This window comes from Somniosus microcephalus, chromosome 1, assembly GCF_052327205.1.
Source record: "Somniosus microcephalus isolate GS21.2 chromosome 1, FLI_Smic_1.0, whole genome shotgun sequence".
Taxonomy (NCBI): domain Eukaryota; kingdom Metazoa; phylum Chordata; class Chondrichthyes; order Squaliformes; family Somniosidae; genus Somniosus; species Somniosus microcephalus.
This window is the reverse complement of record NC_140987.1, coordinates 437,185,201-437,294,613: the sequence shown is the minus strand read 5'-3', so window position 1 is coordinate 437,294,613 and position 109,413 is coordinate 437,185,201. Positions and strand designations below refer to the sequence as shown.

General features: G+C 47.6%; 1 protein-coding gene across 1 annotated transcript; it reads right to left on the bottom strand.

Moving 5' to 3' along the window:
• Nucleotides 1–11,826: 11,826 nt before the first annotated feature.
• Nucleotides 11,827–109,101, bottom strand: tmem255a (transmembrane protein 255A). Its single transcript, XM_086000999.1, has 9 exons — nucleotides 108,640–109,101; nucleotides 108,217–108,359; nucleotides 103,944–104,006; nucleotides 79,682–79,771; nucleotides 61,256–61,336; nucleotides 45,893–45,981; nucleotides 32,294–32,453; nucleotides 24,685–24,831; nucleotides 11,827–21,230 (listed from the first exon to the last, which is right to left on the bottom strand). Exons 1-9 carry the CDS (start codon nucleotides 108,692–108,694, stop codon nucleotides 21,078–21,080), a joined length of 981 nt encoding a protein of 326 aa, XP_085857125.1. The 5' UTR covers nucleotides 108,695–109,101; the 3' UTR covers nucleotides 11,827–21,077.
• Between the last annotated feature and the right edge of the window lie 312 nt (nucleotides 109,102–109,413).

The following is a 109,413-nucleotide window of genomic DNA, read 5'->3' as shown; positions in this document are numbered from 1 at the left end:
ATTTCGGATTTCCAGCATCTGCAGTATTTTGCTATCGTAAAAGATTCCATATTGCTTTTCAAAGAGGAGAGGAGTTTGTCCGGTGTCCTAGCTAACATTTAGCCTTCAACCAATACCAATAAAACAGAACTGCTCCTGGGCCTGGCCAAAGCGGCCATTAATAGGTCCAGGCAGCAGGCGGTCCTGCCTCTCTTCCACGGCTATGTTTGCGCCCGGGTGGCCCTGGAGATGGAGCACGCGGTGTCCACCGGCACACTTGAGGCCTTCCGAGACCGGTGGGCGCCGCGGGGACTGGAGTGCATCGTCAATCCGGCAAACCAAATTTTAGTTTAATTTGTTAAGTTTTAGTTAAAGTTTTATTAAGTTACAGTTAATTCACAGTTAATTTGGTTCAACAAAAGAGGACCAGTAAAACAGACTATCTGGTCATTCATCTCATTTATTGATTGTGGGACCATGCTGTGCACAAAATGGCTGCCATGTTGACCTACAATACCACAGTGACTACACTTCAAAAGTATTTTATTGCTTATGAAGCACTTTGGGATGTCCTGAAAGTTATTTCTTCAACCTATTAGCCTTGGAATTATTTCTTCTGATGATATGTCACTCGCTCAGCCATACAGGAGAATTTGATGCAGGACCTGCTTACAAAGGACTGAAGTCATGACAAAAGATTTCAAAGCTGATGCCTTGGTGCCAAAAAATGTTTCGTTGAACCAAATGATTCTTCTCATCACATATTTGCATTTCTTTTGAAAATGGCGGTGCTTTGTTCATTTTGTTGAAATCTTTCCTCAGTCTTTGAAGGGGTTAGTTAAGCCCCAATTGGTTAATCATTGTAGGTGTGTTCCACAAGGAGGACTGAAATCTTCTCGCCTCCCTTTTTGGATTTTTGGTTGGTTGTTAGGGCCAGGGGGAAAGAACTTGTCTTTTATTTAACTTTTAAAAAAAAAATTTTTTTTTAATTCAACCATTTCTCCTGCTTCCTTTCATTTCATGTTGCTTCCCACCTCTCTTTTGGGTTTTTTTTTTGCCCTTTTTGCAACTAGGCAGTAGACAACTGACCAGATGGGAGGGTAGAGAACTGGGGTGGGATTGTGAAAAGATGGCTAGCAGGAAAGCGAATTGGGCTTGGAACAAGAAGAGAGACTGTCAGGGATGGCAAGAGAGCATATGGAGAGACCAGAAGGACAGAGCAGCAGAAAATTGATTTCCCACACTGCCACTCTTGGCAGGGAGCAACACTCAGTTTTGCTGTGCAGACTGTGCAAACAAATGTTTTTCTCAAGGGTAAAAACTAAGTTTGCTGCAGCAAGTTGTGCATTCTGGAACACTTTTTATATTGCGGTTTGATTGTGATCACCAAATAAAAAGGAACACTTTCCTGCATTGTAGAAAGAGATATTGTTGTACAACGATTTTCAAGTAATTGGGAGAGCCCCGTCTCTAAATAAACTGGGCTTCTATCCCCTTCTTAAGACCCCATGTTGTGTGCTGTATTTTACATGATTGAAGCGAGCAGTCAAGTGACTTGCCAGTGTGACTGCTGGAGGGTGTATGTCTGCACACGTGGATTGCCAACTCTTGCAGACTGCCAGACATTTGTTTCCTTCCCCTCCCCCCTTCAAAAAAAACTGAAGGTTTCCAAACAATTTTCCATCATAAGGCATTTTTTATTTTTAATGGAAGAATATTTTGTGTAATATAGATTGTGGTGTTAATTTTAAATATCATAACAAAGCTCAGTGCCGTTATACCGGCAGATTAATTGTCAGTCTGTTCCACACACCAAAACTTAGCCTGGTACAAAAGTTAGACTGAACAATCTTCTGATCGCTATAAGGTATACTGAGTATACATTGCAATTAGCAATATTGTGATGTGTTAATTAGAAAACAATTAAATCCACGTGTAGTTCCCCCCCCCCCCCCCCCCCAGGTTTTCTCCCTTCCTTCCCTAAAGGTAGTGACGCACACTACCTTCCCTGCCCAAGAGCACTTGCTTTATGTGTGACCCAGGCAGTGTCAACAAGCTATTCGACTGTGGGCCACGCCATGACTGAACTCTGCTTCTGCCCTCATCTGACGTACAGGCTCACATTTTCTGCAGCGGTGAACTGGAATAGGAACCCTGGGTGATTTCCCCTCCCCCCTACAAACAGCCTGGAGATACTGAGGGCAATTATTCTGCCAGTCCCCACCCCCCCAGGCCAGCTGCCCTGGCGCCGATCGGTATCACAGAGCATATGTTTGCGATTTTAGCCTTTCCAGTAATCCCGGTATTTTTTGCAGAAATTTCATTTCGACGATCTTAAAAAATGTTTGATCACTTTCCTTGCCTACTGCAATTGCTTTAAGTATGATTTTTAATTCGCCTTACAGACCAGTCCTGATGTTTGCGGTTTTGCAGATTGTGATAATGACATATCTTTGGAGCTGTTCGTTCAGTGCAGGGACTGGAAGTGGCGCTGCAGAAATGACGGGCAGAGACGCCAGTTTCCTAAATACAAGTTAAGAGGAACCCGAAGTATGTGTGTGTCTCAGTCGCTGTATTGTACACTTGGGAGGAAATACACCCCATTATGGATGCTTCAGTGCAGCTGCTCTCAGCCCCAGCTTGGCTCTGTCCACAGGGAACTGCAGGATCAGTTTAGGGGTATGCTACCTCAAAAGTCTATACATATTATAGTCGGCCTTTGGTTGCTTTTACTTGGAGATATATATTTTTTGGCTTCTGTATCTCACACTACCCTCAGAAGTGAGCCCTCTGAAAGAGATCCTACTTGCCCTGATTTTGAGGGGTTCGGGGCCCCAAGAATCCTTAACCCGGCTGTGTTTGCACCGAGTGGCAGAGAGAGGCTCTGAGCAGTTTCCCTGTCGCAGTATTGCTTGGACAGGATTCCTACGTGCAGCTGGGGTTTTATTTTTAACCCCTTATGTCCTGCGACTGGGTTAAAGGAGCCACAGCCAGACAGAAACACTTTTTTTGGCCAGCAAAGGGCATTTCAGCTTGCTGTAAGATAATAACCAGTACACATGATTAATGCAGGATGAAAATTTGGAGACAAGCCCTCATGGTTGCAATCAGTCTTCTCTTCCCCCTTCACCGGGGTCATCAATCCCACCAGTCACACTGCCGGACTCTCTAATTAGTTCTGCTACCAGCAAGCAACATTCCTATTAGTATTTTAATTTTTTTTTCTTTATTAATTCATTAATAAAAATGTTAAGTACAACTCCCCTGATGATTGAGTGTGTAAAAATACTGCCTGTCGCGGTACTGAGCCACACAGAAGTAAGAGCGAGATTTGCTCCCCGGTCTTTGTTGTGCTCGCTGATCGCAGGCGGGGCAGTCCGTAACTAGAATCATAGAATGGTTACAGCACAGTAGGAGGTCATTGGGCCCATCGAGCCCGTGCCGGCTCTCTGCAAGAGCACTTCAGCTAGTCTCACTCACCCGCCCTTTTCCCCCTTGGCCCTGCAAAAAAAAATTCTTCATGTACTTATCCAATTCCCTTTTGAAAGCCACGATTGAATTTGCCTCCACCACCCTTTCAGGCAGTGCATTCCAGATCCTAACCACTCGCTGTGTAAAAAAGTTTTTCCTTATGTTGCCTTTGCTTCTTCTGCCAATCACCTTAATTCTGTGTCCTCTGGTTCTTGACCCTTCCGCCAATGGGAACAGTTTCTCTCTATCTACTCTGTCCAGACCCCTCATGATTTTGAACACCTCTTATCAAATCTCCTCTCAACCTTCCCTGCTCTAAGGAGAACAACCCCAGCTTCTCCAGTCCATCCACCTAACTGAAGTCCCTCATCCCTGGAACCATTCTTGTAAATCTTTTCTGCACTCTCTCTAAGGCCTTCAGATCCTTCCTAAGGTGCGGTGCCCAGAATTGGACACAATACTCCAGTTGAGGCCGAACCAGTGTTTTATAAAGGTTCATCATAACTTTCTCGCTGTTGTACTCTATGCCTCGATTTATGAAGCCCAGGATCCCGCCGTGCCTTTGAGCTATAGAAGGGAAACGTCAGACAGTGTGCCATCCTATGGAGGTCAGTCACTGTCTCACTACCTGCTCAATCCTCCTAGGTTTGTTGTCGTCAATGCCATTACCAGTCAATAGGGATCAATCACAGTCACTCGGCTAATTTGCATTGCTGCCTTACTATTCTGTGACAGTTATTTAAGAACATAAGAAATAAGAGCAGGAGTAGTCCATACGGCCCCTCGAGCCTGCTCTGCCACTCAATAAGATCATGGCTGATCATCGCCCTCAGCTCCATTTTCCCGCCCGATCTCCATATCCCTTGATTCCCCTAGAGTCCAAAAGTCAATCTATCTCAGCCTTGAATATACTCAAAGACTCAGCATCCACAGCCCTCTGGGGCAGAGAATTCCAAAGATTCACAACCCTCTGAGTGAAGAAATTCCTCCTCATCTCAGTCTTAAATGGCCTAGCCCTTATCCTGAGACTATGCCCCCTAGTTCTAGACTCTCCAGCCAGGGGAAACAACCTCTCAGCATCTACCCTGTCAATCCCCTTCAGAATCTTATGTTTCAATGAGATCACCTCTCATTCTTCTAAACTCCAGAGAGTATAGGCCCATTCTACACAATCTCTCATCAAAGGACAGCCCTCTCATCCCAGGAATCAATCTAGTGAACCTTCATTGCACCGCCTCCAAGGCAAGTATATCCTTCCTTAGATAAGGAGACCGAAACTGTGCACAGTACTCCAGGTGTGGTCTCACCAAGGCCCTGTACAATTGTAGCAAGACTTCCTTACTCTTATACTCGAACCCCCTTGCAATAAAGACCAACATGCCATTTGTCTTCCTTATTGCTTGCTGTACCTGCCTGCTAGCTTTCTGTGTTTCTTGCACAGGGACACCCAAATCTCTCTGAACACCAACATGTGAAAGTTTCTCACCATTTAAAAAATATTCTGTAGCCAGTTCCATTAGGTTCACAACCCTTCACCATGTTGTGCTCGCCTTGTTAACCTACCCATATCGGTCACAAGTGCCAGGCAATGACCATCTCCAACAAGCGAGACTGTAACCATCTCCCCTTGACATTCAATGGCATTATCATCGCTGAATTCCCCCACTATCAACATCCTAGGGGTTACCATTGATCAGAAACTGAACTGGACCAGCCATATAAATACTGTGGCTACAAGAGCAGGCCAGAGGCTGGGTATTCTGCGGCAAGTGTCTCACCTCCTGACTCCCCAAAGCCTTTCCACCATCTACAAGGCACAAGTCAGGAGTGTGATGGAATACTCTCCACTTGCCTGGATGAGTGCAGCTCCAACAACACTCAAGAAGCTCGACACCATTCAGGATAAAGCAGCCCGCTTGATTGGCACTCCATCCACCACCTTCAACATTCACTCCCTCCACCACCGGTGCACTGTGGCTGCAGTGTGTACCATCTACAAGATGCACTGCAGCAACTCGCCAAAGCTCCTTCAACAGCACCTTCCAATCCCGCGACCTCTACCACTTAGAAGGACAAGGGCAGCAGACGCATGGGAACATCACCACCTACAAGTTCCCCTCCAAGCCACACACCATCCTGACTTGGACCTGTATCGCCGTTCCTTCACTGTCGCTGGGCCAAAATCCTGGAACTCCCTTCCTAACAGCATTGTGGGTGTACCTACACCATATGGACTGTAGTGGTTCAAGAAGGCGGCTCACCACCATCTTCTCAAGGGCAATTAGGGATGGGCACTAAATGCAGGCTTAGCCAGCGACGCCCACATCCCATCAATGAATTTAAAAAAAATACACTATCCAGTGATCCCCTGCTGGGAAGTGTGCACATGTGGATGTCAGTTGAAGAACAGGATTGGGCTTGGGAAGATGCTCATCACAGTTGAATAGCCCATAACCTCTTACTGTCTAAGATCAATGATGAAGGATATCCTCTGGGGTGAGCTACCATGTGTTGCTGCTGCCTATGAGCTGTGCCCCAGCAGAGATTTGGTATCTTCAGGAAAGGAGGCGAGAAAATGTAATGAACCTTTTTGAATTGTTAAGTAAATCCCTTTAAATGGAAAAAAATGACATAACAACAGAAAACGCTGGAAAAACTCAGCAGGCCAGGCAACATCCGTGGAGAGAGAAATAGAGTCAACGTTTCAGGTCGAAACCCTTCATCGGAACTGAGAAAAAAGGCAGGAAATGAAACAGATTAAAAGGCCAGTTTGGGGGCTGGGAAATGGGGGAGGGGATGAAAGAACAAAAGGGAAATGAAGAGACATTAAGAGATATTCAAGACGAGACGAGATGGTAATAGGACAAGTAAAGAGACAAAAGACGGCTCTAGATGAAGTGTGAAATGCGCTGGCAGAGTGAGAGACAGCTGCCATGTGGGACAGAGAAAAGGAAAAGGCACAAACCAAAGGTGTGGATAAAAAATATATTAAAATGTAATAGGGGCCGAGGTTATGATCTGAAATTGTTGAACTCGATATTGAGTCCGGAAGGCTGTAAAGTGCCTAATCGGAAGATGAGGTGCTGTTCCTCGAGCTTTAAATGAATGTTAAATAGCAATCCTTAGTTCATACCATCGAGGCAGAGAGCCACCAGCTTACTATGGAGGTCTGGTACAATAAACTACAGTACCTGGTTCCCCACGCCTTGCAGATCAGTTGTCATCCTCATGGTACCTAATCTCTAGCAATCAATCACAGCCAGTACCTACAGTCCATGTTCTAAAAGTCAGTCACACTTTTTAATTTTTTTTGATAGAGCAGATGTAGAGAAGATGTTTCCACTTGGGGGGGGGGGGAGGTGGAGACCAAAACTAGGGGCCATATACATAAGATAGTCACTAATAAAACCAATAGGGAGTTCAGAAGAAAATTCTTTACCCAGAGAGTGGTTAGAATGTGGAACTCACTACCACAAGGAGTAGTTGAGGTGAATAGCATAGATACATTTTAAGAGGAAGCTAGATAAAATACATGAGGAAGGAATATAAGGTTAGGCTGATAGGGTTAGATGAAGAGGGGAGGGAGGAGGCTCGTGTGGAGCATAAACACCAACATGGGCCAGTTGGGCCGAATGGCCTGTTTCTGTGCTGTACATTCTATGTTCTTACTTGTGTGCCCTGCTAAGTCAGTCACACTCCACTCCATTTCTGTTCTTGATATTCTCATTAGACATTTACCACCACCAACAACAACAACTTGTATTTATATAGCGCCTTTAACATAGTAAAACATCCCAAGGCGCTTCACAAGAGTATTATAAGACAATAAATTTGATACCGAGCCATATAAGAAATTACAGCAGGTGACCAAAATCTTGGTCAAAGAGGTAGGTTTTAAGAAGCGTCTTAAAGGAGGAGAGGCGGAAAGGTTTAGGCAGGGAATTCCAGAGCTTAGGGCCTAGGCAACAGAAGGCACGGCCACCAATGATTGTGCGATTATAATCAGGGATGCTCAAGAGGGCAGAATTAGAGGAGCGTAGATATCACAGGGGGTTGTGGGGCTGGAGGAGATTACAGAGATAGGGAGGGGTGAGGCCATGGAGGGATTTGAAAACAAGGATGAGAATTTTGAAATCAAGGCGTTGCTTAACCGGGAGCTAATGTAGGTCAGCGAGCACAGGGGGTGATGTGTGAACGGGACTTGGTAGATAAGGTGGTAAAGAAGGCATATGGGATACTTGCCTTCATTAGCCGAGGCATAGAATATAAGAGCAGGGAGGTTATGATGGAGCTGTACAAAACGCTAGTTAGGCCACAGCTGGAATACTGTGTGCAGTTCTGGTCGCCACACTATAGGAAGGATGTGATTGCATTGGAGAGGGTGCAGAGGAGATTCACCAGGATGTTACCTGGGCTGGAGCGCTTCAGCTATGAAGAGAGACTGGACAGGCTGGGGTTGTTTTCCTTAGAGCAGAAAAGGCTGAGGGGGGACCTGATTGAGGTGTACAAAATTATGACGGGTATAGATAGGGTAGATAGAAAGGAACTTTTCCCCTTAGTAGAGGGGTCAATAACCAGGGGGCATAGTTTCAAGGTAAGGGGCAGGAGGTTTAGAAGGGATTTGAGGAAAAACTTTTTCACCCAGAGGGTGGTTGGAATCTGGAACTCACTGCCTGAAAGGGTGGTAGAGGCAGGAACCCTCACAACATTCAAGAAGCATTTAGATGAGCACTTGAAACGCCATAGCATACAAGGCTACGGACCAAGTGCTGGAAAATGGGATTAGAACAGATAGGGCTAAATGGCCGGTGCCGACACGATGGGCTGAAGGGCCTCTTTCTGTGCTGTATAACTCTGTGACTCTATGGTGCGAGTTAGGACACGGGCAGCCGAGTTTTGGATGACCTCAAGTTTACGTAGGGTAGAATGTGGGAGGCCAGCCAGGAGTGCATTGGAATAGTCAAGTCTAGAGGTAACAAAGGCATGGATGAGGGTTTCAGCAGCAGAAGAGCTGAGGTGAGGGCAGAGACAGGTGATATTACGGAGGTGAGAATAGGCGGTCTTAATTATGCCTTGGATATGCGGTCGGAAACTCATTTCCGGGTCAAATATGACACCAAGGTTGCGAACAGTGTGGTTCAGCCTCAGACAGATGTTAGGGAGAGGGATGGAGTCAGTGGCAAGGAACCGAGATTATGGCGGGGACCGAAAAAAATGGCTTCTCCAATATTTAATTGGAGAAAATTTCTGCTCATTCAGAACTGGATGTCGGGCAAGCATCTGACAATTTAGAGACCATGGAGGGGGGTCGAGAGAAGTGGTGGTGAGGTAGAGCTGGGTGTCGTTAGTGTACATGTGGAAACTGACGCTGTGTTTTCGGATGATGTCGCCAAGGGGCAGCATGTAGATGAGAAATAGGAGGGGGCCAAAGATAGATCCTTGGGGGACATCAGAGTTAACGATGGACCAGGTCAATTGCAGTCCATCCTGGCCAGTTCTACTTACCTTGCACCGAATGAAGGTCAGCCACACTGTCCTACTACCTGCTTATCTGTGATGGTGGCCGTTAATTAAATTACCAATGTCTCCTGTCATGTTATAGAGATCCATCACTCAATCCTATTGATTAACTGCCATGCTATAGTGAATGCATCAGTCTTATTTGCTTACTTGCAATGGGTGTCACAGTCATTTATCTTTACTTACTAGGTAATGGAGGTCATTTACATTTACCTACTATTACGCTATGGATGTTTATTACAGTCAATGCATTAGCTGCTCATTAGGCATTAGGTATCCATCACAGTGCATCCAGCTCGTTCACATTTCTACCTTACTGTGTGTGCGGTGTGACTGTCATTTGTAGTCAGTCCCATTAGGTTCACAACCCTCCCAAATTGTGCTTATCCTGTTAACCTACCCATTATAGATCACATTTACACTACCCAGTGATCCCCTGTTGGAAAGTGTGCATACATGGATGTCAGATGAGAACAGAACTGGGCTTGGGTAGTATGATATAACAACAGAAAATGCTGGAAAAACTCAGCAGGTCAGGCAACATCTGTGGAGAGAAATTTGAGTTGACGTTTCGGGTCGAACCCTTCTTCAAAACTGGAAAGAAAAGAAAATAGATCGAAGGCAGGGCTGCGATCGGACAAAAGAAGTGAAAGAAACAAAAGAAGTAAAAGAGACAATGAAAGGTATTAGAAGCTAGACGAGATGGTAACAGGCTGAGATTAGGTGTAAAGTGTACTGGCAGGGCAAGAGATAGCTGCCAGGTGGGAGAGAGAAACAAAAGGAATGGGGGGGAGGGGAAAGGAGTGGAAAAATTACAAGAAAAATGTAATAGGGGCCGGGGTTATGATCTGAAATTGTTGAACTCGATATTGAGTCCGGAAGGCTGCAGAGTGCCTAATCGGAAGATGAGGTGCTGTTCCTCGAGTTTACGTTGAGCTTCCGTGGAACAATACAAGAGGCCAAGGACGGTGAGGTCCGAGTGGGAATGGAGCGGTGAATTAAAATGACAGGTGACCGAAGCTCGGGGTCACCCTTACGGACTGAACGGAGGTGTTCCGCAAAGCGGTCACCCAATCTGCGTTTGGTCTCCCCAATGTAGAGGAGACCGCATCGTGAGCAGCGAATAAGCGAATGATGCTTGTCACAGTCGAATAGCCTATCACCCCTCACTGTCTAAGATCACTGATAAAGAATGTCCTCTGGGGTGAGGTACCAGAGGGCTGCTGCTGTCCACAAACCACACCGCAACAGAGTTGACATCTTCATGAAAGGAGAGAAAATTGAATGCATTTTTTGAATTGTTAAGTATGCTGTGGTTAATAAGCATTTCCACTACCCATTGCTTATAAAATGGTGAATATTGGGAAGATCGAAGCTATCATCTTCGGTCCTAGCCACTGACTCCGTCCGTCTCCCTGGCAACTATCTGAGGCTGAACCAGACCCTTCGCAAACTTGGTGTCGTATTTAACCCTGAGATGAGCTTCCGACCACATACCCGCACCATCACTAAGACCGCCTACTTCCACCTCCGTAACATCGCCCGACTCTGCCCTTGCCTCAGCTCATCCGCTGCTGAAACCCTCATCCATGCCTTTGTTACCAATAGACTTGACTATTCCAAAGCACTCCTGGCCGGCCTCCCCTCCATAAACTTGAGGTCATCCAGAATTCTGTTGCCCGTGTCTTAACTCGGACCACGTCCGGTTCACCCATCACCCCTGTGCTCGCTGGCCTACATTGGCTCCTGGGTGAGCAATGCCTTGATATTAAAATTCTCATCCTTGTTTTCAAATCGCTCCATGGACTCACCCCCTCCCTATCTTTGTAACCCCCTCCAGCCCTACAACCCCCCTGAGATATCAGGGCTGCTCCATTTCTGGCCTTTTGAACATTCTGATTTTAATCGCTCCACCATTGGTGGCCGTGCCTTCAGCTGCCTAGGCCCTAAGCTTTGGAATTCCCTCCAAAACCTCCCGCCTCTCTTTCCTCCTTTAAGACGCTCCTTAAAACCTACCTCTTTGACCAAGCTTTTAGTCACCTGCCCTAATATCTCCTTATTTGGTTCAGTGTCAAAAAAATTTCGATAATGCACCTGGGGATGTTTTACTACGTTAAAGGCGCTATATAAATACAAGTACAAAAGCAAAATACTGCGGATGCCGGAAATCTGAAATAAAAACAGAAAATGTTGGAAATACTCAGCGGGTTAGGCAGCATCTGTGGAGAGAGAAAGAGAGTTAATGTTTCAGGTTGACCTGAAAGGTTAACTATGTTTCTCTCTTCCCAGATGCTGCCTGACCCGCTGAGTATTTCCAACATTTTCTGTTTTATATAAATTCAAGTTGTTGTTGTTGAATCACAGTAACCAAATGTTGCCTATGCTGTGGTCAGTCAGTTCCTCCTATTACCTGACGGTCACGCGGTGGTTGGCAATCATAGCCTTGGACTGTTTGCTTGCTGTGATGGAGGTAAGTGCAGATAGTCACATTATCTGCCAATTTGTACCACCATCACAGTCCTATCCATTGTGTTATATTTATCACACTCTTGTGATCAGCCCCATTTGTGAGCTAGCATGCCACGATCAGCCAAAGCTAATATCATTACCTACTCTCCAGTCCCACTGCGTAGGGAGGCCAGCACCACTACTGTGAGTGCAAAGACATTTGACCCTATACGAAAATAAAATAGTTTTCCTGTACTTCATTGGCTGTAAAGTGCTTTGGGATGTCCGGTGGTCGTGAAATGCCCTATATAAATGCAAGTCTTTCTTTCTTCGTGTGCCAACATCAAAATTGTATTAAAAAATTCCAAGAATGTGAAAGGCATTGTAATTCTGGAACTATTTGGACTGAGTAATTATTTAATCCACCTTAATGAACAGTGTGATGTTTCGGAATGGAATCTCGGATAACCAGCTTGGGTACAATACTCCATATAATCAAAATACAATCCAAGAGTTAAAAAGTGACAGTTTCAAAACTAAGAGCATTGAGTATGACAAAACCACATAGAAAATATTTGGCATCTGAAGTAAAAACATTTGAAGAAATTAGGTGCTCCTAAAAACTAATAGTGAATGGTCAAACCTGGATTGGAGGGAGGGGTGGGACCTTAGCTGCTGTTTGTGTATGAGCAAGGCCACTTGGTCTGTCCAGCTGGCTAATTCATTAGAAACGCGTAGCAACAAGTTTCACTGTCAATCCTAGCTTCTATTTATCAGAAAGAAAACTTAAAGCTACTTTCTGTATCTTGTACTATATCTTAAGCTTGTATCGCTTTATTATCCTGTACCAGCAATCTGTTGCGCTCTCTTGAAGATGGTCCCCGGGTTTAACTGAAAATAATTTGAGGTTTTCATGTTATGAAGTTTGTTCATTGTCTTTAAAGACTGGAATCACGTTACTTTCTCAGTCCACTTTTCTATAATGTGTACAATCCAAGCTCCCCAACTGCGTTTTCATGGCACTTTGATTTAGACCCAGGGATCATCCTTGTTTCTGTCCTTTGTGCTGTCTCTAGTACATTGTAAGGTAAGTTCATCACAACTGGATGCAATATTCTAAGTGTGGTCGTCTCACCAACAAGCATTCAATGCTCCTCTCAATGCATCTTAATACTGTACTTTGTTACCAATGCATCTTAATACTGTACTTTGTTACCACAATCTCATGTAGTTTGCACATTTTACATGACTTCTCAACAAGAATTTCTAAATCTTTAATATGTTACCACCTAGTGTAACCATGATGATTGTTGTATTATCTTGCGTTTTCCCACTTCTTAAAACATTTTCACTCTGGTACGTCAAGTCTATATTTTGGATGGTCACTTCTTTGTACATCATTTTGCAAGTTATTTGTTACAATTTTGTATGTTGCAGGTGTACAGATAATGTTCAATGTGAACATTCAATTGAAATTTTCAAGACTGAGATCGATTAGAGTTTTGTTCGGTAAGAGTATCAAGCGATATGGAGCTAAGACGGGTGAATGGAGTTGAGGTACAGATCAGCCATGATCTAATTGAAGGCTCGAGGGGCTGAATGGCCTACTCCTGTTCCTATATTTATTTTTACTGTCTTGTCCGGCCTAATCTCTTTCAACCTTCCTCTACTCTTCTCTCTGACATTACCCTTCCCCTTTCTGTATTAGCCTAAATTCTTCCCTACAAGGATTTTGGTCCCAGTTCTGTTTTGAGGTGGGCCGTCCCGTCGATAAAGCTCATTCTTGCCCATAATCATGGTCCCAATGGCCCCTTGAATCTGAATCCTTCCCTCCTACACCATGCCTCTAGCCACACGTTGACCTCTCTGAATCTGCTTGTAATGGCTAGCTCATGACATCAGCAGTAAGCCTGCCCATCGCTGGGTCAGGAAAATCGGCCCGATACTAAGGACGCTAACTCTGGATGGACGTATTCCTGGCGGTTCCATCACATGACTTCATGATCCCGTCAAACAGCTTTTTTCCCCTCCCATGTCCGCTTATTTTATAAATAGTAAACGGTTGTGTTCAAAGAAAACGGAAAAAAACAACTTTTTTTTAATGTCCTGATGATTTTTCTCCTGGGTCGCTCGTAGCAGTGTCCTGGCGATTAATCTTCAATTCCTGGAGACTCCAGGACAATCCTGGCGGGTCGGCAGCCCTAGCCTCGAAAGTTGAAACCTTTTCAATTTTCACCGTAAAATAGTAATGACTCACGGCTTGGAAGAGAGTGGTTATTTGTAACAATAGCTTTCATCTTGGCTGTAGGACACTGGCATTACTGCAGGTCAGCAAAGTGTGAAAGTTGATGTCATAAATCTCATCATTGAGAAACTACCTATGAAATAACACTGGACGGCCAGCTGGTGGCGCCGTCCAAGGAGTATAAATACTCGGGCGTTGGCCCCAGCTTGCTAGGGACATTTTGTAAAGACAAGGAGCTAGTGAAGTACAACTAGACCTCCATGTTCTGAAACAAGTTGATTAAAGCCTTGCTTTATGCTCAAACCAAGTGCGTAGTGAGTTTTATTACGTCGGTTGAATCTTGACAAATAGAACAACACATTTTTAAATTGTTTATTTTCAGGTTTTCTAGAAATGTGGTTTTGTATAGAAGTGGAACATGGAAGCATAATTCAGCCTTTAAAATCATGATCAGCAAAAAGGTTAATCAGTTTTTCAGCAGAGTATTCTCCAACAAACAAACAGATGCTATATTAGATATAAAAGTCCCATTTTGGGATTCCTTAGAACAGTTTTAATTGTTGTTCCACTGCCATTATTTCAAAGATTTGTCAGGAGCTGAAAATAGCTCAAATTAGGGCTTTCTTCTTTCAGTATCCTCCACCCACCACTGGAGCTCACCAGGCTGGATTCAAGCAAAGCCACATGGTGACGGGATGTTTTTAAACATTGGTATGTGGTGATGTCAGGTTACACGCTATCCCGCTGCCATGTTGTTATAAAACCCTGTGTATGTCAAGAGTGTCTATTCTCAATCTTTCACCTCTGTAACATCACCTGCCTCTCCCCAGCACATGGCCCTGCTGCTCTTGAAATCCTTAACTAGACCATTATTCCCATGAGGCTTGCCCTCCCCAATGCTCTGCTTCTTGACCTCCAACCTCCTCAAAGTACATCTCATCCAAAACTCTACAGCTGGTGACCTCACCTGCTCAAACATCTCCCATGCCGCCTGCCCTCTCCTCGTCAAACTCCACATGCTCCAGTGAATTGTCTTTTAAGGCCCTCGTCTTTACTTTCGAATCCCTGCTTAGCCAACCTACTTCAGTGATCTTCAGAAGTATGCCCCCCGCATGGACCCTCTGCTCCTCTCATATGGGCCCGCTCCTTGTTCCCTACTTCCCTCACTCCACCATGGGTGACTGTTGCCAACTCCCCCTCTTCCTTCAAAAGCCCCCTTAACTCTTCAACTATGCTTCTGTCCTCCATTTGTCCCTCTTGCTGTGTGCCCATTCTCTGCCTGCTGCCCTGTAGAATGCTTGGCGACACGTCTCTGCATGTGAGGAGCAATTTAGGAATACAAGTTGTTTTACCTGCCAGGATCAATGTTCTCTGTTCTTGTTCACTATTGATTTTGATAGTAACCCTGTCGATCATCACCTTATCTCTTGATGATCATTTTATCTTCACGTCAGCTTTTTTTCTATCAACCTTTCTCCCTTCTACAATTTTATTTTAGTTGCTAATTCCCCCCCTCTCCTAGATGCTTTGACTCCTTACTGGAGTCCTTACAGGTTCTAATCACTCTCTGGACCTTACCAAAAAGTGACCATTAGCCATATGCAAGCCTTGATTATTAGTGTTGACAGGCTATTTGATAATAGTGGATCACAGATGAGCCCAGTCTTGTGAATTCAATCATTTCGCTAAATGCAGCAAGGCCCTCACTGTGTTTAACAGACAGGACAAATGCCTTTGGTGCCTGTTGTCTAAGCACGATGCCACCACATGCCATATCTGCCCAGCATTTACCACCCAAATGCATCAGCATTCCTGTCACAGAATGCCCATATTATTCAGGTGAGAATAGAGAACAGCAGTCATAGGCACAAAACAACCTGTTCTGCTTGTCCCAGTTGGGCAGCATTGGCTCAGCAGTACCTACTGGTACTGAGCACCTCTGGGGGGAGGGAGGGAGGGGAGAAATGAGGACGATGCAGCGGTGTTTGTTGTACCCAATGCCTGACTGTTCATGACATCCTTATAGTTGAAACTGCTGCTTCAGTGATCCCACAGAGGTCTGTTTTCCCAGTCAGAGATAAATCAAGCTCCCACATGACCCAAACTGGAATCCCAATTTAGCCGTACACAAATTTAATGCACATCCTTTTCAACCTCTCAGCACTTGTAAGCTTAAGTTTCTGCCCTGAAAGAGTGCGCTTTGATGGATCTAGTTTCAACTCAGCAAATCAGGGAGATCAGTTAGCCTCATTTAATTTGGCACTCTATGTGGATCCAAGGAAACATTTGCATTTCCTGCCAGAAGTAGTTTCCTATTTTCATTTGGACAAGAGGTTGTAACCATTTCCTTCTACCCATCTCCTCATCAGTTGGACTTAGAATATTGCGTTCACTGTATGGACGGCTGCAGAGGTTGTGCATTCTAGGTGGATGGTACCAGATCACTCCACCAAACATGAAGGCTATTCATTTCATACGGCCCAAAGCAAAGGGAAGCAGGTTTCCAAGCAAAGACTTGTGAAAAGATTAGTGAGGTGCCTTCTCTGTTACAGCCTTTCCAGCAGGAACCCCAGTGGTCCAGTAAAAGGTGATTCTACCTGTTCCATATCTGCTTCATTGGCATCCTTGAAATAGGTCTTCATCGAGTCTATATAAGGCAGCTACGTGGAGCAACCTACATATGTTAACAAAACAAAATTGCTCGAGTTTAACAGGCATAGATGGTAACACTTTTGGTAGATGCATCTTTGTTACTGGGATATCTGTTGCTTTCCCTTCCCTCCTCCTGGTCCTAAGTATGTTTGGGCTAGTGTCCATTGGTGAGTTGAGGATCCTGAATGAAAATGATTACCTACTTTGTAAGGTCATCTTCATTCTTTGATATGATGAATCATCCACATAGTGTCCCCACCCAACCATCCCCTCAGGCCTGGTGTAGGATGCATGTACAGGAAACTCTTTGGTATCCGGCACCGATGGGACCGGGATGGTGCCGGTTGATTAAAAATTCCGGATAACGAAGAAGGGACATGGATTGACAATGGCCCAAGGTATGAGAGCCCCGTAACACAGCCACAAGTGCTGGAGCACCGTTCCACAGCCAGAGGTACATGGGACCCGGTTACACAACCAGAGGTGCAGGAGCCATGGTTACACGACAAAAGGTACCAGAACCCCGGTTACACAGTCACAAATATACAGTATACGGAAGCCTCAAAACCTACTCCAGAATTTTGCCGGTTATTAGAGAATTCCGGATAATTAGGTGTCGTTTAAACGAGAGTTTCCTGTAATAAGATTTTATGCATAGGGCCCTTTTTACTTACAGCTGAGGAGCAGTGGCAATATTTGGGTTAGCATTACCAATGTGGCATGAGTGGCCATCGTCCACCACATGGGCTCCTTGGAACGCTGAATCCAGCCTTGATTCAGTGGTGTTTGGAGGATGCATCATACCAAAGAACGAAGACCCTATGAGGTAGGTAATCTTTCTTTGTACAAAGCAATGGTTCCTGGTTATAAGCTACACATTTTATTAAACTCTAGGTGGCTACTGAGCTGTAGCATGGTAAACAGCAAAATATATTGCCATTTTAATAATAATTTATAAATAAATCTATTACCTAGACATAATAATGCTAATTTTACATTTTTCTTTATCACTATACAATTCTAATATATGGTAGAAATAAACAGTAGACTTTTAAGTGGTCAACACAACAATAATTCAATTAATGATTCAGGAAAAATTGTAACTTGGGTGTTAGTTGCCCTCTGTGCACTAGGCATATTGATATTGTTAATCCACTTCTTATAAACTCGCTACAGACAAAGGAAATCTGCCCGTGTCAATGATTCCACTATTATTGTACAAATGCGCAGAATCTGTGAGAATTTTATGCGCAGGGCCTGGGTTCACACATTTTGTGGAGTTTCAGTTGTTACTGGGCAGGTGAATTTCCGTAGAACCCCTGTGAAAATTCACCCTTTAGGTTTCCAGGGCAGTACATGTTGGAAACCGGATTAAAAAAAAAAAAACTGGTAACAACTTCTCTTGCAAAGAACCTAAATAGGTTAGCTTTTACATAAATTGTTTTAAATTGGTAGCTGCATAGTTGGATAATTCACAATCAGTTATAGTAACACCTAGCAAGCAGTAAGGGTCTCAGGAAGCACAATAGCAAACAAAATAGTACATTAAATACAATAATGAAGAATTTAAAAAAAAATCTGCACACATACAATGGAGTAATCAGTTATGAGAGATGTGTAGCTGTAATACTAAAGATGATTTTTAGTGTAATCATAAAATATGAAAGCCAAGTTCAAACAGTTTAGTTATCAAACCCTGATGTTCTTTTGTACCTTGAAACATACTTTAAAAAAATAGTCTTTCATTCTTCCCCCCACTACTGCTGAGCTTTCTCACTCCAATTTGTGTCTTCCATTTTTACTGTTGTTATGGCCATCCATACGTGGCTTTGCATCATGTGAACCTGAGGAGGGATTCATCATTACTTCTTTGCTCTTGTACTATATAAAAGACCCAGAATGCTAGTGGCACTTTTTTTTTAATGGATTTGCCTACCTGCATTCACACTTTCAGGGAATTCTGTATTTGACCACCCCAGGTCTCTCACTCTCCCTCTCCCTCTGTTCATCCATGTTCTTTAGTGTCTTTCCAATAAGTCTATACCTCTACAACAAATCCTATACCTTGTTTTTCTCCCAAAATGTATTACACTGTACTGTGCATTTATCTATCTTGGATTGCATCTGTCTGTCTGGCCATTCTGCTAACCTGTCTATGCCTTCCTGAAGAATTTTACTTTTTGCCAACCTTCTACTTTCTGTTGTCAGCAACTTTTGAGATTTGCCCAAGTCCAAATCACCTATGTATGCGGAGGGCAGAAGTGGACCCAGTACTGACCACTGGGGTACACCACTTCTGATCCTTCAACAGTCCAAACAACACCCATTTATGTCCTAACTCGGTTTCCTGCCCCCCTAAACCAACTTTCTATGCCTAGACAATGTGGTGAAGCAATTAAAAAAGCAACACAAAATTCTGGGATGAAAATACAGCCAGAAAAGTGGACTACTTGTCTACTGAGGTTATACAATGCTGATACTTGGGGTTCTTGCATGTAGCCTTTGTCACCATGCTAAAAAAGGTTCGTGCAAGTATTAGAGAAGAGCAACTAGAATAAATCCAAGTGGATGGAGGATGAGCTAGGGCGACAGTCAAAAAAAGCTCAATCCCAATACCCTAGAGAGAAAACTATGGAGGATATAAATGACAACATTTTCCCGCAATAGCCTAGGAACTCCTGCAGGCACGTCCCTTTCACGTGGCGGCATGGATGAACCGTAGATCTGCCCATAGCTCTGTTTACCAGAATTTAAACAGCCAGTCTAAACTGGGTGAAATCCTGGCGGAACCAGCTTCTGTCCCAAATTCCTGCCCCCCTCCCCTTCCAGGTAGAAATTTGGCGTTCCGCCCTCGCTGACCCCAGAAATTTCCAGCTCTCACACTTTAGGGGCGTTGAAAGTTGGTTGTTAAACTGGGAAAGACAGACGACTAGAAGGACAACCTTCAGTGGTGCCATGGCCCTTTCTAAAAAAAAAAATCCTTGATCTTTCTCACACTCTCTAACCATAAAATTGTGAGTTTAAATCCCAAGGATACTTATCAGTTGAACACACTTCTGGAATATCACATGAATGGTTAAGATCTTTAATCACTCACTGGAATTCATTCTTCCTGGATCATGGGATAGATGATGACTATGGGGTATCTACATGTACATATCCAATAATAAAGGAGCATGTGTGGTTGTGAGCTATGTAAATAACTGTGCAATCTCATCGGATGGCACAAGACCTCACACCTTCGCAGAGCTGTCAGGGGTAGACGCCACAGCTCCTGCAAACCTTCACACACCACAACCATTCATAAATGCAAAAGTAACAACTCCTTTGTATTCTATCAAATGGGTAGTTGGGTTAGAGGCAGTTCTGTAACATAATCGTCAGTGAGGTTATACAAGCCTCTCTAAGCTCATGCGTGGTTTTTGAAATTGTATCAGCCTCCAAACACACTCCAAGCCATTTGTTATCCCATGTATAAATGCAACAGTTACCGTCAAAAAATAGAATATCCCCTTGCCTTCCCCCCCAAATCTTCCAAAATATTCTTTCCCAATAAAGGTCCATGCAGTATGCAAACACCAGGAAACAATTTGATCTCGGGTTCCAACAGTGGCACATCGTAAGCTGTTAGAGATTGTGTATTGATGTTTCTATTCTTTTCTGAGCCTTCCTCCGTGCTTTAGGGAAGGTGCTTTACGTGTGTCCGCAGATTGCTTTAGGCGAAATTGGTGACCAGAGCTATACTTGTTCCAAGGCATAATTTTCTCCCTCGCCCTCCCCTTCTCTTCTTCTGAAGGCACCGACTCTTTGCTAGAGAGTGTCTCCTGTACCTTGCCCATCGGGCCATCACTCGTGTGAACCATGGCCCACGAAGAGCTGAGCCTTATCCTGTGCTCATCCAATGTCCTCACCACTTTGGACTTCCAGCAGGGTCGCGGATCAGGAATTGGAACCCTGGATGATCTTCTCCACTCCTTAATCCAGGGGTGCTCAGATCAATTGCAATGCCCAGACTTCTGCCAGCAGACGGCACCCGATGCAGCACAGAAAGGAACAAGCCTGGGGCCTCCCTGGTCTGTCTGGCTCGTGTTATGGCAACAAGGAAAGAAAAAATGGCATAATTTTCTAGCACACTGATCCATGATATGAAAGTGAGCCTTTGAACTAGTTTAGCACAGGATCTATTTCATAACAGCAGCATTGAAACATTTATCTAGGCACCAAGAATATGCACATTATCTTCGTAAAGAGCAACACAGGTGACTAAAAAGTGGGGATTTCAACGGGTAAAAAAAAAAATCAGAAGGTATACTACAAAGCTAAAATAGATTATTCACTTTAAATTATATATTTGTATGGCTTAATTGATAAATTAGCAACATAGGAATATAGGAACAGGCGTAGGCCAATCAGCCCCTTGAGCCTGTTCCACCATTCAATTAGATCCTGGCTGATCTGACACAGCTAATGGGTTTTTTAAATTTACAAATCCTTTTTCTGTCCTTTTATTTTTAAACTACAACCTAGAGTATAAGTGCACCATTTTCCAACAAATAAAGACTAACAGACCCTTAGCAATAGGCAGCGGGATGATAGGCTGATGGTTTTTACAGGAGGGTTCCCCTCTACAAACTCATTACAGCGAGTGAGCAATAAGAGTACGCACATGGAGATCGCAAAGTGATCCGCGTGGTCAGTGCCCTTGCCGTGGAGCTCTTCAAAAAGACCGAAGTCTGTAGTGACGATGAAAGTAAGGACCGATCTATGGCGTGTAGGGCGGTGGCTTTTCATCGGGTGGATAGTATGCCGGGGAGTAGCGAGGCGGTGTGTTTGGCGGCCACATGTAACTAGAAGCAGATTGTGAGATCGACTGTGAATCGTCAGATGCCGTTGAAGCTGAGAATATACTGGGATGCTGGTAGAGAGAGAAACAGTAGGCGTTAAATGCATCAATGACACAGTGCACCCTAATGCCTATGATTTTTTGTTTACATGGTGTTTACTATCAAATATTCCCATGTTATACAAACATGCTCATATAAAATTTATCAAGCATTTATTACAATACTGCTCTAAAATGTCTAATTTATTACACTTTTCATGGCACCTTTCATTTTTACATGATTAGACACCTTGTTTAAAGAGTAAAGCCATACAATAACTAGCATCCAGAGTTAAATAGAAATAGTTTCTTTAAAAAATAGCAAATCTTGCAATTACAATTTTACAGATAAAACTAGCAGTCAGTCACTACCAAACCAACAACAGACTATTAAAGGAGGTATTGTTAATTGGCATTAAAACCTTTAAACATAAATTCTTTCTTTAAAGATATATTTACTTTCAATTTCCCCCCACGCTCCGCAACCCACCTACCCTGCAGCAGGATAATCTGAAGATTGGAGAGGACTGTATCAGCGAGCTGAGAGAGAAACCCTCTGGTAGGATGCAGCATTAAGTGACTGCACTGCCAGCAATTATATATTGTTAGAAGCTGGGCGTGTACCCAGTAATTGACTGCACGCTTTACTTACAGGCATGAATCAGCCAGGCTATCCGTGTCTTACCCAACAACATCATCTCTGCAGTTTGAATGTTAAGTGTCCCTTCCTATACATGCCACACTTACCTTATCTGAGGAAGGATGTTCTTGTCATGGAAGGAGTGCAGCGAAGATTCACCAGGCTGATACCTGGGATGGCAGGAATGACGTATGAGGAGAGATTGGGTCGATTGGGCTTGTACTCGCGGGAGTTTAGAAGAATGAGAGGGGATCGCATTGAAACTTATAAAATTCTAACAGGACTAGACCGACTAGATGCAGGAAGGATGTTCCCGATGGCGGGGAGTCCAGAACCAGGGGTCACAGTCTAAGGATAAGGGGTAAGCCATTTAGGACTGAGATGAAGAGGATTTCTTCACCCAGAGAGTGGTGAACCTGTGGAATTCTCTACCACAGAAGGCAGTGGAGGCCAATTCATTAAATATATTCAAGAATGAGTTAGATATATTTCTTAAAGCTAATGGGATCAAGGGATATGAGGAGAAAGCAGGGACAGGGTACTGAATTTGGATGATCAGCTATGATCTCATTAAATGGCGCAGCAGGCTCGAGGGGCTGAATGACCTACTCCTGCTCCTACCTTCTATGTTTCTATGTTACATAGGATATATAGAAATAGACCATTCGGCCCAACCAGTCCATGCCAGTGTTTATGCTCCACTCGAACCTCCTCTCGTCTTTCCTCATCTAACTCTAAATCTTCATTTAGAAAGACACAGATTAACCAAGGATAGTCAGCACGGATTTGTTAAGGGAAGGTCCTGTCTGACAAACTTGATTAATTTTTTGAGGAGGTAACAAGAAGGGTAGATGAGGGTAGTGCATTTGATGTAGTGTATATGGACTTTCGCAAGGCTTTTGATAAGGTTCCACATGGCAGACTGGTCACAAAGTTAAAAGCCTATGGGATCCAGGGCAAAGTGTCAAGTTGGATTCAAAACTGGCTCGGAGACAGGAAGCAGAGGGTAATGGTTGATGGGTGTTTTTGTGACTGGAAGGCTGTTTCCAGTGGGGTTCCGCAGGGCTCAGTACTAGGTCCCTTGCTTTTTGTGGTATATATCAATGATCTAGACTTGAATATAGGGGGTATGATTAAGAAGTTTGCAGATGATACTAAAATCGGCTGTGTGGTTGATACTGAAGAAGGATGCTGTAGACTGCAGGAAGATATCAATAAATTGGTCAGGTGGGCAGATTAGTGGTAAATGGAATTCAATCCGGAGAAGTGTGAGGTAATGCATTTGGGGAGGGCTAACAAGGAAAGGGAATACACATTAAATGGTAGGACACTGAGTAGTGTAGATGAACAAAGGAACCTTGGAGTGCATGTCCACAGATCCCTGAAGGTAGCAGGCCAAGTAGATAAGGTGGTTAAGAAGGCATATAGAATGCTTGCCTTTATTAGCCGTGGCATAGAATACAAGAGCAGGGGGGTTATGCTTCAACTGTATAAAACAGTTAGGCCTCAGCTAGAGTACTGTGTGCAGTTCTGGTCACCACATTACAGGAAAGATGTGATTGCACTAGAGAGGGTAGCCCACGCCGAGAGTAGAGAATCTTAGCTATGAGGAAAGACTGGATAGGCTGGGTCTGTTTTCCTTGGAACAGAGGAGGCTGAGGGGAGACCTTATTGAGGTGTATAAAATTATGAGGGGCATAGATAAAGTGGATAGAAAGGATCTATTTCCCTTACCAGAGGGGTCAAAAACCAGGGGGCACAGATTTAAAGTAATTGGGGGAAGGTTTAGAGGGGATTTGAGGGGAGATTTCTTCACCCAGAGGGTTGTGGGGGTCTGGAACTCACTGCCTGAAAGGGTGGTAGAGGCAGGAACCCTAACCACATTTAAAAAGTACTGGATGTGCACTTGGGATGCTGTAACCTGCAGGGCTACGGACCAAGAGCTGGGAAGTGGGATTAGGCTGGATAGCTCTTTGTTGGCCGGCGCTGGAGAGGGTGCACAAAATGGCCTCCTTCCGTGCTGTAACTTTCTATGATTCTAACTCTATCAGCATAACCCTCTATTCCCTTCTCCCTCATATGCTTATCTAACCTCCCCTTAAATGCATCTATACTATTCGCTTCAACCACTCCCTGTGGTAGCGAGTTCCACATTCTCACCACTCTCTGGGTAAAGAAGTTTCTTCTGGATTCCCTATTGGATTTCTTGGTGACTATCTTATATTGATGGCCTCTAATTATGCTCTTCCCCACAAGTGGAAACATTCTCTCTGTATCCACTCTATCAAAACCTTTCATAATTTTAAAGACCTCTATTAGGTCACCCCTCAACCATCTCTTTTCAAGAGAAAGACCCAGACAGTTCTTCCTTTTCTGATATGTATACCCTCGCATTTCTGGTATCATCCTTATAAATCTTCTCCGCACCCTCTCCAGTGCCTCTATATCCTTTGTATAATATGGTGACCGGAATTGTACACAGTACTCCAAGTGTGGTCCAAGTGTACCCTGTCTGACTTTTCTTACCCTTCGAAGCCCAATTATGCTGAGGCCAATTGTAACATGGCCACATAGATCAGCTATCCTAGCACAGACCAAGCAACAAGTCTGAGAACCTTCTGGTCCATATGGCTCAGTGACATCATGCATTGTGTTTACCTATTGAAAAAGCTGACACTGCTCTAATCTTAAAGCACTGCCAAAAGCTTTGGTATCAAAGAGTAGCAAGATTTAAAGAACATACACTCAGCAAATATTACAGAAGTAAATACATTTCATTACTGAAGTGGATAAAGTATTGGAAGAAGAGGCAGTGATATTATCTTAAACATTTTGACAGATAAGTACCTGAATATCATATGGGCTGTAAGGTGGCAGGTGTGGAGGCCCAGGGTAAAAGTTTGTATAGGCCAGTACATGCTGTCCAGGATCATACATTATGGGTGGAGGTGAAGGTTCAGGTGCACAGGTGATATGAGAAGCAGTAGGGGTCTGCTGGAGTAATATCAGAGAAAAAGAGACATATAACCACATGGGTCCAACAGGGATGAACTCATCTTAAATCACTTCTGAAACCACTACCTCCTTATAAACTACTTAAAAGTTTTACACTGTTATTTCAGTTAAATACAAATATAAATACAAATTGTTGTTGTTAAGCAGTTCCCAGGCTGATGTGGATGAAATCAAAGGCTGATGTAATTTTTTTTTAAAATTTTTTTTTAAGAGTAACACTATTTTGTGCTATTTGCATCAGTGTGAACATTTCCGTTCTGAATTTTGACCATATAAAAGGCATCACAACTGGGAGCACCATTGCCCGCCATCAACCCACACTGCCAATGAGAAGACAGATAACTGGCATGTGCACAGTCAACTGAAAGTATTCTTCCAATGGGAATGCTCCCGCAATGTTACTCGAGATGCAACAAATGTTTAAATATTTCTCCAATGCACGCGGATTAAAAAGCTGGAGAAATTGTTTTACTTTTTTTTTAAAAAAAGTTTAAAAATTGTATTTGTGAGCTGTAGTTTAAAATTATTTATACAAGAAATAATAAATTCCCCACTCCTGCCCGCACCGTCCCATGCTGGGGTACATTCAGGTACCAGCTGCCATCTGGTACTCTTCCCAAGCAGCCACTCCTCAAATCATAGAAATTTACGGCACAGAAGGAGGCCATTCGGCCCATTAAAACATAGAAACATAGAAGATAGGAGCAGGAGTCGGCCATTCGGCCCCTCGAGCCTGCTCTGCCATTCGATGAGATCATGGCTGATCATCCAAACTCAGTACCCCGTACCTGCCTTCTCCCCATATCCCTTGATACCTTTAGCTCTAAGAAATATATCTAACTCCTTCTTGAATATATTTAAAGACTTGGCCTCAACCGCCTTCTGTGGTAGAGAATTCCACAGGTTCACCACTCTCTGGGTGAAGAAATTCTTCCTCATCTCAGTCCTAAATGGCTTACCCCTTACCCTTAGACTGTGACCCCTGGTTCTGGACTCTCCGACCATCAGGAACATTCTACCTGCATCTAGTTTGTCCAGACCTGTCAGAATTTTATAAGTTTCAATGAGATCCCCTCTCATTCTTCTAAACTCCAGCGAGTATAAGCCCAATCGACCCAATCTCTCCTCATACGTCATTCCTGCCATCCCAGGGATCAGCCTTGTGAATCTTCGCTGAACTCCTTCCATGGCAAGAACATCCTTCCTCAGATAAGGCGACCAAAACTGCACACAATACTCAAGATGTGGTCTCACCAAGGCCCTGTACAACTGCAGCAGGACATCCTTGCTCCTGTACTCAAACCCTTTTGCTATGAAGGCCAACATACCATTTGCCTTCTTAACCGCCTGCTGCACCTGCATGCTTACCTTCAGCGACTGGTGCACATGGACACCCAGGTCTCGTTGCACTTTCCCTTCTCCCAATCTATTGCCATTCAGATAATAGTCTGCCTTTCTGTTTTTGACACCAAAGTGGATAACCTCGCATTTATCCACGTTATATTGCATCTGCCACGCTTCTGCCCAATCACCCAACCTGTCCAAATCATCCTGGAGTTTCTCGGTATCCTCCTCGTAGCACACATGCCCACCCAGCTTTGTGTCATCTGCAAACTTGGAGATATTACATCTAGTTCCCTTATCTAGATCATTAATGTATATTGTGAATAGCTGGGGTCCAAGGACCGATTGTGTCAGTGCCGGCCAAAAATGGCCTTATTCCACTTTCCAGTTCTTGGTCCGTAGCCCTATAGGTTACAGTACGTCAAGCTCATATCCAAGTACTTTTTAAATATGATTATAGGGTTTCTGCCTCTACCACCCTTTCAGGCTGCGAGTTCCAGACCCCCACCACCCTCTGGGTGAAAAAAAGTTCTCAACTCCCCTCTAATCCTTCTACCAATTACTTTAAATCTATACCCCCCTGGTTATTGACCTCTCTGCTGAGGGGACATAGGTCCTAGGGAAATGTTTGAGCCTAGCACGTGAACATCAGCGAGCTTTACACTTTCCAGCAAGAATGAGTGGATAGTGATTAGAGTGCGGCACCTAGCTACTTTTCCACATTTCATAGCCCAGTGTGGGTTGAGACCATTTGCAGCACACTACGTGCTGCCCTTGCTGAGACCACCTAAATCGCACAGACCAGCCAACAATCCTGGGACCTTCCTGGTTCTATGGCTCAATTCCAAACTCAGCACAGTACAGGAATCCCGCCCCAACCACGGTTTTGCCATACGCGGATTTCAAGTATACACGGTTTCCTCTCTGCGACAACTTTTGCCAACCGCGGCAGTGAATTTTTGCGTATACACGGTTTTTAATTTAGGATTAAGGTAAATAACATGATTTTATTGCTTTTATATTCTTTTTTATTGTGTTATTTGAACATTTATACTGTATTTGCCAACCGCGGTTTTACTAACTACGGGGGTTTTCGGGGACATATCCCCCGCGGTTGGGGAGGGATTACTGTATCTTTACCAACGGAGCCACTGGGAGGTTCTATTGAAGGTACCTGACTCAATGTTAACGGGGTCTGACCATGACTCCCGATAGCACACTATAGCTACTCAACCAACATCACCTGGTTCTAGAGCATGGGAGGCAGTTGGAGAAATCGCTTGCCCCCCTTCCAGTGCTCCCAATCTTCTCGCCAGACTGAACAGAGTGACTCATGGTGGGATAAGGCTCCATAGGCCATGGAAGTCCTCTAATGCCGTGTCAAAATTGCTATTCTTTACACGTCAGCCTAGACAGTGAGGATTGGCAAGGCTGTTTGACTGTGTGGTGGCATTATAGGTGAGCCAGATCCTATCCTCACCCAATGCACACACATGACTCTTGACTTTGTGCGATAGTGCAAAATGGACAATAGTGAGTCGGCAGCCTGTTTTACACTACCGCATAAAGCCAAGATCTACCTCATGGGCTTTCCTGTATAGTGACCAGGGAGCCCTGGCTGATTTTCTCTCTCCTTAGTCCAAGGATACTGAGACCCTCAATGAGGAGGTTAGTGGTATCTTAATACTATAGAAAAAGGGGCAATTTTTGTAAAAACTCTTCACGTACGATACTTCTAAATGAATATTATTTAAATTTGACGTATTATTCAATGCATCATAGCCTTGGTCATGTCTTTTTAGGGTCAGCGCAGGCATGAGTCCCAAATGATACACAACTTCTCAATAATGATGAGCTGGTATTGGAGAGACATTTTTTGGTATAGATTCTTTAACAAGGTCAGAGTTATTTTTCAAAACTGAAAGTAGCACACAACCCCGTACCAGTCCTATTTCATCATCAGAATTTATTTTTGCTTCCTCAAGTGAACATAACTCAGCCGAATAGGAGAATTAAAAAAAACTTGAAGAGCTCAGAAGAAACAGAAAAAAAATCAAAGAAACCACATCAGACGACACATTCTTTTAAGAGCCAAATTCATTTTAAACTGTTCACTCAACGCAATTCCTAATTACGCCTTGCGGGAGTGCTAATCACTGCCGTCAGGCTAACCCTTGCAGAGTTAAGAAATAAGTAATAATACCTGCCCATTTATCACACAGTCTTAGCACCTTGAAGCCGGCATGGTAAAGGAATTCTGTGGTAGTTACAGCTCTGTAAAGAGGCAGCTAATAATTACCAGCACTGCACAGCTCCGAAGTGTGTCTCTGAGGCAGTTATGTGACAATACTTGGGCGCTAGGAGATCGCAACACTCTAGAACTGTCTTGTCTCAGCACTTTTTTAAAATTCCAAATATTCCTCTTCTCAAGGTGCAGGCTCACGCTGGGGCACCATTCCACACGTGCGAGCAGCATTCCGTTAATTCACAGCAGTGACTACTCTACATTGGAACAGGAGCAGGCCATTCAGCCCCTCGAGTCCGCTCCGCCATTCAATTAGATCATGGCTGGTCTGTACCTCAACTCTATTTCCCCGCCTCAGCTCCACATCCCTTGATGCCCTTACCTAACAAAAATCTATCGATCTCAGGCTTGAAAGCTTAAGTTGTCCTGCAGTATCAATAGCCTTTTGGGAGGAGAGAATTACAGATTTCTACTACCCTGTGTGTGGAGAATGACATGAATCAGTCATTCATGAAAGAAAGACTTATGAAATAATACTGAGCGGCCTGCAGGTGGCGCTGTCCAGGGAGAGTATAAATACTCGGGCACGGGCCCAGCTTGCGCAGGACATTCTTAACAGGAACTAGTGAAGGACACAACTAGACCTCCATGTTGTAAAACAGTTGATTAAAGCTTTGTTTAATGCTTAGACCAAGTGCCTAGTAGTTTTCTTACGTCAGAGAATACAAACACAAACCCATGTGTGGGTTTCATTTCATACGTAGAACCAGTCAGTAAATGGGGCATCAGTACTGCCTGCATTAACAGCCACCCATAAGCTCTTTCTCGTGGAGGTCACTGGACAGTGATCGAGGGCAGGAATCCAGGTTAAACGTTCTCTGCCTGCCCCAGGGTCATAGAGACCAATTATAATACCCTACGATTACCCCATCAGCTAAATTAGCACAAAATCTGGACCGAATTTGAGTTATTCCTGGGCTGAATGGCTGAGTACCATCTTAAGCGATGCACTCACCTTATGGGGCTCTGTTACAATTCTAATCGGATGTTATAAATTATGATACTAATTTAGTTTTCTAATACTAGTGATCATGAATCAGCACCAATCAAATCAAATCAAATCAACTTTTATTGTCATTGTTAGTGCACAAGTGCAGTACAACGAAATGTAGGCTTGCGGCTCCCGAGAGTGTACAATTTGGATTAGGACACTTAAACATTCAACATACATTTATACATTTGGCTTGCAGTATGTTAGCATAAATATGACCATAATAAAGTGCATTGGCAGATGTGCAGGCTTTAGTGGGCAATCGGAATACTCTGTGTCTTCCAAGTGGAACCTGGGCCTAGAAATTGGTTATAGCCAGCCTAACGGTTTTTAGTTCCCCTATTTGTATATGCAAAGGACATAAAGCCCATTTTTATGGGAATGGTAGCAGAGTAGTTATGTTACTGGTCTAGTAATCCAGAGGCCGCGACTAATGATCCGGAGACATGAGTTCAAATCCCACCCCGGCAGCTGGGGAATTTAAATTCAGTTAATTAAATAAATTTGGAATAAAAAGCTGGTATCAGTAATGGTGACCATGAAACAAACCGGATTGTCGTAAAAACCCATCTGGTTCACTAATGCCCTTCAGGGAAGGAAATCTGCCGTCCTTACCCGGTCTGGCCTGTATGTGACTCCAGACCCACAGCAATGTGGTTGATTCTTAACTGCCCTCTGAAATGGCCTAGCGAGCCACACAGTTGTATCAAACTGCTACGGAAAAACTGCAGCGGTTCAAGGTGGCGGCTCACCACCACCTTCTCGAGGGCAAGAAATGCTGGCCCTGCCCGTGATGCACGCATCCTATGAATGATTTTTTAAAATTTTATTTCAGGCCTAGGCCCCCGGATGCCTCTTTTGACATCGATACCAATATGGCGGCCGTGCACTTCTGGCTCAGAATGCGCGCGCGCACACTGGACGCCTTGGCAGGCGCAGCATCATCGAATCGCTATAAGCTCGTCCATATAAGGCATGACCACCCAAGGCCTGGGCTGAATCCAGATTTAAAATTACTTGGACCCCCCGCCGCCCCCCAAAAATATAGACCTCAGACACTAGAAAGATCAGCAACAAAAAAAAAATCACAACTCCAAATTTCACTTCACTTTAAAAGGGATAATATAGGCCATTACTCTTTTTTGTATTACCTCAATTTTTAAGAAAAATATTCTGTGCAATAATTGGATGTATTATTGTGCGAAAGGTGATCTTTTCCTGTCCGTTACTGATTAAAGAGGCAGTGAAATAAAAAGTTCCCTTCTCACGCAGGGGCTTAGCTACTGCAAACAAAGTAATAAATAATTTGTGTAACTTTTCTTTTTAATCCAACAATGAATGCCCTTTGCATTACTCACACACTTTTAATCACAAAGGATGAAATTCCAGTGGATTACGTGAGCACAGAATAATGCAGAATTGCAAAAAGCAACGTGTCACCAGAGGGACTTGCCCAGGACCGCCGCTGAGGTGAGCCCGCGAGGGAAAGTAGCACATAGCCACTGTGAGAGGGCGGAAAAAAATTCAGAGGAACAGCAGCTCTTCATTTTAGAGATTACTACAAACCTTTCCCAGGATTGAGTTACTGGGAACACCATCACCTGCAAGTTCCCCTCCAAGTCACACACCGTCCTCACTTAGAAGTATATTGCCATTCCTTCATCGTCGCTGGGTCAGAATCTTGGAACTCCCTCCCTGACAGTACTGTGGGAGTACCTTCACCACACGGACTGCAGCGGTTCAAGAAGGCGGCTCACCTCCACCTTCTCAAGGGCAATTAGGGATGTGCAATAAATGCTGGCCTTGCCAGCGATGCCCACATCCCATGAACAAATTAAAAAAAAAGACAGGTGAGCTTGTTACCTTCTTGTTTGGAGAATGCTATGTGATTAAAAGAAGAAAGACTTGCATTTATATAGCGCCTTTCATGACCTCAGGACGTCAAAGAGTGCTTTACAGCCAATGAAGTACTTTTTGAAGAGTAGTCACTGTTGTAATATAGGAAACGCGGCAGCCAATGTGCGCACAGCAAGCTCCCACAAACAGCAATGTGATAATGACCAGATAATCTGTTTTAGTGATGTTGGTTGAGGGATAAATATTGGCCAGGACACTGGGGAGAACTCCCCTGCTCTTCTTCAAAATAGTGCCATGGGATCTTTTACATCCACCTGAGAGAGCAGACGGGGCCTCGGTTTAACATCGCATCTGAAAGACGGCACCTCCGACAGTGCGGCACTCCCTCAGCACTGCACTGGAGTGTCGGCCTAGATTATGTGCTCAAGTGTCTGGAGTGGATCGGAGGGAGATCTTGCTCCACATCCGCTCCAAAAAGGAGAAGGGCAACTTTTTACTTACTCCTACCTCACACAAACAAATGACAATGCAGATAAAATGACATTATCCCACACGGTGGCATAGTGGTTAGCACTGTTGCCTCACAGCGCCAGGGACCCGGGTTCGAATCCGGCCTCAGGTGACTGTCTGTGTGGAGTTTGCACATTCTCCCCGTGTTTGCGTGGGTTTTCTCCGGGTGCTCCGGTTTCCTCCCACAGTCCAAAAATGGGCAGGTTAGGTTGATTGGCTATGATAAATTGACCCTTAGTGTTAGGGGGATTAAATACGTGGGGTTACGGGGATAGGGTGGGATATGTGTTGGTGTAGGGGTTACGGGGATCGGGTGGGATATGTGTCGGTGCAGGCTCGATGGGCCGAAATGGCCTCTATCTGCATTGTGGGGTTTCTGTGATTTCTGTGATCTGTGAATTGCTTGTATAAATAAAGCAGAGAAAGTTCAATACCATATCTTTAAAGGATCCGAGGACTGCCGCTGTGATGATTCCCAGAAATAAACCCACGACGTTGAGGATTGTCGACGACCACAGCAGGTGGTACAGGTGGATAACCTCTTGGCAACTTTCGACATCATTATATTCGTAATAACCACCCAAAGTGTCTCGACTGTATTAAAAGAACACAAAAAGATGAGAAAGTCCTCACACCACATAACCCCGAATGTCCTCCACTCCAAAAATGGAAGAGTAAACGCTTCAGGGGCTAATATCCCATCCTGCAACTAAGCAGGACGCACAACTTGACCAGCCACTTTATTCAGCGACATCCATCTAGTTGAGGCGACTGGTTTGGAGATCCAGGCAGCTGGACCCGACTCTGTGAGCTGAGTATCCAGTGCTCTCATGCATGGGTACACAATACTTTCCAAACCATTTATCAAAAATAAATTTGGTTTAACATATGAATATATTTGTAGTTCCCTCTTATTCTATTCATCCTTCATAAATACAGTGCAGCGAAAACATCAAATTTACAAAGTGCGAAGATAAAAGCTGAAGAGGGTGCAGAAAAGATTTGCGAGAATGATTCCAGGGACGAGGGACTTCGCGGATAGACTGGAGAAGCTGGGGTTGTTCTCCTTAGAGCAGAGAAGGTTGAGAGGAGATTTGATAGAGGTGTTCAAAATCATGAGGGGTCTGGACAGAGTAGATAGAGAGAAACTGTTCCCATTGGCGGAAGGGTCGAGAACCAGAGGACACAGATTTAAGGTGATTGGCAGACGAGTCAAAGGCTGCATAAGTGGTTAGGATCTGGAATTCACTGCCTGCGAGGGTGGTGGAGGCAGACTCAATCACGGCTTTCAAAAGGAAGTTGGATAAGTACCTGAAAGAAAAACATTTGCAGGGCTACGGGGAAAGGGCGGGGGGAGTGTGACTAGTTGAGGTGCTCTTGCAGTGAGCTGGCACGAGCTCAACGGGCCGAATGGCCTTCTTCTGTGCTGTAACCATTCTATGATTCTAAGTATTAGAATCAAGCTGTTACTAGATACAAGTCCCGGTACAAAGCGGCAGATTCCTTTCAGGAGAGAACGCAGTCCAACTATCCTAAGGTACTGTATCATTATCCAAACTGAAACTATACCTGCTTTTTCTTGGAAATAGAAATGCCTTCTAATGTGTGGGAAAGCTTTTAAAACACTAGGTTCAATTAATTGTTTTGAATACGTAAACCTGTGTGTCAGTTGACTGAGACACAGAATAACATTTGTATATCACAAAAAAAAAATGCGTTTGGGAAAATATATTGATGAGGCAAATTTTAAAACAATGTACTGTGGTTGAATGTGTAAAGGGGCTAATTCGACTTTTGATAAAATAAAATGCATGAATGTTATCAACACCAAGTGGTTAAAGAATAGAAAATATTAATGAGGCTAATGATTGCACTAATGATTGCCATTTATAGTTTACATAGTTAAACGACTTGGTATTCAGTGACATACTTATCATTGGGTTTATTTATAGGGTTTCTGGGGAGTAGAGCAATTTCACCCTAATTGTATTCCCGTTCTCCACAGAGATGCACCCCTCTATGTATTTTACCGTGGCACCAATTCATTCATGCCCAAACAGCAAAGGAAATTGAGAATTGTTGTTGTGTATATTCCTAACCGAAATGATATTGAAAATATAAAGTAGCAAGAAATATATTCCAGTGAATTACAGCAAGCAAGCCACTTGCTCACATCTCCACACACACATTCCTATTAATAGGCAGTAGGAGGGAGAGGGGGGCCCTGCAAATACAGCCCTTGCCTCAGTCACTAGGAAGTTCACTGCGACCCAAACCTCCATTAATAGAACAAACGAGGGAAGCCCATTCTTTCACTGGCTACGGGCAATTTACCCGACAACGTATTCTGCACAATGTATTTAATGGGCCATAAATTGCTGAGATAATAATGACGCAGTAACGGTGCTCGCCATTATTAATTCGTAACAAATCTGGCAATTTGCGGCGACAAATTAACGCGATGTGAACGGTGAGGTGAAAAAAAGTCCAATTAGCGTCGTTCACTGCGAGATGCGCCATTGCAGCAAATTCTGGCCTAAATCTCTCAAGGGAAGCCTCTGAAATTTTTCCCTTCCCGTCAGCACAGGTAATGAAGAAAACTCCAGCACATTTTTGAATGGATAACATACGTTATTTACCTATAACCAGTTACTTTCCATGTCATGATTACCCATGGCGCCAGCAGCTCAGAAGCATTTATCTGTACTGACACCAAGAACCTTTAATCCTATTGTTGTTTTCAAAGGCAGAGACAAAAAAGGACCTTTACCACTATGTTACATTGTCAGATTGATATATTCGAATTTTCACTCAGTTACCCTTCAGGAGGTCAGGGAGAGATTGCAGAGTTCTTAATCCTTTCTTGGACGTGTTACCTGCGGTTATTTGGCTCCCTCATCAGACTAAATACATTATTGTACAGGCCTGCTGAAAGAAGCAGGGCGAATGGACCTGTCGGCCTTTCTGCAATTCATCTCCTACTTGTTTTGCACTGTCCAATTCAGCTGTTCTCACTACCTTGTTACCCAACTTCCACAAATCCACCAATTCTTGCACATTCACAACGGAAGGAGCCAGTCTTTACAGCAATCCTATATCCTGATCAGACCTTTCCTGGGGTACCACACTTCTCCCCCATTCCCCTACCTGTATTTTGGTTGTTTTTACTGTACATATTGTACTAAAATAATGCATGAGATAAGGTAAAACTGGGATCTGGTTGACCATAATTAGTGAGCAGTGTTTTCTGTATGAGAGTGAATATAGCAAAATATATATATAGAAACGATAAAAGCAGCACTTAATACAGGACTGTTTTTTCAAAATGTAATATTATAGCATAATATTTCACGTGTAGATTAGCAGCTTTTACAAGGCAATATCCTTCTCCTGGTCAATAGCCAGTGAGAAAAGCTATCATTCTACCTTTTTAAAGTGTTGCCCCTGGATTCCAAATTCACAAGGATTAGTTTGGGACGTAACAATGTCATTTACTTGTATTTCTAAAAAGGTTTTTCAACAAAGTGCCAGATGAGGGACTTTGCACTAAAATTAAGAACAATGGTGTCAAGGGGGATGGATTGCAAATCAGCCAGAGGCGGTTTGAAATGGGAGTGTTTCCCCAATAAGGTCTGGCCACGAGTGGGGTCCACCAGAGACCTGTTCATTAACAAGCTGAAGCAGAACATTGAAAGCACTGTTACTAAATTGCATTTGTCTTCACTAAAGAAGAGGAAGCTGCCAATGTCACAGTAAAGGAGGAGGCAGTGGAGAAATTGGATCGGATAAAAAGGTTGGCAGCGCTCAAAGTAGAAAGGTCACCCTAGGTTGCTGAGGGAAGTAAGGGTGGAGATAGCGGAGGCTCTGGCCATAATCTTCCTTAGATATGGGAGTGGTGCTAGAGAACTGGAGGATTGTAAAAGTGACACCCATTCAAAACAGGGCAGAGGGATAAACCCGGCAACTACAGGCCAATCAGCCTAACGTCAGTGGTGGGAAAACTTTGAGACAATAAATCGAGACAAAATTAATTGTCACCTGGAAAAATATGGGTTAATAAATGACAGTCAGCACGGATTTGTAAAAGGCAAATCGTGTTTGACTAACTTGATTGAGTTCTTTGATGAAGTAACGGAGAGAGTTGATGAAGGTAGTGCGGTTGATGTGTATATGGACTTTCAAAAAGCGTTTTATAAAGTGCCACATAATAGACTTGTTAACAGAATTGAAGTGGCTGGTAGTGGTGACAAGTAGTGGTGAAAGGTTGTTTTTCAGACTGGAGGGAGGTATACAGTGGTATTCCTCAGGGTTTGGGATTAGGACCACTGCTGTTTTTGATATACATTAATGACCTGGACTTGTGTATACAGGGCATAATTACAAAGTTTGCTGATGACACGAAACTGGGAAATGTAGTAAACAGTGAGGAGGATAGTGACAGACTTCAGGAGGACATAGACAGACTGGTAAAATGGGCAGACACGTGGCAGATGCAATTTAATGCAGAGAAGTGTGAAGTGTTGCATTTTAGTAGGACGAATGAGGAGAAGCAATATAAACTAAATGGTAAATTTTAAAAGGGTAGCTGGAACAGAGAGACCTGGGGGGTGCATGTACACAAGTCTTTGAAGGTGGTAGGACAAGTTGAGAAGGCTGTTAAAAAAGCATACAGGATCCTTGGCTTTATTAATAGAGGCATAGGGTACAAAAGCAAGGAAGTTATGCTAAAGAGTTATAAAATCACTGGAGTATTGTGTCCAATTCTCAGCACCAAATCTTAGGAAGGACATCAAGGCCATGGAGAGGATGGAGAAGAGAGAATGGTACCAGGGATGCAGGACTTCAGTTACGTGGAGAGACTAGAGAAGTGGGGGCTGTTCTCCTTCGAGCAGAGAAGGTTAAGGGGAGATTTGACAGAGGTGTTCAAAATCATGAAAGGTTTTGATAGAGTAAATAAGGAGAAGCTGTTTCCAGTGGCAGAAGGGTCGGTAACCAGAGGACACAGAGTTAAGGTAATTGGCAAAAGAACCAGAGGGGAGATGAGGAATTATTTTTTTTATGCAGCAAGTTGTTATGACCTGGAATGCGCTGCCTGAAAGGGCGGTGGAAGCAGATTCAATAATAACTTTCAAAAGGGAGTTGGATAAATACCTGAAGGGGAAAAAAGTTGCAGGGCTATGGGGAAAGGGCAGGGGGAGTGGGACTAATTGGAGAGCTCTTTCAAAGAGCCGGCACAGGCACGATGGGCTGAATCTATAAGTTTATGGATGATATGAAATTGTACTTTAGAAGAGGAAATAGATCACAAGTGGAACTAGACAGATTGGGCAAGTGGGCCCCAAATTGGCAAATATGGTTCAATGTAGATAAGTGTGCAGTTCTGTGCTCTAAATAAATGCACTATGTGTATGCACCTAGGCGTGCAGAATTCAAAGATGGGTGGGTGCAAGTTAAAGAAGAAATGGAGATACACTTGGGAGTGGTCCATGAATGCTCGTAAAGGTTCAAGCTCAATGCCAGGCAGCCAAAGCTAGAAGGGTACTGGGCTTTATTGTTCAGTATAAAACTGGGTTCACATTAATGAAGGGCTTTGCTGAGGCTTCATCTGGAGTATTGCGTACCCTCTGGTCCCCCCCCCACTTTAAGAAGGACATTTTAGCTCTGGTTTAGAGAAGAGCAATGAGGATAATCCTTGGTGTACGAGACAGACTTCATGCCTTGGGTTTGGATTTGCTAGAGAGGTGTAGACATAGATCTGATTCAGATCTTTACAGCTATTAAAGGCATTGATAACATTCAGCTGGATCGACTGTTTGAAAATATGGGGCTGGGAAGAGGTGGAGTGGGAGAAGTAAGGATGGGGATACAGGGATGAGTTCAATAAGAAGTGGGACGAGAGCATATGGGCTTTCTCATCCAGTGTACATAAAATAATAAATCTATAATGCAAAACAAATTAGGATTAACAATTTCCAAGTGGAGAGGAGGGGGGAGGAAGAGGCAGAGAGAGTGCATTTATGTACTGCCTTTCACATCCTCTGGATGTCCCAAAGTACTTCTCAATGAATTATTTTTGACGTGTAGTCACCATTATTATGTAGGCAAACGCAGCAGCCAATTTGTGTACAGCAAGGTTGCACAAACAGCAATGAGATAATAACTAGTTCATCATTTTTTGGTAGTGTAGGTGGATAGATAGATCGCAGCTTGGAAACCAGCAGAATTCTTCTTCATATATTGCAATGGGATCCTTGAACAGTCAGTTTAACATGTCAACTTTGCCATTTCAGCACTTCCTCGGTATTGCACTGAACTGTCAGCTTAAATTATGCACTCAATTCCTATTGTGGGGATTGTACCCACAGCCTCGTGTCTCCTGGTCTTGGCAAAAACTCTCAAATAATTCATGCCATTCTTGCCGTAGCAAAAGCTCCTTTGAGCAATGTACAAGTGGCCGCACTGTTCCCCCGAGGCTGCACAGTTCCATCGAGTCTGCCACGCACCAGGCGTTGCAGGCCGTGCAGTCCCGCTGGAGCGGGCTCCAGCGCACAGGCGCTCTTTTCAATCGCGTCCCACAGGCTCGTTCTTTAGGCCCGCAGGAGTGGGCTTCGGCGCCTGCTGGTACCGAGAATGTGAACGGCAGCCGATACTGAGCTGGGAATCGTGGCCAATGGCGGTGTGCTTACAAAGAGCGCCTGCGCACTGGAACCCGCTATGAGCCTGAGCCTCAGGGAGGGGGAGTTAAGATTGGAGGAGAGCGAGAGACGGGGGGGGAGAGAGGGCGAGAGACGGGGGGGGAGAGAGGGCGAGAGACGGGGGGGGGAGAGAGGGCGAGAGACGGGGGGGGAGAGTGGGCGAGAGACGGGGGGGGAGAGAGGGCGAGAGACGGGGGGGGAGAGAGGGCGAGAGACGGGGGGGGAGAGAGGGCGAGAGACGGGGGGGGGAGAGAGGGCGAGAGACGGGGGGGGAGAGAGGGCGAGAGACGGGGGGGGAGAGAGGGCGAGAGACGGGGGGGGAGAGAGGGCGAGAGACGGGGGGGGAGAGAGGGCGAGAGACGGGGGGGGAGAGAGGGCGAGAGACGGGGGGGGAGAGAGGGCGAGAGACGGGGGGGGAGAGAGGGCGAGAGACGGGGGGGGAGAGAGGGCGAGAGACGGGGGGGGAGAGAGGGCGAGAGACGGGGGGGAGAGAGGGCGAGAGACGGGGGGGGAGAGAGGGCGAGAGACGGGGGGGGAGAGAGGGCGAGAGACGGGGGGGGAGAGAGGGCGAGAGACGGGGGGGGGAGAGAGGGCGAGAGACGGGGGGGGAGAGAGGGCGAGAGACGGGGGGGGAGAGAGGGCGAGAGACGGGGGGGGAGAGAGGGCGAGAGACGGGGGGGGAGAGAGGGCGAGAGACGGGGGGGGAGAGAGGGCGAGAGACGGGGGGGGAGAGAGGGCGAGAGACGGGGGGGGAGAGAGGGCGAGAGACGGGGGGGGAGAGAGGGCGAGAGACGGGGGGGGAGAGAGGGCGAGAGACGGGGGGGAGAGAGGGCGAGAGACGGGGGGGGAGAGAGGGCGAGAGACGGGGGGGGAGAGAGGGCGAGAGACGGGGGGGGAGAGAGGGCGAGAGACGGGGGGGAGAGAGGGCGAGAGACGGGGGGGGAGAGAGGGCGAGAGACGGGGGGGGAGAGAGGGCGAGAGACGGGGGGGGGGGAGAGAGGGCGAGAGACGGGGGGGGGAGAGGGCGAGAGACGGGGGGAGAGAGGGCGAGAGACGGGGGGAGAGAGGGCGAGAGACGGGGGGAGAGAGGGCGAGAGACGGGGGGAGAGAGGGCGAGAGACGGGGGGAGAGAGGGCGAGAGACGGGGGGAGAGAGGGCGAGAGACGGGGGGAGAGAGGGCGAGAGACGGGGGGAGAGAGGGCGAGAGACGGGGGGAGAGAGGGCGAGAGACGGGGGGAGAGAGGGCGAGAGACGGGGGGAGAGAGGGCGAGAGACGGGGGGAGAGAGGGCGAGAGACGGGGGGAGAGAGGGCGAGAGACGGGGGGAGAGAGGGCGAGAGACGGGGGGAGAGAGGGCGAGAGACGGGGGGAGAGAGGGCGAGAGACGGGGGGAGAGAGGGCGAGAGACGGGGGAGAGAGGGCGAGAGACGGGGGAGAGAGGGCGAGAGACGGGGGGAGAGAGGGCGAGAGACGGGGGGAGAGAGGGCGAGAGACGGGGGGAGAGAGGGCGAGAGACGGGGGGAGAGAGGGCGAGAGACGGGGGGAGAGAGGGCGAGAGACGGGGGGAGAGAGGGCGAGAGACGGGGGGAGAGACGGGGGGAGAGAGGGCGAGAGACGGGGGGAGAGAGGGCGAGAGACGGGGGGGAGAGAGGGCGAGAGACGGGGGGGAGAGAGGGCGAGAGACGGGGGGGAGAGAGGGCGAGAGACGGGGGGGAGAGAGGGCGAGAGACGGGGGGGAGAGAGGGCGAGAGACGGGGGAGAGAGGGCGAGAGACGGGGGAGAGAGGGCGAGAGACGGGGGGAGAGAGGGCGAGAGACGGGGGGAGAGAGGGCGAGAGACGGGGGGAGAGAGGGCGAGAGACGGGGGGAGAGAGGGCGAGAGACGGGGGGAGAGAGGGCGAGAGACGGGGGGAGAGAGGGCGAGAGACGGGGGAGAGAGGGCGAGAGACGGGGGAGAGAGGGCGAGAGACGGGGGGAGAGAGGGCGAGAGACGGGGGGAGAGAGGGCGAGAGGGGGGGAGAGAGGGCGAGAGACGGGGGGAGAGAGGGCGAGCGACGGGGGGAGAGAGGGCGAGCGACGGGGGGAGAGAGGGCGAGCGACGGGGGGGAGAGGGCGAGCGACGGGGGGAGAGAGGGCGAGCGACGGGGGGAGAGAGGGCGAGCGACGGGGCGAGAGACGGGGGAGAGAGAGGGCGAGAGACGGGGGAGAGAGAGGGCGAGAGACGGGGGAGAGAGAGGGCGAGAGACGGGGGAGAGAGAGGGCGAGAGACGGGGGAGAGAGAGGGCGAGAGACGGGGGAGAGAGAGGGCGAGAGACGGGGGAGAGAGAGGGCGAGAGAGAGGGCGAGAGAGAGGGCGAGAGAGAGGGCGAGAGAGAGAGGGCGAGAGACGGGGGGGAGAGAGGGCGAGAGACGGGGGGGGAGAGAGGGCGGGAGACGGGGGGGAGAGAGGGCGAGAGACGGGGGGGAGAGGGCGAGAGACGGGGGAGAGAGGGCGAGAGACGGGGGAGAGAGGGCGAGAGACGGGGGAGAGAGGGCGAGAGACGGGGGAGAGAGGGCGAGAGACGGGGGAGAGAGGGCGAGAGACGGGGGAGAGAGGGCGAGAGACGGGGGAGAGAGGGCGAGAGACGGGGGGGGAGAGAGGGCGAGAGACGGGGGGAGAGAGGGCGAGAGACGGGGGGGAGAGAGGGCGAGAGACGGGGGGGAGAGAGGGCGAGAGACGGGGGAGAGAGGGCGAGAGACGGGGGAGAGAGGGCGAGAGACGGGGGAGAGAGGGCGAGAGACGGGGGAGAGAGGGCGAGAGACGGGGGAGAGAGGGCGAGAGACGGGAAAGAGAGAGGGCGAGAGACGGGAGAGAGAGAGGGCGAGAGACGGGAGAGAGAGAGGGCGAGAGACGGGGGAGAGAGAGGGCGAGAGACGGGGGAGAGAGAGGGCGAGAGACGGGGGAGAGAGAGGGCGAGAGACAGGGAGAGGGGGAGAGACGGGAGAGAGGGCGAGAGACGGGAGAGAGGGCGAGAGACGGGGAGAGAGATGGCGAGAGACGGGGAGAGAGAGGGAGAGAGGGGGGAGAGAGAGGGCGAGAGGGGGGAGAGAGACGGGGCGAGAGACGGAGGGAGAGAGACGGAGGGAGAGAGACGGAGGGAGAGAGAGGGCGAGAGAGACTCGGGGAGAGAGAGAGAGACTGGGGGCAGAGAGAGAGAGAGAGACTGGGGGGCAAAGAGAGAGAGACTTGGGCAGAGAGAGAGAGAGACTGGGGTGAGAGAGAGAGAGAGACGGGGGGAGAGAGAGAGAGACGGGCAGAGAGAGAGAGAGAGTGAGACTGGGGGGAGAGAGAGAGAGAGACGGGGGAGAGAGAGAGAGAGAGAGAGAGAGAGACACAGGGGAGAGAGAGAGACGGGGAGAGAGTGAGAGAGAGAGAGACTGGGGAGAGAGAGAGATTGGGGAGAGAGAGAGACTGGGGATAGAGAGAGACTGGGGAGAGAGAGATAGAGAGACGGGGAGAGAGAGAGAGAGAGAGAGAGACTGGGGAGAGAGAGAGAGAGACTGGGTGAGAGAGAGGGAGAGTCTGGGGGAGAGAAGTTGGAAATACGGATATCCGTTTTTGTTCAATTCTTTTTAATAATGTGAACTAAAGAATGACAGCACTTTATATTTGTTGGTCATCCGGTTGCATTGTGATTAATATTCTAATCACCTATGTGGCCGTACAGCATGTCAGCGCCATAGGAAAGCCGCTGCTCCTGCTACTTGTGCAGCCATGAGGGATGGGCTAATATGTTGAAAACTTTAAAATTAATTCAAATTGCACCAATAGATATGCCTCTTTCAGCGCACCTTGGGTTTTTGGATTGTTTGTCGATGCATAACCATGTAACTTGAGTGACATTTCTGAAGTGTTCATGCATTATTATTGCAGTTCTTTTATATCCTAGTCATTTCTGACAAGTAATTTTTTTATTAAATAGAGTTTGTATATGATGAACCAAAAGCTTTTAATGAATTCTACCATAAACAAACTTGCAGAATGGGCATGTAAATGACAAATGAATTTCAATATAGATAAGTGTGAGGTGGTGCATTGTGGTAGGAGGAATATGAGACCACCTACTCCTTGGAAAATGAGGGGGCGATCTTGCCAGCCCTGGGGAGGCGGGTTTGGAGGCAGCACAGCCGGGAAAATGGCATAATCTGGGGGCGGGTACCCATCCCGCCCCCAACCTGCCTCCGTGCCATCTTCCCAGGAGGCGGATACCTAACCCGTGCTGGGTCCAGTCTCCTGGAGGTGGGAAGGGGATTACAGCCTGTTAACAGGCAGTTAAGAGGATTATCCCCATTTTTCCAGCAGAGGCGCGGGCTTCCCGACGTCAGGAAACCCCGCCAGGGTCACTGAGGCGAGCAGTGGGTCTGCGGGGTCGAAAAGTGCGCCATGGAGGTAAGTGATGGGTGCAAGTGTGGAGAGGTAAGTGTGTGAGGTGAGTGGAAAGTGATAGAAAATGTTTACTTACCTTTGTTTCTTCCTGCAGGCTGCAACCGTTGGGGATGTGGAGACTCTCGCATCTCACTGGCAGAGATGACAGATGGCTGATGCATTCTCCGATGCAACAACCATCTGATGTCTGCTCAGCAGTTAGGTTTGGTGAGTCTTGAATACAAGAACTCATCAAACAACAGAGAATGTCAGTGGTTGACAGCTTCACAGAGCTGTCAAACGATGACAATTCATCTGTCAAAAATTTATGACAGATGAAACGTTATACGCTGATGTTCTCTGTAACCGGCTTCCCCTTAATTGGCCTGCTGAGCCCGCTGGGCGGGCTTAACAAGGTCAATCAAGGGAAAATAGCGTGGGTTGGCCACAAGTCGATGGAGGCGGGACATCGATCCGACAAGCAGCAGTCCTGCTTCCAACACACCCCCATTGGCAAAATCACCCCGAGAGTCTAAATGGGATTGAGGTGCAAAGGGATCTCGGGGTATAGATTCACAAATCATTAAAAGTAGCAACGCAGGTTAAAAAAGTCACAAAAGTGCAAATAAAGCACTGGGGCTCATTTCTAGAGGAATAGAATTCAAAAGCAGAGAAGTGATGTTAAACTTGTATGGAACCTTGTCTGATTGTCTCATGATTTGAGACGGTGGGCTGGCAATATGGCATTACTGCATATATATATGTTTTTATATATAAGTGGTTGCTGTTGTTGTTGTAAAAGAAGTTGTTGTTGTAAAACCTGCCCACGGGTGAAACGGTCGCGCTCAAAAGGAGTTCGTGGCCCGCTCAGCACAAAAAAACATATTAGAGGGAACATTGAGTGGCCGCATATCCAAATCTAAGCAATTCATCTTGAACCATGAGATCGTCAATATGGGATCTAGTAGATAAAATTCCAGGGGTTCCCTGTAGACCTCTCAGAAGGAACAAAAATATCATTTGCATGTAAAAGGTGAGGCCTGCTCCACACCGGTTGGCCAAAGCAATGGCTCAAATACAGCAACAAGTAAAAGTGGAGACTGTGGGCTCGACTCAAACTACATCCAAGGGAAATGGCCCCGACAAGAGGTCGCTGATCGGGATCAACAATGTGGGCAAGTTGCAAAGAGTTCTCAGTGACGCTGCAAATTGGGCATTTCAAAAAAAAATCTGATGTGTTTATAGGAAAATTAAATCGAATAAAAATTATATTTTAGTAATAGTTTATTTTACTTTTTTTTTGAAATAGAGTGACTGGGTGGCACAATTAAAGTTAAAACATTGCCCTTTCATTTCAGACATCTAATTTAAAATCTAAAGCGCTCAATTTCCCATCCGATCAATCCACTTACATGAACAAGCTATCCCAACTTTGCTCCATCATCAAAAGCTTTTTCACCAACCAGGGTGGTCCTCTTTTGTTGAACCAAATTAACTGTCAATTAACTGTAACTTAATAAAACTTTAACTAAAACTTAACAAATTAAACTAAAATTTGGTTGCCGGGGGGTGATGATGCATTCCAGTCTCCGCGGCGCCCACCGGTCGCGGAAGGCCTCGAGCATGCCGGCGGACACTGCGTGCTCCATCTCCAGGGCCACCCGGGCGCGAACATAGCCGCGGAAGAGAGAGGCAGGCAGTCGGGCCGGACGACCCCCTCGACCGCCCGCTGCCTGGACCTATTAATGGCCACTTTGGCCAGGCCCCAGGAGCAGTCCTACGAGGAGGTCCTCCGACCTGCCCGCTCCCCTCCGCACCGAGTGACCAAAGATCAGGAGCGTGGGACTGAATGAACCAGGGTGGTGTTGTCACCAATCTCCTACATTTCTTTATGGTGTACACAAGTTTTGTGGGTTTTTTTGATGTGAAGAATTTCCAGTGCTATTTGAACTTGAATGTATTGCTCCATGAAACAGAACGGGATTACTCAGTTTAATGATAAGATTCTGAAAATATATTGGATTACATCAAAGGAACTGCAATATTACAAAGATGTTTAAAAACGGCCCCTCTGACCAATATTCATTATCTGATTTATGTTACAGTAGACTCCTTAAGAAAATGAATAGGATGGGTTTTGAAAATATTAGTGCGATATACTGTATTTTTGGGACCTTGGCTACAACAACAACAACAATTTGCATTTGTATAGCGCCTTTAACACAGCAAAACTTCCCGAGGCGCTTCACGGGAGCGATTATCAAGCAGCATTTGAAACCGAGCCACGAATTTTCCCCTTTAAGCTGCACAGCCATGCAGCCGGCTCATTGGCTCTTAAATGCAAAAACTACACGCGCGCGTTTTTTTTTTGAATGGGCTGCGCCGCCCGTTAAAGGGGCCGCTCGGCCCCCAAAAAATTAGAGGGAACACTGTGAGCCACAGAGAGATGTCCAAAAGCTTGGTCAAAGAGGTAGGTTTTAAGGAATGACTTAAAAGGAAGAGAGAGTGGTGTGGAGGGGTTTAGGGAAAGAATTCCAGAGCTTAGGGTCTGGGCATCTGAAGGCATAGTTGCCAATGGTGGAGCGAAGGAAATTTGGGGGATGTGCAAGAGGCCAGAATTAGAAGAGCGCAGAGATCTCGGGGCTGGCGGAGGTTTCAGAGGTAGGGAGGGGGGAGGGGCGAGACCATGGAGGGATTTGAAAACAAGGATGTGAATTTTTTTTTTTTTTTTTTAAATCGAGGCGTTACCGGACCGGGAGCCAATGAAGGTCAGCGAGCACAGGGGGGTGATGGATGAATGAGATTTGGTACAAACCCCCATATTGCTAAATGCTTTAGACTGAAAAAAAAAATTGCTAAACAGAGAACAGTTAACTCACATCAAAGCGGATGTTACTTCAAAATGTAGAAACCATGAGGTTGAAGTGAAACCCACCTGCCACATTTATAAAGCTCACAACAGTAGCAGGTATTGCTCTTTATTTTCAGTTTGCAGGGACCACGTGACTGACTCGGACACGTCACCTAATGAAAAGAATAAATCCAGTCACCCGACACTATGCAATAAAACCTCAATTCTGTACTTAACCTGAAAGGTTCAGTTACTCTGGTTTCTTTCTCTATCAGATGATTATCGACAAGCATAAATAATTTCCTTCTGCTAAGTTGAGTCATACACAATCGTGTACACTTTGAGCCTGAAGTACCTTTGATGGTTTTGTCAAATGCTGTATGACTTTTATGTAAATTTTGAAGTGAGTCTAGTGATCAGTATTTTTCCCTTTTTAGTTGCCCATCTTTAAAGGCCAACATGCTTTAAAAAAGCATCAGGTTTGCATTCGCACCTCTTAATATACTGACTTCCTGACACTAACGGTAGCGACCAATGATCCCCCTAATTTTTTTTTGGGTGCGAGGCCCCTTTAAGGGGCTGCGCGGCCCATTCACAGTTTCATGCATGCGCGAAACTTAACATTAGAAAAGCCGGTCCCAGGATGCGTGGGCAGCTTAGAGGGAACGTTGGTAACGACTTCACTACTTCAGGAGTAAATTAGTTCAAAGGAAATTTGTATATTTCTTGTTTTTTTTTTAACAGAACTGAGTAGTTCCACACTTTTGCAGGTTACAACTTCAGTACATGTTGGAACTTGTTTCTTTTAAATAAATTCCCTAATGCCAGTTTTTACCTGTTATTCTGTGGGCTAGTTTACTGACCAGAAATTGATAATTCGTAAATAAACATTTAAGCTAACAACTCACATGCACAAGGTATTAAAAGTAATTTAAAGTAATAAGGTTTCTATGAAAGAATACAATACATTTCAATTAACTGAATTTGCTTTATTTTACATACCACATCTGAAATATAATGGAAGGGACACATTCTCAAAGTCTGCCACAAGGCGTTTATAATTAAGTTAACAGATGAAAGAAATAGAGTTTTAAGATGTAATAAGGTATGATTATTTTTAATACCAACAGATCACCCGTGGCATTGCTCATGGGGAGTTCGGGTTTATCCTGCTGCTAGTGGGCGGGAACAAGGATCTAGTAGAATCGGAGAGGCCCGCATCTCCAATGAAAGTTTGTAAGAGATCCTCCCGGAGAAAATGAAAACATGTTTTTTGACTGATCGGTGCTAGAAGTTAAAAATGCAAACCAAAGAAAATGTCTTCCTTGCCTACTGCAAGTAGATAAATAAATAAATCTCTGCATGCAATATGGGAGAGCAGCAATTTGCCTTTATTGCCCATGTGTTTAAGCGCATCGAGTTTTCATAATGAACACTAAAAATGTATAAAACCGAAGACAAATTAACTTCCATCTTTCCTTATTTATTAAATAGTCTTGCAATAGTAATGTTCTCAAATGTTTCATTTAAATTCATAGTTTTATTGAGAACATCCCTCCAAACATGAAGTCCTTCCAGACTTTGCTACTCTGTATATGAAAACAATGATTGTTTCAAAGGCTCGAAGTACAAACACAAATTTAAAAAAAGGCAGTGGCTGTAACCATTTAGAATACATTACAAATGAGAATGACCTGGGCCCTGATATTTATGGAGGGGGTGTGGTGTGGGGGAAAGAGATCGCGGGTTTGCATCGGATTGGCGCTGGGGCGGGGGAGTCCCGGAGATTGCGAGGAGGTAGGCCGATCTCAGCGGGGGGGGGGGGGGGGTGGGGGGGGGAAGCATTCCTGCTCCTCCTGGCCCACACGCAGTGCTGGAAAAGCACTTACCCGCTGGATTCAGGAGTTCTCGCCTCCCTTTATCTGCCGGGTTTCCAGAGCCCCGGGAAACCGACCCGTAGCCGTTAAATCCAAAATGGCTGCTACAATCTGAGGCACGCAGCCTCATTAACATATTATAATTACTGACCCGCGCCTCTCGAGAGCAGGTTACTCTTCCGATCTCCAACCCGCCCCGGTTAAACGCGTTGGGCGTGTTCGCGGTGGATTGGGGTCAGGCTTCCCATTTTTAAGAATTTAACGCCCCCCCCCCATGCCAGTCAATGTTCCCCTTAAGGTGTGTGACCGTGCATCGATCGGGAGGTCCCACACAGGCTGCTCACCAGCTGCTGCTGGAAGATACCACATAGCAAAAAAAAATTAGAGGGAACATTGTTTAAAATCAGCCCCCCACCCCCTGCCTCCCCCAGCCACTGTTTCCACATTTCCTGTTTTTCTCCTAGCTATAATCTATCCTTGATTCTGTACTTGCCAACTGCATTTGTGGAACATCAGCCAGTATTTGGTATGCACCATTTTTGCTTTCAAAGTTACTTGAGATAAAGTTGAAGAGTTCAACCTCTACCTTGGTTTTGATGTTTTTGTATTGAATAAATTCAAAATGACTTTAATTGGGGACTTTCACCTGCAGTTGATTTTTTAATCAATACATAAAAGTGCGGGACGGGTGGGCTTACAAACCGCAGGTTCTGGCATGCTCTGTCAATTGCTACTCCTATCCCAGCCAGGGTAGTTGTCGAAGCTTTACGATTGGCCCTGGGTTGAGGAGAGGAACATTGGCTATGGTTCCTACTCCGAATAACTAGTCACCGACTCCAACTGGAATTCGGTGTATGCCGATGTTACACGAGATCAGGATTGCTCTGGGCTAATCCCCTCCTCATGGTAGAATGACTCTTCAACACTCATTGTGGAGACTTGCACATGAAGAATGGCTGTGTGAAGAGGCACAGAGGGCCACTGGTGCCTGTGGAACTGTCGGGCACTCGTGACTCAATTCCTTCTGGCGGGAAGATGAGGGGTAAAAATTGGCAGAAAAAGGAGGAAGGAGAAGAAAAGTGATATATGTTGGAAGTGCCCCCAACTGCCCGAGCTCAGGGTTTCAGAGCTTGAGGGGCGGCTGGCGTCACTACAGTGCATACGGAAACTTAACTGGACCAGCCAAATAAATACAGTGGCTACAAGAGCAGGTCAGAGGCTGGGTATTCTGTGGCGAGTGTCTCACCTCCTGACTCCCCAAAGCCTTTCTACCACCCACCAGGCACAAGTAAGGAGTGTGATGGAATACTCTCCACTTGCCTGGATGAGTGCAGCTCCAACAACACTCAAGAAGCTTGACACCATCCAGGACAAAGCAGCCCGCTTGATTCGCACCCCCCCCCCCCCACCACCTTAAATATTCACTCCCTCCACCACCAGCGTACCGTGGCTGCAGTGTGTACCATCTACAAGATGCACTGCAGCAACTCGCCAAGGCTTCTTCGGCAGCACCTCCCAAACCCGCGACTTCTTCCACCTAGAAAGACAAGGGCAGCAGGCGCATGGGGACACCACCACCTCCAAGTTCCCCTCCAAGTCAGACATCATCCTGACTTAGAAGTATATCGCCGATCCTTCATCGTCGCTGGGTCAAAATCCTGGAACTCCCTCCCTAACAGCGCTGTGGGAGTACCTTCACCACATGGACTGCAGCGGTTCAAGAAGGTGGCTCACCACCACCTTCTCGAGGGCAATTAGGGATGGGCAATAAATGCCAGCGACGCCCACATCCCATAAAAACGAATTTTAAAAAATGCTGAGAGCTTTGTGGATAGCACGTTTCAGGAGGTGGTCACCCCACAGCTGCAGAGAGTTCAGGCGGAGAGGAAGTGGGTGAGCACCAGGCAGACTAGGAGGAACAGGCAGGCAGTACTAGACTCCCCTGGGAGTGTGGTATGCACAAACTGGTAGTCAGGGGAGTGCAGTCAGAAGCAAATCCACGGCACTGGGGGAGACTCAGCTGCACAGCGGGGGGGGGGAAACAAGAAAGTGTAGGAATACAGTTGTTATAAGGGATGAGATAGTCAGGGGTAGACAGTCATTTTCGTAATTGCAGACACGCGTCTTGAACAGTGTGTTGCCTCCCTGGTGCCAGGGTAAAGGACATTCTGCAAGGGGAAGGGAAGCAGCCAGAAGTCACAGTCCATGTTGGAACCAATGACATAGGTAGGAAAAGGGCTGAGATCCTACAGGCAGAGTTTCAGGAGCTAGGAAATAGATTAAAGAACAGGGTCTCAAAAGGTGGTAATCACTGGTTTACCCCCAGTGCTACATGCTAATCAGTACAGAAACAGAAAGATAGTGCAGATGAATGCATGAGTGGGGTGGGTGGCGGCAAGGAAGAAAAATTCACAATGCAGCATGTATTTGACAAGTATTGTACCCAAAGCTGGCAAAATATCTGGACTCTGCTGTCCAATGGGGGAAGTATTATTGAGGAGCCTTCATGATCACCTGAAATTAGAGGCTGGAGTTGTTTTTCTAACAATCATGTAGAAACGTGCAACAAAAACTGAGCTGAAGGTTTGGCTGAGATAGCGAAGAACGTCTGCAAATCGCAACAAAAGAAAAGGATTTATTTAAGACTAATTTTCTCTGATTAAAATCTAGTTTTACAAAAAAAAAATCACTTCATTTTTTCCCCCTTCATTATATCACCTCTAGTGAAACGATCTCAGAGTCAGTCACTACGTAGTGAATATCATGTCATAGTTTTCAGTACTGTGCATGGCAGTGCTAAAGTCTTCGAAACGGCCCATCGCACTTCTGTGGCTGACAGCTCTTCAACTGGAGTTATCTACTCTAATTCTACTTCTATGCCCTTTCCCAGTATTCTTTTATGTACTTCCTTTGCATCTGCCTAGCCAGTTCCTTTTTAAATGATGGTTAGGATTTTCGGACTGTATTACAGGGGCGGACTGACTCCCCCTAAAAGGGCGTGGGATCCTTTGGGGTTTTCATGGACATAAAGGAGCACCGATAATATGGAACCATCTGCCCGATCTCCCGTATGGAGCAGTCTGCCTCTGACGTGTTAGATATTTTTCTCATGCTCAGTGTCAACATCACTCCTGTAAGTGAATCCTTGCTCCTTCCGGACAGAAGTGTGACCTTATACACACACACTATCTGGTGATGTAGGGTTGCCCAGGCTTGAAGGGAAACTCTGCAAATTGCTCGCTGAAAAATGACAAAAATCCCCTCTTGATCTCTCGGTTCTTCGGAAACCAGAAGCATGGTCACACCATCGGAGTGTGTGTGACTTATACTATAATCTATGAATCGGGTTACTGAAGATAAAAACACTAGCAACAGATCAATGCCGCCGAGGTCTCTCGAATACAGAAAGTTTACATCTCCTTGGACACGTAAATAAAAAGACACAACTCTCCTAATACTGAATCTGGACCGGCGTCCACAACACAAAAAGGACTTTTACTGAAAGTTGAACCCACCCTCATGGAGCCTCCGCACGCCAGCCCTCCCCCTCCGCATGCACCCCCCCCCCCCCCTCCACAGGGGCTGTAGTACAGTACCACTGGAAGAAGTGATCAATGGGGAGAAGATCATCATACCCAGATTAGGCAACTGGTCTATGCCAGTGTTAACGCTCCACACGAGCCTCCTCCCACCCCTCTTCACCTCACCCTATCAGCATATCTTTCTATTCCTTTCTCCTACATGTGTTTATCTAGCTTCCCCTTAAGTGCATCCATCTAATTTGCCTCAACTACTCCTTGTGGTAGCGAGTTCAACATTCTTACCACTCTCTGGGTAAATAAGTTTCTCCTGAATTCCCTATTGGATTTATTAGTGACTACAGGTACACTATCCCTTATCCGAAAGCCTTGGGACCAGCTGAGTTTCGGTTTTTGGAATTTTTCGGATTTCAGAAGGTATTATTATAAGACTGGGAAATTTGTATTTAATATAAATTTTAAAAGTTCAGGCTACCTCTTGCGACTGTTCCGTGTCTCATTCCCCTTCCTGCTTCTCTGGAAAGCCGGATATTGGCTGACTCCTACTAAGCTGGCCCGCAAATCAGGTCGGGGGTCGGGTGGGGGGGGGAGAAAAGAATATCGGACGGGCCGCGGTTCAGGTCGGGGGAGGGGGTTCGGGGTCGGGGGTCGGGGGGGGAAAAGAATATCGGACGGGCCGCGGTTCGGGTCGGGGGGGTCGGGTCGGGTGGCGGGGGGGGGGGGGGGAGAAAAGAATATCGGACGGGCCGTGGTTCGGGTCGGGTTGGGTGGGGGGAGAAAAAAATATCGGACGGGTCGGGGGTCGGGTGAGGGGGGAGAAAAGAATATCGGACGGGCTGCGGTTCAGTTCGGGTCGGGTCGGGGGGAGAAAAGAATATCGGATGGGCTGCTGCAGCTATCGGACAGGCCGCTGTATTGTTGGGTTCACTCTCCCGGTACCTCCTTCACACTGCCCGGCTCGGCCTGCAATCTCCTACCCAGGAGGGAACTCTGTGACCCTCTGCCCTGCTCAGCGTAAGTCGTGCGCCACGCTGGTCATGTCGTGCGCACGACTTACGCTGAACGAAAAAACTTTCGGTTTTTAGAGGTTTTCGGTTTTTGGAAGTTCGGATAAAGGATAGTCTACCTGTATCTTATATTTAAGGCCCCTAGTTTATGAATCCCCTACATGTGGAAACATCTTATCTATGTCTACCCTATCAAATCCCTTCATCATTTTAAAGACCTCAGCTCGAAGGTTACCTCTCAGCCTTCTCCTAGAGTCAGGTAAACAATATTAAGTGATTCTGTCACTTACAGGGACTTGCCTTGTCAAATCAGCAGTGACTTATTTGCCTCTAAATAAGTCACTGCTAATAACTAGACAGTATCCTCTTCAACATGGAGAAGACAAGTCAGCATAGATGCACACAGAGAACTGAGAGATTCTCTCTTATCATGCAGCGAGCAAATTAAAGTGTCTATCAAAATCTCCTAATAGATATCCTTGAGATTCAGAAGTGTAACAGATCTCCCTATCCGTCACAACTTTATCATCTCTGCCTCAATAGATACTTGTGGTAAAACAGTCCATTTTAATGGCCTCTGTGAGTTTTATTCTAAATACCCCATTCATAGCGATAATCCGGAGGTCATGCTCTCCCTCCCCCTCATTACGGATTCGCCAGCCAGCAGAAGCAAACTTTCATGGCTTACCTTTTGATTACTCACCCTCTTTTTAAAAAAAAACTCCGAATTTCAAAAAAGCCACAATTGTTTGAGCTTTTCTCGGTAACTGTAACCTCTCATTCTTGGTATGATCCTAGTGAATCGGCACCAACGACTCCGATATCCTTTGCTAACAGGGTGTCTAGAACTGTGCAAAATACTCAACTGTGGCCTAATGGTTGTCTTGTACAAATTCTACATTACATCCTTGCTTTGAATTCAATGCCCTATATACAAGGACAATCCCCCAAAAAATCTGTTACAAAGGTGATGCATATGTAACCGGATTACATTTGTCAAGGGTGTCATCCAAGACCTGGAATTAACCCTGCTTTACTAAAGTACACCTCTACGATGTGTAAGTGGCATACTGAAGGACATTCCTGGGATGTGTAAATGCTCTCCTAGAGTAGTCTCCTATGATGTACTAAGAGTACAACTGAAATCTAGGATACATTGCACCAACTACAGATCACCTAAATAATAAAAGCTGAAAATATTTCAGGGATCCATTCATAGTGCAGTCTAACTCAATCCTAAACATGGCATTTAAAATACATAAAGGGGAAAAATTTGGTAGCGCCCTGAAAAAATTAGCGCCCCACACGCCCGAAATTCACCGGTAACGCCCCAAGAGGGAGGCGGGGCGCTACTGGAAGCCTTCCTTATTAAAGGGGAGGGACCGAGCACAGCGTGACCCGGGGCCCAGCTGGGCCACCAGGGATCAGAGTGCTGGCAAAAGAGCCCGGCACTCGAGAGAAGTGCCGGGCTCACGGCGCGCAGAGGAGGCCGGGGATGGCAATGGGGGCAGGTGCTGGCAGGCAGCCAGCAACAAAAATGGCCGCCTGGCACCTTCCCTTTAATTAGCGCCGCCCCGGCCACAGGCGGGCCCCCTTGACCCCGTCGGACATAGTGTCCGGCGGTAAGTCAGGGGTGCTACCGAAGATTGCGGTCGGGGCGCGAGCGGGGCTCTGCGCATGCGATGACGTCATCGGCGGCAGCGCAGCGCCGTGGGGTGCTAATGGTTACCGCCGCTGCTAACTTCCTGCTGAATTTCGTGGGAGGTGTTGGTGGTGCCACGCCCGGGCGCTACTTGCTTTGCGCCCTCTTAGGGCGCTAATGGGAGGCGCAAATCAACCGAATTTTTAGGCCTTACATTTCAAGACCTATCCCCCGCAACAACATCCTTTTCTATTTGCAGGTTGTACATCTGAGGACACGACGCACATTTTGGCTGCCACTCTGGACTTGAGCACATTGCTCTATCGCCTTTTCATTTCTTCCCTCTCGGGTACTTTGCTCCCTAATCCCTACCCCAACCCATCATTACTCCTCTACCTTTCTGCTCTCTGGTCACTGTCCCAGGCTTGAATCCCCCGTGAATAAGCCCATAATGCCTACCCCAACTGTACCTCTCTTAGCATTCTTTGAAGGGCCCATCAAGACACCAGTCACTGCCTCCTTATGAGCAGCAACCCCCAAGTGTCCCGTTCCCTTCTCTCACCCACCTTGCCACCCAGCGGGTCACCTCCTACCCAATCTTACCTCAATTTTTTTTTGGCTCCTTTAACGGGCTGCGTGGCACATTCAAATTTCCGCGCATACGCGGTTTTTCCATTTAAAAGCCGGTGAGCCGGCTGCGCGGGACCTCCAGACCGCTGTGCAGCTTAAGAGCATCATTGCTCCTACCTGTATTGCTCCCCCCAACCCACCAGTGCCCTCGTGGACTCTACAAGCGGATTAACAATCACCATCTCCCTCCACATTGTTCACATGTCTGTTCACACATGCCAAAAAGATCACAGAATGATACAGCACAGAAGGAGGCCATTCGGCCCATCCTGTCCTTGCCATCCTCGGCCTTATTATGAATTACTGAATTGACATCATGGCTTTGACTGAAATCTGGTTCACGGGTGGCAACACTTTTCCTCTTACTGAAGCCTCAATGCCTAGCTATACGTTCCATCACCTGCCCCGCCCAAACCACCATGGTCGTGGTGTAGCGCTCATTACCAAAGCACAACTTGGTGTCTCCCCCTTCTCTTTTGGTATTCTCCTCCTTCAAACACCTCACCTTGTTCCATCCTTTTCACCTCTTTAAAATCCTCATTGGCTTTGGCTTTCCCAAGACCCACCCTGAGATTTACGCCAAGGTACCTTCCATCCTTTCGTTGCTGCACCTCCGTACTGAGCAACCTCTCAATTTCAACCTCCATCTTAGCTCCACTTACCCATTTACCTTTAAATTCACTGCCCTCCCTAAACCTCTCCCTCCACATCAACTCTTCGATGCATATTCAGGAGCATTTCCTTGACCTTGTCATCTCCCATAGCCTCTCTACTTCCATAGTCTTGCTTAAAGACAAGCCCATCTCTGACCACTTCTTGTATCCCTCACCACCCACATTCCCGCAACCCTTTCCAACCACTCTTCCTTATGTGTACAGCCCAGGAAAAACTTCCAAGACACTTCCAACTACACTTTCAAATTTCCTAATCTTCAGCTCCTCTATTCACCACGATCCTTCTGCAGCCCCAATCTGCTCAAACACTCCCTCTCCTTTGAAGCTTTTGTCCCCAGCAAAACCTTTACTCTCTCCCACCCTTTCTTTCCCCCAGGTGTGACCCCACATCTTCGCTCCAAGTTCAAGGGGCGCAGACTTGAGTGTGTCTGGCACACTGGTTTTGCCATCCATCACCAGATCTGGCTGAACCACATCAAGCGCCATCAGGCCTCACACTCCTCTGCCAAAACCACCAATTACTAGGAACATTATGCACAGCACAAACTAAACCATCGGCTTAAACCCCTCTTCCTTGCTCCCTCCACCCTCACTGCCAACAACAGGTGTGGGGAGCTTATGGACTTCTTTGTCACTAATATTTGAGATCATCTGTTCAGCTGCGTCCCCTAGCCCACAAGGCCAAAGGGCTGGATTTTCTCAATGGGAAGCTTTTGGAGGCGAGACTGCTGCTTGCCGGCTTTCAATCCCGCCTCCATTAGCTTCTGGCCAACCAGCGGGATTTTCCCCTGATTGACCTCGTTAAGCCCGACCAGCGGGCTCAGCAGGCCAATTAGGGGGAAGTCAGTGACAGAGTACGTCAACGTATGACGTGCCATCTGTCAAGATTTTTTGAAAGAAGAAATGTCAGCGTTTGACAGCTCTGTGAAGCTGTCAAACACTGACATTCTGTGTAGTTTGATGAGTCCTTGTGTTCAGGACTCATCAAACCTTTCAACTTTGCAGAAATCACCTGGCTGTTGGTTCGGAGGATCCAACAGCCAGTCTGTGAAATCTACAATGGAGATGTCGAGACTCCGGCTCCACAGCGGCTGAAGGCTGTAGGCAGAAACAAAGGTAAGTGAACATTTTCTAACACTTTACACTCACCTCACATACTTACCACTCCACACTTGCACCCATCACTCACCTCTACATCTTTCAGACCCCTCCGACCCCCGCAGACCTCCTACTCGTCTCCTACACCCTGGCGGGGTTCCCAGAGGTCGGGAAGCCCGCACTTCAGATGGAAAAATGGGGATAATCCTATTTTCTGCCCGTTAACCACCTGTTAACAGGCAGTTAATAGTATTTAATCCCTTTCCCACCGCAAGGAGATGGAACCCAGGGCAGGACGGCTTCCTGCCTCCTGGCAAGAGGGCACGGAGGCGGGTACCGGCAGTCCCGCCTCCATACCCGCCTCCTCCGGGCTGACAAAATCCAGCCCAAAATCTTCCAAGGCTCCCCCCAGCCAACTCTGAACACACGTCTTTCGCTACCATCTCCCTCATACCCTCCCCAAACTCACCCTGTTCATGAGACCCATCTCCTGCTCCCTCGACCCCATTCCCACTAAACTGCTGACCACCCAACTTCCCTTCCTGGCTCCCCATGTCAGCTGACATTGTAAATAGTTCCCTCTCCTCAGGTAATGTCCAATTCCCTTTCAAAACATCATCATCACCACCTTCCCAAATAAACCATCCTTGACTACAAACTGTGGCCCCATCTCCAACTCCTGTTCCTCTCCAACGTCCTTCAACATGTTGTCGCTTCCCAAATCTGTGCCCATCTTTCCTGCAACTCTATATCTGAATTTCTCCCATCAGTTTTCCACCCCTGACACGGCACCAAAACTGCCCTAACTAAAGTCACAAACTACAGTATATCCTTTGTGACCGCAGTGCATTGTCCCTCTTTGTGCTCCTCAACCTCTATGCAGCCTTTGACATAGGTCGACCACATCATCCTCCTCCAACACCTTCCCTCTGTTGTTCTGCTCAGTGGACCTGCTTGGTTCCACTCCTGCCTATCGGATTGTAGCCCGAGCATTTTTAGCAATAGCTTCATTTAAGGAGCTGGCTTTACCTGTAACTAATTATAAACTTTGAAGAAAAACAGCTTTGTGAAGTGAGCAGAACAGTTGTGTGTTTAATGTTGAGAGTGTGGAATGCCCATCGAAAGAAACACACACACGGGTCTTTTTCCGAGTGGCAGGCAGTGACTAGTGGGGTACCGCAGGGATCGGTCCTTGGACCCCAGCTATTCACAATATATATTAATGATCTAGACAAGGGAACTAGATGTAATATCTCCAAGTTTGCAGACGACACAAAGCTGGGTGGGTGTGTGTGCTGTGAGGAGGATGCCGAGAAACTCCAGGATGATTTGGACAGGTTGGGTGATTGGGCAGAAGCATGGCAGATGCAATATAACGTGGATAAATGTGAGGTTATCCACTTTGATGGCAAAAACAGGAAGGCAGATTATTATCTGAATGGCAATAGATTGGGAGAAGGGGAAGTGCAACGAGACCTGGGTGTCCTTGTGCACCAGTCGCTGAAGGTAAGCATGCAGGTGCAGCAGGCGGTTAAGAAGGCAAATGGTATGTTGGCCTTCGTAGCGAGAGGGTTTGAGTACAGGAACAAGGATGTCTTGCTGCAGTTGTACAGGGCTTTGGTGAAACCACATGTTGAGTATTGTGTGCAGTTTTGGTCGCCTTATCTGAGGAAGGATGTCCTTGCCATGGAAGGAGTTCAGCAAAGATTCACCAGACTGATACCTGGGATGGCAGGAATATGACGTATGAGGAGAGATTGGGTCGATTGGGCTTATACTCGCTGGAGTTTAGAAGAATGAGAGGGGATCTCATTGAAACTTATAAAATTCTATCAGGGCTGGACATACTAGATGCAGGAAGGATGTTCCCAATGGTCGGGGAGTCCAGAACCAGGGGTCACAGTCTAAGGATAAGGGGTAAGCCATTTAGGACAGAGATGAGGCGGAATTTCTTCACCCAGAGAGTGGTGAACCTGTGGAATTCTCTACTACAAAAGGCTGTAGAGGCCAATTCATTAATATATTCAAGAAGGAGTTGGATATATTTCTTAAGGCTAAAGGGATCAAGGGGTATGGGGAGAAAGCAAGGACCGGGTACTGAATTTGGATGATCAGCCATGATCGCATTGAATGGAGGAGCAGGCTCGAGGGGCCGAATGGCCTACTCCTGCTCCTATCTTCTATCTTTCTATGTTTCTATGTTACTTCCTAGCATGTAGCATCTACCCAAATAGTTTTCTTGATATTTCTGTTTAAAACAAAACTAAAAAAAAAACTCAGTGGATAAATAGATAATCTGCTGCATAACTGAGCCATATAGATCAAGAAGGTCTCATGTTTAATCCTTGGTCTGAGATGGGGTAACAGAACTTAGTCACAACTGGCCTCAGCCGTTTATCAGACTCAGTGGTGATGGGGGGGCGGGGGGGGCGGAGATGGAGAAGAGAGAGAGAAATAAAAACCATCAGCCAATGCTGATCATCGGCCAGGTGAGAACAGGGTCAGGTTTGCGGTCATGACCCCAGTGATTAAAATGGCCCAATTCCATCCCCGTACCAACTGTCCTTTCCAGCTGCCAACCACGATTACCGTCCAAGCACCCACATAAAGACTAAGCACTTGGGTGAGGTACTGCCTCCCGGGGCAATGCACTCCAGGATAAGACATTGCCGGCGGATGATGACAGGGGAGGGGAGGAAGTTCAAAAGAAGCAAGGGGAGAAACAAAAAGAAAGGAATTGCATAAGAAACGAGTAAAGGCCATTCTGTCCATCGAACCTACACAATTATCACTGCTGTAGACTCTTCCTAACCTATCTAATTGTTTGAGGGAGACACTTTAGTCCAAATAGAACATAATTTTTTTTTAAAAAGGGAAGAATACTGATCTGTAAAATTTCTCCTCGACCTTCTCCCCAGATCTCCCCTCCTGGATAATCTTGAAAATTCCAGAATATAAGAGACAGGTTGCATTCCACACACAACATGCCTGGAAATTCCAGCAGAGCTTTCTGTGGGATCACTCTCTCACTTCCTAATTCCCAATTATTACAGAATCAACAGATGTCTGACAGCACGTTGCGGGGGAGGGAGGGAGGGATGGGAGAAGAGAGAAGGAAATACGGCCATTGTCAAGCAGTCCTGTGGGAACAGCAGTGTAGTGGTTATGGTACTAGCCTACCAACCCAGAGGGCGCGAGTTGGAATCTCACCATGGCAAGTCACATTGAGATATAGGGGGGAAAATTCAGTATCGCCCCGTTTGGGGCGCCATTATCGGCCATGCGCAAAGTTTAGCGCCTGGCGCTAATTATCGCCTCCGACAGCAAACTTGGCTTTTATCGCCCCTGGAGGTGATTGGAGCACTAAATCAGGCGCTTCACACCTGTCTTAAGGTGCAAAGGCCGAGGAGCGAGGCGCTACCTCAGAGCGCTATCGAAGCAAGGAAGGACAAATCAAAATGAACCTGCAAAGTGCTGCTCAGTACTCAAAACTCCTTCACACAGCGTTGAATCTCTCCAGAAGTCTCTCTCTCTCTCAGACTGCGTGGTGCAAAAATGTCACCGACAAAAAAAGGCAGGAAGCGGTCGCCTTTAAATAGCGCTCCCCTAGTCCCTTTCTGACAGCAAAACGCTCCCCTCAACCTGTCGTTGCTAGCGGCAGGCGGTAAGGCAGGGGGCGCCACTCAATATCCGGTCCGGGGCGCTAACGGGGCATTGCGCACTCGACTGACGTCACAATCTGCCGGCGCAGGAGATCGTGGCGGTAGTGTTTAGCGCCGCCGCAAAATGTCTAGTTAATTTCGCGAGCGGCGCAAACATCGCCGCGCCCAGGCGCTAGTTGCTTTGCGCCCCATTAGCGCCCTCTTAAGGTGCTAACGGGAGGCGCAAACAACTGAATTTTTCCCCCATAGTCCTAGATCACATGGACCAGAAAGGGCCCAGGTTAGTCTTCCAGTCCAATCATGGAATTGGATGGCAGGGGCACTTGTAATTGGCCTGTGTGCTCCCGACCTTGGGAGGGGAACGATCATCCTGCTTGATTACTCTCCAGAGCTACTGCCACAAAGTCAATGTGTGTGAGTGTTAGGTTAGGTTTTGCATATGTCTGCCAGCACTCCCTGTTCAAGCTGACAAAGGCGGCCATTTGGGGAAAGTACCAGAGGGATTGCTGCTGTACCAGCACATCACTGGCTTCAGTAACATAGGGGAGGCAAAGGGGGAAAACTTTAAAAAAAAAATGAAGATGAACAAGTGCTGCCTGGGGTGACTCATCCGCCAATTATCTCTCCCTCCCTCACTGTGGGGAAGTGCCCAGCCTCTGCACAGTCCTTGTAGGGAATCATCGTACCTCCCCACAAATAAAAAAGAAAAGAAAGACTTGCATTTATATAGCGCCTTTCACGACCACCGGATGTCTCAAAGCGCTTTACAGCCAGTTAAGTACTTTTGAAGTGTAGTCACTGTTGTAATGTGGGAAATGCGACAGCCAATTTGCGCACAGCAAGCTCCCACAAACAGCAGTGTGATAATGACCAGATAATCTGTTTGTTTTATGTGGATTGAGGGCTAAATATTGACCAGGACACCGGGTAGAACTCCCCTCCTCTTCTTCAAAATAGTGCCACGGGATCTTTTACATCCACCTGAGAGGGCAGACGGGGCCTCGGTTTAACGTCTCATCCGAAAGACATTGCAGCACTCCCTCAGCACTGCCCTGGAGTGTCAGCCTAGCTTTATGTGCTACAAGTCCCTGGAGTGGGATTTGAACCCACAACCTGCTCACTCAGAGGCGAGTGTGCTACCCCCTGAGCCACTGGCTGACACTAAGGAATAAAACCAAAGAAATAGGAATAAAAGGGGTCTGTATACACGATCGAGAATTTCCAGGTTTGTTATGTTTGAGCCACAGTAAAGAGCAACTTTGATCCACTCAGAAATGGCAACACAGTAACAATGCTGAGCCAGTACTGGCAAACATACCTCTGCATTATAATCATCTGAAGGGTATGGAGTACCACTGGAATAATACTGACATCTCCCCGCATGGAACGGTCTGATATCCTGCAGCAAAAAGGAAAAAAAGCATTACTATTTCACATTTTGTAGGGCAACTGGGATCTGCTTCACTCTCTGCACTTCAAACAGACAAGATTTTGAAGAGTGAATTTAAATCAACCACTTTTAACAATTGTATCAAAGCTTAAGACTTCTATTGAACCAGTTAGAAAGTCTAACCTTGAAGTGTGAAAGGTCTCTGCTGGGCAATAGGGCATTTTCCCACATGTGCCAACCGTTCATGGTTGGCGCGAAGACTTGGAATTCGGGGGCACTGACCCGCACCAAAAATCAGCACAGAGCGGGGTCCTCCAACCTCAGCGTTGCTCCGGGGCTCCTACCTCCCAATGTTGGCTAGGGCTGTGAGTGAATGAACACTGTCGCTTATGGTGGGTGGGAATTCTCACCAGATCTGGAAATTCCGCCCGCAACGTGCAGCAGCATTCATTTGTCTGGTGCAGAAGTGAAAACAGAAGGTAGGAGTGTCTTTTGGGAGGAGGGGGAGAAATGAGGAGAGAGCCAGCATTAACTGGGGTGGGGGAAGGAGAAGGAGGAAGAAGAATGCCAGCTTCAACTGGGTCTGACATCACGGTGGAGGGGGGGGGGGGGTCAGTTATCGGGGGCGGGGCGGGGGGTTGGGGGCAGCCGATCGCGGATGTCCGACCGCATGCAGCTAAGCTTGTTGGGCCTGGAGGAAACACGCCTGCTCCTCCTGGCCCACAAGCAGAGCAATAAAGGCATTACCTCGTGGTTCCGGCCCATCTTACATCCTTGCACCTGCCGGGATTGCTGAGGCCCGGGAATCCCGGCCTCCATAAGTTAAATATAAAAATGCTGTGAAAATGGAGGCACGCAACCTCCTTAAAAGCCTTTACTGACAGGCCCGCCTCCCGAGATCAGATAGGTCGCTCTCCCCCCGACCCGCCTCCCGAGATCAGATAGGTCGCTCTCCCCCCGACCCGCCTCCCGAGAGCAGATAGGTCGCTCTCCTCCCGACCCGCCTCCCGAGAGCGGATAGGTCGCTATCCCCCCGACCCGCCTCCCGAGAGCAGATAGGTCGCTCTCCCCCCGACCCGCTTCCCGAGAGCAGATAGGTCGCTCTCCCCCCAACCCGCCTCCCGAGAGCGGATAGGTCGCTCTCCCCCCAATCCGCCTCCCGAGAGCGGATAGGTCACTCTCCCCCCGACATGCCTCCCGAGAGTAGATAGGTCGCTCTCCACCTGACCCGCCTCCTGAGAGCGGATAGGTCGCTCTCCCCCGCAACCCGCTTCCTGAGAGCGGATATGTCGCTCTCCCCCCGACCCACCTCCCGAGAGCAGATAGGTCACTCTCCCCCCGACCCGCCTCCCGAGAGCGGATAGGTCACTCTCCCCCCGACCCGCCTCCCGAGAGCGGATAGGTCACTCTCCCCCCGACACGCCTCCCGAGAGCAGATAGGTCGCTCTCCCCCGGACCCGCCTCCCGAGAGCGGATAGGTCGCTCTCCCCCCGACCCGCCTCCCGAGAGCGGATAGGTCGCTCTCCCCCCGACGCGCCTCCCGAGAGCGGATAGGTCGCTCTCCCCCCGACCCGCCTCCCGAGAGCGGATAGGTCGCTCTCCCCCCGACCCGCCTCCCGAGAGCGGATAGGTCGCTCTCCCCCCGACCCGCCTCCCGAGAGCAGATAGGTCACTCTCCCCCCGACCCGTCTCCCGAGAGCGGATAGGTCGCTCTCCCCCTGACCCGCCTCCCGAGAGCGGATAGGTCACTCTCCCCCCGACCCGTCTCCCGAGAGCAGATAGGTCGCTCTCCCCCCGACCCGTCTCCCGAGAGCGGATAGGTCGCTCTCCCCCTGACCCGCCTCCCGAGAGCGGATAGGTCGCTCTCCCCCCGACCCGCCTCCCGAGAGCGGATAGGTCGCTCTCCCCCCGACCCGCCTCCCGAGAGCGGATAGGTCGCTCTCCCCCCGACCCGCCTCCCGAGAGCGGATAGGTCGCTCTCCCCCCGACCCGCCTCCCGAGAGCGGATAGGTCGCTCTCCCCCCAACCCGCCTCCCGAGAGCGGATAGGTCGCTCTCCCCCGACCCGCCTCCCGAGAGCGGATAGGTCGCTCTCCCCCCGACCCGTCTCCCGAGAGCGGATAGGTCGCTCTCCCCCCGACCCGTCTCCGCTAAAACTGGGAGTGGCCGAGTTGGAGGTGGGTTGGTGTTGGGTTTGAAGTTGTAACATTTTTTTGGTGAGAATTCCCACCCGGCCCTAACCCACCTGTCTTTGGGAAGTTAAAATTCTTCCCATTGTCTCGGAACTGGGACCATACAAGGAGAATGCTTCTGTGAAGTAAGGGTGGGGGTGGTGAGAGAGTCAGGGACATTACGGGGGGGGGGGGGGGGGGGCGGGGGTGGAAGAGTCAGGGACATTACGGGGGGAGTGAGGGACATTACGGGGGGAGTGAGGGACATTACGGGGGAAGTGAGGGACATTACGGGGGGAGTGAGGGACATTACGGGGGGAGTGAGGGACATTACGGGGGAAGTGAGGGACATTACGGGGGAAGTGAGGGACATTACGGGGGGGAGTGAGGGACATTACGGGGGGGAGTGAGGGACATTACGGGGGGGAGTGAGGGACATTACGGGGGGGAGTGAGGGACATTACGGGGGGAGTGAGGGACATTACGGGGGGAGTGAGGGACATTACGGGGGGAGTGAGGGACATTACGGGGGGAGTGAGGGACATTACGGGGGGAGTGAGGGACATTACGGGGGGAGTGAGGGACATTACGGGGGAAGTGAGGGACATTACGGGGGGAGTGAGGGACATTACGGGGGAAGTGAGGGACATTACGGGGGGGAGTGAGGGACATTACGGGGGGGAGTGAGGGACATTACGGGGGGAGTGAGGGACATTACGGGGGGAGTGAGGGACATTACGGGGGGAGTGAGGGACATTACGGGGGGAGTGAGGGACATTACGGGGGGAGTGAGGGACATTACGGGGGGAGTGAGGGACATTACGGGGGGAGTGAGGGACATTACGGGGGGAGTGAGGGACATTACGGGGGAAGTGAGGGACATTACGGGGGAAGTGAGGGACATTACGGGGGGAGTGAGGGACATTACGGGGGGAGTGAGGGACATTACGGGGGGAGTGAGGGACATTACGGGGGGAGTGAGGGACATTACGGGGGGAGTGAGGGACATTACGGGGGGAGTGAGGGACATTACAGGGGGAGTGAGGGACATTACGGGGGGAGTGAGGGACATTACGGGGGGAGTGAGGGACATTACGGGGGGAGTGAGGGACATTACGGGGGAGTGAGGGACATTACGGGGGGAGTGAGGGACATTACGGGGGGAGTGAGGGACATTACGGGGGGAGTGAGGGACATTACGGGGGGAGTGAGGGACATTACGGGGGAGTGAGGGACATTACGGGGGGAGTGAGGGACATTACGGGGGTGAAAGAAAGTAAAACTTGCATTTCTATAGCGCCTTTCACGACCACCGGATGTCTCAAAGCTCTTTACAGCCAATGAAGTACTTTTGGAGTGTAGTCACTGGTTGTAATGAAATCTGTTTGTTCTTGCCTGTATTCGTTTTGCACTCATGTATATTACCCTCCCCCACACGGTGTATAGTTTCACTTCCTCTTTCCTGACTAACCTGTATGACTCATTCCTGCGAGCCAGTCAGTGTGTTGAGATGTTAGCTCTGATCTTAGTGATTAAAAGCCAACTTGTTAAAGTCTATAACTTCTAGTTTTGTGGTTATTGAAGGCACATCAATTTTAATCACTAAAGAATACTAGGATGGATCGACTCCTAAAACCAGAGCGTCTGGACTTGGATCCACATTCTGCTGAAGCATCAAATCAATTTGGACACTGGCTCAAATGCTTCGAACTCTTCGCGAGGGCCTCATCCGCTAGCGAGGTAGATAAACTGAGTCTACTGACTACTCACGTTAATCATCGGATTTATTCGTTCATCCGGGACGCCACCTCTTACACGGAGGCCATCACTATCCTGAAGGCCCAATACCAGAGGCCAGTAAACGAAGTGTACGCCAGACATCTGCTGGCTACACGCAGGCAGCGACCTGAGGAATCAATGGACGATTTCTTACAGGGCCTAAAGGACTTGGTCCAGGACTGTAACTGCAAGGCCGTGACGGCCAATGTGTACTCTGACGAATTGGTCCGCGATTCCTTCATCACGGGCCTCAAATCGAATTATATCTGGCAGAGACTGCTGGAGAAGGAGGTCCAGGACTTAAAAAAGGCAGTGGCCACTGCGCGATCGCTGGACGTGGCCCAGAAAAACTCTGACTCTTATTCTTCCGGCCATGCGGCCCTCACCGCCTCGTGCGCGCCGAGCGGGCCGCCATCTTGGAATCAGCCATCTTCCCCATCCAGGTCTCAGACCAGCTCTACACCGCCGGAGTCCCCACACAGAAGTTCACCCAGGAGTCCTACTACAGCGGCAATGTCTCGAGGCCCGAAATGCTACTTCTGCGGCCAGGCCAAGCACCCCAGACAACGATGCCCAGCGAAGGACGCTACATGCTTCAAATGTAAGAAAAAGGGGCATTTTAGCAAAGTCTGCAGGGGGAATCCGATTTCCAACTCCGTCACCGCCTCGTGCGTGCCGTGCGGGCCGCCATCTTGGGATCCGCCATCTTTTCCCGACTCAACGGCCGCCCAGGGCCCAACAGTGGCTTCGATCACGGTGGATCAATCCAGGCCACACCCGTTGACAAAATCCATGATGGACATACAGGTAAACGGGAATTTAACGAAATGTTTAATTGACTGTGGGAGTACCGAGAGTTTTATCCACCCTAGCCTGGTACGGCAGCACTCATTAACGGTAACCCCTACACGGAGCAGAATTGCTATGGCTGCTAAGCCCCACACTTCGGACATTTTGGGCTACTGTGTGGTAACACTGACTGTAAAAGGCACGGACTACAAGGATTTTAAACTCCTCGTGATGCCAGAACTCTGTGTTAATGTAATCTTGGGCCTGGATTTCCAGTGCCACCACGAAAGTGTCACGCGAGCATATGGCGGGTCCCAGCCGCCACTCACAGTCTGTGGCCTATCAACCTTAAAAATCAGCCTGCCCTCTTTATTCGCTAATCTCGCTCCGAACTGTAGGCCCATAGCGACCAAAAGTAGACGGTACAGTCTGGAAGACAGACACTTTATCAAGGCGGAAGTGGACAGACTCCTGCGGGAAGGCATTATTGAATGCAGTACTAGTCCGTGGCGTGCCCAAGTAGTCATAGTTAAAAATAGCGAAAAGAAACGGATGGTAATTGACTACAGCCAGACTGTTAATATTTATACCCTTTACCCCGCATATCAGAAATGGTCAACCAGATCGCGCAATACCGAGTCTTCTCGACTATCGACCTCAAATCCGCGTATCACCAGCTCCCCATTAGAACGGAGGACCGCCCATACACCGCCTTCGAGGCGAACGGACGCCTCTACCATTTTCTCAGAGTGCCCTTCGGGGTAACAAATGGGGTCTCGGTCTTCCAACGTGAGATGGACCGCATGGTTGACGAGAATAAACTACAAGCTACCTACCCCTATCTGGACAATGTCACTATCTGCGGGCACAACCAGCAAGACCACAATCTAAATCTTGCGAGATTTTTAAAAACTGCCCTAAAGCTGAATCTAACCTACAACGAAGACAAATGTGTCTTCAACACAACCCGTCTCTGTATCCTCGGCTGTGTGGTGGAAGATGGGGTAATTGGACCGGACCCTGACCGATTACGCCCCCTAAAGGAACTGCCCCTGCCACACAATCCCAAAGCTTTAAAAAGGTGCCTGGGATTTTTTTCGTATTATGCCCAATGGGTGCCCAATTACTCTGATAAGGCCCGACCCCTCATTAAATCGACGTCCTTCCCACTATCAGCTGAAGCTCGGGAGGCTTTCACCAGTATCAAACAGGACATTGAAAGGGCTGCACTGTGTGCAGTGGACGAAAGCATTCCCTTTCAAGTCGAAAGCGATGCGTCAGACTTTGCTTTAGCTGCGACCCTCAATCAGGCTGGGAGACCTGTGCGCTTCTTCTTCCGAACCCTTCAGGGACCTGAAATCAGGCACTCTTCTGTCGAGAAGGAGGCACAGGCTATAGTGGAGGCAGTGCGGCACTGGAGACACTACCTAGCCGGCAAACGTTTCACCCTGCTCACCGACCAGCGGTTGGTGGCTTTCATGTTTAATAACAAAGGGGGAAAATCAAGAATGACAAAATACTCAGGTGGAGGATCGAACTATCCACGTTCGACTATGATATTATGTACAGGCCGGGAGCCCTTAATGAACCCCAAGACGCCCTATCGCGGGGAATGTGTGCCAACATTCATACGGACAAATTACAGGGTCTCCACAACGACCTCTGTCACCCAGGGGTCACCCGACTATACCATTTTATAAAGTCCCGCAATCTGCCCCACTCCATCGAGGAGGTCAGGGCAATGACCAGAGCCTGCCGCATCTGTGCGGAATGCAAGCCTCGTTTCTACAGGCCTGACCGCGCACACCTTATCAAAGCCACACGGCCATTCGAGCGCCTAAGTCTGGACTTCAAGGGACCCCTTCCCTCTGCCGACCGTAACGTATACTTCCTCAATATCATCGATGAATATTCCCGCTTCCCCTTCGCCATTCCCTGCCCAGACATGACCAGTGTCACGGTCATCAAGTGTCTCGGTAATCTATTCTGCATGTTTGGCATGCCGAACTACATACACAGCGATAGGGGGACGTCATTTATGAGTGACGAACTGCGCCAGTTCTTGCTCTCAAAGGGGATAGCCACTAGCAGAACCACTAGCTACAACCCCCGGGGTAATGGGCAAGTGGAAAGGGAGAATGCTACTGTTTGGAAGGCTGTCACGTTAGCCTTAAAGTCAAAAGGCCTTCCGACCTCCCACTGGCAGGAAGTCCTCCCAGACGTGCTCCACTCCATAAGGTCTCTGTTATGTACAGCCACTAACGCTACCCCTCACGAAAAGATGTTCGTTTTCCCCCGGAAATCGACCTCGGGCATATCTCTACCCGCGTGGCTGACGTCCCCGGGGACAGTACTATTGCGGAAGCACGTGAGAGCCCATAAAACGGACCCCCTTGTGGAAAAGGTACAGCTCCTCCATGCAAACCCTCAGTACGCCTATATCGAATACTCTGACGGGCGAGAGGACACTGTTTCCATAAAAGACCTCGCTCCCTCAGGGAGCGGAGAGAACGATGAGAGACTACCCGAGGAAGACCTACACAAAGAGACAGGACGCTCAGAGGTATCAATACCCAACTTTAACCTGGAGGACACTGCAGATAACCTGGAAGACACTGCGGAGGCCCGGACAGCGGAGGAACCAGAATCCACTCCCCTAGAGGCACCCCAACCGGCTTTGCGCCGATCACTGAGAACCGCAAAACCTCCTGACAGACTCACTTATACCAACTTTTAAGAAACATCACCCCGATGGACTAAATCTAAAGAAGGGGTGAATGTAATGAAATCTGTTTGTTCTTGCCTGTATTTGTTTTGCACTCATGTATATTACCCTCCCCCACACGGTGTATAGTTTCACTTCCTCTTTCCTGACTAACCTGTATGACTCATTCCTGCGAGCCAGTCAGTGTGTTGAGATGTTAGCACTGATCTTAGTGATTAAAAGCCAACTTGTTAAAGTCTATAACTTCTAGTTTTGTGGTTATTGAAGGCACATCACTGGTGTAATGTGGGAAATTGCGGGGACAGAGTGAGGACATGGGGGGTGGAGGGTGGGGGGGCGTACCTCTGTGCACTGTGTGGGGGGGCGGGGTGGGGGGGGATGTAGATCAATTGTTGAGAAAATTCTTTTAGGAAGCTGGGTCTAATTGGTTCGTCAAAATCCCAAAAGTTGCTTTATTTTTCCTATTGTTTAGACTATAAATATAGGATTACATAGGATATACATCACAGAAACAGGCCATTCGGCCCAACCAGTCCATGCCGGTGTTTATGCTCCACTTGAGCCTCCTCCCGTCTTTCCTCATCTAACTCTATCAGCATAACCCTCTATTCCCTTCTCCCTCATATGTTTATCCAGCCTCCCCATAAATGCATCTAGACTATTCGCTTCAACTACTCCCTGTGGTAGTGAGTTCCACATTCTCACCACTCTCTGGGTAAAGAGGTTTCTTCTGAATTCCCTATTGGATTTCTTGGTGACTATCTTATATTGAGGCCTCTAGTTTTGCTCTAGAGGAAACACTCTCTCTGTGTCTACTTTCATAACCTTTCATAATTTTAAAGCCCTCTATTAGGTCACCCCTCAACCTTCTCTTTTCAAGCGAAAAGAGACCCAGACAATTCTTCCTTTTCTGATACGTATACCCTCGCATTTCTGGTATCATCCTTGTAAATCTTCTCTGCCCCCTCTCCAGTGCCTCTATATCCTTTTTATAATATGGTGACCGGAACAGATTAGGTTCCTGCTGTGCATTCAGTAGTTTCGCACATGCCATAAGCTTATATTGAAGACCTGTTTTTGAATGGTCAGCTGTTTTTCAAACTGCTGATCGGCTCATGCTCGTTATTTTTAGGTTGGCATTTATAATTTTTGCATCCAGCACACCCTGGTCAGGTACAGTTCAACTTAGATGCAGGCTGTTAAAACGCTCTCTTATACGATGCCATAATACAACGCAACTCCAAACTCAGCAGAGAATCCTCTAAGGCACCGACAGGGTAGCCATTGCCAATCCAGCCAGATTGTTAATTTAGCTCGATTTAGGAACTGGATCAAGATTGCACCATTTAATGTTGCATTGGATCCTCACTGTCAAAAAGAAGAGACCATCCCATTCATGGGGCGTGACCTTAAAATTAGAGCCAGGCCGTTCAGGGCTGATGTCAGGAAGCACTTCTCACACAAAGGCTAGTGGAAATCTGGAACTCTCGCTCCAGAAAAGCTTTTGCGGCTGGGGGGCGGTCCAATCGAAAATGTCAAAACTGAGATTGATAGATTTTTGTTAGACAATGGTATTAAGGATTATGGAACCAAGGTGGGTAGATGGGAGATAAGATACAGATCAGCCGTAATCTAATTGAATGGCGGAACAGGAACGGGGGGCTGAATGGCCCACTCCTGTTCCTGTCAGCATGAACTGGATTCAACCCTAGGTCCCAATAGGCATTGTGCTAAATCCACCCCATCACTCAGTGACCACCCCATCACCTCTTTAGATAATGAGCATCACTTTGCACAGGCAACTAGGGGCGGGCAATAAATGCTGGCCTTGCCAGGGACGCCCACATCAAGAGTACAAATAGAAAAGTAGTATCAGTAAATTAAGCAGCAATGTCTCGATAAGCAAGTTTCGCTCAGCACAAAACAGAGTTTCTCGGTATACGAAAGCTGTAAGCAATGTCTGTTCTTCAGAGAATCAAAATACATGGCCCATGGTGTAAATCTGTTTCAGTTCAGTGCAAGGATAAATGATCTCTGCAGTCAAAACGACAAGCAAAGCAGATGCAATTGAATGCAGTGATCAGTGTAAATAGTTGCCAGCTGTTTCACTACACTGTTGCAAATCGGTGTTCTTACTTATAATTGGCACAGAATTTGTCGCACAGAAACAGGCCATTCAACACAACAGGTCTGCGGTGTTTATGCGCCACAGGCGCCTCCTCCCACCTTACTTCATCTCATTCTATCAATTTACTCCTCAAAATAATAGGGTTCACAATATTAAATGTCAGATGTCACAGATTTATTAAGAATACAATAATTAAACATACACTTAATAGCAGCACTTACGACAAAGCCTTGCTAGTTTTAGCCGGAGAATTCAAACAAGTTACATTTCCGAGCTCAGTTTTACAGGTTGATCAGACCTTAATCGAATTCTAAAGTATCTGCTCCAACATCCACTTTCAATACCTTTTTTTCCCCCACTCCTTCTACATGACAAACCACACATTTCTGAATTACCTAATACATCTCCATATGGTAGATCCATCGTTTGAGCCTATTCCTCCCACACTGAACTTATTTCTTCCCATCGCGACTCTATTTCTTCTCCCCTTGTTCAGTCTCTTCCGACGCCCTCCACCACTTTAACAGTTTCCAGTTTCCTGGCCCGGCCAGTCTCCTTTTCACTATCGATGTCTAGTCCCCCTACGCCTCCATCCCTCACCAGGACGGCCTGTCCCCAGCCCCCATCCACTACCACCCTCTTCCGTCTGACTGAACTTCTCCTTTAAATCCACTCACTTCCTCCAAATAAAAGGTGTCACTATGGGAACCCCTATGGGTCCAAGATATGCCTGCCTTTTCGTAGGATATGTGGAACATTCTTTGTTCCAGTCCTACTCAGGTCCCCTCCCTCACCTCTTTTTCCGGTACCGCTTCCTGCACTGGCCCGAACTGGAAAATGTCATCAACTTTGCTTCCAATTTCCACCCCTCCCTCGGCTTCACCTGGTCCATCTCCGACTCGTCCTTTCCTCGACTTCTCTGTCTCCATTTCTGGGGATAGGCTGTCAACCGATATCCACTATAAGCCCACTGACTTCCACAGCTACCTTGATTACACTTCCTCCCACCCCGGACTCAAATCCATTTTCTCAGTTTCTCCGTCTCTGTCGCATCTGCTCTGACGATGCCACCTTCCACAGCAGTGCTTCCGATATGTCTTTTTTCCCTCAACCGAGGATTCCCCTCCACCGTGGGTGACAGGACCCTCGACTGTGTCTGTCCCACACTTCTGCCCTCACTCCTTCCCCTCCCTCCCAGAACCATAATAGGGTTCCTCTTCTCCTCACCTTCCACCCTAACAGCCTCTCCACATTCAGCAGATCATCCTCGGCCATTTCCGCCACATCAAGCAAGATGCCACCACCAAACACATCTTGCCCTCCCCTCCCCTTTTAGCATTCTGAAGGGACAGTTTCCTTCTCGACACCTTGAACTACTATTCAATCAGCCCCAACATCCATTCCCCTTCCCATAGCACCTTCTGAGGGGGATTGAAAGGATAGATGCTGAGAGGTTGTTTCCCCTGGCTGGAGAGTCTAGAACTAGGGGGCACAGTCTCATGATAAGGGGTTGGCCATTTAAGACTGAGATGAGGAGGGTTGTGAATCTTTGGCATTCTCTACCCCAAAGGGCTGTGGATGCTGAATCGTTGAGTATATTCAAGGCTGAGATAGAATGATTTTTGTACTCTAGGGGAATCAAGGGATATGGAGATCGGGCGGGAAAGTGGAGTTGAGGTCGAAGATCAGCCATGATCTTATTGAATGGCAGAGCAGGTTTGAGGGGCCGTATGGCCTACTCCTGCTCTTATTTCTTATGTTCTAAGTTCTTCCCGTGCAAGCACAGGAGATGCAGCGCCTGCCCTTTCACCGCCTCCTTTCCCAACGTCCTGGGCCCAAACACTCCTTCCAGGTGAAACAACGATTTACTTGTACTTCTCTCAATTTAGTACATTGTATTCACTACTTACGACGCAGCCTTCTCTACATCGGGGAGACCAAACACAGGTGTGGTGACTGCTTTGCTGGATACCTCGGTTCAGTCTGCAAGCGTGACCCCGAGTTTCCAGTTGCTTCCCATTTTAATTTTCCATCCCACTCTGACCTCGGCCTCTTGCACTGTTCCAGTGAAGCTCAACCGAAGCTCGAGGAACAGCGCCTCATCTTTCGATTAGGCACTTTACAGCCCTCCGGACTCAACATCAAGTTCAACAATTTCAGACAATAACCCCTGCCCCCATTTTTTCCAGACAGCAGGCGCTGGCAATGATTCTGCTGTTGCCATTTACACCTCCTCTAGACCCATCTTTTGTTTCTTTACTTGTCCCATTACCATCTCCTTTTGCCTTGCAACATCATCCCTTTTGCCATTTAATCTCTCCTGCCTTCCACCCTATCACAGACCTTCCCTTTAGTTCTTTCCTCCTCACCCCATCTTTCCCTGCCTCTGCACTTGCTTAAAAACGGTTACATCTCGAACATCTTCCAATTCTGACAAAAGGTCATTGACCTGAAATGTTAACTCTGTTTCTCTTTCCACAGATGCTGCCTGTAACCTGCTGAGTATTTCCAACATTTTCTGTTTATATTTATGCATTATTCTCTGTATTTTTTAAAAAAAGGTCTCCACTACAGTCAGCTCTGATATGTTAACTTTGTAATCCAGGATTGTAGGATAAGTGTGATTGTATTACAGACTTATTGTGGGAGGAAAATGGAAGAAGAAATCTGTAGACTGTTCAGAGAGATAAGTAGGAAGGAATAAAACAATTATTGTTTTAGGAGATTTTAATTACCCATTGGGACAGGGAGGAAACAAACAGAGAAAAGGGAATTAAAATCCTAATCCTAATCTGTGTACAGGACTCCTTTCTCAAGCAGTATGTTTGTATGGCAACAGAGGAAGAGGCAGTGATCGATCTAGTTAGGAGTAACAAAATAGCATCTAAAGGAAAGAACCTGCATTTATGTAACTCCTTTCACAACCTCAGAATGTCCTAAAGCACTTTACAGCCAATAAAGAACTTTTGAAGTGTAGTCACTGTTGTAATGTAGGTAAATGTGGCAGCCAATTTGCGCACAGCAAGGTCCCACAAACAGCAATGAGATAATGACCAGGTAATCTGTTTTGGGGTGTTGGTTGTGGGGGAAGATGTTGGCCAGAACACCAGGGAGAACTCCCCTGCACTTCTTTGAATAGTGCCGTGGGATCTTTTACGTCTACCTGAGAGGGCAGACGGGGCCGCGGTCTAATGTCTCATCTGAAAGACGGCGCCTCTGACAGTGCAGCACTCCCTCAGTACTGCACTGAGGTATCAGCCGAGATTATGTGCTCAAGTCTCTAGGCTGAGGCTTGAACCCATTGACCCTTCTGACTCAGATGCAATAGTGCTGTTACTGAGCCAAGGCTAATCAGGAAGGAGTTAAATGCCAATAAAAAGAGAATTGTTAAGTGTGAGGTAGGACTCTTGAGAGGAAAAGATGTGTGTTTGTAGAGGATAAGTGGAAATAAACAAGTACTTTGTGTCAGTGTTTACAGAAGAACAGGATTACGGGGAGAAGGTAAATCCTGAATTGATTAAAAGCAAGATGAGAGATATAATGAATTAAAGGGAAGTATTAGAGAAGTTAGTTAATCTAAAAGGAGGGCAAAGTGCTGGGACCTGATGGGATACAGCAAGGATCCTGAGGAAAATGGGGGGTGAGGGGGAAGAGAATAACAGAGACCCTAGCTGGGAAAAATGGAGTCGCGCCCCCTTTGAGGCGCTAACTTCGCCAGGGCGCTACTTTTAGCGCCCTGAAAAAATTAGCACCCCCCCACTGCCGGTTTTTCCAGGTAGCACCCCAAGAGGGAGGCGGGGCACTACTGGAAGTGCCCCGCATCCCTCTTGAGGTGCTGCGAGTCAATATCATGGCGCTACGTGCCGCGGTACTGCAGGCCTTCCTTCCCTTCTTAAAGGGGAGGGGCCTTGCGCAGCGCAACCTGGGGCCCAGCTGGGCCACTGGGGATCAGAGTGCTGGCAAACAAGCCTGGCACTCAAGAAAAGTGCCGGGCTTAAGGAGTGCAGCCGGCACTCCGCGTGGGTGGGGGGGGGGGGGGAGGGGGGTGCTCAGAAGGCCGGGGATGGCAACGGAGGCAAGTACTGGCAGGCGGCCAGCAACAAAAATGGCCGCCCGGCACCTCGCCTTTAATTAGCGCCTCCCCGGCCGCAGGTAGACCCCCCGACCCCGTCGGACATAGCGTCTGGCGGTAAGTCAGGGGGCGCTACCAAAGATCGCGGCCGGGGCACTGCGCATGGCGATGACGTTCGCGCGAGGTGCTGACGGCGCAGTACCAGGGCGCTAGTTGCTTTGCGCCCTCTTAGGGCGCTAACAGGAGACGCACAGCAACTGAATTTTTCCCCCATGAAATTATATTTCAGGTTTCTATTGAAAGTAGATGTGTGCTGGAGGACGGGAGAGCGGCAGACAGCCCACATAGATTTCAGATAGGAAGATCATGCATGACAGAGTTCTTTGAGGAGGTGACGGATATGGTGGATGGGGGGGAAATGTGATGCACTTCGACGTTCAGAAAGCTTTCCACAAGGTATCACACAGGAGACTATTGGAGAAGATTAAGGGGTATGGAATTAGAGGAGCGTAGCAAATTGGATTAAATACTGATTAGAAGGGAGGAAAGAGCAAGTAAGAGTTAAGGGCAGTTTTCCCAGAGTGGTTTGGACGTGGGCAATGGTCTCCTACATGGCTTTGTTCTGGGACCGCTTCTATTCACTGTGTGTATCAATGACTTGGGTATAGAGTTACAGGGAGTTGTGTCCAAATTTGCAGACGATACCAAACTAGGAAGCAAAAGTAAATAATTCTGAGGACCAAAGGAAACTGCAAAGGGATATTGATAAGATGGTGGAATGGGCAAAAAAGGGGCAGATTGAATTCAATGTCAATAAATGTCAGGTGGTACATTTTGGTAAAAAAAAAGCAATAATTATACTTTGAGTGGGGGAAAGCTGGGCGGTGTGGAAGAGGGGAAGGATTTGGGGGCTCAGATTCATAAGACACTAAAAGCAGCACCTCAAATTGATAAGGCCATAAAAAAGGCAAATGGAATTCTGGGTTATATGGCAAGAAGTTTAGAATATCAAAGTAGAGGTGTAATAGTGAATCTATATAATACTTTAGTAAGATTACAGTTGGAGTACCGTATCGGAAGGATGTTGAGGTAATAGAGAGGGTACAGTCCAGATTCACCAGGACGCTGTCTGGCATGAGGAAATACAAATATGAAGATTTGAAAAAGTGGGGTTGTTTTCGCTGCAACAAAGGAGATTATGGGGCGATTTGATAGAGGTGTTTAAAATTATGAAGGTGCCGGGTTGGGGGTGGGGGGAGAACCAGAATAGATAGAAACAAACTTTCCCGTGATTGAAGGGTTCAGACCGAGGAGACAAAGATAGAAGATTAAATGCAAGTGTTTAGGACAGAGAGCAGGTGAAACTTTTTTTTTAAACACATAGGGTTGTGAGGCACCACCAGAGTTAGTGATTCAAGCAGAGACCATGGCAACTTTAAGTATAGGATCGGTAGATGTTTGAAGGAAAGGGGTATAAAGGGGAATGAGAACGGAGCAGGCACATGGGATTATGCTGCAATGTGCTGCTTGTGTGGAGGATAAATACCAACACAGACTGGTTGGGATGAAAGGCCTGCTTTTGTGTTGTCATTCTCTGAAATTCTACGTAAAAAGAAGGAATATCAACACTCTGAATTTCCCCGTGGATGCTGTTCAATGGCACTTCAAGATCGACCAACACTGCCCAAGCAGCGTTACCTTTCCTCTCACCCCAAAGATGCATTGTGCCCACCGAGCAGCCCGACTGGAAACGAAAGGCACTTGTCCAATGCTGGTGAATTCAGTGAAGGCTGGGATACAAATTGGTGACCATGGGAGTGGGAGTTCAGCACTACTGCTAAAGATTTGAAAGCCAACATATCCCTCCAGAGCGTTGTTTATTAATTGACCCTCCTGCAACTGTATTAATGGTCCACAGTAAATAGCGGAGAAAGATTAGGGGGGAAAAATTCGGTATCGCCCCATTTGGGGCACCATTATCGGCTGTGCGCAAAGTTTAGCGCCTGACGCTAATTATCGCCTCCAACAGCAAACTTGGCTTTTATCGCCCCTGGAGGTGATTGGAGCGCTAAATCAGGCGCTTCACACCTGTCTTAAGGCGCAAAGGCTAAGGAGCAAGGTGCTACCTCAGAGCGCTGGCAAAGCAAGGAAGGGCAAATCAAAATAAACCTGCAAAGTGCTGCTCAGTACTCAAAACTCCTTCACACAGTGTTGAATCTCTCCAGAAGTCTCTCTCTCTCTCTCAGAATGCGTGGTGCAAAAATGTCACCGACAAAAAAAGGCAGGAAGTGGTCGCCTTTAAATAGCGCTCCCCCAGTCCCTTTCTGACAGCATAACGCTCCCCTCAACCTGTCGTTGCTAGCAGCAGGGGGTAAGGCAGGGGGCACCACTCAATATCCGGTCCGGGGTGCTAACGGGGCGTTGCGCACTCGACTGACGTCATAATCTGCCGGCGCAGGAGACCGTGGCGGTAGTGTTTAGCGCCGCCGCAAAATGTCTAGTTAATTTCGCAAACGGCAGAAACATCACCGCGCCCGGGTGCTAGTTGCTTTGTGCCCCAATTGGCACCCTCTTAAGGCGCTAATGGGAGGCGCAAACAAATGAAAATTTCCCCCCAGGTCTTTATACCGAAGCAACTAAGCAGGTGAATGATCATCAGGCAGTGTGCGTGTGTGACGGTATGCACTGTGTGCTAGGAAGACAGAGACAAACTGTTCAGATCAAAGAGTTTCAATAGAGATTTATTTGAATAAAATAATAACAGAAAACAATGGCCTAGAAATTCAGTGCCCTTAGCGCCGATTTTGCGGCGCTAGAGGGCCTAGCGCTGCAATTGGCGCCGGCGCCGAAATTGCCTGGGGCCCTTCCGCCGCGGTAGACCGGTAGCGCTGCGCCGGCACCGATGACGTCATCGGTGTGCGCAGCGTCCCGGTTGCCATGCCGACGGGCCCCAGCGCCGAAATTCAGTTGCGGCCGCCTCGCCCGTGGCAGCCGCAACTAAGACTCTGGCAACAGAGTCTTACATGACTTTGCGCCGGCGCATTAAAGGCCCCGCGGCGGCCGGCCGCTTTCCCGCCGGCTGCCTGGCCGCAGCTCCCTCCCCGGACTTCCCCCCCCCCCCCCCCCCCCGGAACAGAAGCAAGCCCGGCACTTGTCCGAGGTGCCGGGCTCATTTTTACAATGATTTTCGCGGGCCGCAGCCGGGTGCAGGCAGCTCCTCCTTAAGGGAAGGAGGAGGCCTGCACTTCCCGAACCTGCCGCACCGCAGCGGGCGCCGCAGCGCCGGAATAGCGCCGATATTCAGCGCGTAGCGTCAGTTTTCAGGCGCAAACAGCTCTCAGCAGCGCCGGCAGCCGTTTGGGCGCAGAACTATTGAATTTTTGGCCCGCCCAGCGCGACTTAGCTCCGGCACTAACTTCCGGCGCTAAAGCCGTCGCTGCGCCAAAACCCAATTTCTAGGCCAATGTGTCTACATAACAGATGTATGCCAGCAGTTTTTTGTCAGTCTCTGGTAGGGCTCACAAATAAAATTGTGGAATATGCAGAGGCAAGATACAGGATAAATGCTGAGAAGTTGTTTCCCCTGGCTGGAGAGTCTAGAACTAGGGAGCAGAGTCTCAGGATAAGGGATCGGCCATTTAAGACTGAGATGAGGAGGAATTTCTTCACTCAGAGGGTTGTGAATCTTTGGAATTCTCTGCCCCAGAGGGCTATGAATGCTGAGTCTTTGAGTATATTCAAGGCTGAGATAGATCGATTTTTGGACTCTAGGGGAATCAGGGGAAGCAGGGATATGGGGATCGGGTGGGAGAGTGGAGTTGAGATCGAAGATCAGCCATGATCTTATTGAATGGCGGAGAAGGCTCAAGGGGCCGTATGGCCGACTCCTGCTCCTAATTCTTATGTTATGTAACCACAGAGCATTACCCTGGAGTTCATAGAATGAATCATAGAATGGTTACAGCACGGAAGGAGGCCATTCGGCCTGTCGAGCCCCTGCCGGCTCTCTGCAAGAGCACCTCAGCTAGTCCCACTCCTGCGCCCTTTCCCCCTGTCAATCTGCATGAGCATCAGATGCCATATCATAGAATCATAGAAAGTTAGAGCACAGAAGGAGGCCATTTCGGCCCATCGTGTCCGTGCCGGCCAACAAAGAGCTATCCAGCCTAATCCCACTTCCCAGCTCTTGGTCCGTAGCCCTGCAGGTTACAGCATCCCAAGTGCACATCCAGTACTTTTTAAATGTGATTAGGGTTCCTGCCTCTGCCACCCTTTCAGGCAGTGAGTTCCAGACCCCCACAACCCTGTGGGTGAAGAAATTTACCCTCAAATCCCCTCTAAACCTTCCCCCAATTACGTTAAATCTGTGCCCGATCGATTCTTGATTACAACATTTATCTCCGTCGTGTCTATAAATTACTTGGCAGAAGTGGTGCATGGACCACAGGTTCCTGAAATCAGAGTTTCTCAAGTAGCCACGTAAATTCTGGAATGTACATGCAAATTATTTTACTGGGGGTTGTCCCTGTGAATTAATATTAGTATTCTTAAGAGCCAAGTGCCTAAAAGTCACTAGGAGATAAAGATACTTTCCGAGTGCCTTAATACATGGGGTTGTACGAAGACAATTACTATCATGTAACATTGAATCTCTTTGGCAGAACAACATTGATAGAAAGGGTTATACTCACAATATGTCTGGCAGCAAACACACCATCAACAATGGCACAACAGAAAGACGCCACTACACCAAAACTGATGAACACGATCGATGCCACCAGCTAAAGAAACAGAATGTACATTTAATGCAAAAATACAGGCGGTGCAGAGTATTCAGGCATGAAAAGCAGTTTTTGAATTTTCACTATAGCCGGAATTTTGCCGGTCCTCAGAGTGCAGGATTGGAGGTGGGACCGCTGTCAAAACCGCAAAGATTGACAGCAGGCAGGAAACCCGCTGTCAACCCGCCTCCAACCAATCTTCCCAAGTGTCGGGTCCCCGATTTGCGCATGAACCCGACACCTAGCGGCGAGAAGAGGATTATAACCACTTACCTGGCTGTTAACAGGTACTTGATACTTGTTAACAGGCTCTTTTTCAATTTTGACGCTTCTGCCTCGGGTCCCCGATGTCTGGACACCACACCAGGTAAATGTGGCATGTTGCGAGTCTGCTGTAGTGTTTCTGCATTGATGACAGCTGCAGAAGTGATGTGAAGGATCCAATGGTGCACTGGTGAGTTTCAGAGGTAAGGAAATGTTGGGAAAATCATTTTTAATGTATTTACTCTTTTCTGTAGGTAAGAAGTTTTGAATTGGCTGTCCAGTCCCACCTCATTGGGAGAACCTCTCTCACCAGTGACAGATCGCTTCTGTAACCTCACCTGCAGCTACCATCTGTTCTAGCCCAAGGAGGGAGTCACTGGAGAGCCTGGGTGCAAGAGCTCACCTGTAATCAGTCATCGTCAGTTTTGCAGCATCTCAATGCTGTCAAAGACTAAGAAATGAGCTGTCAAAGAAAAATTGTGCATGGTCCCTTTAAGAAAACCGGCAGATGACGCGTCATCAAATGACGGCATAGAAACATAGAAGATAGGAGCAGGAGTAGGCCATTCGGCCCTTCGAGCCTGCTCCGCCATTCAATGAGATCATGGCTGATCATCCAAATTCAGTACTCTGTTCCTACATTCTCCCCATATCCCTTGATCCCTTTAGCCTTAAGAAATATATCCAACTCTTTCTTGAATATATTTAATGAACTGGCCTCCACCGCCCTCTGTGGCAGAGAATTCCACAGGTTCACCACTCTCTGGGTGAAGAAATTCCTCCTCATTTCAGTCCTAAATGGCTTACCCCTTATCCTTAGACTATGACCCCTGGTTCTGGACTCCCCGGCCATCAGAAACATCCTTCCTGCATCTAGTCTGTCCAGGCCTGACAGAATTTTATAGGTTTCGATGAGATCCCCTCTCAATCTTCTAAACTCCAGTGAGTATAAGCCCAATCGACACAATCTCTCCTCATACGTCATTCCTGCCATCCCAGGTATCAGCCTGGTGAATCTTCGCTGCACTCCTTCCATGGCAAGAACGTCCTTCCTCAGGTAAGGCGACCAAAACTGCACACAATACTCAAGGTGTGGTCTCACCAAGGCCCTGTACAACTGTAGCAAGACATCCTTGTTCCTGTACTCGAACCCTCTTGCTACGAAGGCCAACATACCATTTGCCTTCTTAACCGCCTGCTGCACCTGCATGCTTACCTTCAGCGACTGGTGCACAAGAACACCCAGGTCTCATTGCACTTCCTCTTCTCCCAATCTATTGCCATTCAAATAATAATCTGCCTTCCTGTTTTTGCCACCAAAGTGGATAACCTCACATTTATCCACATTATAATGCATTTGCCATGTTTCTGCCCAATCACCCAACCTGTCCAAATCATACTGGAGTTTCACGACATCCTCCTCACAGCTTTCCCTCCCACCCAGCTTTGTATCATCTGCAAAGTTGGAGATATTACATCCAATTCCCTCGTCCAGATCATTAATATATATTGTGAACAGCTGGGGTCCTAGGACCGATCCTTGCGGTACCCCACTAGTCACTGCCTGCCACTCGGAAAATGACCCGTTTATTCCAACTCTTTGCTTTCTGTCTGCCAACCAGTTCTCTATCCAAGTCAATACCTTGCCCCCAATCCCATGTGCCTTAATTTTGCACGCTAATCTCTTATGTGGGACCTTATCGAAAGCCTTCTGAAAGTCCAAATACACCACATCCACTGGTTCTCCCTTATCTATTTTACCAGTTACATCCTCAAAAAATTCCAGTAGATTAGTCAAGCATGATTTACCTTCATCTGACCGGCTTCCTCTTAATTGGCCGGCAAGCCCGCAGGGCGGGGCTTAACAAGGCCAATCGATGTAAAATCAGGTCCGTTGGCCGGTTGCAGTTGGGGGCGGGACTGGAACCCGGAAACCAGCTGACCCGCTCCCAAGCCGCATCCATTTGCAAAATCGCGGCCTTTGTCTTGAGAGACACACGATGAAATGGGTTGTAGAACTAATCCAAATATTGGCTTGAACAGACCAAAGTTAAATCCTTGAGAAATTAGGCCAAAAGGGCAGATAAAAGGGTACAATAAACATGGGCATGGACCTTGCTGGCAGATGATCTTAGATGTGGCATGCATTTCATAACTTGTCCGCAGAGTGACAACGCACAGCTCCAAATTTCTGAATGTTTGCTTCTGCTGGGGAGCCTTCACACCAGGATCAATAAACCAGCAAATTGCACCAGTGTTCCCCACAAATTTCCAGCTGTTAATTGGATGGAAAATTATTCCAAGCACCCAGGATTTCCCAATAACTATTTCTGGCTCCCCACAAAGAGCTTCCATTCAGGAAACCAGCTGTACTATGTCAATGAGACACAGTTTGCGTTTTGCCAAGATGCTACCATAACTTAAATTAAGTTAAATTATAGATTTGTAGAATCGTACAGCATAGGAGGCCATTCGGCCCATCGTGCCTGTGTCAGCTCTTTGAAGGAGTTATCCAATTAGTCCCACTCCCCTGCTCTTTCTCCATAGCCCTGCAAATGTTTCCTTTTCAAGTATATGTCCAATTCCCTTTTGAAAGGTAGTATTGAAGTTGCTTCCATCACCCTTTCAGGCTGCGCATTCCAGATCCTAAAACTCGCTGCAGAAAAACATTTCTCCTCATCTCTCCTCTGGCTCTTTTGCCAATCATCTTAAATCTGTGTAATAACAACAGAAAACGCTGGAAAAACTCAGCAGGCCAGAGCAGCATCCGTGGAGAGAGAAACAGAGTTAACGTTTCAGGTCGATGACCTTTCGTCAGAACTGGAAAAAAAAAGCAGGAAATGGAAAGCAGGTTTAGGGGCTGGGAAAAGGGGAAGGTCAGTGATAGGATAGAAAGCAGGAAAGATTAAGAGACATTGAGAGACATTAAGAGATATTCAAGGCGAGAGGAGGTGGTAATAGGACAGGTTAAGGAACAAAGGCTCTAGATGGGGTGTGAATTGCGCTGGCAGAATGAAGGACAGCTGCCAAGTGGGAGGGAAACAGAAAAAAAGAGAAGAAAAAAAAGGGGGGCCAAACAAAAATTGTGGATAAAAATATATATATATATATATATATATATATGTGATGGGGCCGAGGTTATGATCTGAAATTGTTGAACTCTATGTTGAGTCCAGAGGGCTGTAGAGTGCCTAATCGAAAGATGAGGTGCTGTTCCTCGAGCTTACGCTGTGTCCTCTGGTTACCAACTCTCCTGACACAGTTTATCCTTATTTACTCTATCAAAACCCCTCATCATTTTGAACATGCGAGATTAGGAAATTTATTATTCTTTTCACAGTGCCTCAAAACTGTTAAACTCTACTTTTCAGTTTTCACTTCCTCTTAACTGTACAGGTTTGTTAATGCCAAAGCGTGGTGTCACCTGACCAGTTCTTCACTCCACTCCCATAGTTATTCCAGCTTCACGCCTATGCTTTTCAACTATGACCCATCGTGCACCATGGGTCTTGGCCCTTCACTGAGATGGGGAGGGGGAAGGAATTGGAAATGGAGAAAGGGGAAGGGATAGTTTTAGTAAAATGTATTTGACAGCATGGCATTTATTTTCCCCCAGATGTAAGAGAACAGCTTTAAAACAAGCTACGCGGTGAGTCTCTGATCACAGCTGTGCCAAGCAGAAGCCAGCTGCTTGCTCTCAAATGAGGAGAAAAGACTGGCGCCTGATGAACCCAGGCGGCTCTCACGGCTGGTTACGGAGTGGCACTGACAAAGGTCAAGGAGCAAGTCAGCTCCCTGGTTTTTGCATCTGGGGATATTGTACGGTGCAATGGCATCGGAGAAAAACAAATGGTGGAAACACGCATAGAGTAGCTTCAACAATAAAAATTTATTACTGAGTGTACAACAATGAACAGTGCATATGACAATAAAATTAAGACAGATCCTTGCAAGGATTGAGAAATCGTTACACAAGCTTACAACAAGTGTCAGCCGTGGCTCAGTCGGAAGCACCCTCGCCTCCGAGTCAGAAGGTTGTGGGTTCAAGTCCCACTCCAGAGACTTGAGCACAAAAATCTAGGCTGACACTCCAGGAAGTGCTGCACTGTTGGAGGTGTCATCTTGTGTTAAACCAAGGTCCTATCTGCTCTCTCAGGTGGACGTAAAAGATCCCATGGCACTATTTCGAAGAAGAACAGGGGCGTTATCCCCGGTGTCGTGGCCAATATTTATCCCTCACTCAAATACAGACTATCTGGTCATTATCACATTGCTGTTTGTGGGAGCTTGCTGTGTAAAAATTGGCTGCTGTGTTTCCTGCATTGCAACAGTGACTCCACTTCAAAAAAAGTATTTCATTGGCTGTAAAGCGTTTTGGGAAATCAGGTGGTCATGAAAGGCCCTTTCTAAATGCAAGTCTTTCTTTAACAGTTTAGAGAATACAACTGTATTCCTTAAATTAACAATTATTTCTAAACACTAGAAAATAGAACATTTTCCTGTATGACAAGAGTGTTACAATGTGGATCAGGAGCGAAACCTATCAAATACCTCATTGTTATCTACATGATCAGTTCAGTTCCCATATTTAATATTCGTTCAGAGTATTTTTTCAGCCTGTGAATAGATCACTTGCATTTGTCATTATCATGGTCAGGACGGGTTAAATTACCCGTAACACGATCACCAGAACTGAATCAGATAGCAGCACTTATTCCGGATGAATAGACTGTCAGACAGCCAAACAACTCCATAGAAAACATATATACTGACAGCTACATTTAACTTAGAGTGTTTAGCACCATTCAAAATACTGTATTGCCATGAATGAAAAGTCTCTGGTTAAGACCCGTGGTATTTCTTCATTTTAACAGATCAGATACTGACCAGTGATTCTAAACCATCAATGCAAATACTGCTACATGAATCAATGGGTTTCCAGACTGCAAAGGGTAGAATTAGTCTGGTACTGTAGAAAGAAAAATGATTGAGATGAAGTTACATAATCTCCACTGTTATTAAGTGACCTTCAAGTAAAGCCTAATGGCCCAACTGTTGCCTCAGTTTCCAGATGAAGACCTCAAGTTCACCACTTACTCGGTCTCTTTGTATCCATTAGGCTATATTCGACTTTTGGAGAAAATCCAGTCCTTGATTTCATGCCTTACTCTGCACAAATCAGTGTAAATGTTCAGCAGAAATTATGTGCATTCACGTCAAGCTACCCTGAGTGAAAACTCTGCATTTATAATTGGAAAGCACGGAATTTCAGGAGCTGAGCTAATCGAAGTGTAACTGGGAGTGAGCAGTTTTAATACAGATCCACGAGAGGTTGGGAGCAAGAAACAAGGTTCAGGTCAGATCATAAACCAAAAGATCAGAGCTTCAATGGTCTACGATGTCATATGAATCCAAAAAATAAATTGATCTTGCTATTGGCCTTCTATTAATTCTTATAATACACGAGTTAATCATTGGACAAAAGTTATATCTCAAGTACATTTGTATTTCTTGGATCTTATGACTCTGGTGGTCTCAGACACCTTTTCCTTCCTCGTGTAAGTGTCTCCTTCGATCTGTGTCCTCTCTATTCTATATATCTCGCAAACTCAGTTTCTACATCTCTCTTTTTCCCCCCGTCATCAGAAAGGTTGGCCTGTGACAGCAGGCCTCATGTGGATGATGAATGTGAATTTCATTGAAGAAAATTGAAGGATGAGTCATATTTTGATACGTGTTGTTGCGGCTCAGTGAGATGCGTGCTGTCAGAGGCGTGAAGAATATGCTAGCATGACAAAAGTACTGCTTTGTATGGCTTCAATCATTTGAAAGCTTGGCTTGTGTGAATTTCATTTAATTAAGTTGTGAAGATCATCATCATCATCTGGGGTGCATGGATTGTCCTTGGGAACAAAGATAATGGGCTGGATTTTGCCAGTGTGGGCGGGCTGGGACGTGTCAGGTGGAAATCGTGTCAGGACCCCGCCTCCTAAGTGAAGTGTTGAAAAAGTGGGATTTTCCCCTAATTGGGCAATTGATTTCCTGTGTGTGGGAACCCCTGGCCCAATTAGTCTTTTCATACAGAAAGTCGCCTCTGATGACATCATCAATGCTGCTGGATTTCAGACCTGCAAGCAGCCTTGCTTCTTCTGGAGACTGAAAACGCTTTGCAAATTGTATGAAGGAGTTGATTTCCCGACAATGTCCACGATCAAGCAAAAGTGTGCACCTCGATTTGATGAGCCCTCCCTCCAAGCTCTGGTGCACGGAGCCAGATGCAATAAGGAGGTGCTGTTCCCTTCCTCAGGGAGAAAAAAGCCACCCCAGCAGACAAAAGCTGTGAGGCAGGGCAAGTGGCCGAGGAGGTGAACTCCATTTCAATGAGCCGCAGAACCTGGCTGCAATGCAGGAAGAGGTTTCATGACTTTCTCCGCACAGGAAAAGTGAGTATGACTTTCCCATCACCCTCAATCTGATCCCCATCGCCTCTCCTCACCAGCACTCTGCTTTGCCAACCTCTTCCTCCACATCCCACTTGACACTTACATCCCTGCACCCTTACCCATTCCCTCTCTCTCCAAGGTCACATTCACTTAACTATTCGACCATGCAGCCCTCACACTCCCTATCACTGTGATGCCATGACAACAACAACTTTCAACACACAGTATCCTTCTAAGCATCTATGCTATGGATTCTCGACACTCACTCCTTCATTCTCACTCAAACTCCACTTGTGTCCCTCATTGCAGGAAAAGAGAGCCCACAATAAGAGGGAAAGAGCGAGGACAGGAGGAGGGCCACTCTAAGTAGCCCAGCTCACTGCCTGGGAGGAGGCGGCCCTGGAAATCGCTGGGATTGAGGAGGATTCCCAAGTGGGGGACGGACAGCTGGTGACAGAATAGTTTGGCATCTCTCATTGACATTGCATGAGTCACTGATAATGAATCTGATGCTCTAACAGATTGACTTATGATCATCTGCACTATTCAATTTTCATGTAACCTTGACCTCATGGCCAAGAAATTCGGTATAGCTACGTTTGGGGCGCTACAGCCGGGCGGTCGCAAAACTTTGCGCCCGGCGCAACTTAGCGCCACCTTCGCCGATATTCAGTTGCATCGCCCCAAGAGGTTGCTGCAGCGCTAAAGCAGGCGATGCACGAGTATCATAAGGCGCTAAGCCGGCGATCCGGGGCGCTACCACCGAGGACGGGCGCAGCGCAGGTGCGGCGAGTTATTGATTGAAGGCAGACAGTCAGGTGCCGGTCAGCACTTAAAGGGGGAGGGTGGAATTGTTTGGCTGCCACGCCCTGCACACTGCAGCCTTGAGGGAAGGCCTGAACAGTGCCAATTCAACTGCTCCACGCCCAGGAGAATGGAGAAGCCAAGGGAGAGAGCGCAGCGCTTCAGCGAGGGTGACCTGAGGATGCTGGTTGGCGCAGTTGAGCGCAGGCGCCATGTTCTGTTCCCTGAAGGTGGCAGGAGGTCGCTGCCCTCCGAATATCGGAAAGCCTGGAGGGAGGTGGAAAGCAGGGTCGCCTCCAACAGCGTGGTTGCCAGGACTCCCCTCCAATGCCGTAAAAAATTCAACGACCTCACTCGGGTTGTCAGGGTGAGTACCCTTTCCAGTATCCTCCTCATCCCTGCATGTGCTCCTCAGTTGATGGCCAAAGGGACGTGAAAGCCCTACTGCCCAGCCCTCATCCAGCAGCTATGGGACTGTCATGAAAAGCACTTGCACATTCAGGACTTTACACACTGTCAGGGCTATTCCACCATGGGAGGCTGTGCAGGCAAGATGAGGGCTTCACACAGTCAGGGCTATTCCACCATGGGAGGCTGTGCAGGCAAGATGAGGGCTTTACACTGTCAGGGCTATTCCACCATGGGAGGCTGTGCAGGCACGATCAGGGCTTCACACTGTCAGGGCTATTCCACCATGGGCGGCTGTGCAGGCAAGATGAGGGCTTCACACTGTCAGGGCTATTCCAGCATGGGAGGCTGTGCAGGCAAGATGAGGGCTTCACACAGTCAGGGCTATTCCACCATGGGAGACTGTGCAGGCAAGATCAGGGCTTCACACTGTCAGGGCTATTCCACCATGGGAGGCTGTGCAGGCACGATCAGGGCTTCACACTGTCAGGGCTATTCCACCATGGGCGGCTGTGCAGGCAAGATGAGGGCTTCACACTGTCAGGGCTATTCCACCATGGGAGACTGTGCAGGCAAGATGAGGGCTTCACACTGTCAGGGCTATTCCACCATGGGAGACTGTGCAGGCAAGATCAGGGCTTCACACTGTACTTAGAGACTGTCCTCTCTCTTGCAGGGCAAGCTGGCGCACAACCGGAGACAGCAGCGCCAGACCGGGGGAGGCCGTCCTGACATTAAGCAGCTCAGCGACCTGGAGCTGCGAGTGGAGCAGATCATGGCAGGCCGGCTGATTGGCCCCGTCGCGACTGGAGATGCCGACCCTGTTCTGGGCACCAATGGTAAGGTCCTCACCTTTTTGACCTCTCTCTTTCCACCTGCACCTCACGCCAGCATCCTTTGCCACTATCGAACCAATGCAGTGCATAGCAGCACTCATGCCTCCCTCGCTGCCGTCCTGACCTCACTCTAAAGCAACTCTTGTGCCTCCCTGCTTTCAGATGGTGACTCGCCAGGTGAGGAGGCGGCCCCTCAAGCTGGCACTGTGTCGGACTCAGACCCAGAGGAGGAGGAAGAGGAAGCCGTCCCATCAGGGACACCCTTGGCTGAGGCAGCCCATGGCCATGCTGGGGACACGTCTTCCCTGGAGGGGAGCAGGGGGGAAGTGTCGGAGGAGAGTGATGCTCCGGGGACCAGCGGGCTGCAGCAACACGGGAGGGGTGGGGAAGCTCGGCGGCCTTCTCCCCGGAGGGAGAGTGTGGCCTCCAGTCCTGCTACAGTGAGCGCAGAGGAGGTGCGGCTCCTTGTGGAAATGGGCGCCCAGGCTGAGCGCAGGCACACTGAGCTCATGGCTGCAGTGGCAAGGATGCCGGACTCCATAGAGTCTCTGGCAAGGAGTGTTCAGGAATTCAGGGCAGCACAGGCCAGGAGTCTGCAAGAATTCAGGGCAGCACAGGCCAGGAGTCTGCAGGACTTCGCGGCAGCACAGGCGGCCTCCAGCCAAGTGCTCAGTCGTGCCGTGCATTCACTGGCTGGTGTCATCCAGACACAGACCAGGGCCACATGGGCACTAACTGCTGCCACCCTCGCTGGCTCGGCCAGGCATCGCCGGGGGCCCTCGCCGCGCCGCAGCAGCCCAGCAGTCTGTGCTTCAGCAGATTGCTGCGCATGCTGCAGTGCTGGCCCTTGCGAGTGCCAGTGAATCAGCCGACCAGGGAGTGCCTGTGCTCTGTCAGGTTGGCAGCATTCCTGCAGCCAACACTGTCACTCCTCCACTGCAGCTGCCACCACCCGCAGGACAGACTGCTGCCGCCCAAGCTGAGTTGGAGCAGTCCATAGCCGGGCCCTCCAGGCCCAGAGCTGGTCCAGGCCGACCCCCAAGGGCATCTGCTGTCTCACCAACTAACCCTCAGCAGCCTTCCCCCAGCCTTGCTGCAGCCACTGGGGTCCCACTGAGGAGGAGCTGCAGGGCGGGTAGGGGCCATGCCCGGAAGCAAGACGGATCACCCTCGCAGGTGAAAAAGAAGAAGGTCTGGCCAATTTTGTTGTTTTTTTATAAACAGGCCGAGACTGTTGTATTTCTTTTTTATAAACAGGCCGAGACTGGCGTTTTTGTTTTTTATATGAAGGCCGAGACTGGTGTGTTTTTGTTTGGGGGGTTTCTCTGAATTAGTTTGTCATGCGGGAAGGGCACAGAGTTATAAGAGTAAAAAATTTTCTTTAATCGCACTGTCCATGTTTGCTTTTGGAAGTATTGGTTGCCTTGATCGGCTGAGGGCTTGCGGAGCGGCTACATTCATCTTCCTTCATTGGCACAAGCCATTCCCTGAGAGGGGGCCTAGAACCGAGTTGCAATAAGCCGCAGACGGACGGCCCTTGCACTTTCTGCCTCCCTCCCGTCCTGGTCCTCCTCCTCCTCCGGTGGTCCTCCAATGTCTGCTGGCAGTGGCGGAGTCCTGTGGACAGCCAGGTTGTGCAGCACACGACAACGAAATGGGAGACTCGCTCAGGCGAGTACTGTAGGGCTCCCCCGGAACGATCCAGACAGCAGAACCGTTGCTTGAGCACGCCGATTGTGTGCTCAATGATGTTCCTGGTTGCTTGATGGCTGTCATTGTATCGCTGTTCTGCAGGGGTGCTGGGCGCACGGAGCGGGGTCATCAGCCAGGTGCACAAAGGATAGCCTTTGTCCCCGAGAAGCCATCCTCGTGGGTGAGGCTGGGCCTGGAAAAGGTCTGCCACAGAAGTCTGGCGCAGGATGAAGGCATCGTGGCTGCTGCCTGGAAAGCGGGCATTGACAGCTAGTATGAGCTGCCTGTGGTCACACACCAACTGCACGTTGAGCGAATGGTAGCCCTTCCGGTTGCGGTAATCCTCGGCATTCTCCAGAGGTGCCCGCAAAGCCACATGCGTGCAGTTAATGGCGCCCTGCACCATGGGGAAGTCCGCTAATGCTGCAAATCCCATTGCACGCTCTTGCTGCTTGTCGAGGGTCATGGGGAAGGAGATGAACTGACGTCTCCTTCTGAAAAGGGCATTGGTCACCTGGCGGATGCAGCAATGTACCGCGAACTGGGAGATGTTGGAAATGTCCCCAGTAGCGGATTGGAAGGAGCCGGTGGCATAGAAGTTGAGAGCCACCGTCACCTTCACTGCCACCGACAGAGATGTCCTGCTCCTCAGCTGTGGCTGCAGATCTCTCTGAAGCAGGTGGCAGTGACCACCTCCCTTCTGAATCGCAGCCTCCGAACACACTGCTCCTCAGACATGTGCAGATATGAGAACTGCTGGCAGTATACCCTGGGTGGGTAAGGCCTCCTGTGCCGACGCCTGTTGGCCCTTCTCCATCTGGCCATGACTGGCAGTCTCTCACGGCGTCTCTGAGCCCTCTGAATGCAATGCAGTAAGCCAACGTTTGCACCCATTGCAGCCCCCATTAGATGTATCGAATTAATGCTATGGCACTGAAAGTTAATTACAAGTGCAAAGCTCTGGCCTGAAGCCAGAAGTACCTGAGCGAGTGTTGATTCAAACCAGAAAGCTCTCTCCCCCTTTGTCTCTCTCCAAATATCAGTGTCTCACAAAGAAGGAGTGGAGCAAAATGGCTGACATTTATACTGCAGGAGGAGTCCCCTTTAATTAGCGCCCCCCCGCGCCCCGCAGCGACTGGGAACCGTTCCCCTTTACCAGTCGCTGGGGGCGCCAGACGCACAATAGGCCAGCGCCACTGAATTTCCGGTTCGGGGTGCACAATGGGCATTGCACCATGAAATGACGTCAGGATCTGCGCGCACAGCTGAGCGCGCGCAAAGGTTTTGCGCCACCACTAAATCGTTACTGAATTTCATGAGAGGCGCAGATTGCACCGTGCCCGGTCGCTAGCTGCTTAGTGCCCCACTTCTTGCCCTCTTAAGGTGCCAGCGGCTGGCGCAACCAACTGAATTTCTAGGCCCATATCTCTAACTCTTTCCTTTACTTCCCCACAGGACCATCGAAAGCCCCTGTCCCCACTGTCCAGGAGGAACAGCCTGAGCTTCCAGATTCCTCAGAGGAAGCTGCAACCTCTGAGGGTGCAGCGTCAGCAGAATTCAGAGCACCCAGCACCAGCGCAGACACTCACACCTCGGTGGGACCTTCACGAGATAGAGTAGTGTTGGCATCTGGTGTATCACAGCTCACAAGTGAGCATCAGCAGATGGTGGAGACAGGGGCAGCAGTGGAGAGTCCTAGTCGGAGGGCGCAGGACTCTGCCAGCTCGACTCAGCTGCATGTCGACCCTGTGCCTCTGGGTCCATCCAGAAGGAGAGCGGTGCTGGAACTCCAGGAACAGGTGCAGGAGTCTCTGGCAGGTTTTATCTCCAGGGTCGTTGCGAGTGTCGAGCAAATGTCCATCGCGAACATGAGCAGAGCCTTTGTGGAGGCATTGGCGCATGAACGCATCACCACGGAAAGGATGGCAACCTCCGTGGAAAGGATGGCTACAGTAGAGGAGAGGATGGCTACGACCATGGAGGAGCTAAGTCGCCAGAGTGTAGAAAACAGGGTCATTGTTCAGAATAGACTGACATCTCTTGAGGTGCGATGGTCAGCTATTGGGCATAGAAACCAGACCTTCATGGAAGTCCTCTGGATTAGGACTTCCAGTGCAGAAACAGGTCCTCATGGCCCCCTGAAGTGCAGCAAGGTGCTGTCAAGCTACTTGCTAGCTCTGAAGTGGGGCTGACCCATGAGAGGGATGTTAGTGGCAGACAACAAGGAAGTGGGGGTTCCTCTGCAAGCACTCACACGACCATGCCACTGCAAAGCCCTCGGTCAGAGCCCCACCAGAGTCCTCACCCAACTGAGATGGGCATCTCAGCCCCTGCACAGCCGCAGGAGCAGCAGACTGTTGCCGAGCCCTCACAGGTTCGCAACCCCAGAGGACACCCGCCAAAGGTGTTGAGACAGGAGCAGCAAGAAAGTGAGCAAGGGGCCTCCACATCTGCTGAAGCCACAGGGAAAGCACCACGTAGGAGCACGCGTAAGAGGAAGGTAATGCACAAGTAGTCACAAGGGTAGTCACTTGGGTGTTATGTTGTGTTTATTTTTGAAATGCCACCAATTGCTTGTTGTGATAAAAAATTCTGATGCTAAACTGTTGAAGTTGTGGCCGGTGTCATTTCGCAAATGGGACTTCCACATTGAGGGCTTAGGGCGACTTGCAATTGTCATTATGGTGGTCAGAGTGATAAGAATCCACAGGTTCTTGTCCATTGTCGATGCTCTGGTAAGAAGGTGCGAGGCAAAAGTGTTTGATTGTACAGGCTAAGCAAATGTGACCAACATGAGTGCGTCCCTTGCATCCCGGGCAGCAATATGGTGACGCACTGGCGCCTTCTGGCCTATGCATCTTCAGGTGGGTGACTAGCAGCTTGGCACTCCTGTTGATGTTCCTGCTGTTGGTGCTGCTGTTGCTTATGGTTCTGCTGCTGCCGCGGCTGGTCTTCATCCGAATCTGATGTCCAGGAGGAAAGGAATTAAATGGTCACCATGCTTCTGGTATATGCCTCAGTTGAGGAAGCGCTTAGTCAAGGTGGGGAAGAGAGGTTTCCCAGGAGGTCACACTGGAGATGGGTGTCAGGCTCCAAACTTCCACAACACTGAGTATGCCTGCTAAAAGTTCCCCCAGACCTGAAACAACAAAGTTCTGCCACCTGCAAATGATCATCGGTGAAAACTCCTTTGTAATGGTGGAGCTGCAGCTGTTCGTAAGCAATCCACTAGTGAGGCCGTCAGGATTACCTGGCGTGTTCCAGAGGAGGCGTGTAGGATGGGGAAAATGTGTTAAAATCGTAAAGGCCTCTCAAAATGGGATTATAGAGGCATTTAAGTGGTTGTTAAGGGCCTTAAGGGCCTATCCCGCCTCTTGGAGGCAGATGGAAAGCGGGTCAGAAAACACATTTGGGAAAATTGCTCCGAGGCGGGATCGGGCCCGCCCGCCATTTTTGGCGATTTTAACAACTCATACACCTCTAATCCTGCCTCCTCGGGCCTGGCAAAATTGAGCCCAATGAGTATGTGTGAAAATCTCATTGCCAGACTTAATAATCAGATAGCTAGCCAAGTATCTTTCTTTCTTAGGAAGTCCCTCAGAACCGAGGATGACTTGCTTCCACACTAAAAAGGAGTTCTCAGGTGACTGATGAGTCCAATGCGGGACCTACAGTCTCTGTCACAGGTGGGGCAGATGGTGGTTGAAGGGGTGGGTGGATGGGGTGCTTGGGTTGACGTGCGCTCCTTCCGCTGTTTGCGCTTGGCTTCCGCTTGCTCACGGCGAACAGGCTCGGGGTGTTCGGCGCCTTCCCGGATGCTTCTCCTCCACTTTGTGTGGCCTTGGGCCAGGGATTCCCAGGTGTCGGTGGGGACGTTGTACGTTTTCGAGGAGGCTTTGAGGGTGTCCTTGAAGCGTTTCCTCTGCCCACCTGGGGCTCTCTTGTCATGTCGGAGCTCTGAGTAGAGCGCTTGTTTTGGGAGTCTCGTATCGGGCATGCGGACGATGTGGCCCGTCCATCGGAGCTGATCGAGCGTGGTCAGAGCTTCGATGCTGGGGATGTTGGCCTGAGTGAGAACAGTGACGTTGGTGCACATATCCTGCCAATAGATTTGCAGCATCTTGCGGAGGCAGCGTTGGTGGTACCTCTTCAGTGCTTTGAGGTGCCTGCTGTACATGGTCCATGTCTCTGAAGCATACAGGAGGGCGGGTATCACTGCTGCTCTGTAGACCATGAGCTTAGTGCCGGGTTTGAGGTCCTGGTCTTCAAACACTCTCTTCCTCAGGCGACCGAAGGCTGCACTGGCACACTGAAAGCGGTGTTGATGACTGCCCAGATAGCGTAGCTCACCAAAAATACCTGAGGAGCAGATCCATTATTAGGAGCCGAGGTTCTTCTTAGTCTTAGCCTCATTTACCTATGGTTGACAGGAGTTTTGGTACAGTAGTGCCCTGGTCTAGGGGTAGTCCAATGTCATCATACATTGAGCACCAATAGGAATGAAGGGCAGTATTGAATTATCTGCACATAGGCACTTCAGAAAATGTGTTGCCTTGTTGGCATCGTTGCTGAGAAGCTTGACAAGAGGTAGTAGTGGCAGTGCAATGGAAAGCAAAAGTGCTTTTCCCTTCCCAGTGTAGCCACTCTATTATGGAGTACCAACAGTACCACAAACCACCATGATTCCACATCATAGCACGACAGTAGGTGCAGGACCTATTCGCGCAACCCAATTGGATTCACAGCTTTCGAAGGTCACTGGTTGTGTGATAACAGCAATAGTTAGAAGTTGCCATCAAGGTTGTGTTATTGAGGCGATCAAGGCAGTACAAATCGGTCTTCCACTGTTGCTCCTGAGGCACATGCTAGCAGACACACCAGCTTTGTTCAACCATATAACTTGGTGCCACATTTGGCAGAGTTAACCTCTGAGCTGTGAACGAATGGATTTAACCATTTGTTAGACTTGCCCATAGACAGCAAGTTAAATCAAATCAAATCAAATCAACTTTTATTGTCATTGTTAGTGCACAAGTGCAGTACAACGAAATGTAGGCTTGCGGCTCCCGAGAGTGTACATTTGGATTAAGACATTTAAACATTCAACATACATTTGGCTTGTAGTATATTAACATAAATATGACCATAATAAAGTGCATTGGCAGATGTGCAGGCTTTAGAGTTTATTTGTGGAGTTCAGTAGGATGACAGCCCTGGGAAAGAAGCTGTTCCTAAATCTGGTCGTACGGGTGCGAATGCATCTGTAGCGTCTCCCAGATGGTAGGAGGGCGAACAGACTGTGGCTGGGGTGGGTAGGGTCTTTGATGATGGCCCGTGACCTCCGTAGACAGCGTTTCTGGTATATGTGCTCTATGGTTGGTAGCCAGGTGCCGGTAATGCGTTGGGCAGTTTTGACTACCCGCTGCAGGGCTTTCCGGTCATAGTAGCTACAGCTGCCATACCATACTGTGATACAGTTTGTCAGGATGCTCTCTATAGTGCAGCGGTAAAAGTTAGAGAGGATCAGGGGTGACAGATTACATCCCTTCAGCCTCCTTAAGAAATATAGGCGCTGCTGGGCCTTCTTCACCAGAGAGGAGGTGTTGAGGGACCAGGAGAGGTCTTCCGTGATGTGGACTCCGAGGAACTTAAAGCTGTCCACCCTTTCCACCACAGCCCCATTGATGTGGATGGGGGTGTGACTTCCGCCTTTGGACTTCCTGAAGTCCACAATGATTTCTTTGGTTTTCTTGGTGTTAAGGGCCAGGTTGTTATCGGCGCACCACTTCACGAGATGCTGGACCTCCTCCCTGTAGGCTGACTCATCGTTGTTGGTGATCTGGCCTACTACCGTGGTGTCATCCGCAAACTTGATGATGGTGTTGGAACCATTAACAGCCACACAGTCGTGGGTGAAGAGGGAGTAGAGGAGGGGGCTCAGCACACATCCTTGTGGGGCCCCCGTGTTCAGGGTCAGGGGGTGGCGGGGGGGGGGGGGGGGGGAGGGAAGAGGTGTGGTTACCTAATTTGACAGACTGGGGTCTGTTTGTTAGGAAGTCCAGGGTCCAGTTGCAGAGGGAAGTGTTCAGGCCAAGAGTTTGGAGTTTGGTGGCCAGCTTGTTGGGGACAATAGTGTTGAATGCTGAGCTGTAGTCTATAAACAGCATTCTGATGTAGGTCTCCTTACCATCTGGGTGATTCAGTGCCGAGCAGTTGTGATTGCATCCTCCGTTGATCTGTTTGCACGATAGGCAAACTGGTGTTGGTCAAGGGAGGCAGGAACACTGGCTTTGATGTGGGCTAAGACCAGTCTCTCGAAACACTTCATTATGATGGGTGTGAGTGCGACAGGTTGATAGTCGTTCAGGCACGTCACAGCCGTTTGTTTTGGCACAGGAATAATGGTAGCGGTCTTGAAGCATGTAGGGACTACTGCCTGGGCCAATGACAGATTGAAGATGGCGGTGAAGACATCAGCCAGCTGATCAGCACATTCCTTGAGTACCCGTCCAGGGATGCTATCCGGTCCAGCAGCCTTTCGTGTGTTCACTCCGCGTAGAACACCCCTTACGTCGGAGGTCGACAGAGTGAGCACCTGGTCTTCAGGGGGTGGCAAGGCTTTGGTAGCCGGCTCCATGTTGTCCCTGTCGAAGCGAGCGTAGAAGTTGTTAAGCTCCTCCGGAAGGGAGGCATCGCTAACCGGGGGACTGGTGTTTTTGCCCTTGTAGTCAGTGATGGACTGGATGCCTTGCCACATGCGCCGGGGGTCCGAGTTGTTGCGGAGCCAAACATCCAAAGAGCACAGCACCCTCTACAGGGCACCTGGGACCGGTGTGAACAGGGCAACTGCGGCCGGTGTGAACAGGGCACCTGGGGCCGGTGTGAACAGGGCACCTGGGGCCGGTGTGAACAGGGCACCTGGGGCCGGTGTGAACAGGGCAAGCAACTGTGTATCTTGTTAACCAGATTGAAGAATCGTTAATGAGCAGCGCAGAGTCTGAACCAGGAAGTGCAAGTTAGAATGTTGAATTCAATGTCAAATTAGGTACAGAAAGCGAAATAAAGAGAGGGAAAGAAAGATTGGATTAAGAGACAGAAAGAAAAAGTAAAAAAAAGGAAAATTATTTTTAAATCTCCAACAATAGTTAATAGCTGAAGGAATGAGACTTCACACTTGTAAAAGTTACTTTTCAGTGCCAGAGAGGTTGTTTGGCAGTAATTAAGACTTATCACACCGTTAAAAGGGTACTTGTACTGGAATGTACATGCTCTAACTTTTTCTGGTGAGTTTAGTTCGTATCTATGACTTCAGTACAGGAACTTCACACCGTTCAATGTATTTGAATGGGGAGTCAGACGGGGAGATACCGTTTTCACCAAGCTTCTGGAGGAGCAGGGCAGCTCCGACAGCAACATCTGGATTTCCGCGTTTAACTGGGCATGCGCCAGAAGTTGCTGTCTGATTCGCACATTAATAACGGTGAACGCGGTTAGCCTCTCCGTTACTTTCACAGCAAATTCCAGCCCAATGTAAATTCCCGACACAGTAGAAGCCACTTAATTAGCGTGCAATTAAACAGGCTGTACATGGACAGAGCAGCAGGGAACTGATATTACATAGAAACATAGAAGATAGGAGCAGGAGTAGGCCATTCGGCCCCACGAGCCCGCTCCACCATTTAATGAGATCATGGCTGATCATCCAAATTCAGTACCCTGTCCCTGCTTTCTCCCCGTATCCCTTGATCCCTTCAGCCTCAAGAAATATATCCAACTCCTTCTTGAATATATTTAATGAATTGGCCTCTACTGCCTTCTGTGGTAGAGAATTCCACAGGTTCACCACTCTCTGGGTGAAGAAATTCCTCCTCATCTCTGTCCTAAATGGATAAATTTTGCTCAATGATTTCCAGTGGACTGATTGAGATGGCCAAGACCAATCCATCCCGCTAGGAAGGATGACTGCGGTTCAATCAGCCAACATTTCAGTCAGCTCCAAGACTCAGCTGTGTTCAAGCTGACCAAGTGGGGAGAAGAAAACTACGAGGCACTTGGTCTGAGTATTAAGGCTTTAATCAACTGTTTTTCAACATGGCGATCTAGTTGTGTCCTTCACTAGTTCCTGTTAAAGAAAGTCCTGAGCAAGCTGGGCCCATGCCCGAGTATTTATACTCTCCCTGGACAGCGCCACCAGCAGGCCGCCCAGTATTATTTCATAAGTCATTTCCACATGAATGACAAGATTCATGTCAATGGGGTCGGCCAGCACGCCGATAGGTCGGCTCGGAGTCTCAGCTCACCGTTCTGTTTACAGTCTCCCTGCATTTCAGTGAGACTCGGCTATCCCGGGTGCCAGTAGATCAGCCAAGTCTCACATCTGGGGACAGCACAGCAGAGAAAGCCCGGCGTCTCCCACAACTGACGCTTCTGTTTGCGTATCTCCCTGACCGGATGATCTGCCCGGCAACCAGTATTTCAGTCAACTGCATTTTATCAGCACCTAAACAAAGCAGTGTCTTGCAGTGGACTGAAATGGGGGCTGCCTGAACAGTTCTACCAGTGCGCAAATAGGACTTAGTCTCAGGTGAATGAAATGCCTGGGCCGAGGAAGATTACAAACAGATCAGTCATTGTGACTTCATTAAGCAACATAATTGGGGTGACTTGGTTTTCCCAGGAGTGTCCTAATTAAATGGCTTCATATCCTTCCTGAGATTAGGTTTCCAAAACTTTATACATGATTATAAATAGTACAACAACAGCCTCTTTAGATTTGTACTCTATTCCTGTTAATGCAACCCAGTGCCTTATTTACCATTAAAAAAAACACAGCCACACACAATACCGACAGTTTTATGAATACATCCACTGGAAACTCTGTGGCAGGTGAAATGTCTCCTATTAATAATTTCAGTGAAAAGAAAATCAATTTTGTCTTCAATGCTATTCTATTTTCAGCAGAAGCAATTTCATTCCATAGGTCTCTTTCTTAATCAGCACACACCACTTAATACATCTTTTTTTGCTTCCTTGCTCCAATACTAATTATCTGACACGTGACCACACTGAGTTGCACCAACCTCCTATTGGCCCAGTTACCCAAAAGATCTAAATCCTTTTAGCTTGCAGTGGCTGCAGTATTCCTCATTACTTAATACGCTTCATAACTTTGGTATCAATTGCAAATTTGGAGACATCTGATCATACACTCATCTAAGTCGTTCATACATATCAAAATACCAAGGGTCACAAGACCGATCACGGGGGGAATCCTACTTGTAACCTCTTTCCAACTTGAGGTGCTCCCACTGACGGCTACCCTCCATTTCTTGTTCTATCCAGTGCCATATTTTGCATCCTAGTCTGTGACTCTTTGCTTTAGCCATTAGCTGCTGATGTGGAACCTTATCAAAAGCTTTTGGAAAATCAAATATAATATTAACTGCATCTTCCCTATCTTTAGGATCAGTAATACCGTTTGAAGAACTCCACAAAATTAGTTAGCTATGGCCTCCCTTTCAGGAATCAATGCAGATCATCCTTTAACAAGTTATCTTTTTGCCAAGTGTTTACCTACTTGATTTCAAAATGATGTCAAAGACTTACTTTTTTTCTAAAACACGTGTTAAAATCTTTACTGTATTTTCCATGGAAGCTTCTTTATATTTTTAAATGGAGGTACATCTGTAACTTTCCAATTCTGAGGAATTTCTTCCAAATTTAATGAACTTGCAAAAATGTCAGTTAAAGCTTCACTAATTTCAGCCCCATCTTTAAGACTGATGGGGGGACAATTTTAACCTAACCCAGCCCATCGAGAAACTGACGGGATTGGGTGCAAGGCTGGTTTTATACCCCGTCTGATTTTACGCTCCATCACCCGATCCCGTGGGTTTCCTGTCCGGCGAGTGAGGTTAAAATTATGCCCAAGGTGTCCAAGCCAATTTTTTATTTTATTTTACGAGTGCCCAGCGCTTCACGGCTTTTCCACAAGCAGCAGCCATGATTAGCAAATTGAGCCAAATGGCAATTTTTGGTCAAAGGAGGGGCTGTTGGCCAGGGCGCAAAGAACTCCCTGCTCTCCTCCGAACAGTGCCAGAGGATCCTGAATATCTACCTGAAAAGGAAGATGAGGGCTCAGCTAACACCTCTTCCAAAGGACCGCTCCTATGACAATGCAGAATCTGGAGTGTTGGCCGAAATTTGTACCGAAGTGGGGACTCGAACTCTCATCTTTCTGATCCCGAGCTGAGAATGTTACCTCCTGAGCCAAAGGGAAACAATAGAGCTCTTCTTGGACCATTACTGATAGATACTTACCCACAGGGTTCCTACTATACCATCAATGATGAGACCATATCCACACATTTCCTGCTACACCACCACTTATCTGTAGGATCCTCCATATTCCATTATAGATAGGCATTTACCATTACATGTTGCCCATAACATCCTCATATACAAATTCACCTTTTGTAGAGCTACCCTATAGATTCTCCATTATATCATCATTAGTGCCAAAGAAAATTTGTAAAGTAACGCCTAACCCCTGCTTACGAAAAATGGAATTTCTTAATGAACAGGTAAAAATTCTAAAGGCACTATTAATGGTAGGTAGCTACCCTTTAACCAGTACTGCTCCATCATTCATATGGTGCCGAGTTTTGAAAACATCTATTTCACTCGTTTTATTGTGGAAACAAAGAATCTTCACTTTAATGGTGAAATCTGTGGAAATGAAGCCCATATCTCCATTTCAAAGGGTCACAATCACATTTATGGTTTTAACACATCTTTCTAGCTACAAAGGGAATTGTAGCATCAAAAAAAAAATCTATACTTAGAAACACTCAATATAAAATGCTAAATAGAATACTATGTGGCCTTCCATGTTCATGATATTAATCGAAATCTACCAGTCTGGTTAGAACTTCTTCATGGCTTCGTTGCTCGTTAGCTATACGGGCAGCTCCACACGTGGAAATAAAAACAAGAGACATCTCCTATGTGTAACATGACTTAGCCTTTGAACTCAAGTCTGCCTCTATTTTCTATTCTAAAACAATGTCAAAATGGATAAGTTGTGAGAAGGAAGGAAGGACAGACTTATTTTTGAAGTAATGTAGGGAAACATAGCAGCCAATTTGCGCTCAGCTAAGTCCCTCAAACAACGAGATAAATAACCAGATAATCTAATTTTGGTGGTGTTGGTTGAGGGATATACGTTGGCCAGGACACCGGGGAGAACTCCAATGCTCTTCTTCGAAAAGTGCCATGGGATCTTTTATGTCCACCTGAGAGGGCAGACAGGGCCTCAGTTTAACATCTCATTTAAAAGATGGCACCTCCGACAGTTCACCACCCCCTCAAGCTGCACTGAAGTGTCAGCCTGGATTATGTGTTCAAATCCACGGAGTGGGGCTTGAGCTCATGACTCTCTGACTCAGAGGTGAGAGTGCTACCCTGAGCTGTTTGACACTATTAAGTGAGCTACTAACTTAGAAGAACTTTATTTATTTTTAAATCCAGCGATTTGACTATCTGGTCACTATTTTTGATCAGTGTTTTAATGGCAGTTGCTGATGTGTTTTGGGAATCTATGTAAAATTCAAACCAGCTCCATACTCAATTAAAGTCAATTTTCTATGTCTTGCTGCAGTTGTACAGGGCCTTGGCGAGACCACATCTTGAGTATTGTGTGCAGTTTTGGTCGCCTTATCTGAGGAAGGATGTTCTTGCCATGGAAGGAGTTCAACGAAGATTCACCAGGCTGATACCTGGGATGGCAGGAATGACGTATGAGGAGAGATTGGGTCGATTGGGCTTATACTCGCTGGAGTTTAGAAGAATGAGAGGGGATCTCATTGAAACTTATAAAATTCTGACAGGACTGGACAGACTAGGTGCAGGAAGGATGTTCCCGATGGCCAGGGAGTCCAGAACCAGGGGTCACAGTCTAAGGATAAGGGGTAAGCCAGTTAGGACAGAAATGAGGAGGAATTTCTTCACCCAGAGAGTGGTGAACCTGTGGAATTCTCTACCACAGAAGGCAGTTGAGGCCAATTCATTAAATATATTCAAGAAGGAGTTGGATATATTTCTTAAGGCTAAAGAGATCAAGGGATATGGGGAGAAAGCAGGGACTGGGTACTGAATTTGGATGATCATCCATGATCGCATTGAATGGCGGAGCAGGCTCGAGGGGCCGAATGGCCTACTCCTGCTCCTATCTTCTATGTTTCTACTAAAAACTACAGTCTGTGAATACCAATGCCTATTAAATAGGGGTTCTAATCTGCCAATTGGTGCTTTGTCCCCTATTCCTTGTGTTCACACATTACAACAATAACAGAAATGGCAAGACATATGAATAAATTGAAGTGCAATGCCTCTGGTTATTTTGTAGGTTAATTTTTTTTGCCAATGCTTGCAAAGGGTTAAATAACCCTAATTTCTAGTGTCACAGAGTGGAAGTGGGTTCATGCCCAAGTTTACCATCTTTGTTGTGCTGTCAAGCTGTCCCATATGGAAAGGGAACACATTTCTCTTCAGGAAGGAAAGAAGGAAAAGTCACCTTGGCCTGTGCAGACAAACCTTCTAGCTGCTTGTAAAAGAGCAGCAAGGCAGAGGGCAGAGGGTAGGTGGGTGGCCAAGTATTTGAGTCGAAGAAAAGGCACTTAGCTCACATAAAACTACAAGTAAAAGAGGGCCACACCTGGAGTACTGTGCACAGTTTTGGTCTCCTTATCTAAGGAAGGATATACTTGCCTTGGAGGCGGTGCAATGAATGTTCACTAGATTGATTCCTGGGATGAGAGGGCTGTCCTATGAGGAGAGATTGTGTAGAATGGGCCTATACTCTCTGGAGTTTAGAAGAATGAGAGGCGATCTCATTGAAAGATACAAGATTCTGAGGGGGATTGACAGGGTAGATGCTGAGAGGTTGTTTCCCCTGGGTGGAGAGTCTAGAACTAGGGGACACAGTCTCAGGATAAGGGGTCGGACATTTAAGACTGAGATGAGGAGGAATTTCTTCACTCAGGGGGTTGTGAATCTTTGGAATTCTCTGCCCCAGAGGGCTGTGAATGCTGAGTTTTTGAGTATATTCAAGGCTGAGAGAGATAGATTTTTGGACTCTAGTGAAATCAAGGGATTTGGAGATCGGGCGGGAAAGTGGAGTTGAGATCGATGATCAGCCGTGATCTTACAGAATGGTGGAGTAGGCTCGAGGGGCCGTATGGCCGACTCCTGCTCTTACTTCTTAAGTTCTTAAGATAAACGAATACGGATGGGAAATAAACAAAAATTACTGCATGCTTCTCACTGTTTGAGTAGCTTAAAAGCAGAAGATCTACTTCACAGCTTATCTCTTCTGAAGCAATACACAACAAATTAAACATGTTGGAGATAATGTGCTGTCTGTCACTTATCACTGCCTAACCAAACCCCTCGAGTCTGTCCTGGCAAGTGCTTCACCCTCAATCCATTAAACTAAAGGTAGTCACCTCATTTCACTTCTGACTCTTTTGCACTGATCATGTCCAATAACACATTGACTAGCAGCTAATGTAGTTTTGCATTAAAGGATCTAGTGAGAAAGCATTGCTCCGAATAAACAGCCACTCTCGTATTGACATTTCTATATTTTACAGGGCCCTCCGACAGATACATATGCTGCAGCTCATGAGTATGCAGCAGTATTCCACTAGAAAATCTTTTACTTACCATCTGTCTTTTATTTTCAAGCAGGTTTGCCCCAATCAGTCCCAGAAATGATCCAAAGCCAAGCTGAAATGACCCAAAACCAATGAAAATTATACTTTACAAAAAACAACCAAAAACTGCAGGTTGAAAAATGCAGTCACACCATGCTTTGTTGACAAACACATTGCCTGCATTTTCAGATGTTGCTGAATGTTGAATAACTTTTGTTTAAGTTAATTACTTTCAGAATATTAAAGACAATAAGAATACAAATGGTTAAAAATCTGGCACGGTGTGACATGCATCAAGTACAACTTTTTTTTTAAAAAGCTACATGGAACATTTTAGAAAGCTGAAAACTTGTACAAAAGTGTTTCCCTGAATTAATTACATTTCTGATCTATTATGGTGCCAAAGTAACAAAAAAGGGACAGCCCACTCGTATGATTTCTTATCTTTTTACATTGGCCCAGAAATTCGGATCCCAACGCGTGAGTACGCACGGGGTACTCACGCGTAGGCCCAATGAAAGTGCTGGTTTTGGGCATGCACTGTGCATGCGCGGGAAACCGGCACTTCCGTTCCCCTGAAAGAAGGGGTTGACAGGTGGAACGCATGCGCCGGAGAGGCAGCGCGTGCGCATCGAACTTACATTTTTTTGCAGGTTTCTCTGGGAGGGTAAGTCTCCAGCAGTTACCTTCTTCTGCTTTTTAAAAGTGTAAGTGGTGAATTAATTAAAATTAAAACATTTTTTCTACAGGTTTATTATTTTTAAATACTTTAAAGAAAGGTAAGTTTATTTTTAGAAATAACAACAGAAAATGCTGGAAAAACTCAGCAGGCCAGGCAACATCCGTGGAGAGAAATTAGAGTCAATGTTTCAGGTCAAAACCCTTTATCAAGACTAAAGAAGCACAGGGAATGAAATAGATTAAGAGGCCAGGCTGGGAGAGAACAAAAGAGAAGAGACATTAAGAGGTATTCAAAATGAGACGAGATGGTGATAGGTCTAGTGGAGACAAGAGACAGCTCTAGATTAGGTGTGTAATGCGCTGGCAGAATGGGAGACAGCTGCCATGTGGGAGAGAGAAAAAAAAGGGAAGGGGGGGGGAAACCAAAACAAAGGTGTGGATAAAAAATATAAGTAAAAATGTAATAGGGGCTGAGGTTATGATCTGAAATTGTTGAACTCGATATTGAGTCTGGGAGGCTGTAAAGTGCCTAATCGGAAGATGAGGTGCTGTTCCTCGAGCCCCATTTTTAGCCCCGTTAGAAAATGTAATTAATTTTTTCAAAAATTTAAATTATTAAAAATTAATTTTTTCAAAAATTTAAATTATTGTTTAAAATATTTATTTCATGTAATTTATAGTTATTTTAAAAATGTGATTTAAAAAAATGTATTTGAAGATTTAGTGATGTTTTGGGGCTTATAGTATCTATAGGTTTGACAGGTCTAACTTATGAATGAAGCATTCCCTGCTACCATTGGCTCTCCATGGCCCACGTGATCCCAGGGGACGCATCGAACTAACTGCGCCCCTGGGATACGCAAGCACTGCGCGCCGGCAGTTGGAGGAGGTCCAGGATCGGAATCCCATGCGGGCCCACAGATAAACGGCCGGCGCGCTAGGTAAGTGCAGGTCGGGGGCTTGCACCCGCGGGAAGCTCCCGACCCGAATTTCTGGGCCATTATGTTTTTTCTTTTTTTTTTAAAAAAGTTCCTCCACCTCACACATCATTCCCACCTGTTTTCTCTTTCTCTCTGCGGGAACATAAGAACATAAGAAATAGGAGCAGGAATAGGCCACTTGGCCCCTCGAGCCTGCTCCACCATTCAATAAGATCATGGCTGATCTTGGGCTCAAAGCCACTTCCCTGCCTACTCCCCATAACCCTTCACTCCCTTATCTTGCAAAAATCTGTCTATCTCCACCTTAAATGTATTTAATGACCCAGCCTCCACGGTTCTCTGGGGCACAGAATTCCACAGATTTACGACCCTCTGAGAGAAGAAATTCCTCTTCATCTCAGTTCAAAAAGGGCGACCCTTTATTCTGAGACTGTGCCCCGAGTTCTAGATTTCCCTACGAGAGCAAACATCCTTTCTGCATCTACCTTGTCGAGCCCCCTCAGTATCTTATATGTTTCAATAAGATCACCTCTCATTCTTCTAAATTCCAATGAGTATAGGCCCAACCTACTCAACCTTTCTTCATAAGTCAAACCCCGTCATCTCAGGAATCAACCGAGTGAATCGTCTCTGAACTGCCTCCAATGCAAGTGGGAAACACAGTCCCCACTCAGTCTCCCCAATGACTTGAATAAATTCAGAAAGTCACTGTGTGTTGACACAGACACTAATACATTGCACCACTGGGCCACCTAGAAGTAAAAAAGAGCCACTGCAGCGTGAAAGTGCTTAACAAACAATTTCTTATGTTGCAATAATGTAATGCACAAAGTGGCATGATGCATTTCAACATGAGTTACATCAACTCATTACATTCTGATTAAATGTTCACCGTCAGATAATGTATAACTTTTTCTGATCTGGTGTTTTTTTACCGTTTTCAGATTCTCATTCTCTTCAAAGGATTTGGCTGCAATATTTTTTTTTAAAAAGGATAAAATCTGTGCCAGTGTTCTGTACCATTGCTCTTCACTGTTTAACATTAAACAACACACAAAGGCATAACTACATCATGGAAGTGAATGGACAGCGTTTCCAGGCTTAGATCATATATCACACAAACAGCAAAAGTTGTAGCTTCTGCCACCAGGCAGGTCATCAGATGTCGCCAGACATAGTCAGTAAATCCAGCCCTCACAACAGTGCTGCTAAACTTGGGCAACAGCGAGTCAAGGGTGTCAGCAGATATCCCCATCAGCCTCTGCAGAGACAGCCTTGCCCCGAACCCTTTTCCCCCCCCCACTTAATGCTTCGCAATCTCCGAACGCTGCACACTCAGTCCTCATCCAGCTCACCACTGGACGCTCCCGGCGAGTGTGTCACGGGAAATCGCAGGCAGAGTCCCTGATTTTCCATCCATTTAAAATCGACCACGGAAAATCATGGGCAGTGTGCCCTTGATCTTACTCCCAACAAACACCGCTTCCTGACGGGAGCACAAAACCAGCCTAGTGAAGAGTCTCCCCATCCATGCTTCCATCAGATCAGCACCCCCCCCCACTCCACCACATGTACCTTATACAGTACTGACACCCCATGTCTCTGCACTCAGTCACATGGTCTACAGATTTCTCTCCTGGGCCTGCCCTCAACTTGTCTACTCCACATTGTGCCTGCTCCTTATCTAGTCTCAGCACAGCAACATATCAAGCCTCAAACTAGGGTGCTGATTACCTACATCAAAAAAAGAGCCTCGTCTCCCAGTGCCTGCTGTCACATCTCCAATCTTTTGCATCGACCAACAATTCACCTTCCCTCCCAACGCTCACACGCTGCATCTCCTTCATAAACTTAATCATTAATGATGACTGGAAGAGGCATGCCGTTTACCCAACCTCCACCACAAAACTGTCCCTTTCCACTGTAGCTGAACGGCGCTGGTGTTCCGGTGTAGCAGCATACAAGACAGAAACAGGCCATTCAGCCCAACAGGTCCAGGTCGGTGTTCATGCTCCACACAAGCCTATTTCATCTCACCCTATCAACATATCCTTCTATCCCTTTCTCCCTCGTGTACTTGTCCAGCTAGCTTCCCCTTAATTGCATCTATACTATTCGCCTTAATCACTCCCTGTGGTAGCAAATCCCACATTCTAACCACTCGCTGGCTAAATAAGTTTCTCCTGAATTCCCTAGTGGATTTATAATTGATTTATAAAATCAATATTTAAAGTACAATTCAAGGATTATTTAAATCGCTAACTTCTCTTCCTAACTGAAAGCACGAGTGCCAGAGCTGGATCACTAAAGGCAAATAGTAAATTTCCCTGGATTTAAGTACCTGAAACAAGCAGGCCCTGCAAAGACTGGCAAAGTTTTATTCATTCTTAAGAAAAGATCAGCGGGTTTATTATACTTGTCCCTGTCGCAAGACTTTTTTTTTTAATCGTTCATGGGATGTGGGCGTCATTTATTGCCCATCCCCAGTTGTCCTTGAGAAGGCAAACAGTACATTATTGTGAAAAGGAAAATAAAAAGCACGAAGATCAAAGCAACGAACGGCGAGTGTTGTTAATAATCCCAATACATCCTCCCTAAAAATAAAGGCACGATCGCTTGCAGTTGCATCGTAAAAGCTCACTCTGATCACACAGTACTTACAATGACTCCGGGGTAATAGCCTCCCACTGAAACATTCAGGGTCCGTGTGGTCGCCGCCAAGCCCACAGTCAGAATTAACAGCGAGGCGATAAGAAGGGCACCGCTCACCAAGAGAGAAGCTTTCTTCCTTTTATTGAACAGCCCTGTAAAGACACAGCACGCCGTTACATTCTCTCTTTGCCATGATGTAGATTAAAGCAGTTGTGTTTCACCAACTCTGGTCTCGACTCCCATGTTTGCGCGGTATCTCAACAACATCCCCATTCAGGAACACTCCAAGCTCGCCTTTTAAAGCAGAGGCCAGCCGTGGCATTGATTTACTGCGTGTCACAGCAGACACACAAACACTCGGTGCATTATAGTGGGACACGGTGCATTAATAACAAATCCCTTGGTTTCACCTTGCAGCAAGTCTGCACTTACCTGCGGAATCGTGCAGGGTTAGTCCACTGGGTTGCTGAGTCAGTGGACGCTGCATTGCTCAATCGCTCACACTGTGCCTCGCCCGCCCCGGTGCCTTAGGCCGCCAGCAGTGCAGGGCGAGCATGCATGTTGCTTCGCCCACCCCCCAGATGTGTTTCTTTTTTTCTGGGGAGGCTGGAGATTGCCCAGTGCACGGTTCTATTCTCACCCCCCCCCAACTTTGCTCTTTTGCTCTCTGCCCGCACTGCTGTGCTGGCCTGCGCGCATGCGTCAGGGTCCCCTAGCATTGAACGAGTCCTTAAGCTTTCTGCGGCTGAGCTCCTGGGACTGTCACAGAGAGTTCACCGTCAAACCGGCACAAGTCTGGCGACGAGAGGCAAAAAAAAGGGGGGTGTTAATTGAAAGTGACAACATCTCCCTGCTGCTTTCCACCCCCTCTCCCCTCTTCTCTGGGTCCTTTCACTTGCAGGTGTAAGGGAATAAACTGCACTATTCTGCCCCCCTCCCACCATGACTATAATTACTGCCTTTAAATGAGATTTCATGTTTGCAATGTATCTCTTTAATTGGCTGCTTGATTATAAAATCAAAAAATTGACCCGACGCTTATGTTGCAATAATCCCTTTCCCTGTTAGTTTCAGCACATTGCAACACATAGGACACCAACCAGCGACCGACTGATTTATTGAGTGTGGGACAAGTCAAAATGTTAAATCGGAATCACAACACTTTATGGTGAGCCAGTTTACAAGAACAGTTGTTTTTGGGAATAA

Coding starts and splice junctions, on each gene's coding strand:
- tmem255a (XM_086000999.1), bottom strand. CDS start 108,694: ATGCAGCGTCCACTGACTCAGCAACCCAGTGGACTAACCCTGCACGAT. Junction 108,360..108,639: donor AACCCTGCACGATTCCGCAG/GTAAGTGCAGAC, acceptor GTGTCTTTACAG/GGCTGTTCAATAAAAGGAAG. Junction 24,832..32,293: donor TCGGATCCTTTAAAGATATG/GTATTGAACTTT, acceptor ATATTACTCCAG/CAGACCCCTACTGCTTCTCA.